General features: G+C 41.9%; 1 protein-coding gene, 2 long non-coding RNA genes and 1 other non-coding gene across 4 annotated transcripts; 1 reads left to right on the top strand and 3 right to left on the bottom strand.

Moving 5' to 3' along the window:
• Window positions 1–9,184: 9,184 nt before the first annotated feature.
• On the bottom strand, window positions 9,185–9,256 carry TRNAT-GGU (transfer RNA threonine (anticodon GGU)). Its single transcript has one exon. It is a non-coding gene; the product is annotated as a tRNA-Thr (tRNA).
• A 36,514-nt stretch (window positions 9,257–45,770) lies between these two features.
• LOC135320087 (casein kinase I-like) lies at window positions 45,771–47,444 on the bottom strand. Its single transcript, XM_064482560.1, has one exon. The coding sequence runs from the start codon at window positions 47,442–47,444 to the stop codon at window positions 46,458–46,460; it is 987 nt and encodes a 328-aa protein (XP_064338630.1). The 3' UTR covers window positions 45,771–46,457.
• A 157-nt stretch (window positions 47,445–47,601) lies between these two features.
• LOC105100652 (uncharacterized) lies at window positions 47,602–115,057 on the bottom strand. Its single transcript, XR_010379251.1, has 3 exons — window positions 114,986–115,057; window positions 111,500–111,612; window positions 47,602–47,737 (listed from the first exon to the last, which is right to left on the bottom strand). It is a non-coding gene; the product is annotated as an uncharacterized LOC105100652 (long non-coding RNA).
• On the top strand, window positions 57,901–67,468 carry LOC116150825 (uncharacterized). The gene is made up of 4 exons (XR_010379453.1): window positions 57,901–58,383; window positions 59,130–59,257; window positions 63,441–63,670; window positions 67,023–67,468. It is a non-coding gene; the product is annotated as an uncharacterized LOC116150825 (long non-coding RNA).
• Window positions 115,058–144,179: the final 29,122 nt, after the last annotated feature.

Genomic DNA, 144,179 nt, shown 5'->3' with positions numbered 1-144,179 from the left:
AGGTGAATCATTAGCTAACTGTGGTTTATCTCGCCCTGGATAAATAAAATGTGGTCTATCCATACAAGGGACTCTTATCAGCCATAAAAAGGAATGAAATCCTGATACAGGCTACAACAAATGAACTTGGAAAACATTACGCTAAGTGAAGGAAACCAGTCACAAAAGGATACATATTGCGTGATTCCACTTACATGAAATAAGTGCACGGAGACAGGAAACAGGAGAGTCATTGCCAGGGGCTAGGGAGAGAGGGGCTGGGAAGTGACTGCTAATAAGTATGGGGTGCCTTTTGGGGGTAATGACATCATTCTGGAATTAGAAAGTGGTGAGGGTCGTACAGCATTGTAAACATACTAAAAAACCACGGAATTGTCTGCTTTGAAAGAGTCAAGTTTTGTGGTATTTGAATTACGGTTCCAAATTTTTTTTAAAAAAAGGATTCTTAGGTTATTTATCTTTTTAACTGTTTGCTAGAAGACTTGCAGAGTCGATTCTATCTTTCATAAAATTGCACGGCGGAGATCCCTTTTACACTGTAGTTTTCATTTCGATATTAACAGTTCTCTCAACGGGAAATGCCATCGAATTTACATCCACCTTGGTTTTTATTGACCCCTGTCTGGTGAGTTGTTTCCTTCTTTCTGTGGTGACATTTAGGGAACATTTTTACAACCTTCTTCTGGAAGTTCAAGAACTGCCCGGAAACACAAAACCTAAGATACCTAAGGGGGGGGGGGGGAATGGTCTCCTTCTAAAATGGAGTAATTATGTCACCTTTTTGCACTTGGAGTTTTATGGGGTTAGTTTTATGGGGTTTGTTTTTTGAAAGGTTTGGTCTAGCTTCCTCCCCTTCCTCCTCCTCTTTTTCTTTTTCCAGTTAGAGGCCCAGAGGTTGGAGTGAGGGCAGTAAAACACACCCACTGCCTGCAGTCTCCAGGTGACGCACAGGTTGAGCAAACACACTCAGTTATCATGAGATAAAGCCAGAGGTTTGGCCAAGAGCGAGGCTGAGAAGGCCAGGCTCAGGGGTCACAAACCATTTCCTGGGGGCCTCTGTCACTGGGCACGAGGCGGGCCAGTTCCCTCACAACTGTAGCTTGAAGATTGTTAGCAGAATATCTCTGGGGTGAAACCTGACACTGGAGGTTCTAGATAACATGGCTCCAGGATCTCAGATCCTTGTTTTGGGTCATAGCAAGAATTTTGCTTCGCTGATGGAACGAGGGACGTTTACTTCCGGATTCTTGGGCACGTTTCTCTTGAAGGACACTTTGGTCTCTTCTTGGGCTGTGTGTGGGGAGCTCCATAAGGATCCAAACTCACTGTGCAGGCTAGGGTTTGGACATCTGAATTCTCCCAGGCCCTCTGTAGAGCAGCAAGACCTCTTCACCCGGGCTGAGACAGGGCCCTGCCTCCAGGTCCCGGACGTGCCACCCCGGGCGTGGGGCTTGACTCACCTCGTGCCGCGGGCTTGATTCTGAAAAGAGCTCTTTATATCAAATTACAGTGGAGGGGCTCGCTCACGGGACGAATCCAATGTATTCTTTGTAAATGGAAAGAACATCAAGACCCCATAAATCAGAGATTTAGAAGATTGACTTTATTTTAAGCTGTGCTTTCACTGAAGTGCATCTGTGCAGGGGAAAGATGGGGAGGGGGTGAATGTCTTTTTCCTTCCATAAACTTGCAGTTGAGTGAATTCAAGACACTGAGTCTTTTCCGTCATTTCACCTTCTGCCCCCAGCACAGTGCCCCAGGGCGCAGTAGGCAGTTCACAGATCTTTGTTAAATGAATGTATACATGAGTGTGGCATTATTTCTCTTAATAGTCAAAATATCTCCTCAAAATAAGCATCATTATCTGTTTACAGGCGAGGAAGTGGTGGCTGTTGTGGGTGACCTAATTTACTCAGTATCTTACGCAGCAGATGAGAACTGGAGATGGGTTTCAGCTCAGGTCTATGAGCGATGAGTAGATGCAAAAAATGAGGGAGGCGGGGAGATACTGCCCCCCCCCCACCAACCCATCCTATCACTCAAATATAACTCAAAGTTAACCACCATTCAACTTTGATGGTTATAATATATTTTCTATTACCATCCCTTTTTTATTGGAGGCCGAGGAGTCTCTGAACAATTTTTTTTTCCTTGTAAAAATGGCAGTGGTATAAACATCTATAATCAAATCTTCGGGTCTATCTATAATTCTTTCTCAAGAAGAGACATAAGAAGGGAAATTGCTAGGTCAAAGGATATGGTCAGTTGTAAGCACCCACGCTCCTTTTTGCTATAAGATCACAAGATCAGTGCGAGGCCGACTGTGGTCAGGAACCAATGTCTTCCCTCTCTACGACTCCACGATGCCCTTGGGCAGGTGACTTCATCAAAGATACGGAAGTTCATGGGAGAATTTGAGGCAGACTCTGGATATGGAGACGCCAGTGCAGAATAGCATTAGATGATGAGAAAGGTTTTTAGACTTAAGGGAATGGAGGAGGAAGGTAAGATGAAAAGCAGAGAGAGCTCCCCAGCAATAAGCCAATGGCGGAGGGAGTTATCACACATTGAGCTCCCCCGAGGATCGACTGTGATTACATTGAAATGCAAGGAAAGTATAAAGCAAAAGGGAAACTCCACAGTGATGAGGAATTTCATATTAGGTATTACATTAAAATGCCTTACTGCCTACAGATCAGGAAATTATTAAAATATTCCAAGCAGCGTAAATGTTTCCAGAGACATCTGAGTCATTTTATAAAAATAGACTATTTTTCTCTTATTACTAAGAGTTAGTATCAAAAGTCAGAAATGGAAACCAGAAATCCCACGCCAGGGCTGGCAGTACGTGACAAGAGACTTAAATATGCTTTGAGCAAGCCCTTGCTCAAATGGAGGTCCTCATATGAGGGACATAGGACAAAACCAAATTGATGACAATGACCTTGTGGTCAGTAGACACAAAGGGCTAAATAGCGGCTCACTATTCGATACCTCTTCTGACCTAAAAAGGAGGCGGTCCCCCGAGGAACAAGGTTTAGCCTCAACTCTGTTATTTCCGGGTATGTGACCTTGGGCCAGATCGCTCTCTTAGCCTCCATGTCAAGGGCACACTGACATCTGCCCTTGTCTGTCTCCCAGGATTATGGTGGTCATGAAATGAGATCATAGCTCTGAAAATGCTTTATGAAGACGGCATAATGGTAGGCATTGCCATTATAAAAAGTGGACCTGCTGAGCCAGTGGCAAGGCTGAGAGGCAGGTTTTGGTCTTGTGTGCCGCTAACCGGGACGTGGCTTGGGGTAAGCCATGAAGAGTTGATGCTGACGGTGCCCCACTCACATCCCCTTTACTGGGCTGGCGCATCCTCCCCCAGCTACTGAGTGCTCCCAGCCGTCCTATTCTCTGGAGAATTGCTCCTGGCCAAAGGGAGTCCCGTTGCTGGGAGGGTGTGCACTTCCCTACCTCCCTGCAGCCCACAGCTCGGGGGATCCCAAGGAGGGCCCTCTGGCCTCAAGGTGCAAGGGGGTCAGGCTGGGGCTAAGCTGAGCTGGGACCCTTGCTTTGCTCTCCTCCCGTCTCTCCCTTGCCTCCCTCGCTCCTCTCCTCCTGAGGGCACCACCTCAATAATTCCCATGCAGCTGAACTCCAGCCACAAGGTCTGCTTCTCTGAAATCCACCAAAGATATTTCTTGATCTTTCTTCACTTGTGGCTATAGTTTTGTTCCAGAGCGATTTCTCAGCCCAAAGAATTCACTGAAACTTCTGGTCACCCACGTGCTCTGTGATTCCTGTACATGTGTCAGTCTCCTGGTTAAATGTTCGATTTACCTCAAATGGTGCTCTTTACAAAGACCTTGGTGCTTCTCATGTTACCTGTATCCTGATTAGAATCTGCTCTTCATGCAAAGTGACCCCAAGAAGTGACTTGAAAATGAACTCTCTGTAGATGAACCACAATTACCCCTGGGCATACCGGAGCTTAAAAGTTAGTTTTGCTGATCCGACTAAGTCATGGCCTTGTTGGGTTTGGGGTTATATGTTTTGTTTTGTTTTGTTTTGTTTTGTTTTGTTTTGTTTTGTTTTGTTTTACCAGCAGTGTAAGTGAATTAACACCCGATTCTCTTAGTTTTGTTTATAAAATGTTCTTCCCCGCTACCGGGCTGTCTTTCTGCAGCGTGGATGAAATCTCAGAGGGCCATGTCCCCGAGCATAATAGCACGACTGCTGGAACCTCCCAGGCTCCAGACATGACTGCTGTTTCAGTAGGGAGTGTTTCCCATGGTAACCCTCACATGGGACCTGCTGACAGGGGGAGGGAGGAAAATGGTCTAGTCTGTGGCATTTAATAGAAGCCTTTCCATAATTCCCTTCCTACGACAAACCCAACAGTCATATCTGACTTGTTAGCACAACACATCACTCTTCTGAGGATTCGTTAATATCTAGCAAACGTCATTCCCCAGCAAGTGTTCCTCTGTGCATTCGAAGATGGGCAAACCGTGAGGCTCTGGGGCCAGAAGCCTCACCCACGAGCTGTCAGGCAAATGCATTTCCAAAATCTCTGAGTTTCTCTTGAGTTGCGCTAGTGTGTGCACACATCATCCTCCCTGCTGACATTAAACATTGCGGCAATCCTCTGTCCTGAAGCCAAGAAAACACAGAATAGAAGAAAATGGGAAAAACAAGTAATTCTGAGTTTGACATTTCTCCTGAACCCTGGAGTCATCTCTTCCTTTGACCCTTTCTTCCTCCAAACGCCAGTTCTGTAGGTATTGACTTAGCTCACGGGGATGCTCAGCAGGAGTAGACCAAAGGGACAGGTCACCCATCTTTATGTTGCTAACAGGTTGGAAAGATGGGACGTGGCTCAGTTGGATCCTGTTGGGCACATTTCTGAGATAAAGAAACGGAGGCTGGAAGAGCTTAGCTAATAGGTCTGGGGTCACCCAGCTACCTAACACTGAGCTGAGACTAAAACCCAGATCTGATTCCTGGTCAGCCCTCCTTCCATTGCCCCCAGTTGCCTCAGTTCGTGAAGCATACAATGGCTGTATTCTATGGCTGTAGAGTAAAACGGATTAAGAAGAGAGAGAGTCACAAGAAAAATCCAGAGCTGATATGGTAACCTAAAATATGACTGTCATGGAACCATTAAAGATGGGTCTTCGAGGCAGCACTTTCTCAATAGAGAGTAAACCAACTGGAACATCCAAGGATTCTGTTGGGTACTTTTTGGGTGAAATAGAAAAGAAGATTGTGAATGCAGTCTGTTCAGCATCGTGCTATGAGGAGCTAAAGTATATAAGAGCATGACCTCAAAGAATGGACACTTTTCTGGAAAAGAACTTTTCTGAAATGTGGTAGTTACCAGGGACAGTTCCCCCAAATAGCCAGGCCATCAGCTGCAATGATTAGAGCACTCATATTTGTATAGAAGACAATTCAGGTGGTTTAGTCCTCTTGCAAGTCTGGGGCCAAGAAGGGGGATTGTCAGTTGGCCCAAGTTAACTCTTAGGAGAATTTTAAAAGGACGCATCATAGAAGCTTACCGCTTTACGCCCATGTTACATGTGCCCGCCAGCAAATATGTCCTGTTTTATTCTGAAGCAATAGGACCTTCTTGCCTGTGGTTTTTGTTCTGGTAGACGATTTAAGGTTGAACAGGCAACTCCAGGTCAAATGTCTGAATAACAGACAGGAGTTGCTCTAAGGGAGGTCAGCGATGGAGGTCGCTATCTGTGCGGTAAAATGTCTGGGTTGGGAAGTAACAACCAGAGGGGATAGACCAGCTCCTTCCCTCCATTCCATCAACTAAATATGCAGTGAGTCATCATTCTACCAGGTACTTCGTGCAATAGCATCTCATGACATACCTTATATTAAGACGTCCATAAATCAGGTTTCGTTCCTTAGAATTTATGCTACAGTATTTTTATTTAAAAGCTGTTATTATTATTTAGAATTTCTGGGGGGAAATGCAAAAAATGTCAGAATAAATATTGGCAGACCAGCACTGACACGATCTGGAACATTCTATGACGTTTCCTCAGGCCTTTCCCAAATGTCTCTGTGCAAAAGCCTCTTTTCTTTTCCTATTGACTCTCCCTCCCCAACTTCTTTAGGTACTAAATAAATGCAGTGATGGGTCAATAAATTTTATCTAAGATGAGTTGGGTCATGCTTCCATCATAGGCGCTGATTCCTGCTTTTTCCGGCTCTTTCTGGCCCCAGAGTGTCTCAGCGTCTGTCTCTCCCACCTTCCGAACCCCTCTCACTGCCCCAGGCCCACGGGAGGTATCACAGGATCTAGAGCTGGACAGAAGGGTCCAGGCTCTGGAGCATCCCCGGCTACTACATATGGAGTGAGGCCCTGGTATTTTTTTATTAGGATGTTTTCCGGTGATTCTGATGACCAAGCAGACTTGGTAAGAACTAGTTTAAGTTTTTCTCAGTGGGTCTCAAAGTGTGGTGAGGTATCAGCCTCACCAGGAATTTGTGGGAGATGCACATTTTCAGGTCTCCACCCCAGACCCACGGGATCAGAAACTCTGGAAATGGGGACCGGCAATCTGAGTATTAACAAGCCCAGGGGATTCAAGCCTGAGAACCACTGAGTGATCTCGAAGGAGCCTTTTCTCCAACCCTCAGGGAGTTTTATGTTTTAAAGTTTCCACGGACATCGGGGATGTCAGCTCGGTCTGAGAAGCACTTAGTCAAGAAAACCAAGCGCCCGACACTTAGATGGCTTGACCAACTTCACAGTCAGACAGTGACCCAGTCAGGGACTAGAAGCCCTGACTCCTGATCCTCAGAACCTGCGCTCACTCTGGGCCCTCTGAGGCTGTGAGGAGTCCAGCCGGGGAGAGCTGTCCCATCACTCGACTCTGTAAATGTTGACTACACTCTTTATCATTCCTCCAAGCTGCTAACCAAATTTTGCCTTGCCTTAGTAATTCACTTTTTGATGAGATTCCAGCTGAGGCAGGGTGAGGCCCCCAGTGCAAGGCATGCCGCCCACATTTGTCTTCTACCACGCTGGTGGCCCTTTGGGCACAGTGGCTCTCCTGGCTGCCCCTACTTGCGCCACCCCATCCCCATCCCCATCACAGTACGGCCTGCTTGACGTCCACGTCATTCCTCTCTACATGAGGCGGAGAAGGTTCACTTCACATTAACTGAACTGAATGCATCTGCCTGACAGTCTGCTTTTTTTAACAGTAATTTTTTTTTAATGGGTGAGCAATTTTGTATTTTTTTTTACCAGTTAGTTAATGGTTAATTCAATTTCTTCTCCTCCTCCTCCTTCTCCTCCTCCTTCTCCTCCTCCTTCTCCTTCTTCTTCTTCTTCTTCTTCTTCCTTCTTTCTTCTTTCTTCTTTCTTCTTTCTTCTTTCTTCTTTCTTCTTCTTCATCGTAGAGCTGAAGGCTCCAGCTTGCTTTATTCATTTATTTTTTCAATTTCTGGTGTACAGCATGTTTCAGTCATACATAGACATACATAAATTCCTTTTCATATTCTTTTTCATTTTCTTTATAGGTTACTGCAAAATACTGAATAGTTTCCTGTGCTATATGGTAGGATATATTTTACATATAGTAGTTAGCATCTGTAAATCTTGAACTCCCAACTTATCCCTTCTCACCCCCTTTCCCCCCTGATAACCATAAGTTTGTTTTCTATGTCTGCGAGTCTGTTTTCTGTTATGTAAATAAGTTCATTTGTGTCTTTTTTTGAGATTCCACATATAAGTGATATGGTATTTTTCTTTCCCTTTCTGACTTACATCACTTAGAATGATGATCTCCAGGTCCATCCATGTTGCTGCAAATGGCATTATTTTAATATTTTTTTATGGCTGAGTAGTATTCCATTGTATAAATATACCATAGCTTCTTTATCCAGGCATCTGTCAATGGGCACTTAGGTTGTTTCCATGTCTTGGCTATTGTAAATAGTGGTGCTGTGAACATTGGGGTGCATGTATCTTTTCAAATTAGAGTTCCCTCCAGATATATGCCTAGGAGTGGGATTGTTGCATCATATGGTGATAAATGGTAACTTTTTCTTTAATATTTTATTATTGAGTTCATTATTTGTATCGAAAAGATTTTTATGTGACATCATGCCCATCTATTTTGACATGGAGATTTTTAAATTTGAGGTAAAATTCACATAACATAAAACTAACCACTTGAAAGTGTACAATTCAGTGGCACCTAATACGTTCCCAATGTTGTGCAACCACCACCACTATCTAGTTCCAGGACTTTTTCCTCATCCCCTCCAAAACTCCATACCTATTAAGCGGGAACTCCCAATTTCCCTTTACCCTCAGCCTCTGGCAGCCAGCAGTCTGCTTTCTGTCTCTGTGGACTTGTCTGTTCTGGATATTTCATCTCAGTGGAATCATACAGTGCGTGACCTTTTGTGTCTGGCTTCTTTCATTTAGCTTCAGGTCTTGAGGTCCATGCATGTTGCAGCACGTGCCAACACGTCATTCCCTGTGACGGCTGAATAACATTCCATTGTGTGGCTGGACCAATTTCATTTATCCAGTCACCCACTGATGGACATGGGGGTTGTTTCCACCTTTTAGCTGTTGGGACCAGTGCTGTATGAACATTCATGTACAAGTATTTTTTGAGTATCTCCTTTCAATTCCTTTGGGTGCTTGTTCACTTTTCAGTGGAGAGCGGATGTGTGCTTTGGTGGCTTGGTAAGGGACAGAAGGTTCCACTTCACCGGAGGAGTGAGCTCCATCCAAATGGCACCTTCACGCCCTTCCAGGCATGGTCACAGCTTTTGGTCCTCTCTGGGGGTCTCACATCATTCTTCTATTGTAAAAGCCCAAATGGCTACAGTGGAGAAGCTGCATGACCCAACTTATCTCCTGGAACCCAAGGGCGGGGACCCTGCCCAGCTTTCCACTTACGTGAGAAACTCCCTCCTGTGAGGGACTTTCAGTTACTAGCTCAGTGTCAAGGGAAGGGATTTGTAGTTTCTCTGCTTAATCACAACTTCCTATTTTCTCAGAAGGCCAAAAAGATTATTATTGTTAATAGAAGAAGGCACCAGATATTAGCTAGCACCTATGAAAACATGTTTTGAGGATAATTAAAAAAAATTTTTTTTACATATATTTATTTTTATTTGATTTATTATTTTTTATTTTTCCCCTTAACGGAGGCACTGGGGATTGAACCCAGGACCTTGAGCACACCAAGCACATGCTCTACCACTGAGCTAGACCCCCCACCCCCAGGATGACCTTTTTTAATGACTGAGAAAAACAATTTCCATCAAATATGTCTCCTCATGGAAGAATTCCAGTCTTTGGCCCATGCCCCCAGCTCTGGTAAATCAAAATGTGTCTCATTTGGCGTGTGTAAAGAAAACGCAGTGGATCTCCAGTAGCGACCGAAAGGAAACAACTGCACCAAAGAATAGAAGCTGTGGCATGCTAATGTCTCTTTAGAGATTTGGAACCCTTTCCAGAGGCCTGGAAGTTTCTCTTTGTGTCTGGTTGCTATGGCTCTGTCTTCATCATTGCAAAATACTGTCAGATCGACTCCAGTAAGTGATTAAATGGAAGAGTTGATAACCACGAAGGCGCTGGCTGATGCCTATCTTTCAGGCTCCCCTCCCGGCCGGAAGCTTTCTGACTAAGCCTTTACACCCACCTTCTACAGCTTCTTGGAGCTGCCAGTGATGAAGGCGGCACAGGAAGAAATGAAAGAAAACACTGCTCAGAACACATTAGCCACTTCACTGCTGAGGCTCCCAGGGGCTCCATGTGACAGGAACACCAAGCTGAAGGTGGGCTGAATTTAGAGGGATCAGAAGATTAGACCTGGCAAATATTCTACCTGGGTAGCCCACGGGGCGGGTTAAGATGTGGCAGTAGATAAGCCTCCAGTCTTCAGATGTGAATTGACCTCATGCTGATGGACATGAATGCGCAGATTCAAAGGAGATTCTCTGCGGGGGATAGGAGTGTGGGGAGCTTTTTGCAAAAGCTTTCAGACCAATGAATGGTGGCTACCTGCCTCTTCTCTCTACATCTCTGAAGGGACCTGAACCATGTCTGCCTTGGCCTCCTTCCCTTCCTTCTCTTTGGAAAAGTGGTTCCTCTTCCAGTCCACGGGACCCCAAGGAGCCACCCCATCTCTTAGTAAATCAGCTTTCTTGAAGTATAACATATATGCAATAAGTGGGAATCCATTGACAGTGCACAGTCAGCTGAGCTTTGATGCCATGGAACCACTGCCACAGACAAGAGACAGAATGTCTCCATCATCTCCAAAACTTGCCTCTGCTCTTCATTCCCGTCTCTCTGCTTCTGACCTTAGGCAGCCACAGCTCTACTTTCTGTCACTCTAAACTAATTTAGTTCATATTCTCTAGAATTTCATGTAAATGGGATCAGGCAGCATGTATTCTTTGTTGTCTGGCCTTTTTCACTCAGAATAATGATTTTGAGATTCACCCACACTGTTGCACATAGCGGTCAGTCGCGCCTTTTGATTACGAGTTGTACTTTGTTGCATGCAGACACCACTTTGGGGTTATCCATTTTCCTAGTGGATAGGTTGTTGTTTGTGGCTATTGCTTCTCCTCTAGCTTTTTTTTGGGGGGGGGTGTGGAATTAGGTTTACTTACTTATTTTTTGATGGAGGCACTGGGGATTGAACCCAGGACCCCGTGCACACGAAGCCTGCGCTCTACCGCTGAGCTGTACCTTCCATCCCTCTCCTCTGCCTCTCATTGCATCCTCTCTGCTGCCTCTACCCCCTTAACATGTTCAAGTCTTCTCCATTTTAAAAAAGCACTCTCTTGCCCCAGAAACCTTATGCGTCCTATCTTAGAACAGTGATGAGTTGGGCTTTTCTGGGGGTACTCTGGGGATTTCTAGGCATAATCCAAATAAACCAGGCAAATTCAAGTGATCTGTCACAGTCGTGGGTCAAGCCAGCCTTTGCAGACATGGTTTATCCAATCCGGACTCTTCTCAGGGCTGGCTCACAGTCTGCAAGTGGAGACTAGGATCCCCCCTAGGTTATTTTTCTTCCTTTTTCTGGACCAAATAATCATTCTGTGCCTCAGTTTCCCCCTTGGAAATCAGGAAGAACCTTTACTTAATTACCTAAAATTAGCAAAACAAGTAAAAGGCAAAGAACATCGGCTTGGTAGAGAAAAGACAGTGACTGACTAAATCTTAAGTATCTGTATCTTGTCTTCTCTTGCATTTTAAATCCACTGGTAATTAGAGTCAAGGATAACATCTTGTTTTAAATCACGAAGTACAGGACAAGTTGTACTACTAAAACTGTATTGCTGTAGGTGTGGCCTCGGCTGTTCACAGCCGTACGTCTCAGATTATTGTGGGTTTGGTTCCAGATTACCGCAGTAAAGCAAATATCACAATAAAGCAAGTCACACACATTTCTTGGTTTCCTAGTCCATATAAAAGTTATGTCTACATATACTATAGTCTATTAAGTGTGCAATAACATTAAGTCTAAAAAATGTATATACCTTAATTCAAAAATACTTTATTAATAACAAGGTCCTACTGTACAGCACAGGGAACTGTATTCAATAACTTATAATAACCTATAAATGAATAAGAATATGGAAAAGAATACATAAATGTATGACTGAATCACTATGCTGTACACTAGAAACTGGCACCGTATCAGCTACACTTCGATAAAAAAAGGGAAACTTTATTGCTAAAAAATGCTATCCATCCATATGAGCCTTCAAAGAGTTGTAACCTTTTTGCAGGAGTACTATCAGAGATCGCCAATCACAGACGACTGAAGCAAATATAACCACAATGAAAATTTTCAAATATTGTGAAGTTGCCAAAATGTAACACAGACGCACAGTGAGCAAATGCTTTTGGAAAGTGGCGCTGATAGAATTGCTTGATACAGCGTTGCCCTAAACTTTCAATTAAAAAAAAAAATACAGCGTCTGCAAAGTGTGATAAAGCAATAAAAAAGAGTGCAAAGTACACTACAATGAGGTAAGGCTGTAGAGAATGGTGTAAGACAAAAGTGAACTGCCGGGGTGGGCCTAGGCCTAGCGCCCTCCACCGTGGGGTAGGCAGGGGGCCAGATCTGTGTCACCCTTCCCCAGCTAGGCCTTTGTCGGGCATCGAGTTGGTGGTGAGATCTGGGGGCTGCACCAGAGCTCTCACCGTGAGGCTGGACAGAAAGGGGGACGATGAGGACAAGGTGTTCCCACAACCGCAGAAGGAAATGCTTGTAGTGACCATGAGGGCCAAACAGAATTCCCTGATAGTGTTTAAAATCACAGCCTTTGCAGTAAGAGGCGGCAGGACTCAGGGCTGCCAGACTCTTGACAAGTCACTAAGCCTCCCAGAACTTCAGGGTCGTCACATGTGGGACGGGTAGACCAACACTCAGCTCCAGTGTTGTTTAAGAACAACACAAAATGATGGATGTGGAGTGTTTACTGCCCAAGCGCAGACTGCTGTAGGTGTTTAAAGGCAGTGATGATGATGATGCTAGTATTTCAAAAAGGCCTCCTCTTTGCCATGTTTCTGTGGTAGAATAATGCCCCACCCCCCAGACTTCCATGTCTTAATCCCTGAAACCCGTGAATATATCACTCTATGTATCAAAAGGGATTTTGCAGATTGGTTAAATGAAGGATCCTGAGATGGAGAGATTCTCCTGGATGACCCTCGTGGGCCCAGTGTCATCACAAGGGTTCTTCTACAAGGGAGGCAGAGAGAGATTGGAAGATGTGATGCTTTGAAGAAGGAAGAAGGGGCAGTGAACAAGGAATGCCAGGGGCCTCTGGAAACTAGAGAAGACAAGGGGATGAATTCTCCTCTAGAGCCTTGAGAGGGAACCATCCTTGCTGACACCTTGGTTTTAGTCCAGTGAGAGCCAATTCAGACTTTCGACGGCCAGAATTGTAAGATAACGAATGTGTGCTGTTTTAGGCTACTACGCCCACGGTAATTTGTGATAGTAGTCATAGGAAACTCACGCCATCTTTAAGGTAAAGCCAGTGTGATTAGTTAGGGTTCCAATTCCTTGAGTCCTTGGTCACCAGCACTAACGGATTCCCAGGGGAGAAACACAGAGAGGGCATTCCAAACAAGTGGATGAATGTTTTTGACTAGCTATAGCCATGCGCCACACCCCTGGGTGGGAACCCTAGCTCTGGCAAGTCTGCCCAGACCCTGGGTGGCCCTCCCAGGTTTGAGTCATCTTGAAAATGAGGCTGTAAAACAATCTGTGGGGAGTTGGTCTCGTAAGGGTTCTGCTCGGCCTACAGCTTTGACTTTGCATTTTCACTGGCTGAAAATTAGGTCGTTTAACCTAAGATGCTTCAGAGGCAAATGATTTCTGACTTTCCTTGAAATGATACTTCCTGGACATTAAAGCTTATGCTAGAGTGTTGCGTCTTTACTCTGAATAGAATTCTAGGGTAGAAAGTTTTTTGGGGACCCTCGAATACTATTCAGGTGCCTTAGCCCTTGTGTGGAGAGTATTTACTTGGACATAAGGTATGGACCAGATCACGGATACTCTCCAGAAAATGCTAAACATGAATAGGAATCTATTTTTTCTACATACACAGTTTCTTGCTGACCTAGTCAATGTATGTTGAATGTAGACCTGTGATACACACTTTAATATTTTGCTAATTGATATCTTTCAAGAAACCATGTGCCAAACATAAAATTTTAGAAAAAACCAAATTGTCAGCACATGGCATTTGGAGTATCACGTGCTTGGTATATAGAAAGCTGACACTATGCTAGCATGGTCATTTATTACATACTGAATTTGCTTAGTTAGTCTTTGGGTCCAACACTAGGCACATAGTAGGTTCACAGTCGTCATGAATTCATAACATAAAAAGTCTATATGATTCTGTCATACTTTGGCTTTAAGAATGGAGAACTGCAACACACGCTTAACCGAGTATCTGAATTTCCAGGCACCCTGTAGTGGATCATAGAGACAGCCTGGGCCCAGTTTATCTATGTGCAAGGGATACACAGTAGTGAAAGCAAGACATCAATTCACAAGTGAAGCCGAAGAATGTTTTTTCTCCACTTAATCATTTCTTTTCAATATGGCGGCTTGCAAGTTGTGTCTGACACACCCACGCTCTATAAGCTAGCATCTCTAGCTCTGGTTCAATTTAAACTATTTTAACTACTCAGACTTGTCTTCTGAATTAAATCAACCAAAGGCATCTATATGTAAAACTATGAGAATTTAAATGTTGTTGGGAAGTTAAAATATAGGCAGAAAAAATTATAAGGTAGTATATAATATCCAATGAGCGGAACAGATGATAATATAGCTACAGAATAATGATAATCTTTTCTATAACGATCAAATTACAGTGATCTGATTTGGCCAGGAGCCTCTTTAAAAAAACAGCTTTATTGAGATATAATTCACACACAGACAATTCACCCATTTAAAAGTGTATAGTTCATATAAAGTAGATAAACAAGTTTCTTGTGTACAGCACAGGGATCTATATTGAATATCTTGCAATAGCCTATAAAGAAAAAGAATATGAAAAGGAATATATGTATGTATATGTATGACTGAAACATTATGCTGTGCATCAGAAATTGAAGCAACATTGGAAACTGACTTGACTTCAATTTAAAAAAATGGACCAAAAGAGAAAAGTGTATAGTCCAGTGATTTTTTAGTACATTCACAGCGTTGTGCATCAGTCACCATCATCAATTTTAGAGCATTTTCATCGATCTTAAACCCCAGACCCATTAGCAGTCACCCTTCATTTCCCCCATGCCTTCAGTCCCACCCCAGTCCTAGGCAACCACTGATCTACTTTCTAGCTCTATAAATTTGCCTATTGTGAACATTTCATATGAATGGACTTGTACAATATGTGACCTTTTGTGTTTATCCATTCTTGAGTTAATGGACATTTGAGTTGTTTTTATTTTTTAGCTACTATGAATTACACTGCTATGAACAGTCATGGACAAGTTTTTGTGTGGACAAATGTTTTCATTTCCCTTAGGTAGATACCTAGGAGTGGAACTGCTGGGTGATATGGTAACTGTAGGTTTAACCTTTTGAGGAACTGCCAGATTGTTCTTCCAAGTGGCTGCGCCATCTGACATTCCCACCAGCACTGAATGAGGGTTCTAATTTCTCCGCATTCTTGCCCACACTAGTCATTGTCGGCCTTTCTGTGCTGCCCACCCTAGTGTGTGTGAAGTGATACTTTATCATGGTTGGCCATGAAGCTTTTGATAGGTCCACAGGTTTAGGGAAAGGCACTCAGGGGTGGGGGAAGGGGGTAGCAAGAGTAAAGACACAGAGGTAGGAATTCCCCTCCCCCAGCGTATTGATGTCACCTGTTGGAGGCTGGTCGTTTTGGTTTGCACAGAGGATATGTGTAGGGAAATAGTGAGGGATGAAACTAGAAAACTCCATCAGAGGGGAAACTCCATGTAGACAAGCAGAGGGTCCTGCAGACTGACTTGATGTGCTCAGGAAGTGGTAGAACCATTGAAGGGAGTTCTCTGATGAAAATCTTGCTCTATGAGAATTAGCTGGGATATGCGGGATGTCTTGTGCAGGAGAGAGGGACAGATGCTGAAAGCACTGGATGTGGGTCAGCAGTTGGACTGGGATGCTGGCTGTATATAAAGGATGACAGATGGGAAAATTCTGGTATCGTAAGAGAAATAGGGAAGTTAGGAGGAGCAGTTATTTTGTGGGGTGGATAAAGGACAGGGCCTTTTTTTTTTTTTTTTTTTGTAAATATCAAGGCTGAGGGTGTTTCAGACAGCGAGAGGAATGGAATGTGGAGAGAGGTGGCTAAACTCTGACCCTCGGGTCAAATCTGGATCATGGTCTGCTTTTGTAAGGCTCATGAGTACTTTTTATATTTTTAAGTGGTTGGGGGGAAATTTTTAAAGAAGATGAGGATTTTGTGACAAGTGAAAATGACATGAAATTCCAATTTCAGTGCTCATAAATGAACTTTTATTGGAACATAGTCATCCCAATTCATTTACACATTGTCTCTGGCTGCTTTCATGCTATGAAGGTAGAGTTTCAACAGAGATGGATGCCCTGAAAAGCCTACAGTATTTACTCTCTGGCTCATCACGGAAAAAGTTTGTCGATCCTTGGATTAGAGAGAAATTGGGGAGGTGCTGCCTCTTAATTGTGATACTTCGAAGCCGAAAAAGTGAGAATGACCCAAATGGAGAGAGTGGAGAGGAAAAAGGCAGCTGGGTGAGCGTTTGGAGCTGTTTCTGTTTAGGGAAGAAGGAGGTAGAAGAAACAGTGAAGACAGCAGGTAAATAAGTTTGAGTAAACCTCAATTTAATTAAATTTGTCAACTCCCAGACTATTTATTGCTTGGTATTTCAAGCATACTTCCAAGAAGGAGACAAAGGAATAAAGTTGCAGCCTAGGGTGGCTATTCAGGGGAAAGCAGGACCAACCCCAAAGAAGAAGTTTGTCTTTGGCAGATCCCCACCCCCAATCTTTTCCTTCCTTCTCCGACTCATGCCTGGAAGGCCTGGCTTCTAACTAATTCTCTCAGGGAGAGTTATGAGGAAGAATATTCCACTAAGGTAAATGTTTGATAAAATCTTGAAGTGTTATTCCTGCCCTAAGATTTGAATTTTTTATTTTTATTATTATTATTGAAGTAGAGTTGATTTACAATGTTGTGTTAGACTAGGTATACAGCAAAGTGATTCAATTATATATAAATATATATTCCTTTTCAGATTCTTTTCCATTATAGGTTATTACAAGATCTTGAATATAGTTCCCTGTGAGATTTGAATCTTAATAGGGAGGCTTTTAAGACTTTATAAGGAAGCACACCAGAAATTAACACAACATTGTAAACTGACTAGACTTCAATGAAAAGTAAAATAAATTTAAAAGGAACTGCTTAAAAGAAAGAAACAAAAGACTATAAGGAATGACTTTCAACTCTGGAAGTTTCAGGCACTTGCGCAGGGGCAGACAGGGAGTTGTGTAAGAATTAGGGGATGGGATCCTGGTATTGTCCCTCCAACCAGGCCAGTGTGTGCTAAAGGATGTTGGAACTGACCCCACCCGCTTGCCAAGTGGCCTTGGATATGTTCTTTCAACATTCTGGTATGGTGACTCCTGTGGAAGTAGGGAATAAATTCCAAGTCATTGCTAAACAAAAGGCACAGAAGCATCTGAGCGTCCAGTGTTCGCTTCATCAGTCATGGCGGGCTGACTATGTCAGTAACAGTGGCGTTGGAGGTAGCGGCTGACTATGTTGATAACAGTGGCGTTGGGGGTAGTGCGTGAGAGTTGTGGGTGAAATTGTTCTGTGGGGAACAGGAAGTCGTTCCCAGGATCTGCCTTCCCCTCTCACCCCTGAGGACGTGGCACGGGGACAGCTATGGCTGAATGCCCAGGCCCAGAGCCACGACTACTAATCCGTGCCCTTGAAAGCAGGAAACACATTGTCTTCATGACCTCTGCTCTTTGGGAGCAAACATCGCAGGTCTTGTAGAAGGCCCTCATGGGCCCATTCAGTAGAGTGTCTGCCCTCTCCAACCATTGCTCCCTCTGCTTGAGGAAGTTAGACCCTGGATTCTCCCTTCACCCGCCCCACCCCCAAATTAGTATACACTCGGGTTCCTTCTGAGCGCGTGCCCGTGGCAAGTACACTGCTGACTGGTGGTTGATGAAAATAGCACCTTGATGTCCACCCAGTCCAGAGCCATCCAGATCTTCACAGCACAATGCAACTGCTGATCTGAGAATAATCTTAGCAAGCATCTGACCCACTGAGCATAGACCCCCTTCCCTTTCCCTTTCATGTAGAGGGAGACTGAGGCCCAGAGAATTAAAGTGTTAGTAAAACGTAATAGTTGAGACAAAATTTGGAATAGAACTCAAGGCACCTTGACTCACAATCCAAACCATCTTTCTGCAGCTGAGTTCAAAAATGTAAGAAAAATTTAGTAAAAAAAAAAAAAAAAAAAAAAAAATTGTAACACCTATCAAGGTGTTAACCACCCTTCTTTATTGTTACTAATTATAAATGACCCTTCCTTCAAAATGCTTCTATGGGGTTCTTGGCAGAGACATTTCCAACCCTGCCCTTAGAAGCAATCTCTCAGAGACCAATGAGCCAGAGGAGGCCTGCGTCTGGGGGGATATGAGAGAGGAAGCCAAGGGGAGGCTGTGACACTGAATTCTGCATGCAGAAGTTTTTAAAATCTTTAGTGCAAACTCCTCTAGTTCTGGGTGATCTTCCATTTTTGTTTTAGTTAAACTAAGAAAAATACCCAATTCTTGATTGCAAGGAATTTTTAGCAGAGAATCAAAGGCCATCAGTTCCCATGAGGGCACCCGGCTTGGCAAAGCCAGAAGTTCCCCCAGATTAAAGGTTGCAAATGAGAGGATAAGAGTCAAAACATCTGCCAATGCAAAATGTAGAGAACAAACTACAGAGATCTGTAACTATAAAGAGATAGATAAATAACTGAATAAAAAGAGCCATATGGATGATGGACGGATGGATGAGAAGGAAGGAAGGAAGGAAGGAAGGAAGGAAGGAAGGAAGGAAGGAAGGAAGGAAGGAAGGAAAAAAGGAAGGAAGGGAGACAGGAAAGAAGAAAATAGACCAAAATGTTTGTTGTAGCAGATCTCTGGGTGGCAGGCTAATTTTAATTTTCTCACTTTCGCTTCTCTGTGTTTTACAAACTTCTGTGTTTTCTTATAATCACTAAACAGCAACAGCAATGTACTCATAAATGCAATTTGTTAAAAGGGTTAATAGACAATGATAAACACAAACCCCTGGAAATTTCCAACTCTGCTGCCCAGCAGTTCTGTCACATCTCAGCCACATCGAGGCCTCAAGAAATCCCACTCAACTGAAGTCCAGCCCACAGCTAAGACTGAACCCCCCCGCAGACTGAAACCTTTCTCTGAGACTTTCGGCGACTTTGACTCACTGGAGATAACACGACGGCCAACCAAGCCACTGTTTCGTTTTCCTTTAGATTCAGCCACGGGAATCCAAGGCCCGCCGCCACCATTTGGTTTTCATCAGGACTGGCTCAGTTCACCCAAGTGAAACCGGCTTTGAATTTGCAGCCTGCACACAGCGCCTCCAGGTTAATTTCAGGGCCGTGAATCTGAAACCTCTTTTGCCAGAGCTCATTTGAATAGCAAAGAGCTGCTGGCTGGAATCCAAACCTTATCTCTTAGCCCTGAGAAAATAGCTGTTTTGATATGGTAATCATTTAGTTAATAAGATCTCTCCGCTTGCTGTTTTATCTTTTATCTACCAATGGCTTAACAAAATTCCTCTACAGTACTTTATCATTATTTTTTAACTCTACAGTACTCTTTCGGCTAAAATATATGCTTATATTCCAGCCACTAAAAACGTCAGGATATAATAAGCTTTGACTCAAAAGAATGTGAAAACGGGAGAATGCAAGTTTTAGTGACATTTGGATCTAGTTCATTTTTAAACCCAGATCAAAGGTTACTTCTATTAGGAAAAATATATGTTATCCAAATTTTTGTGGAAAATTCATTTTAGGGCTTTGAAACATTTAGGTGGGATTGCAGGAATCTGAGAAGCAGGAACTGTAATTTTCTTTTTTAACTTCTGTAGAATGTGTGCCATTTGTGTTTGATATTGTTTGGTTTCAGAGACTGAAACAATAGATAGTTTAATTTTAAAGCTTGTGTTTTTATCTCTGATATGCGCTGGGAACTTTGCTGTTATATGAAGGAATGAAAGTTGATTAAGATTTGATGCAGTCACTGGCACTTCATACAGAGACAATAAATAATTATTCCATTAATGAATGATAAAAATCTGAAATTATTCATGAGAGCTTTATATAATAATAGTACTATTGACAGTAATATCCTCTAGCATTTATCAAATGCTTACTTCTTGGAAAATGCAATTCTAGATGTTTTCCTTTGTATCGCATTGAATCCTCACAGTCAGTGTTTTTGTTGTTACTGTTTTACGGATGAGGAAATTGTAGCACAGATATGTTAAGTAACTGCCCAGCACCTGGAGCTAGTGAATGTTGAGGGCAGGAATCAAAACCAAGATTCAGACTTCAGGTTTCTGAGCTGCATTGCCTCTATTGTGCTACTTCTTGTTAAAACAAAAACAAAAACAAAAAAACACACTAGGAAACCTGATTTGTAAGGCAACTTATTAGCCGTAGTTTAGACTTTCCGAGTATATGACTCAAATGATAAATCATACAATCGACATCATGTTACAGGAAGCTAACGCTGTCAGTCCTGTGGAAAATGTACTGGAGTTACAGGAGCCTGGGGGCTAGTTGACCAGCACACAATCAAAGTAGCGTAAGGAGCAGAGGGTAAGGACCTGGAGGGAGAGCTTGCGGAGATTGGGGCTAATTCAAGCAATAATTCTGGCAGGATTTGGTTAATCCATTGAAAAGAGGAAGAGGAAAGGTTTTTAGGGAGGACGCCTGGGTGGTGGTGGTGCCCTTTCCTTTCCTCAAGAAGATTGGAAAAAGGATGGGGGGGGGGGACTTCAGGGATGGTGGGTGCAGGGTGGCAGATAAGGAGCCTGGTCTGGGAGGTGTGTCTTTGGGAGTGATTCTCCGATGCAGGGATGAGATGCAGAGGGCAGTGAGAATACAGGGCTGGGGGTTAAGGGCCCTGTTGCCTGTAGAATGCAAATTCTCTGCTCCCAAATAGCACGTATATGAGAAAGTAGAAGGACATGTCTATTACATCTTAGGGTTTTGGGTTTTCTCTTTAATTTTAACTTTCAGTAACTCTAGGTAAGAAGCCAAACTAAATGTTAGAATTCAGGACACTTCTATAGATTTTTGTTCAGAAACAATGAGCTGATTTCCACCCACTCGCGGGAGTCATACATAAGCCTTTCCGGATTTTGCCTGGGTGGTTTATGCTGTTGCTTCTCACAAACATCCACTCTCCCAGAGTTAAATACAATTTCTATCCTGAAGGCAGGTAGAGTTGAACATCCGAAAGGCTTGCCTGCTGGCTGCTGTGGCCCTAACCCCTTTGTTGCTGTATTAGGGTATCATATAATTTGGATTTAAATTTAAAATTACAATGTAGGCTGCAGCTGCAGCCCGGGGCTTTGTGCAAAGCCTGTCACTCAGATCTTGTTCTCCGTGACACCATTGCCTTTGTAATTACAGAGAGCTTCATTTTACTTAAGACAAGTCACAGAACAGTGGGCGCCGGCGACGTGAGGTCTTGGTGTAGAGAAATCAACAACCAGCCTCAGGTGGGCAGACCCCCCTGTCCGCACAGGAATGCACAGGGAGGAACAGTTTTCCTTCTGGGTTTAAAGGCAAAAAAAGCAGTTTTTCACCCTATGGATATATCCCAGTGCGTTCTGGCTTCCACTGGCGCAGAAACTTCCCTGAAACCTTACAAGGGCAGCTGTTTCTCATTAAGGAGACTCCATCTCTGATGAAGGTGTTGCTGTTTCCAGTAAAGCCTGTTCTGGATGTTTCTCTGCCGTGAACCCATGGACCCTTTGACTTCTTGCCCTGTGAGGAAGTCAGCTCCCGGAAATGCCCTGATGTTTCTCCTCTCGTTACCCTACCTTTCAGTTGACTGTGGAGACTTTCCAGAGTTTTTGTTCATTCTGTACCCACCCCATTCTCTCAGCAACTTAGAATGAGAGGAAAAAAACAAACACTGGTATTTAAAAAATCCCTTTGAAGGTATATGAATCCAGCCGTTCATAGCTGAATTTCCACATAACTACAGGGTTTGGGGGAACAACAAATGTTAGATTTTGGCAAATATTTTTGGCATAGTCCACACTGTGATATAACAGCAAGGCCATCAGAAGGTCAAAATATGTTGACTTGTGTCTTGGGAGGGTATAAGAAATCTTTAGTCTGTAACAATGCCTTACTGTGTAGCTCGTGGTCGAGTGCCCTCCCTGCCTGTTCCTGCTGTATCTCCCCACAGGGGTCTCTGAGGAATGATCAGTTAATGAGACCCCAGGAAATCTAGCTATACTTCTGGCTTTCTCTGGATCGGGAAATGAGGCCTTCTTCTAGAATAAGTAATTCAAGCTGGGGAGCCACACACTGGGAATAACTAAGGCCTTTTCTGTTGACAGACACAAGGATTTACCAATTTAAGGACTAGTTGTCCTTTAACCTTATATGAATTCCCATCTGGTTTGGGGAGGATGGACTGTTTCTATTTGTTTGTTTGCTGCAAAATAATATAGAGATGAATGTATTGTTAACGAGCCTCAAATACTTGGTTAAGTGCAGACTGACAAGGTTGAAGATGCTATAAATCATTCCCAGCGAATGCCTCGTTCACTGGGAACACTCCTGCCAAGCGTCCTGAACCACCATGCAGTAGGTCCAGCCACCTGGGACCACTGCTGGAAGAACACTTGTAGATGCTCCCGTAGACAGTCCCACCCAAGCCCGTCCTTCAGCCATCCCAACCCAGGTGCCAGACATGTGAATGAAGGCACCGGCTTGGAAGTAGCTCCTCTAGCTCCCGCTGGTCCAGCCTCCGGCCATTTGAGTTCTTCCCAATCATCTGAGTCATCCCAGCTGAGATCTCAGATGTCATGGAGGAGAAGAGAGCCATCCTTGCTGGGTCCTGACTGAATTCCTGACCACATCATAATTTTTTTATGCTGCCACATATTTGAATGGTTTATTACACAGCAAAATATAACCAACACATCATATTTTTCTTTCTTCCTTCCTCCCTCCCTCGCTCCCTTCCTTCCTTCATCATCTTTGTTTGCTTGTTCATTGTTCATCATCTTTGTTTGCTTGTTCTTGTTTGGTGGCACATATCCACCAGTGTTTTTCTGAGAAAGAGTATATGGAAGGTAAATTTTTTAAAGCATTTTGCTGTCTGAAAATGTTCTTTTAACCACTCCTTTGATTGATATTTTGGCTAGGTATAGAATTTTTATTTAACATTTTAAGAAGACAAATGAACTTATATATAAAACAGAAACAGACTCACAGACATAGAATACAAACTTGTGGTTGCCAAGGGGGGGGAGGTGGGAAGGGATAGACTGGGAGTTTGAGATTTGTAGATACTGACAGGTATATATAGAATAGATAAACAAGTTTATACTGTACAGCCCAGGGAACTATATTCAATATCTTGTAGTAGCTCATGGTGAAAAAGAATATGAAAATGAATATATGTATATTCATGTATGACTGAAGCATTGTGCTGTACACCAGAAAATGACACATTGTAAACTGACTATAACTCAATTAAAAAAAATTTTTTAAGACATTGCTCCTTTGACTTCTAACCAATGCCGCTATCAAGAAGAGCAAGGTCAATCCAACTCCTAACCCTTTGCATGTTACCTGCCCACAGCCGCCCTTCCCACCAAGAAGCTTTCATACTTTAAAAAAAAAAAAAAAAAAATTCCTGGTGGTATGAAAAATCGCAATGCCTGGATGTCACTCACGTTCCTTGTTTATTTTTGCTGTGTTTATTCATTTTGCTCTCAGGGAGTTTTAATATGGAGACCCTACTGTTTTAGAATATATTCATATGTTAATTTGTGATTTTCCTTCTCTGCTTTGCCTGTTCTCTATTTCTGGAACTCCTGTTTAGTGGACAGTGGGCCAGCTAGACAGATTTTTCTTATCCTTTCTCTCGCATTTTCCATTTGTTTGTATTTTATTCTCCTTTGGACCACTTAGTTGCATAACTTCATGAAGCACTGGATTATGTCAGTGGTTTTCCATGAGGTTGTTCAATAGGACAGTATGACTGGGAGATAACCTTGACTTTATCATCTAAACCTTCTACTGATTTTTTTTCACTTGGACTACTGGAACATGTTTCTGTTGCTTTTAACAAATCCTAATCTTGTTTCATGTATAATCTTATTTCATGTTTACTGTCTCTGATGGTTCTGAGAAAATTAGTTTTAGTTTCTTTAAGCTTTTTCTTCTTCCTGATTTATCTTTGTCTCCTACAAGTTCCTTCATTTATGTGTGTTTTGGTTTCTGTCTTTCCTGTTGCTGGCTTTCCGTGCTTGTACGTGCAGATTTCAGACTAAAGCATGGAAAGCAAAATTAGAAGCTTTGTGAGCAGAGGTGGGGCTCAGTGATAGTTGACTTTTACCGTGGGATGCAGAGTGACTTTCTGTTGAGTTAGATTTGATATTGGTGGCTCTCTAGATATTAGTATCAATGCATTTAGTGTTGATCAGTGAATATCTATAGATCTGTGAGACATTTGCTTTATCCTCTTACTATCCCATAATTGGTTATTCATCTTCCAAAAAATGTTGGCATCTGCATTAGTGAGCTATTGCCACAAACCCCCCAAATCTCAGTGGCTTACTTTTTTTTTTTTTTTTTTTTTTGGTCTAAGTTACATGAAGGCTGTTTCTCTGCTAGGCTCTGCTAGGCTTGGCTCCACATATTTTTGAAATCTGGGACTCAGGCTTCAGAGCAGACACCATCTGGGAAATTTAGTTCTCCTGGTGAAGGACAGAAGCACAAGGAAGAGAACTGAAGCACAAAAGTGCACGAAAGCTCTGTTCAGACATGTCTTGTGTGTTATTTGCTCACACTGCACTGGCCAAAGCAAATCAAACAGCCGTGTCCAGAGTACACGGGGTGGAGAAGCATTTCCACCTATGGGAAAGCAGGGCCAGTAAAGGCAGGGAACAAATTGTGAACAAATAAAAAAAAAAAAGCTGTCACAGTATCTCATGCTGCCCGGTTGCACTGTTCCTGTTCTCTCTCTCTTTGTGAAGTTTTACTGTTTTTATCTTTTGCTATCATTTTAAGGGGGTGCGGGAAGATCAGAGGTAAATGTGGGTGTTCAGTCTTTAAAGTTTAACCAGAAGTCTGCTGTTAATTTAAACTCTAGATGCGATTAATATTGTTGGGCCAAACCTTAGTGTTTGCCAGAAACAACTCTCGTATAAAAACTGGGAAATAAGGATTAACATTCATGATTGTTTCGTGGAAATTCTGGAAGAAACGCATACGAAAGAACAGTATTTACCTGGGAGTGGCAGAAAGCGGGGATATGGCAGGCAGGAATGCCAGGGAGCTTTCTGCTGCATAACAATTATACATCCTTGTTTTTGTTTTGTGCAAATGTATTTCGTCCTCAGAACGCAGAATTTACCAGTAAATTCTAGCAATGCTAAAGCTTAAAAGGGTTTTAACATAAATTTTCAATATTGGTATGCCTAAACTAGCAAATCAAATTGGCTTTCTTCCCTAAAGCTGTAAACATTGTACATGCTATCTTTCTGTTTGTTACCCAAGTCTGGTTGCCTAATATGTGACATGAAAGTGTTCTATTTGATCTCAAATGTCCCTCCTCTTTCCTATTGATATAATTTGAATTCCTTATGGGGGAATAATAGATTTTCAAGTCAGAGTGGAGAAGTTAATCTTTCCCTAAACTCACTCATTCCTCTGTTTGGAGGTATCCTTGAAAAATTCCTCTATTTCCATTTTTCTAAATTAAAAAAAAAAAAAAACAGAAAAAAGAAAAACAAACCAAACGTTATTTCCAGCACATTAGCAAGGAGCACTAGAAGGAGGCAAGGGGAACTTGGTAAAAAGATTCACTTTAAATGTCATTTTCTGAAGACTTTCTCAATCCATCCCCTACCCACTCCTGCCCCAGGAGAACTAATATTCTGTGTCTCTGTGTTACCAACGCTTTGTTCATGTCTGTACTATGGTACTTATAAATCTATAATGCAATCATTGATCTATATGTCTTTCTCCTTTCCGGACTGGGTTTCTTATGGCTTTGTAATGTAAGGCCCTAGCTTGGTGCCTGGCACTTAATCAAATGTCAATGAATTGTTAATGAATTCATATACAGAATCTCATCCAGTAACATGAACAAAATACTAACAAAAGAAACCACTGTCTTTTTTTTTCAAGATAGTTTAAATTCCAATGCTGACATTTATAGAGATTTCATTTTATTTCTCCTTACCTATATTCTTTTCTGGTTTTTGTTCTTACTTATTTATTTTTTCTGAATAACCACGGAATAAAAGTCAATAATGCACTAGTTTTTTTCAAAATTAAAAAAAAATTTCAGATTATAAAAATAATCCATGTTTATTCAAAACATGTATTCAGTAGTACAAAACAAAACAGTAAAATAGCAAAAAGTATATGAAGTAGAATATGAATAAACCACAACATTATCCTAACAAAGGGTAACCAGCTAGTAACAGACATGGAGACAACTGCAATTAACAGATACACACATGCACTGCCACTGTGCACATACCCCGTAAAAGTTAGGAACTAAAAATGTAGCCATTAAAACAAAAATTTAATACATATACTGGCCTTCTGGTTAAACACAGTAAATTGAACACTCCTGTTTACCTCTACTCCTAGCAAAATCCTACCAGAATGAAAATTAAGACTATTTTTAAAGGTAAAAAGATAGAAGAAAGAGCATAGGATGAGAGATGAGAGAAAATTACATTTTAGAAGATAGACTGTGGTTATATGAGTAGAAACTGACCTAAAACATGAAAGCTAAAACATAAGCCAGCAGTGGGAGAAGCCCCTCAGGAACATGACTGCTGTGTGCACCCCCAGCCAGGCTCAGGACTGCGACTACCAGCCACAAGTCAAGGTGCAGTGGGGCTTAAGTGAGGAAGACTCATAAGGAAGCACTTAGGATCCAGAATCCTTCCCCATCATGGCAGAAGAGCTGGTAAGAAGCAGGGAGACTTTGAACTTCAGATTTCAAGCAGAGCTAAGAGAAGGATTAGAATATATGTATATATATGTGTGTGTGTGTGTGTGTGTGTATATATATACACATATATATACAGATATAGATATATAGATTTTTTTTTAAGGGGAAGAGGTTAAATGAACATCTGTGCAGTTAATAGTAACATGCCGAGCTTCCTTCCCTACTTGGAGCCCAGAGCTCTGCAGGCAGTCTTATATACCCCAGGCAAGAAGTTAGAGATTTCTTCTCAGGAATCACTGATCGGCCCAAGAAAAATACCTAAAGAAACGGACAGCTGGGGATCCCACAATTGAATGGTTAAAACAGAACACCCTACATTCAGGTCCGCCGAGAACAAAAAGACTTACTCACAGTTGGACCTTCTGTTCTGTCGTGCTCTTTAGTATGAACAGGCAGTCAGAGGTCATCAGATGTTTGAAGGAAGCCAGCAACATAAAAGGTAGAGACCAAAAGAAAAAGGAACTTGGAAGAAACAGAGACAGTGCAGGAAGCAGAAAAGAAAAATAATAACAAACCTGTGATTAATATTCGCAAAGGTAGAGGAGACGATAAATTGCATCCGTGAAGCAAGAAGAGCACACTATAAAAAAGAAACATTCCCTGAATGCTTAAAAGTTAAAAGCATGAACACTTTTCTATTTTTATAAAATTCAAAATAAGTGTAGAAGTTCTGGAAAATAAAATTGAGGAAATCTTCCAGGAAGTAAAACAAAAAAATAAAGAGATGGAATGGAAGAGAGAACAGATGAAAAAAAAAAAAAAAAATCAGACAAGCAGGCCAGGAGATCAGCATCAAAACAGCAGCCATCCCAGAAACAAAGGACAGAGAGAATGTAAGGGAAGAAGCCTTTAAGAAAACATTCACATTTTTCCTAGAACTGAAGAACATGGGCCTCCAGATTGAAAGGGCTCCCCTAAGTGAGCAGCATACTGAAAGAAAATCAACCCAAACCAATGCATATCGTTAGGAAATGTTTAGAACACCGGGGTTAAAGAGAAGATTCTAAACATTTCCACACAGACAAAATTATAAAATAGATCATATAATAGGGCAGGGAATAAACAAGACACCGGTCTCAATAGCAACCTGAAAGACTCAGGGAGATGTAGCTTTTAAAATCCTGTGTGGAAATCACTGGCTATGTTCCACCCTACAATCAAGTGTGAGGATAAGAAAGATATATTTAGACCTGAAAGTTTTTGAAAATTTTACCTCCTCTTTTTCCTTTGAAAGCTACTAGGGGAGGAGCTTCATCAAAATGTGGTAATAAACCAAGAAAGAGGAAGTTATGGGATTTAGAAACTGCTGACCTTACACAGGAGGGATGCAGAGGCAGCCCCCAAGATGACGGTGGAGGCAGGTTCTAGGATGGCTGATGTGCTGCAGAACCACAGTACAGCCAGTTCAGACTGATGGCTGATATTTGGTGTTTGGACATATTGAGATAAGAGTGGCCTTCTAGCAGAGATCCGAGGGGACATATCAGTATCACATACAGATATTTTACTTTTTGGTTTTATCAGAGTTACATATGCACAAAGCTACACACAAATAGTTAATTAAAAACATCACTCCTAGGTTTTGGAGAAAAGGGAACCCTCCTACACTGTTGGTAGGAATATAAATTGGTACAGCCACTATGGAAAACAGTATGGAAGTTCCTTAAAAAACTAAAAGTAGAGCTACCATATGCCCAGCAATCCTACTCCTGCATATATCTGGAAAAGATGAGAACTCTAATTTTGAAAAGATACATGCACCCCAATGTTCATAGCAGCACTATTTACAATAGCCACAACATGGAAACAACCCAAGTGCCCATCAACAGAAGAATGGTTTAAGAAGGTGTGGCATATATTTACATACATACATACAATGGAATATTACTCAGTCATAAAAAGGATGAAATATTTGCCATTTGCAGCAACATGAATGGACCTAGAGGATATCATACTAAGTGAAGTAAGTCAGATAGAGAAAATCAAATATTATATGATATCATTTAAATGTACAATCTGAAAAATAATACAGATGAATCTATATATAAAACAGAAACAGATTCACAGAGATAGAGAACAAATTTATGGTTACCAAAGGGGAAGGAGGGATAAATTAGAAGCTTGGGATTAACAGATACAGACTACTATACATAAAACAGATAAACAACAAGGATTTACTGTATAGCATAGGGAACTATATTCAATATCTTATAATAACCTATAATGGAAAATAACCCCTCAAAAATATATATTACTGATTTGTTATACATTAATCTCCCTAATTATATATATAACTGGATCACTTTGCTGTACACCTGAAACTAACACAATATTGTTTTTTGTTTTGTTTTTTTTCACAATATTATAAAGCAACTATACTTCAAAAAAAAAATCACTCCTCTGTCTTCACTCATCCTACATAGTCTGTCTTCACAGAGGCAGGCATTTTCACATCTTTCAGCTGTTTCTTCTGGTATTTAATTCCACATTGCAAACCGAACAAGAATAACAGAACAAAACAAAACCCTGATTATTTTGCTCTTTCTTAATTATTCAGTTTTAGGTATTATTTGTTCATTTCTTAATAAGGAAATTCTCTGTCCCTCCCTCATCCTCCTAATGTAATTACATGATAATTTTCTATCTATCAATAGTTAGTATCTATATTTTTATGGCTATGCAAATATTCATCGATATGATTACCTTTCCTTTCTACAAGGGTCATTTCTAGAGTTAACATTTGCCTTCTCTTATTTGTTTGGATTTTTGTTTTTGGTGGAGGGGAGGTTGAGATTTTTAAGACAATTGGGACAATTTGATTGTAGACTAGGTATTGGGTAATAATTTTGTTCAGCGCAAATGGTGCTGTGCTTATATATAAGAAAATGCCTGTATTTTTTAGAGATGAATATGGAAATATTTAGAGGAAATATGATATAGCATTTGGGATTTGTTTAAACTACTCCAGTTAAGATTAAAAGGGGTATATAAAGCAAGTGTGGCAAAACTGGATAATTGTTGAATCTGGGTGAAGGGTACATGAAAGTTTAATTCTCTCTACTTTTGTGTATCTCTGAAATTTTTCCTAATTAAAGTGTCTCTTGGTAGGGTTTCCATAGAACCACATTTAATGAAACTTATCAATAAAGTTTAGATTTGCAAGAAGTGACTGTGATGTGGAAAACATAATGTCAATTAGATATGCTTATTGCCTAAAACCACACACACATACAGACTAGAAATACTGAAATTTAAGCTCTTAATCTCAGCTTTGCCACCACTATGGTATATGACTGGGGCATCATGACTATAACTGGGCCTGGTCTCCTCAATTGTAAAACAAGGACAATGGACAAAATGATCTTTGGAGACTTTTCTGCTCAAAGCTTCTTAACTACATAGAGCTCCATCTAGTATATTTGCTTCAGTATAAAAATTCTCCTCTTGGGATATAAACAGATGCCAAATGGCAGACTGAATATATCAGAATCCTAGAAACTTGGACCCCAGCTGTACCTTGCAAGTCACGTAGCTCCTGTTCCTACCCAGTGCAAGAATCTTCTCTCCAGCAGATGTCCATCCAGGCTTGAATTCTTCCAGAAACAGATGTCTCATTATCTGGTCAAGCTGCCCATTCCTTTAGAGATCGCTTTGATCCTTAGATGAAACTTATAAATTGTATTTTTCTTTAATTGCCTAAACATGGACACTCTCTCATTTTGATAATAACACCGTCATTTCATTATGCTAGAGAACAGTCAAGGTTTTCTAAAGCATTGAGATTAAAATAATGACAGATAAAAATCTTTTGAGTGCTAAGAAACTAATTCTATTTGTACAAAACAAGTTGGCCACGGTCTGCTTCCTTCTGATGGTTCCTCGCTCTTCAACCCCTTTATCCCAGTTGGACTCCCCACCCTTGTCAGTTTTTGAATGATCTGTATCATTCAGATGTGGATTTAGAATTATTTTTGCAGAAATTCTATCAGAAAGTGCTGTATTTGGACTGCATTCTACATATTTGCCATCTGGTTTGGGCCACACCAAAGTCCATTCTGTTTTTAGAAACCTAAATTCTCTTTTCTCCCCAAATTATGGATCCAGCGTCATTCATTAGATAACCCTTTTTCATTCTTCGCCGATTTCCTCCTTTGGAGTGGAAGCCTGGGTTTCTCAGTTCAATAATGTCCATGAGGAACAGGCAGGCTTTAGGAATTTCTGTCTGTAATTGACAGTTGTTATAACCCTAACGCTTGTAGTGAAATGTGTGAAGAAAACCATTTAGTCATTTGTAGCTTCTTTCGGTCATTTCTCAGCCTTTGCCCGTATGAATGGAGGTAGATGAAGGGCTAAGTTATACTAACTGCTCAGGCAAAGCCACTGTTTGTATAACCTTGAAGGTCAAGTTCAATATAAAATATTCCCTAACAGAGCAGAGAACACTTATTTTGTGGGGTTCCTCTGAGTGCTGAGTGGCCCACATTTGACGTTTTGGCCATTCATTTATCTGTAGGTTAGAACAGTCCAGAATCGTTTGCTGAGGGAGATACTGATCCTTTCCACGGATGTGCTCTTGATTTGTCTTCCCCACGTGATGGCTCTCTGGACGTTCATCTAAACACCTGTCTTGAGCTGGGATTTTAAACTTTCTGAGATGACCTAAACTCTATCCTCTTTTTGATGGTTGACATATATGAATATTCCCTGAATGGGCAACAGAAAATGTCTGGCGCTGTATCCACATCAGGGATATTAACCTTGAACAGTCTGCTCTGCAAATCTTATCCAAAGCACATTTGCAAGAAATAGTATTGTTGGAGGACTGCTTAAAAGAAATGAAGTCTATCCTCAGATATTCTAAAATGACCCTTGGACCAAGCCAGTCCTAGCAAGCTTTGTACTTGACCTTCATTGCTTGGACTCTGCCTGGATCACTTAGTAAATTTCCTTCTGCCTTATGCACTTATTCTACAATGAAGGACTCATCTAAGAAACAGCTTGTGAAACTCATTTTTAAGTGTTACAGAAAGGTTGTCAAAGATGCCTTTGTCTACTTACTTTTCAAAGTGTGGTCCCGGGAACAGTCGTTTTCACATCACCTGGGAATTTGTTAGAAATAGAGAATCTTGGGCTCCACCCTAGACCTGTTGAATTAGAATCTGCATTTTTTAAAATTGAGGTATAGTTGATTACGTGTTAGTTTCAGGTGTACAGCGAAGTGCAGAATCTGCATTTTAACAAGACTCCCAAGTGACTTGTGAGCACATTCAAGTTTGAGAAGCCCTGCCTTAAAGTATATTCCTTTTGGCCAGAAATCTTAGGCAAAAACAATAGCAACAAAGCTCTCATATCTCAGAACCTCATAAAGCTTTGGTTCCCTCTACACTCCTCTTATTCTTTGGCTTATTATTTTTCTAATCTTATTTCCCTTTCACCTACTTCTCATAAATGTGCAATGAGTTTATAGCAGTGTTACAGTTATCTAGTGCCGAGTACCAAACCATCCCCGAACTTAGTGGCTTAAGACAGCATCCACATTTATTTTGAGCACAGATATGCGCTTTGGGCATGGCTCGACAGGATAGCTGGTCTCTGTTCTACTTGGCATCAGCTGGGGCTGCTCAAAGGCTATGGGCTGGAATCAGACAAAGGTTTGCTTACTCAGATGTGTGGAAGTTATGCTATTAGACAAGAAGACAAAAACAGCTGGGACTCTGGATGGAACACTTACATGTTGTCTCTCCCTATGGCCAATATGGTGGCTGAGTGCCAAGGGTGAGCCTCCCAAGATAAGAATGAGCTGGGAAAAAGCTTTATTGCCCTTTATGACCTACCCTTGGAAGTCACTTATGCCACAATCTTTCCTAAGGGTGGTCACACCGTCCTTCCCAAAGAAAGGAAACTGATCCCTTCTTTTAGTAGTGGAATGGTAAAATTTTGGAAAGGATGAGAAATACTGCTGTGACTGTTTTTGGAAAATAAAATCTGCTACAACTGCTCCTATTTTTATGCTGTTTTCAATCATTTTGGGAAAAAGTGGGAGTATAAATTAATAATTAACACATTAATAAAAATAGTAGAATTAAATAGCTTTTGGGTTTTTTTTTTTTTTTTTTCTCTAAGCCTCTTGTACATCTTTACTTTCTAGCAAATAGCCTGGGATAAGCGGAAAAACAGTAAAAAAAAATTTCTGGAAATTGATCTCTTGCCCCTGATGTTAGAGGCAGATCTAATCCTAACAGGTTCTATGCACACTAGGGCCTGAGACTCTGCATTTCTAACAAGCTCCCTGGTGACGCTGATGCCGCTGGCGTTACACTGAAATATCTCTAAGATGTGTGCCTATGGAAATCATATTTGCCAGGACCTCTGTCCTGTCCCTGGATGGTAACCATGAGGGAGAGACTATTCAGAAGACTGAGATCACTCCCTTCCTTCTTTCTGAGGGCAAACCAGAGGCCCGTTAGGAGATGGCAGATTCTACCCTAAATTTACCCAAAAGATGCAGTTCTAGCTTCCTCTGCTGACTCTAAAGCCTCCTCCTTGGACATGAAGGATCCAGGCCTAGGTGATGGAGATTGGCAAGAAAACCACATCTTATCAGCTCCCCTTGACTGGTCCTTGCTGGATCTTCTCTGTTGGTATAAATCTGTTGGTATAAACTCTGGTTTTCTTGACCCTGGATTCTGTGCGCTGGACTAGCAGCTGTGCAAGCGCTGGTCTTTTCAGTAGTGCCTTCCTGTCCCTTTTACTCTCTCCTCCAACACGGAGCCTCCCTTTAAAGATTTCATCTCTTCCTGGGGCTGTGCTGTCTCGTCGTACTGCATACATTCTATATATAAGGCAGAGAGGAGTCCCTCATTCCAAGTTGTTCTGTCCTCAGAGACCCAGGAGATTTGGGTAGGATTTCTGGGTTGTATAAATTTTCTTTTTCTTTTTTTTTTTTTTTTTGCACAAGCATCCGATGTAATGGAGCACTGACCCTGTGCTCAGAGCAGTGAGTTTGGCCGCTTACTAGTATACATGAGCCTATTTCTTTGTCTATAAAGGGATTATAAAAATTCCTACCTCAGAACACAGTTAGAGGGAAATCATAGCAAATCATAGCAAATCATAGGTACAAAGGGGCTTTTAAGATTAAAAATACTAAACAAGTGAAAAGATCCAGGTTGACGGCCTAGCTTCCACTCTGATGGCTATAAGTGTAATAGCAGAGAAGATACAATTTTATCTTTTTATGTCCACCGTCGATGGAAAAATGCACAACCTAAAAGAAAGAATTATGTTTTATTTGGCAGACTTTCTGAGGACTTGAAGCCCGGGATACAGCCTCTTAGATCACTTGCTCTGAGGCTTTGCTCCGAAGAGGTAGGGAAGGAGCCAGGATAGACAGGAGTTTTTGAAACAAAGACCAGGTAGTCGGAACATCAAAAGGTTACTGTTAACTCAAGAAAACTAGGTATCTCAAGTTAAGGAATTTAGCACTTTTCTCTGCATGGGAAGATGCAAAGTCTGGGCTCATAGAAATCATTCTTTTGATCTGCACCTTAGCTCTCTAGGGCCAGTGTCCTGTGCTTCCCAGGAGACACCAGTGGAGGCAGCTGCAGAGGCCAGACTGCCTGCTTGTCTCCATCCTGAGTTCCTTCCAGCTCGCCTTTCGGGGGATGGCGGTAGCGGCCGCAGCATCCTTTGTTTACTGATATGGCAGGCAATATTGCAATATTTTTCATTCACACCAGTCTTTCTAAAAGCATGGTTCAAGGGCCAGTGCATCAGAATCACCTGGACCATTTTCTAAAATGTAAATCCTCAAGCCCCGCTTTAGCTTTCACTGAGTCTGAATTCCTGAAAGGGGAGATACAGTCATCTGCTTTTTGATCTCTTCAGCTGATTCTCACACGTATTGAAGTTGTGAGAACCAGGCGGCTGCCTCCACCAGAGGGGTGTTTGATTGGCCTCTGCTGGGTTAGGCTTCACGGGGCAGACTCAGAGACAATGTGGATTTTTCCTGCTTGTCCTGAAATCCCAAATCCTGATCTTCCAAGCTCCAGTCCCGCTTGGTTTCCCATCACCTCCCACTTGTGAGTAAGTTCGAAGCTCTGTGGTCGTTCCTCCATATGTGGCTCTCATCCTAGCCCTTCTCCTGGGCATGCCTCCCAGGAGCCCCCGCCTTCAGCCTTCCTCCAGCTCTCACTCCTAGAGTGCGCCCGCTGGCTCCGCAGACTAAACTCTCAGGCAAGTTTCTGCCGCCTTTGGGGAGTAATTAGCACAGCCTTCCCTGTCCGAGCTAGCTCTCAGGGTGTCTTGGCGACAGTACCTCCCGTGAGTCAGCCCTGTCAGGAGAAAGGAAGACTCACCAACAAGTCGGGTCGTGTGGGAATCACCTCTTCCCTTTGAAAGAAGTGCAGTGACAGCTGCCCCCACCCCAGTGCTTGCCCGGAAGCCAACAGTCCTCCAGCGATGTGCAGAGAAGTAGCTCGAGCACTCACTCTTCCCCTGGCCCACTTCAGAGCAAAAGTCAGCATCTAGGGAGTTCCAGAAATGATCCATGGCACAGCAGTTCCCATTCGCCTTCACTGCCCCAGAGCCAGAGGAAACCGGGGGCCACGTGGTGTGATCAAGGTGGTTTTAGGAGGTTTCAGCCACTTCAGGCCTCAGTGATGTTCTACTTTCTTAGCTCTTACAGAAGGAAACATATGTTAGGAAAGTGAGGCTTTGAATCATCAATAAGTACCAACACAGCTTCCACTGGCAATATGGAAATTATTTTCTTCTAAGTCGATGTAGGGACGGGAATAGAGAGAAAACCTTTCTCATAATCAAATCATAATTAAATTTAAAAAATAATATTCACAATCTCTTTTAGTCTGATGTCCCTGTGATAATTATTCATGAGAATCTGTCAATCAAAAGAAAAGTGAATGGATTAGGATTATTCTACAATGTATTTTACAGTCCTCAATCCCGGTCATAATCCTTAGCAGGTGCCAGGCAATCCTATTTGCCAGATTACAATTGCTGAGCTATGTATTAGTCAGGACTTTGCGATCGCAAGTGACAGAAAGCTGAGTCACAACATAAGGCAAAAAGACAAGGCATTTATTACACACACTCAAACCACAGGAAGGAGGTAGGAGCAACTGGAACCAGCTCCAACACCATCAGCTTTCCCTGTTTCTGCCTCTGCTTCTCTCTACTGGTGGGAGTCATTCTCTTGAGCCAACTCACTAGATCTTGTTTGAAAAATCACAGGAGGAATCTCACAGGTCTGGCTTGGGTCATGTGCTCGCCCCTGGTTGAGGGAGGGGAGGTGGAAGTATATTCTACTGAAGAAAGTGGGTGGAGGGAAGAGAAAGTGAGTTTCTGTTGCCAGAGGCAGAGGAGGTGGAGGCATCACAGTCACTGGGGGGATTATTTTGGAGCGGGCAGTCACTATGAGTGGCATCTATTGTACTAAAAGAGCCTGGATACCATATACAGGCAGACCTCAGAGATATTGCAGGTTTGGTTCCAGACCACCACAATAAAGCAAGTATCGCAATAAAGCAAGTCACCTGAATTGTTTTGGTTTCCCAGTATATACAGAAGTTATGTTTACACTACATCATAATAAAGTATGCCATGGCATTATGTCTAAAAATACAATGTACGTACGTTAACTTAAAAATACGTTATTGCTAAAAAATACATGCCATCATCTGAACCTTCAGCCACAAACATTCAGTTTGTAAAAAACAGTATCTGCGTGATGCATTAAAGCAAAGCACAATAAAACGAGGTATGGCTGTACAAGTAGGCGGCCAATAAAGTTCATGTCAGGAAATCCATGTTATTTAAATCTTTAAAGACCATCCATCAAATGTCTTCCAATCTAGGCCTCCTTTCCCTTCTTCCCCTTCTCACTGATGAAAATGAGGTGTACTTCTGTTTATCTTCCTCCAGCATTTTGGTCTCTACCCTACCAGCTAGAATCCTGATCACTCCCATTTATCGTCACCTCCATTCAGCAGGGCAGACGCTGAAGTGCTCCCCTAAGAAGTTACTCCAGTGCTACTAAGACTTCAGTGAGCTTCAGTCACCCCAATGGCTTGCTAAAACTCTGATTCCTAGGCCCCATCCCCACAGAGCCTGAGGCAGTAGGTACGGAGTGGGGCCCATGAACTTGCATTTCTAACATACTGCCATGTAATGCTGAGACTGTGGGTCCATGGACCACACTTTGAATAGAACTAAAATAGTTCATGCCTGTGTTTCCATAGTGACCTCACAGGCCCTGCAATTTTCACTTAGGGGCGATTGCCCTCCCCCCCCAGGAGACAACTGACAATATACCTGGCACTTGTAGGTATCTGGAGACATTTTTTGTTGCCACTATGTAGAGAGTAGGGGTGGGTGCTACCGGCATCTAGTGGGTAGAAGCCAAGGATGCTACTAAACATCTCATAATTCACAGGACAGCCCCCCAAGCAACAAATTATCTGGCACAAAATGTCAATAGTGCTGATGTTGAGAAACCCTACTTTAGTCTAGGAGAGGAACCCATAGACCAAAGATGAACTTTGCAAGTAGTTGTGTTTATCTTCTACCTTTTTCTAAAAGGCAGCACAAGTGAAAAGATGGTACGGCCACTTTGGAAGACAGTCTGACAATTCCTTACAAAACTAAGCATACTCTTACCATACCATCCAGCAATCACACTCTTTTGGAATTTACCCAAAGGAGCTGAAAACTTATGTCCACACAAAAACCTGCACAGAGATATTTATAGCAGCTTTATTTATAATTACCAAAACTTGGAATCAACCAAGATGTCCTTCAATAGGTGAATGGATAAACAAACTGTGGTACAGACAATGGAATATTATTCAGTTTTAAAACAGAATGAGTTCTCAAGCCATGAAAAAACATGGAGGAACCTTAAATATATATTACTAAGTGAAAAAAGCCAATCTGGAAAGGCTACATACTGTATGATTCCAACTATATGACATTCTAAACAAGGCAAAACTATGGAGGCAGTGAAAAGATCAGTGGTTGCCAGGGTTTGAGGGGGAGAAAAGGATGAATAAGTGGATCACAGAGGATTTTTAGGGCAGTGAAACTACTCTATATGATAATTTAGTGACGGATATATGTTGTTATACATTTGTCCAAATCCTAGAATGTTCACCAAGAGTGAACTGGACTGTTGTAATACAAACTATGGACTTAAGGAGATAATGACGCATCAATGTAGGCCCATCATTTGTAACAAATGTACCACTTTGGTGGGGGATGTTCATATTGTGGGAGACTGCATGTGTGGGGTATGGGGTAGATGGGAAATCTTTTGTACCTTCTCCTTAATTTTGCTGTGAACTGAAAACTGCTCTAAAAAGCTTAGTCTTAATTTAAAAAAAAAAAAAAAACCTGCAAAAGAAAGCAGATAATAGTACAATCAACTTAACATCTGCTGTTTGACTTTATTATCAGCCTGGCCCCTAGAAGCATCTGAGTTTGTAACCCTCTGATCTCATCCAACCTTTTGATTTTACAGATGAGGGAGGAGTGAGGAGATGGGCCAAACAATTTGCCCAAGGTTCAACAGGGAAACCAGACCTGGAATCCAAGCCTGTGACTGACAGTGATCACAATGCCATTGTGAATCAAGATACACACACTGGTACCCTCCAGTACATTCAGGTAAAGCCATATTATTCATCATTTATTTATTCTTTCAGCATTCGTTCACCGTGTTCTTATTTGCACACATACAATTAAATATTTAAATACATAAATCAAAGGTTTTTATGTATTATCTAATAACAGTATTGGACACATGACATATTTGGCCCAATATATTGATTTAGCATCCCCTCCAAATGCTTGAAGTTAGAGATATTCCAGTAACAAGTTCTATTTTTGAAATACCAAATGGAAGCTTGGAACTTGTTATGAGACCAGATGGCTCTTCCAACTATTGACGCAGAGTGAAAACAGCTGGCCCCTTAAAATGTGTGTGCAATAGCCAAAGTATTTCTCTGCCCTTCAAAGAGGTTTTGCACCATTTTAGGACTTTTTTTTTTTTTATCTTCATCATTTTAACATTAAAGGAATTGTTAAAAACAAAAACAAAAACAAAAGCAATGAATAACGATAAAACCATAAAACAAAAAATTCCAAACATCAAAGAGCAAAGAAAGATACTAAATTACACTTGAATGTTTCTCTTGATCAGGGGCTGGTGAACTATGGCCTGCATGCCAAATCCAGCCCAGCGTTCATTTTTATAAAGAAAGTTTTACTAGAAGACAGCCACGTCCAATCACTTACGTATTTTCTGTGGCTGCTTTCATGCTACAATGGGAGACTTTAGTGGGCAGAGACCTTATGGCTGGGAGATCCTAAAATATTTACTATCTGGCCCTTTAGGAAAAGTTTGCCAAACCTGCTTTGCTTATGTATTGGGTTGTACCATATGAAAAGGCCAACATTTGGCAATTTTGACCTACACTTTCGTATGATTCATTCCCAAAAGCAAAAGTTAATGATTCCACTGAAAAATATCTTTTTTTCTTTGCAGGGTAAAACTTGTAGCGATTCTCAGGGCTTAAAACAGAATTTCACAATAGCCATGTTTAGCAATAAAATCACTTTCTCATCTACAAAAAACATAAAAATAAAAAATCCTTTTCCCAGAAAACGGACAAGCTAAACTGCTTCACTGGGCCTTAAAACAGAATTTTCTAGTCAAAGACTGTAGCTTTCTGTAGATGTAGATCCACCCTGCCCCACCTGTAAGGTCTCTCTCAACTGCAGTTAGTCATTCTGAGGACTTTTGATGAGCTCCCTCTTCTGCAAACACTCAAAGGTCTTCACTTAAGAGATGGCACTAATGTGCTTGCGTAACATGGGTCATTTCAGGTCACTGCTAATCTGATAGCATACACCTCTGCTTAGATGGCCTCGAGTTAACACCACACCCATAGCTGTCGATTTCTATCTTCCTATAGAAATATCCAGTGTGGTGAATAAAATATCCAGCTTGCATGTGTGATGTGGGCCGACCTACTTTGGAACTCTGGCACTGCCTCTGACCAGCTGTATGAACTTGGGCGAGATTTATAGCTTTGATGAGCCTCACTTTCCTCAGCTATAAAAAGTGGATGATACCTACTTTGCAGAGCTGGTTGTAAGGTTGTTATTATGTAACAATGTGCCTGATAATCAGCAAATTAGTAAATGATATTAAGTCCAACGGTATGAAATCACTGAAAAATACGGCAATAGCATGTCCTATAACCTAAAGTTTCCAACACTGGGATTGTCACCATTATTGTATGTACATGAGCCAGGCACAAGTGAAATGAACACAGCACTTGTGTGCCTCCTGGAGCTTCCAGCCAAGGTCAGGACCAAGCAAGGCACCTAGGGTGCAAAATTTAAGGAGGCACTCATTCTCAGGTGCAGACCCTATACTAGCATGACTCTGAGAGCAAGTGCTTCTTTAAGTTTTCCTCCTGAAGCACTTCTCTGGACTCTCCCTAGTCCCAGCTCTTATCTGTGGTTGCCCTTATCTAGCTGAGAAACTCCTCATCGCTTTATCAGTCCAGGGGCCTGGTGCCTCTCCCTAACCTGAAAACCATCTCTGGGGTGACCTTTTAATAAATAAGGGATAAATGACTCACGGCAAATCGTAACATTACACCCAACCAAGGATACTTGCTTCAAGAGAGGATTAAAATCTTAATTTAAAAAGCACTAAGGCAGGATTTCAGGCTTTGAGTCAGTAGAACAGAAGACCAGCAACCTCTGAGGATCCTGAAAACCGTATCAGTCGGCAGTGTCTCCGGGCACCCTGCAGGGCTAAGCACAGAAACTTGTAGCCGCAGAGAGACTGATGCCCTGGGGACTTCAACTGGGTCTTGATGAGTGGCTCAGCAGTCAGTTAGATGAGAAGGGAAGGTATTTTACTATGACTAAAGGTACATTCCAAAGAATCTCTTCCTCAAGCTTTCCTTTTTTTTTTTTTTTCCTTCTCCAAAAATGACTTGATATGACCAAGGACTTAGGTGACAGCCAGCCTCCAAGATGGCCCCCAGGGATTTTCCCTTCTTGGTTTTCATGCTCATGTGTCTTGAACCAGAACCAGCCCAGTCAACTATTCCCAAATTCCTGACCCACAGATAATGTTAGATAATAAATGTTAATTGATTTAAGCTATTAAGTTTTAAGTAACATGTTAAATAGCAATACAACTAGAAGTCAGAAACAACACAACAGAACAATGGGCAAAAGACTTGAGACACTTCACAAAAGAACAATATCAAAGTGGCCAATCGTCATACTGCTATAGACTGAGTATTTGTGTCTCCCCCCAAAATTCACACGTTGAATCCTAATCCCCAACATGGCAGTATCTGGAGGAAGGACCTTTGGGAGGTCAATAGGTCATGAGGGTAGAGCCCTCATGAATGGGATTAACGCTTTTGTACAGGAGACCCTAGAGAGCTCTCTCACCCCTTCTGCCCTATGAGGACATAGCAAGAAAACAGCCACCTGTGAACCAGGAGGCAGGTCCTCCTCACCAGACACCAAATCCACTTGTGCCTTGATCTTGGACTTTCCAGCATCTAGGGCTGTGAGAAATCTCTGTTTATACAGCACCCTGTCTGTGGTGTTCTGTTACAGCAGCCTGAACTAAGATGGAAATTGGTACCAAGAAGTGGGGGTGCTGCTATAACAAATAGTTACAAATGTGAAAGCAGCTTTGGAACTTGGGAGTGGGTAAAGGCTGGGAGTTTTGAGGGACGAGCTAGAAAAAGCCTGCGTTGCTGTGGATGGACTGTTAAGGGCAATGAGAGCTCAGAAAGAAAAGAGGAGAGCTTTAGAGAAAGCTTCGGTCTTCCTAGAGAATCCCTGAGTGTCCTGAAGCAAATGCCGGTAGAAAGACAATGGTAGAGGTCATTCTGAAGAGGTCTCAGATGGAATCGAAGATCATGTTACTGGAAACTGGAGGAAAGGTGATCCTTTTCTAAAGTGGCCAAGAACTTGGCTGATGTATTCACATTCTAGTGTTTTTGTGGAAGGTAGAACTTGCAAAGGATGCAACTGAATATTTAGCTGAAGCTCTTTTTAAGCAAAGTATTGAAGGTGCAGCCTGGCTCCTCCTGACCACTTACCGTAAAATGCAGGGCAAGAGAAATGACTTCAAGGCAGAATTGTTAAACAAAAAGGAAGCGGAACTTAAAGATCTGAGAACTCTTCAGCTTATCCATATTGCAAAAAAATGACAGTGCTAAGAGTGTGGCCCAGGGACCTGGTTATATAAGGGAGTCAGTCTGTATCTGCCATCTCCGCAGGTGCTAGGGACTCTCCTCCAAGGCAGCAGAAGATGACCCCTAACACAATTCACAGATCCTGAGTTAGGGAGCTGCTGCTCCCATAACTGACCTGAGTGCTAGGGGTACAGGGAGCAGAGCAGTTTGAGAGAGGGGGCACCAGACTTACAGGATCTTGGCCTGGTCCCGCCTCACACTGCAAGCTCTGTTCCCCACACCCTGGGACCATGATCCTTGGCTGCCCCGGGGGCAGAGCCCCCCAGCTCCCCGATGGAGGAGGAAGGCAGCAAACTCTGGTGGCTTCTGCAGGGTGCAGTTTCTGCCAGTGCAGAGCGTACAGCCTGGGAGGCATGGATGCTCCCACCTAGATTTTGAAGAAGAGGCTGCCCAGCAGAGTGGTGGGCTCAGGACCCCAACCGGAGAGCTGCAGGGCCCGGGCAGAGCACGGCCGTGGGGCCATCTGGCCGAGCTTCCGGGGATGGTGGGCACACACTGGAGCACTGCACAGCCATTGAACTGAATGAGCTGCAGCTACACACAGAACAGGGCTGTGGCTCACAGCCCTAATGGGGAGCTCCTGGGGGGCTGGTGATGTCTCTTTGTGTTGTATAATCTGAGTTACACGGATGGGTTCAGGCTGTGCATCAGCCTAACTGTAAAAAGAGATTTTGAAGGCGCCCACTTTCTGTGATGTGTTGAGGTCAGAAGCTCCCAGTTCAGATCATCACCTTTGCGGCTCTGAAGTCCCAGCTTAGGGTAAGGTCATGTGGGGTACTAGTTCTCTAATTCAGGGGTAGGCCAATTACAGCCTACAGGCAAAATGCAGCCAGCCACCTCTTCTGGAGGTAAAGTTTTATCAGGGCACAGCCACACCCATTTACTTATATATTATGTATGGCTGCTTTCACCAGGTACCAGCAGAGTTGGTTGTGACAGATCGCCTGATCACAAAGCCATCTGCTCTGATTGATGAAGACGCTTCTGCTACTGTTGCATCTCTCGCCTCTTTATCCTCTTCATTCTTTATCCTCTCTTCCTCTTGCTCATGCCTGTATATCAAGGCTTTTTCCAAATGCAGACAAGCTCTGATTCTCTAGATCAAGGACAAGTGGGGCCAGCACCATGCTTGCCAATGCCCTGCCTCTGACATTTGTCCAAACTGTCTGCTGGGGCATAACCCAGGTGTGCCTGTGATGTGTGCTCTGAAATGGAATAATCAGATCGCTCATTTGGCTCATTACGAAAGTGCTACTGAAGAGAAGATTGAACTTGACAACAGTGGCACTCCAGGTCACGTGGAACACCTGCACAAACTCAAGCTGCTTAAACAGAAAGAGGTCTCTAAGTGAATCGTTTTCAGAAAAAGACACCTAGACAGAATCATTTTGATTACTAACTTCAAATTTCTAGCACATGATCACAGATGGCTCTGGATTCCCACGGTGTGGCTTTTAGCTAAGAGTATATGGCGCATACGAGGTGTTTGGCAATTATGTCTTGCTGACTATGGTCACTAATGTGGAAATACAAAAATCACTGTTGAAATCAAGAAAATTGTCCCTGCCAGACATGTTTGAGATTTTTTTTTTCCTGCAGTATTTTCTCTCCTCCATTTATAATCAGCTGTCTTTTGGGCATAATTTTTCCTTAAGAAAGGGGACATCCAAATGGAAGAAAACAACTTTGCAAGGGATTATCCAATAGTTAAAACTCTACATTTCAATGGAAAAAGTTGGCTCTATTTTCTGCATTCTTTCAAGGATTTGCTCCATGACCTTGGGTTTGTGTAGCCTATCTGCTCTTCCATCTGTGAAAAATAAAATGTTAAGGTCATGCTAACTCACTTCCTCAACTGATCTAGGGAATGATTGTTGTCTGTGAAGTTCTTTTAGATGTTTCAGTGAAATAGATGATGGAATTTTAAAATTAACCCCTCTGACATGGGCCAGTTCATTTTCACTGCCAGTACATTGTGATAAAGAATGAAGAATTATGTCCATGGTTAGTCCTAATTATGTCCATGGTTAGCACAGTATCTTGGAGTGATGCAATCACTGTGTGAATTTGTGTACTTTTAACTATGGGAGAAGAGGAGTCTGAGAAATCTCCTTCAGAGAGGGAGAAACTGTACAAAAGCACAAAGGTAAGGACCTTCCAGAATTATTTGTTACTTCATTTTTTGCTTGTATTGGCTGAATTTTTCAATTAATTCTCCAGAAACACATACTGAATATATGTAATATTCAAGGCACTATTGTGGATACAAAGACATTTTAGAAACCCTCTTTGCAAGATACAAAGGCTTTTGGAGTAAGAAACCACAAACTCAAATTCTGTCTACATCTTTCATTGGATACATGACCTTGGGAAACCTACTTATTTTATCTGAGCCTTAATTTTCTCATCCTGAAATGGAAATAATCATTATCTACCCATCCCTTAGCATTGCAGTGGGAAGGAAATGATATAAAGATGTAATATGCTCAGTAGAGCACCTGGAAAGGAGCCAGCAGTAAATATTAGCCATATGATGGTTTTGTTATATTAAAAAGTGTTTCACTGTTTCAGAATTGAATCTACTTTTGTTAAGAAAAAATTTCCAAAACGTGAGACACAGAAAGGTTACAGTGAGCCCTTCCAATGCCATACTAGAATGGTATCTACAAACCCACCTACAGGGCAGAATATGGGCAGCCCTGTTTGACTTATTATTTACTTGATTAGACCTAAAACTTTATAAAATTGAATGATAACTTCTAGAAAATTGATAAACTAAAAAAGATTTTTTTCAGGTAGAGATACAAATGATTTCTGTCTAGTAGAAAAGTTTTATGGTTTTACTGCCCCATTGGATAGTAACCATTTTGTCTCTAACTTGGCAATCTTTTTTCAGCATCCTTTCTTTCAGAGACTGTAAATATTTAAGTTTTTGGTATTCTTCTTTGGAGCAGCTATACCATCCTGCTGGCTCCCTTGTTCGTGAATTAAATAAATCTTTAAAACATGCTCTTTCACTGTAAGGATGTTAGCTATGTTTTTACCTTTTTGAAAAGTATCATTTGATAGTTTCAAACCTCATCTTTTTTCTCTCCTCTTTGAACTGATTAGGAGAGGAGAATATTTGAATGTTCCAGGATGCTCGTTGGAGGAGCTGAAATTGTCCTGATATTAAGAGGGCTAGGGTCATTCATAACAAAAGAGCTAGAGTTAAGGCAAAAAGTCACTGTACCTCAGTGCCTAACGCATAGTAGATTAGTACTCCCCAACCTTCAACACCCACTCCCATTCTTAAACATTAATATACCTTCAAAGTTTGAATCTGAAGTGCGTCTCTTTGGACAGCATACAGTTGGATCTGGTTTTCTTTATCTGTCTGACAGTCACTGCCTTCGGATTGTATTGTCTAATCCATTTATATTTATAGTTATTATTGATATGGTTAGATTTACATCTGCCATTTTGTTTTGTTTGTTTTCCAGATGTTTTCAGGTTTTTTTTTCCTTTAAGTTTTTAATGAACTTGTAAACAAAAAAGCTCCCATTTCACAATAAAAAAAAAAACTCAGATCATATAGATGTTTACAGTAAATACATTTATTTAAGCAACACAAGTACATGTTGTTATAAGATGTTAACAAAATTTCAGTGACAAATATGCTTTTTTTGAAAAAAACCAAGAACATTACAGAGTTAATGCAGAGCCCTAAGGATAATCTAACAGTCACTAAATTTTTCTTAAGTCTTCACTTTAGATGCTGTTACTTCTAGCCCAGGTAAGCAGGCAGAGTCTCATATGCTCAAACACTGGAATCTTTGGTTGCTACCGGATCAGCTGGCTTGCAAACAAGAAGCTAACCATTTTAAGAATGTTTTAAGTGAACAACTTGCAAATCCCAGGACGGATAAACCCTAAGAACACACAATTGTGAGCATTTACAACCATCACAACTGCAGCTGAAGACTGTTCATGCCGTTCTTCTGAAAGGAGATCTCAAAGCAGTATAGTTCAAAACAAAAGATTTTAACAAAAAATTGGCATATGCAGTTTCTCCACCAATTTGTGTGTCAACCATTTAGTTTACTTTTCCACTTGAAAAAATGCAATAGAAAACTGGACACCATGTTTCACTATCTCAGTTAATATTCATAATTACAGCAGTTACAACTCGGGACACAGCATCGCCAATGCTGCCCAGGTTGTCCACACCCACTGGCTAGTGTACATATGAACTAAAATCTCTAGATATAGGGAAAAACAAATGCTGCTTAGATCATCTGCTCTGCTTACTCTGTTCCTGGACTCATGCTTAGAAGCCTTTGGGGGTTTGGGCCTGCTGACCCTGCCCACTTGAAGAGGCTGCCTGCTGGGCTGCTTTCTGCTTTAACATTACCCAATCAAATGTGTAGTCATGGTGGTGGTTCAGGGTCCTGAAAAGCATGCGGAATAGCTGCCTCAGGTATACGTAATCTGGGGTTTCCTCAAAGCGCAGCCCACGACAATAGTTTAAGTACATGGCAAATTCTGCAGGAAACCCCTTACATAAAACTTCAACAGGTGTGGACATCTTCTTTTCGCTAATTTTTTCATATTTTTGCTTTTTTGTTGCAGCCTTTATTCCTTGCCATGGCAGGCTGGTTCTATTAAAATACATCAAAACATATCCTAATGATTCCATGTCATCTCGGCGACTCTGCTCAACACCAAGATGTGCATTGATGCTAGCATATCGAGGAGTGCCAGTGAAATTTGTATCTTCTCTGTAAGGTATGTGTTGCCTAGTCCTGCTGTCTCTGTACTTTTTGGCCAAACCAAAATCAATAAGGAATAACTTATTGCAGTGACGCCCAATACCCATTAGGAAGTTATCTGGTTTAATGTCTCTGTGTATAAAATTCTTTGTATGCAGATACTCAATTCTACTGATCATCTGGTCAGCTAACATAAGTACAGTTTTCAAAGTGAACCTTCTCGAACAGAAATTGAAGAGGTTTTCGAGGCTGGGTCCAAGAAGATCAATGACTAGCACATTGTAGTCTTTTTCCTGACCATACCACCGTATGTGGGGGATGCCGACCCCACCTTGAAGAACCTTATACAGTTTGCTCTCGTACAGCAAATGGGGATACCTGGATGCCTGAGATTCTAGCTTCACTGCCACTTCCTCGCCTTTGATGATGTTGATCGCCAGGTAAACGTCCCCAAAGGAGCCAGACCCGATCTTCCGTACCAGTTTATATTTCCCTCCCACAATTAACTCGCCCTTGGAGCTGCTGCAGACGCTGCTGCTCGCCATCCTAAGAGACTAAGATGGAGGCTGAGTCTAAGCCCCGACACCTCTAAGGGGAGGACGCAGGCCGCTGGAGCTCGTCCGCCCAGGAAGGCTGCTGAGGGCGGCAGGAAACGGGAAACGCTGGCCCTTTCTGGGCGCTACCGGCACCAGGAGCGGCCAGAGGGTACCTGATCGCCGCCGCTGTCCGGCTCCGTTTGGCCAGGCCGCAGATTGCTGAGAGGGTTCCCGCTGTTACCGGCTCGCCCACTTCTTCCTCGGCGGCCGCCGCTGCCTCGTTTTCGTGGCGAAGTCGCGGGCTGGAAAAGAGGTGTGGTGAGTTAGCGTCGCGATACCACTGCCACCACTGCCGCCGGCTCCCGCCCGGAGGGACCCCAGTCACTCGGCCGCCGCCACCATCTCATCGCTCCGGCTCCAGCTGACACAAAATGGCGCCCAGAGCTGGCGCCGGGCCACCTCCTCACGGCGCAGAGCACTCTGGGAAAGGGCGTCAGGGGGCTTCCGGTCCTGCCTGCCTCCCTCCCTCACTGCGTTGTATTACAGTTAAGTAGGTATTTTCTAGCGTGTTATTTTCATTTCTTCAATGATATTTGACATTTTTTAATTTCAGTTTTCTTCGTAATGGCTTACATTAAGCCGTTAATGGCTCTAGGGCTTACGGAATGCATCTTAATTTATCATATTCCACTTCACATATACTAACTTAATTCCAGTAAGATACAAAAACTTTATTCCTATATAGTTCCATTCTCTACCCCTATTTGAGGCTATTACTACTATACATATTATGGACATATATGTTAGAAACCAAGTAATATATTGTTATAATTATTGCTTTATATAATCTTATGTCTTTTAAAGAAGCTGAGAGAAAAAGGGAAAGCAAGTATATATTTATAGTTTGTTATATTAACTTTCTTATTTATCATTTTTGGTTCTCTTCATTTCTTCCTGTGGATTTGAGTTAGTGTTGGATATTATTTCCTTACTCCATACTCTCACAATTTAACTTCTTGATTAACAATAGAGCTTATAGTTTTAACCTCTGTTTTTTGTAGAGTTTTAGAGAAATAACCATGTCTTCTCTGACTCCATTTAAGATCTTTGTCAATAAATTTTAACCTTGTATCCTCACATCCAAAATAAAAATATTTGGATGTTAGTTAGCTCTTCCACACACAGGAAGACAAATACAGATATTTCATTGTTATTACTTAATCTCACCCTAAATCCTTTCTCCCATAAAAATACTTTAAAAACATGAAAAAATCAGAGGTCTTTTTGTGGACACTGGCTTGTTCGAACAAACTTCAAGGGTTTGGGTAACCTAATAGAATATTCTTTGACTCTTCAGCCTAAAAGATTTTCCTGGGGAAAGACAAAATTAGTTTTTTAGAGGCTTCTACTTTTGGTCTTTTTTCCCCTTAAGTTTCTAGGAATTCTGATAAGCAACTGCACTGTCCATTAGCACTGCACATTTTTTTAAATTGAAGTACAATCAGTTACAGTGTGTCAGTTTCTGGTGTACAGCACAATGTCGCAGTCTTGCATATACATACATATATTTGTTTTCATATTTTTTCCATTAAAGGTTATTACAGGATATTGAGCATAGTTCCCTGTATTAACACTATGCATTTTAATTTCAAAAACTCTAGTGCTGGTGACAGATTTCTCACTTTCCCCATATTTAGGCCTGTGCCTCCACCTCTAGCAGTATTTGCAGTTAGATGAAGAGATGGGGGAAGGGAGAAGACATGTCTATCTTGGGCTGCAAAATGGGAAATAATCCTAGTGTTTCTCCTCACAGAGAGGTTACATTGAGCCAGCGGTTTAGCAGTGCCCCCCAAACTTTCATGTGTGTGTTAATTACCTGGAGCTTAGTTACAATGCAGATTCTGATTCAGTAGACAGAGGAGGCAGCCTGAGAATCTGCAATTCTGATAAGCTCCCATCTAATGCAGGTATTACTGGTGGTTGGGGGACCGCACTTTGGGTAGCAAGGGTTAGGGCATGTATTCCCAAACTTCCTGCACACTGTAATCACCTAGGGAGTTTTTTAAAAGTTCCTTTTACCTGGGGCCCATGCTCAAAGATTCTGATTTGATTGACTGTGATTATGATAGTCATTTGCAGACAAGTTTGAGAATTACTGGGAGTTACGAGTCAAGAGTGTAAGAGACGATGGTCAAGCTAGGAATATCTTGGTTCAGTTTGTGCATCACTAAAATCCTGGTCAATACTGTTCCATCATTGAGTCTCTCCATGGCTAGTGTGTCCTGCCCATGGCTACCAGGTAAATCTGATTTCTATTCATATTCAGTTCAACTTTAGTACAGCTGCAGCCAGATACCCTTATAGCCATGGCATACCAACAGAGTTATCTGCAGGCAATAAAGGGACACAAATAGAAACAATTGAGAGACTGAATATACAAATGGACAATGGCCAGATCACATATGACAACAGAACTTTGATCCACAACTTCTACGCAACCAGCTCAGGAAGCCAAACCATAACCTCTACAGCATTGGCCCAGAACCTCAGGACTTGGTCACTGACTGCCAGCTTCCCTGTTTTTTGCCCTGACTTCCAACTCAGGACCAACCAGAGAAAGCTGAATGTGCTCCTCAAACCAGCCACATAAGATGCCCCACTTCTAATTATTCTCCTCCAGTTTCCCCATGTCAACAATCATCCATCAGGGCATACCTGGAGCCTTCCTCGTTTTCCACTCTAAAGCTTTCCCACTCCTCTGCCTGTCTTTGAGTCTCTGTAAGCGATGCTGGCTGACTCCCTTGCTCTGAAAAAAGAGCGTCTGGTTGTTCCCTTTTGGGCGATCTTCATTGACGTCCATACAATCATGCACCCAAGAGTCAGTCTGCCTTTTATTATCACCACGCACCAGTAATTCTAAATCATTTCAGTGATACATTATTCTCCCAGGTGAGGATGGACTGTTCCCATCACCCTGGCCCTCTTGGTGATGTCCCTGCTTTGTAGGCACTTTTCCTGCTAGTTTTTAAAACCCAGCTTGGTATCCAGGCTGCCCTAGGACTCCTCTAGACAGATCTCCTCTTCCTGAACTTGCTGTTCCTCACGCCTCCCATCTCTACAGCAAGTGCTCCTCCACTTCCAGAGACCCCCTTCAGCTGTGCTTCTAACTGTTCAAGATCACATCTTTTTCTGGGAGGTTACAAACTCTGACTCACTCCTCCTTCAATCTTCCCGGCAGCTCCCCCACTCCCCACCCCAACCTACGGGCCTGGCTCCAAACCTCAACTTTTCTCTTTGGTATCTGTTCTATTTCTTGCCAGTTGATCCCCAGCCCACTGAAAATTCACATTTACAGCATTGTATAGTTCACATGGGATAAACTAAGAGGCTCTTTTCTATGAAAAAAAAAGTGCCTGTGCCTTCTCCATTAGCAAAGCATGTTATTTAAAGTCAAAATACAGTTAACAAGCTGCTTCTAAACCAAAGTATCAGTTTCTGATAGGGCACATTAAGCCTATAGTTAGTTTTTTCAAAAAGCCACTTACTTTTGTTGTTCAGTTTTGCCTGTCTCCTTCCCCACTGCCACCTACCCTCACCCCCAAAATGCTTTTGCATTCTTCACTTATCTGGTGTATTCTGAAAACTTGCACATTGTGAAGTCTATTGCTAGAATATTCTTCCTACCATGTTGATTATGAATCAAAATAAAGCAGGAAAGTGGGGCGGGGGTATAGCTCAGTGGTAGAGTGCTTGCTTAGCATGCGCAAGGTCCTAGGTTCAATCCCTAGCACCTCCATTAAAACAAAACAAAATAAAGCAGCAAAGAAATAATAAAGTGTTAAGAAAAATGACCTCAATCTTGGAAATAAGACCAGCAAGGTTCAGGCTCTCCCTTCAGTGTCATCAACAGTGAGTTGCTTAACAAGCTCACCCCAGGACTACCTACAAGGCTGTGGCAAGTTACCTTTGTTTGACTTTTTATTATTTACTATTTATTAAATAAGATCCCAGACTATGAACTTCAGTGATAACATGGTGTATTTTGTCTGGTTGAGATGCTAATCATTCCTGATGGGTGGAAAAGATAACCCCAAAAGTTAGGGTTTTATTGTCCTGTAGGACAGTGAGTGGTTTCATATCTAACCTAGCAATCTCGTTCAAACATTCTTCTTTAATGCCTATAAATACATAGTTCCTCCAATTCTCCTTAAAATATCTTTATTGTCTCATTGATTCCATCATCAATGAATTGGCTAAAATCTTTGACACGAGCCACATTTTTAACTTTTTGGAAATTTTACTGTGAACAGAAAGTGCTGCCAGCCATTATCAGTAAACAAAGGATGCTGTGGCCATCAAGTCATCAGCCACTACCGCCGCCCTCCCCCCCCAACAGTGAACGAAGGGAACTCAGGATGCAGACGAGCAGGCAGCCCGCCTCTGCTGCCACCCGCAGCGGTGCCCCCTGAGGGGACTCAGGATGGGAAAGAACAGGACACTGGCCCTAGAAAGCCAGGTGCAGATCAAAGGAATGATTTCAGCAAGCCCAGACCTTTGCATCTTTCTGTACATAGAAAAGCACTGAATTCCTTAACTTGAGATATCTAGTTTCCTTGAATTAACAGTAATCTTGTCAAGTTCTGACTACATGGTCTTTGTTGCAAAACTCCTATATATCCTGGCTCCTCCCCTACCTCTTCGGCGCTGTTCCTTAGCACTGTATGAGGGGCTGCCTCCAACGCTCAAGTCCTCAGAATAAAACGTCCGCCAGATAAAACGTAACTCTCAACTTGTAGGTTGTGCATAATTTTTCAGTCGACAGTACTTTGAAAAGAGTTCAGAAAACAGCACAAAAGGCCAGTCATGGCCAATGTGGTGAATGAGAGAACGTAGATTCATCAGATTAGCACAGCTATTCTAACCCTTTCATGGATTCCCCCTTGTTTGGTTCTGTTCCTTCCCAACCTATACTATTAACTTCCCTTCAGGAACCATAGCCCTGGAGAAGCTATTCCACAACGTTCATTAAAAGAGGAATCTGAAAATGTAAATAGTATCTGTGGCCTCCAACCTGCCTGGTGAAGCACTGCTGGAAGGCCTGCGGATGACAGCAGCAACGTGCACACAGTGCACGGTTTCAGAGTCCGGGGGGGCCCGTGGGACCGGCCCACCACGCCCCAGAGCGGAAGGCAGGACAGGTTTTCCACACTGATAAGGAGTAATAAAGCACACTGACTCGAGTCCCCATGTCAGCCAGACGCGTATTGGAGTAGCAGTTAATTTTCATAACAATCTGGAAAGGTCTAGACACCCAGCAAGTTCTAACATCAAACCCCAGAGAAACCTTAGCTTCCCCGAAGAGGCGCATACTCGCTTGGGAAAATGTTCAGGGCAGCAACATATTTGAACAGCTGGGACCCTGTGTACAGCTCTGACACTGGGTATTTCATACAAAGGAGTCTTTTTCTCTTCCCCGCTCCAAAAAGGGAAAAGATCATTTCATGTTTTTATTTAAAAAGTAGTCATTAATCCTACTCGGTCCGTCAGGCAGCTTATCTGCTGGCTTCGTATTTATCACAATTCCCTGTCATGAAGTCTGTGTTTTCAATCATCTAGCATGTATATAAGTGGCTTTTTTCCAACTGAAAAAGCATTCCCTTTTTTGAAGATATTATAAGGCATGTTTCTCTCTTCAATGTAGTGTTGGCATTCAGGCTGCTGTTTGCAGTGTAGTCCACTATTTTATGTGCTATTTCAACAGCTCCGAAGTGTTGAGTCTATCAAAAAAAAAAAAAATTAGCTACCGAGGAGATACAGACTGATAGTGTTGATCTAAATCGTTAAGATCTCAACCCTTACGGAGGAGTTTTCAATTTATTCTAGTTTGAAACATTAAGGTGACCGAGTGAAAACATAAACTGAGTGAAAATCTTATTTTTCAAAAATCTTCTTTGCTAAAATACCTGGCGTCATTCCATCTTTTAAAAAAAAAAGGTTTTTTTATTGAAGTAGAGTCAGTTTACAATGTTGTGTTAGTTTCTGGTGTATAGCATAATAATTCAGTTATACGTATATATTCTTTTTCATGTTCTTTATCATATGGGTTATTTTAAGATAGTGAATATGGTTCCCTGTGCTACACAGTAGGACCCTGCTGTTTGTCTATTTTATATATAGTAGTTAGTATCTGCAAATCCAGAATTCCCAATTTATCCCTTCTCACCCCCTTCCCCTTTTTGGTAACCACAAGTTTGTTTTCTATGTCTGTGAGTCTGTTTCTGTTTTGTAAATAAGTTCATTTGTGTCATTTTTTTAGATTCCACATAAAAGTGATACCATACTGTATTTTTCTTTCTCATTCCATCTTTTGATAACTCTTGAACAAAGCTCTTTTGCAGTTATTAGCAGAAAAGGATTACCCAGGGCCTAGAGCAGTGCCCTTGTAATTGTTGGATGAATTTTCTTTAAGGTTATAGAAACAGCCTAAGTGATCAGTCTGTATACACTTCGCAGTGCCTTAGTCTAAGAATTTATCTGTCCCCAAATAAATCTAGAAAGCAGAGCTGAGGGATTGAGCAGGTCAGGGCTTCACTATTCCAGCTCTGCAAGGCTGAAGAATGCCTCCTTCCCCCTTTTACCGGAAAAAGGTTTCCTGATCAGGGATCTCCCCACCCCCGTGTTCAGTTCAGAGATCAGAGATGTGTTCGCCAGACGCTCACTGCTTTCCCTGCCAGTGAAGGGCTAGAAAACAGTCTGCTTTCTGGGGCTTTCTCTGGCTCCCCCTCCTCCCACATACCAGAGCTCTCTGTCAGGGAAGAAACCCAGAGAGGAATATAAAGAACCTAATGTACAATTTTTTTTTTCTGAAATGGCTTTAATGCTGGTTATTTTGCAATAGATTGAAAAAATCTCCCTGAAATATTGCTGCTCCCTTTTGGAGGTATTAGCTCAGGCTTTTCCCTTGCATTTTCCAGAAAATTCCATCTTCAAAGAGCTGAAGGCTCTTGCTCTGCTTAAAAGCTTCGGGGTCAGCCTTACCTCCTCTGGCCTGTGTGCTGCTTCTGACCCTCACAATTACTTCTTCTGCTGCGGGAGGCCCTTCACTTGCTGCTCCTAATTGGATTTGTAAATGGTGTCCTCACTGAAGAGGGGGAACTTGTCTGCTTTCTCCATTAGCCCTGCCATGAGGCTAAGATGGATGGCCCCTCCTAAATTGCTGGTCTGTTCCTTTCTCTGCCATAGCTGTCAGTTCTGACCCCAGAACATGGGTCATGAAAGCATGGTAGAAAAATCGGCCTCAAGTGGGTCTGCTCATTAGAAGAGCTTGCTTTGTGGCATTTGTCTGGAACCCTCCTAGTTCTGAGCCGCCCCTGCTGTGGTCCACCCCATCCCCGCCCCCTCCCCCAGTGTGAGTGGCTGCACCCTGGGGGCCCCCCAGCTCCTGGTCGGTTGGTGGCACTGCCCTCCCTGCTCCCAGGCCTCTGGGCCTTTCAGGGGAGAGGACCTGGCTTCCTCTCACTCTGCCCAGAGGCCTAGCAGAAAGGTGGGCCCTCAACTTCCAGTGAGCTGCTTCAGCTTCTAGACCACGCTGTCCAATATGGTAGCCACAAGCCACACTGCGGCAATTGAGCACTTGAAATGCAGCCAGTCCGACTGAGATGGGCAGTAACTACAATTTTACTAAATTCCAAAGACTTCAAATAAAATATATCCAAGAACATCCAATACCTCAGTACGTTTTTATATTGATGATATGTAGCAGTGACAGTATTTTGCATATGTTGGTTGAAAGAAAATGTACTATTAGCATTAGCCTCACCAGTCTCCTTGTACTTTTACTGAAGATGCAGCCACTAGAAATTTCAAATTCCACATGTGGCTTGCCTCTGTGGCTCGCATTCTTTTCCCATTGGGCAGCATAGACCACCTTCACTCAACATCCCGCTGCCTTGTTGGCCACACCACTCAATGTGATGGCCTCTTTCCACCTCGAGTGGCTCCCAGACACTCCTCAGTCATCCTCTAGGTTGGCATGACCATTTTTCTCCATTCAACTGTAAATTCTTAACCAAGACCATTTTAACTAGTATCTAAATGAAGCCAGTAAGTATTAATTAGGTCCTTATTGCTCTCAGGCACTCTGAGGCTTGGGATCTGTAGTTTTTTAAGAGTATGAAATAGATTGCTAAGAACATGTAGTCTATTGAGGCAGAAGGGATTATAAATAATTATGATAAAATGAGAAAAGTTCTAGAATAGATATATATATATAAAGCACTATTGGGACCAACACGAGTGCAATTAATTCTTCTTGTGATGACCATAGGCAACACCAAGAAGAGGCCCGAGTGAGGGAGTCCAAGGGACATGAAGGTGGAAAGTGCCTTGCAGGACCAGATGATGGAACTCCAGGAGGCCACAGGCAGTAAGACTGTAAGAGGTGTGATGGGACCATTTGATGGGATGGTTTGATGGGTCTGGCTGTGAGACAGGAGGGAAGGGGGCAGGGCACAACCAAAGAATGACACAGCAATTAAGGAAGTGACATAAACTGGTTAGAACCAACTCAGCCCAAGATGGTGGGGGATTTGCCTTCCAGTGGACCTTGAGCCTCATTATATGCTCATCGTCATACATTAGCTGCTAAATGGCACCCCCACAGGCTCCATGACAATTCTGAGGCTGACCATAAAAGGTCAAAAAGTGGGTGGTGGCCCAATTCCTGGAAATCTCTCCCCCTTCCCCGAAACAATTGGAATAATCCTCCTACTTGTCAGCATGTGAAATTACCAGGCCCATAAAAACAAACCACTCCCCACACCTCGTGGCCAATCTCAGCTTCCTAGATGACCCCATGCTCCAGGGCCGCCTCTCTTGCCTTTGAGATGGCCCGCACTCTGCCTATGGAGTGTGAATCTCCTAAGCCACCTCTCTTCCTTTTTGAGTCGGCCTGCACTCTGTCTATAGAGTGTGTTATCTCCCTGAGTAGCTAACTTTCACTTTACTATGCCTGGCTTTGAATTCTTTCCTGTGAGCGACAAGAACCTATTCTCAGGCAACAGCTTGGGCACTAGGTGATGCAGCTGCAGAGGACCAGATGATGGCGGTAGATGAGGATGCACGGATGACGGTGCCACACAGAGCCACAGGAGATAAGGCCACAGTCTTGCCAAGCACAGAGGCAGGAGAGGGGAGTTTTGGTGGGGACGCTGGAGCAGGTCACCCCACAGAGGCTGTTACAGGAGGGGCGTGGAGTGCTAAGCAGTTTCAGCCCCCGTGCTGCATCAGTCCTGACCCTGATCGCACGGGTCTTTTGGCATGCATCCCCTGGGCACCGTCAGGGGATGGGAGCCGGGGAACTTATGGCTCCCAGCTTCTGCAAAGGTTTGCAGGTCTGCTCTTTGATGGGAGAGCTGCTTTTGCACTGAAAAGCTTAGCAGAAACAATGACCTAGTTCACCTGCCTGGAGGCTGGCCAGCCTGCCAAGGCAGAACACTGGACGTTATTAAAAGTGAAAACTCATTCTCCAGCTAAACGCCTTGCTTGTCAGAACCTTCTCTCCACCTCTTTGAGACACAAAATCCAGGGTAATGAGCAGTGACAGAGCCCATGATTTTTTGTTGTTGTTCTTGAAACCCAAAGACAAACTGTTAGAGGACCCTCTCCGCTAAGGGGTGTTGCCAGCACACCTAGGACTGGACCCCAAACAGCAGGCAGCTCCACGTCTGTGCATCCAGAGCTAGTACTCCCACTCCTGGTGGCCTTAGCTGTCGCGTGCGGGGAGGGCTGGCGTGGTTCGGTGGGGAGGGCGCTCAGAGATGAGAAATGTCTTACTCCAAAAAAATCAACATTGGGGTTAGGTTTCTTTTATAAAGAAAACCCTGCCAAGCCAAGTTCATAGCACTGATTCTCTGCTAGATTTTTGGCTCAGGGGATTACATAGGGAACTTAAAAAAACAACAAAGAGCCGCACCCCTGGAGATTCTGATTTAATTGGTCTGAATTTTTTTTGAGAGCTCCGCAGGTGATTCCAATTGGCAGCCAAGGTTGAAAACCACTGGGTTAGATTTTCAAAGTCCATCCTTTTCTTTTTTCTTTTTTTTTTTTTTTTTTTTTGCTGTTTCCTTGGCACTCATTTTCTGCCTAAAGCAGGAGGAGGGAAAATTGAGGTTATTGACTCAAGCTTTGGGAAACCCAACAGGCAAGTACAAAGCAGGTGAGTCTGAGGCGTGTCCACGGGTGAGAAATCAGGGCTGCAGCAGGGAACCTCCCTTGGGGCAGGCTCCTCACTTGCTCGGCTGCTTTATCGCTTAGCAAAAGCCACAGCAGTTGTCCCAAAAGGGCCAGAAAGAAGCAGTTGCAGATCTCTGCTTTCCCTAAGGCTGTGGTTCTCAAGTAGAAACCTGGAAGGCTCTTTAGTACACAGATTGCAGATCCCATCCCCAGAACTTCAGGTTCAGTAGATGGGGTAGGGCCAGAAAATTTGCATCTCTAACAAGCTCCCAGGTAGTGCTGATGCTGCTGGTCCCCAGAAGGCAAGGGAGAAGAGGGTACTGAAAATAAAAATGCAGCAGAAAGTAGCAGACGTTTTCAATGAGCACCTACTATGTGCCTGGCCCCAGGCCAGACCTGGGGACCCAGAGGAGACCCTCCTTAACTTGGCAGTCTAGAGACTGAGCCCCCCAGACAAACAATTACATGTTCTTAGGTTCCGTGGAAGGGACCTCCACTTGCTTCTTGGAGATATACGTGGCTAGGAAGAGCATGACTGCCACCCTTGCTATATCAGAAGGCCAGACAAACTGCAAATTCAAACTTTCCTGGAATTCATAAGACAGCAAGGTCACAGGGCAAAGAAGTAACCCAAGATGGAAGGACAGACAGACATCTGCGGGAAAAGATGAGACATCAGCCCTTGCTTCCCTGGGGCAGATGCAGCAGGACATGGGTAAGAATTCACTAGAATATTTTTTTGTTTGTTTTTAAAATTATTTTTATTGAGGTCCTCTGTGGGTTTGGGGCCACAATTTGAAATCCATTTTGAGACCAGACCCCTAACTCTACCCCTTCCAGCTTCCCCAAATGACAGCCCAGCCATCGAGTAGGATTGAGGAGGGGTATGAAAAGAACCCATACCTTCCACTGGATCAGGCTCCTTCAAGCAAACAGGGAAACTGAAGGGGTCTGAACTGTTGGAGGAAGTCCCTGGTTTGGGGGCGGAAACCCAGTCAACAGCGGCCATGCTAATTGCTGCAAATGGTGTTTGTGGCAACAAGGTATCTGAAACCCTAGAACTGGGCCAGCTGTATGGACCAATAAGGATTCCTTTTGTTAACAACTTCTGTCCCTGGTGGGCTTGTCCACCAGCCCAATTTCCTTCTGCAGCTCTGGGCACATCCCTAGAGCTTCTCTCTCCTGACAGTGTTTCCGTTCTAGCCCCATCCTGTGCACAGCCTCACAGTAAATTCAAATGGGGTTTCCTTAGAATAAAAGAAGCCAAGTGAGTGCAGTCTCTTAAAAACTGCCAGTCATGGGGCAACTCCTGTAACTTTTTCTCCATAAAAGTTATAGCCGTGTAGGTCTGAGATAAAACTGGAATGTTATTGGAAGCTCTGAGATCTGAAAAGACTTGTACTGGACTTTCTGAAACCTTTCATGTAAAGCCCATGAATGTGTATCATTTTTCTTTCCTAGGGGCTTTTGGAGAACATAAAAGAATTCAATGGGAAAAAATGTTCATCTTTCAGAAAACGCTAATAACTAAGATATGCTGCTTCTTAATGAGAGGCCAACAAGAGTCAGGCTAACTCGAGGAGAGAAAGGTAATTCTTCATCTGCTTTATGATCCTTGTTCATTGTACCTTAAGTCTGCACAGTTTTCGGGACTCTTGGGTCTCTCTCTGGCCTATACTGAGTGGAAAGATGCCCAACTCAGGTCTTCCTTTCAGAATTTGTGTGAACAATTTTTATTTCCTGTAACTCCTTTCCTGCCCAAAACACTCCTTTTCAGCCATCACAGCTTTGTCCACATACCAGGAACCTGGGGAGAAATGTAGGCCCTGAAATGTTATTTCCTTGATTGTCAACATAAACTTTCTAGTATTTCTGGTAATTCTATTGGTAATTTATGGCTCTCAGTTTCCCAAAGTCCCTTGTGCTGGTGAATTCTTGGTATTTCTTTGAATCATTCACTTTCACTCAACCTCCCTTCAAGTTAATTTAAACTTTCAGAGGAGAATCAAACCCATTTTCCAACTCTCTGGAGTTGTGAGTCTTTTTAATTCTGTCCTCAAAATGAATTAGCTAGATGTCCCACGGATTGTCCCAAGAGCAAGCTTGGTCTGGATGAGTTGAAGGAGTCGCACATCTAGGATCTTTAAACTGAGCAGTTGTGACCCTAATCCCCAGCTCCATATTCTGGTCTCCACATAAACTGCCCTACACGGAGATCCATACTTAGTTCCAGAACTCTCTTGAAACTGGCCAACTTCTCCCCATCAGTAATTAACCCAGGCACAAATTGGATGTCCTGAGCTGGCGCTGAACTCAAGTTGGCCCTTTGTGTCTACTCTTATCTTATCCCCAGTATTGAAGCTTGGTCGTTAGTGAGTTGGTATGCAAGATTCGAGTGAAAAAATTCCCCCCACACTGTCCTGGCAGTTGTCTTAGCATTTTGGTTGAAGGAGACCACCTTTGTGAGGGAAAGTCATCCAATGCACGTGTGTTTTCACCAAAGATAAGCATGACATATGATTTCTTTCACTAGAACATTCACACGGATTTTCTAAATGTCCTTAAATACCACCAGAACTAAAAGCCTCATGTCCCAGGAGAATAATTGTATCTATACACACACAAATAAGCCGCAGAAGAGTATCACTGCATGGGAAATGGATTACATTAGTGAAATACTAAAGCAAGTAACAGTGTCCATTTGCCCATTCTTGTTAGGATTAAACTGAAAGTTGTTTATCTGCTGCTAGTGGCACAGAGAGATATCTTGGCTTTACTTTTGAAAGAAATTCTTGACACGGTTTCATTGTTAGGGATACAGGATCCAAGACAAAAAAAAATGTGCTTAAGGAGTGTACAAGAATTATGGTCCTCAGATCTTTATCCCTCCTGATGTTTTGAAAACTTGCCTGAAGAGAAATAACATAGGCCTGGGCTAGAGGGACAGGAAGGAAGGGGAGGCTGAGTGAACAGCCAGGAAGCTGGGAGTAGCAGCTGTTCTGCTTTTCTGAGCAGGGGGAATAAAATTAGACAAGAGTTACAAACATGCGTGTGTAAAGTAACAACAGGTCTGAGCCGGGCCGAGTGGTGGTGGGTCCATTTGCTGGTGCGTAAAGGACAACTAAAATTAGTTCATGAAAAGTTCACAGAGGGAAGCAGAGGGCGTGTACTCGGCGTGGTCCTGCTCTTTCTAACCCAGACTTTTCCTGCTGCGGGCGTGTGAAAAGCCCATGGAGGTTCAGCTCATTCTCCATCTCAGTTGATTTCCACTAAACCAACAGACCAAACCTCATTTCTTTCTTTTTTTTTCAAAATTAATTTAATTTTTAAAAATTTTTGGTAATTAGGTTTACTTATTTATTTTTAGAGGAGGTGCTGGGGAACGAACCCAGGCCCTTGTGTATGCTAAGCATGCGCTCTACCACTTGAGCTATACCCTCCTCCCCACCAAACCCCATTTCTTTTTATTTCTGCTTTTCAACATTCAACCAGGGCGCTGCTTCATGATGGCCACAGCTCTGCATCAAAGGCCTGCAGACAACTTTTCAGGCTTGAGTCATGCATCCACCTGGATTAATCTTTATGCAAAAGTCTTCATTTAGGCCTCCTCTCTTGGCTCTTGCTCCAAAGCCAACCACTGTAAACTACACAACGTGGCTCTGTCTGTACTCTACTCTTTCAAATCAGAGTAAGGGAAGCAGTCACCCTAGACATTTGTTTATTCAACGTAGACTTCATAAGCGTGCATGTGCTCTTGGGCTGGCTTGCTTCCCCTCCTCCTCTTCCCCACACCCTGGGCCTGTTCTTATCCAAATCATAGTGTGAAGAGGATGCCATCATGGGAAAAAGTAGTACTTAAGTCTTTAGGTAAATTCTTTTTCACAACCTAATGGATAAATTGCTTGGACTTCACTAAAATCAGCTCAATTACTTAACACAATTATTGAGTCTGTAATATATATGATACCTTGCTAGGCACTGGGCAAAATGTGGGTAATGAAGGAGACATAAATCCCTGCCTTCGTGAAACTTACATTCTAGCAGTGATGTAGGAAAGCGGTAAGGAGGGAAGAGGGTAGAGAAAGCCGGGGGGGGGGGGTAGGGCAGTTTGACCAAGGCTGGTCCACGGAGGTGATGTTTGCCAGAGATGTTTGAGCAAAGAAAGGAAGGAGGAGATGGGAGCCAAGTGGACGCTGGGGAAGAGCGTTCCTGGAAGCTGAAGCAGCAAGCGCCAGGGCCGCGGAGTGAAAGCCCAGAAAGCAGGGACGCCCAGGCGCCAGGGCCGCTGCGGGCAGTAGGTGGGGAGGCAGGTCACTGTTTGAAGTAGTAATTAAAATTTCAAAACACAGCATTCTTTCTCAACCTGAGTCTTCCCAAAATTGTGTTTCTGATTTTTCCTTCCCCATCTAGACAAGAGAAATGATTTGAGGCGCCAGGTGTATTACTACTAGAAGTGTTAAAAATAATAATAAGGCCATGCGATCAGATCCACTTTTAATTATTGCATTGATTATTATCATAATCATTGTCATCACCACCATGAACACTAGTAACACAGTTGACATAATCTCATTTGACCCTGTGATAATGCCCAGATAAGTGTTATTTTCCCATTTTGCAGATAGGGAAACTTTTCAGATGCATTATGTGACTTACCTAAAATTACTCAGCTAGTAAATGCTGGTGGGCTATGGACTAGAATCCCAATATTATTTTTGCCAAATCACACTACTTCAATGCCAGCAGCATCCAGTATACCTGCTCCAAACGTCTCTACTCTCTACACTGTCTCCCTTTCGTAGCTAGAAAAGATTGGATTACCTAATAAGGGAAAAGTAGATCAGATGATGATGCTTATTACAGTGTTAAAAATCATCGTTAAAAATGAGAAACAACCTGAAAGCCCAATGATGAGAAACAGATCAGTATGGTAGGGAATATAATGGCCGCCCAAAGATGTCTACTTCCTGCAATTTGGGAATATGTCACCCACCTGGCAAAGAGGGATTAAGGTTGCAGATGGAATTGAGATGGCTAATCAGGGAGATTACTGAGTGGGCTCGCTGTAATCACAAGGGTCCTTAAAAGTGGAAGAGGAAGAAAGTCACGGAGAGATGCAATATTGTGGACTTTGAAAAAGGCCAGGAAACGTTCTCCCCTAGAGCCTCCAGAAGGGAATGCAGCCCTGCCCACACCTGGATTTCAGCCCAGTGAAACCCAGGCCGGACTTCTGACTCCTGAAATTGTCAGATAATAGGTCTGTGTTTTAAGCTGCTAAGTTTGTGGTGATTTGTTACAACAGCTATAGAGAACCAATAAAGTCAGTCAACATGGACTATGTATTTAGGGTCTGTCATGCAGAAATTTAAGTATGTGTGAGGTCTACGTGATAACAAAAAGTATTTAGGATCTGCATTTACAAAGCAGTATGTAGACATGTATATCCAGTGCGGTCAAAACTATGTTTGAAAAACAAAGAAACAAAAACCTGAGTTCAGTGGACATAAAATCTGGGGAGAAAATTCACAAAATTGTGGACGATGAGTAATGAGTGAAGAGATAATGCTGATTCATTTTTCTTTTCTTTCAACTTTTATGTGTTTTCCCAACTTCCTTTAATGGTTCTGTATGGAGAAAATACTAAGTTTTCAATTGATTTATGAAAGTAAAAACCCCATTCAGAGAGTCATAATGATAGATGCCGCCCAACCAGGCCACCATCAATTATTACATCAGCGGTAAAGCACCATTATCCTTTCCTCTTTTATCTAGGTAGCCATACGGAGAAACAGTTACTGTTTTAGCAGCTGGTACCAGAATTCCTCTGTAGAAAGAGACCCGTCTTAATTGAGAAGTTGAAAAGACTTTATCAAGTCCACTGGAGAGAAGGAAGTCCTCAGATTTCAGACTAGAGAAGGAAGAGGCAGGCAAGGGGACTGAGGCTGCTTGGAGCTTGAGTCGGGAAAAGGTGAGGTCGGAAGAAGACATTTGAAGGAAAACAGGTACCTACTGCATGTTTGCAAAGAATTCACTGTGTTATAGCTTGGATGGCTCCTTGTTACCCCCAGTCTTCAGCAAAACTGTAACTTATCCATGTTTGATTGGATTTCATGGGGAAACTAGTAAGAGGGCAAGGTTTGTGTCAAGGTTGACTCGCAGTTGAAACTGGGTTAGCTTGTGAAGATGAGAGTGCTGAGATCTGAATCACATGTCCCTATACAGTAGAGTCACTGTCCACTGGTAGTGAGCTTTGCTCAGTCACCCAGGGCCCCCACCTGTGGGTTCACTGCTCTCTTCACCATCTCTGTTCACCCCGACCTAGGGTAACTTCTGGCCCTCATGCACCACATGGTGCCTCGCCGAAGAGCGAGTGTTTGCAGTTATCTTAATCCCTTGGGTTGCATTTCATATACAAGACAACCTTAGAAATCAGCCCCTGGATTACGGGATCTGTGCGGGCTTGTTGCAAAGCAATCACTAAACGGATCCCCCGAGGACCTGTGAGAGGCTCCTCCCCACTGCTGTTCCTCAGAGACTGAGCATGAGATGGTCGCAGAGCTGGGGGCCTGCAGTTACTCAGAGGACTTGTGGTACCTGGGCTGTCCTCCAAGGCCCAGAAGATGCCAGGAAGGGGAGTTTGTTAGAAAACCCTATGGGGACTCTGCATCCTCCAGGGAGGCCCAGAGAGCTGAGTAAACTTAACTCCCCCAGATGCTGCAGAAAGAGCTCAGAACTCCTGAGGTGCCCATGATTGAAAACAAGGAGTCTTCCCTGGAGATCCTCTGGGCTGGAGCCAGCATTGCTCACAGCAATCTCTCCAGTGGCAATAGCTTCTTGGCTTTTGTCCAGTCCTGTTTTGAGGGCTCCGTGAACCAGAACTCCCTTGGGATCAGGTGATATCCCAGAGGTCTCATGTCTGCAGTGGGTAGTAAAACCCGTCACCTAGAATGTCAGGGAGTAGCAGTAATGATATTAGTGTGTGCACACACACGTTGTGTTCATGCACATGCACATGCACATGTGTACACTTGTGCCTGTTTGTGCCTGTTAGGATGGCAGGACTGGACCCAGATTTTGTGGCTCTGAAACTGAAATGATTTTGAGGGTCCTTTTTAACAAAAAAAAGAATACTACATCACAAGTTCAAATTTGGGTATAAAAATAAATCCAAGTATCTACTTAGAATGAGAAAAAAGATTACAACAAATTACACAAAGAAGTTAGCAAATACCAAAAGCATCACAAAATCTAGAAAAATAACTTATCTTAATTAACTCCCTGATGTAGGCCTATAATATATTTTTTACATTTTTTTAGCTGGATTTTCTTTGATCAACTCTTCAAATGACTAGGATTTTGTCACTGTTTTCTGTAACAGGAATTGAAAGTCCTTTCCTTTATCTAGCATGATTGATTAATTTTTCAAAAAATTATTGATAGTTTAGAAATTGATTTTCGGCTTCCTAATTCATTTTCAAGTTGAAATGACAGTCATTGCCAAAACCGTCATGTTAATTTTTAGACTCTGTTGTCACGTCTGGAAAACCTATCACATTTCTTTCATGTATAAGCACTCAGATTTCAGGGCATTTCAAGTCACTACACACAGTGACTAATCTTAAACATTCTTTGAACCGATGACACTCATTTAACAGTTTGTCATTGATGTCCTTATTTACTGCTATATTTTGATTTCTGTGTTAACCATTGTTAATATTGGTATTTCTTGTCAAATTGGCAAGAAATTTAATTTTATTCAAATGTACTTATATGATTCACTTCTTTTCATTAACTGGATTAGCAGATAATCCAAGAGCTTGCTCATTACTTCTTTTTTTAATTACTGCTATTCAAAATTCATTTCTTCCTCTTTATGTATTATTGATTTTGTTAGTGATCTAAAAGAGTCTTTCAATTATAATTTATTTCTCCAATCAGTATAATTTATATTGATTTCAAATATACCTGATATATTTCTATTGAGTTCATGTATAGCACATATATTTCTTACATATTTTTCATTAATTATACAGTGAAATGATATATTTATAATAAAATGCATACAAAGCATATTAAAATATTTTTCACATATTTGAAAATATATCATATGAAATATATTTCACATATATATATAATTTCACTTTATAATGAGTTTATAATTGTATACACTGGGCTATCACAGTCTATTCCTAAAGGGAAAGAACTTCCATTTTGACTTGGGGTTATTGAGAACTAAATCCTCTACCTATAATTCTGACTGCCTCACGATTGGAAGGTTTTCCACAGACTAGCTTCTGGCTTTCTGTATTTCAAGTCTTCTTTCTCCCCTACTACGCCGTACTTCTAGGTATGACAGCACGCGTCAATATTGTTTGCCTCTGGCCCTCAGTGTCATGATGTCAAGTGAGTCATCCCAGTAGGTGGTAGAAGTATCAAGTGAGTCATCCCAGTAGGTGGTAGAAGTATCCCCAAAAGCCTTTCCTACATCAGGATGGCTAGTTGTCACTGAAATATGAAACACAAATATGTCCCACTAAAACCAAACTCTCCCTCATTCACCTCCACCTTGGTCAGATTTCAAAAATGTCATGACCATCTCCAGTGCCACCCAATACAAGAAAAGGAAGTCATGGTGGAAAGAGACAGCGGTCTTAATTATTTGTGGGGGAGATAAATTACTTTTGCAGATTTTACAAACAACACACAGGACCATGCGAACATATTACCCTGGAAGGAGCCTGCGTGTGCCGTGGTGCCCTTAAGCTTCCTTAGCTTCCTGATCAACCCACCACAGGAGGCGAGAGAAGGTGACTGGACAGCGCCCTCTACTAGCACTTTTTCTGTTCTCTCAGACTGAATCCACCTATGTTTTCGCATGTGCCTAGTTTGTAGTACATCTCAGACATGCCAGGTTTCTTTCACTCCTTGTTCCAACATTTCCAGTTGAAACAGCTATGCTAGAAGCATGGTTTAAAGTTATCTATTATAAACGGAAACAATGTTTTAGCAGTTATTTTTCCCAAATGAAGCAAGAATTTGACTTTTCAAGTTGACAAGGAATTTTTATCTGACAATTTCAATAAAGCTAATACTTTGCCAAAGTCAAGACAAGAGACCAAAGGAAATAAAATTATTTTTATAATACCGCAATCAGAAAAGTTTCCACTTGTTCTGAAAACAAGAGCGCAAGTAAAGTGTAAAAGAAGCCACCGGAAAGTTGCTTTAAAAGGCTTTATTCTTCTGACTAACAATTCTTGCCAATTTGAATAAGATTAGCTTTTCTTTTTAAATCTCATCTAGAAAGCTTTATAAAATGAATCTAAATTTATTAATCATTTTTGTATCTTTCATCAGTGGCCCAAAAGATTTTAATAAAGACTACACTGATGCTGGTTGGAATGCAGTTTGGTGCAGCCATTGTGGAAAACAGTATGGAGATTCCTCAAAAGACTAAAAATAGGCTTACCATATGACCCAGCAATCCCACTCCTGGGCATATATCCAGAAGGAACCCTAATTCAAAAACACACCTGCACCCCAATGTTCATAGCAGCACAATTTACAATAGCCAAGACATGGAAACAACCTAAATGTCCATCGACAGATGACTGGATAAAGAAGATGTGGTATATTTATACAATGGAATACTATTCAGCCATAAAAATGTCAACATAATGCCATTTGCAGCAACATGGATGTCCCTGGAGAATGTCATTCTAAGTGAAGACCGAAAGAGAAAGAAAAATACCATATGACATCACTCACATGTGGAATCTAAAAAAAAAAAAAAAAAAGACAAATGAACTTAAATATAAAACAGAAACAAACTCACAGACATAGACTACAAACTTTTGGTTGCCAAGGGGGAGGGGGTGGGAAGGGATAGACTGGGAGTTTGAGATTTGTAGATACTAACAGGTATATATAGAATAGGTAAACAAGTTTATACTGTATAGCACAGGGAAATATATTCAAGATCTTGTAGTAGCTCATGGTGAAAAAGAATATGAAAATGAATATATGTATATTCATGTATGACTGAAGCATTGTGCTGTACACCAGAAATTGACACAACATTGTAAACTGACTATAACTTAATTAAAAAAAAAAGACTCCACTGACATTAGTTGATCCATCTTAAGAATAATGACTGTGTAGATTCAGACTGGGAAAAATAAACCTATGTCCTCCTACTTCTTGATGAATTCTTTCTGGTCCGTGTGTGTGTGTGTGTGTGTTTGTGTCTCTTTTACACAACCCAGCCAAACACTTCCTTTTCCAAATATGATCATCGTTATCTCTCACACCAGTGGAATTTTCAGCAGTCTAAAAGTAATTTCAGTTCTATGGAGTCAGAGTGTTTTTAGTTACTGCTGCACAAACAGTGGGGTTTCACATTAGATCCACTGTGAAACACTATAAAAGACTCAGAACGTGATGGAAACATGAGAAAATGCTTTGGAAATTAGGATACCTAAACCTGATTAAAATCAATATCTATAATAGCCAAAGGATAAAATCCTAGTGTTCACAGTTGACTTAGAGGCTTGATAGGAATTATCTTGCCTTTCTCTCTTCCTCATCTTCTACTTGCCCTGTGTCCTTTATTCTGCATTTCAACATCAGCTAGGATTGGCTTTAGCCCCATACTTAACCCCGTCTTCCCAGCCTTCATCAAAAATCCTAAATCTAGGAGCAAGAAGCTAGGTAGGCTGTAGGCAAAAGGTGTGCCTAAAGCAAGTTGTTTCCTTCTTGTTTTCTTCCTAAGCTACCTGCTTTTGATTTTAAATTTTTGTATAACTGAATTAACATTTCCCCTCCTACATATATATTGTGATAGATAGAAGTGATTTGCTTCATTACCACCTTCAACCATGCAAAGTTAACTTTTTCAATTTGATTCACGTTGCTTACAAATACTACAATGAAGACTGGTGACTGAATTCTAATAATTGCACAATTCTTATGAAAAGCTGGATGGTAAAAATGAATATTCATGGAGATTGCCTAAGGAAAGTAAAATCCATTGCTGATGATAGATATTCATGGACTCCAGACTAAGGACGTGTGTTATTACTGATAGTGTTAATTAGTTATTGCTGCATAACAAATCCACCCCCCCCCCCAATTCTCAGGAACTTGAAGCAGTAAACATGTGTTTTTCATACACAGGTCTGTGGGTCAGCTGTAGCTTGGCTGGATTCACTTGGGGTTAGGAGGGCTTAGCTTAGCTCCAAGCTGCAGGCTCGTTTTAAGTTTCTTCCTTCTCCTTGGACCAGCAGCTACTAGAGGCACATTTTCTTATGGGGAATCACAGGAGCCTAAGAGGTCAAGCCCAATCACACATGTGCCCTTCAAGCTTTAAAGCCCCAGTCAAGTTTGCAAGCTTTCCCCTGGCTAAGCTCAAAGTCAAGGGGCGGGGATGCAGACTTCACCTCCACGATTGCAACGTTGGGTCCCACGGCAGAGGGAGAGAGGGAAGAATTAATGACGGTCATCCCGTCTTTCACACTGACCAGTTTTAATCTGTCTGTGACTTGATTTCCCCATTTGCGAAATAGAACACAGCTGTTAACCACTATATATAAAAATAGATAAACAAATTTCTTCTATATAGCACAGGGAACTATATTCAAAATCTTGTAGTAACCTATAATGAAAAAGAATATGATAACAAATATATGTATATATGTATGTGTGTGTGTGTGTATGTGTATATGTATGCATGACTGGGAAATTGTGCTGTACACTGGAAATTGACATGCTGTAACTGACTATACTTCAATTGAAAAACAAAAAACAGAACACAGCAAAAGCAAAAAACTCTACACTCTCGAGTTGTAAGGATTAAAGCACTTAGTGCCTGGCACACACACACGCAAGCTTAATAAATAAAGTTAGCTGTTACTACTATTGCTGTTGACATACCCCGATTATCCAATGAGAGGAAGAAGTGAAGCCTTAGGAATAGCCATACCTTGGACCTTTCTTTATGCAGCCATCAGAAACAGCTATGAAGAGATGCAATAATTTGGAGAAATGTTTCTGCTTTAATAATGAAAAAACAAGCAGCATATGTAAAAATATGTGGATGTGATTCCAGCAATGTAAAAAGAAAATCTATACAAATTAAAAATGTGAAGGAAATACACCAATCATTAAAGCAGCTGATTCTGAAGGTGATTTTCTTCTATTTTCCTACAGTTCCCAGTTTTCTATAATAACATGTATTTTTTTCAAAAAGTTTAAAAAAAATTGCTAAAAAGAAAAAGAGATCTGGGGTTTGGGCCTAGAATATGAGGAGGAGACCCCACCATTCATTTTTTTTCTCTTGTCTTTTGGGGTAATTTTTAACCTCTTCTCATTAGGGAACAGTACAATTAGCTTGATTGTTTCAGATATCCAGTTTCTTTCCTCTTACAGCTGGCTTTGGATTTTTCAAAGGTTAAATGAGATGCTTTTCATGATTGGAAAAATACAACTGCAGGTAAAGTTAACACAGGTCATCTGAAGACCTGGTAAGTACAAGCAAGATACTTACAGATATTAATAAATTATCTTTACATGATTTTTCTGTTTTAAGTATTTGTCTTTTTTCTTGAGTCCCTATGAATAATGGTACTGATTGTGAGCCTGACCTTTTAAGAAAAATGCTACACTTCTATAATTATGTTTTAGAGACTTATTTGAATAGGCATCTCAATATTATTCAGACATATTATAATATTACCAAGACTCAAAGTCTTTGAATGATGCAAACTTTCCTAATTTTACTCATCACATTTCGTGTAGGCAGGTTGAATGTGGGCATATTTTTTTTAGCTCCTTTTGGTAAATTAAATTGAATTGTGTTTTTCTATGAGCTTGGATTTCAAGAGCTTCATTATTTTCTGAAATCCAAAGTCTGCTTATGTGGTGGCTTGAAAATAGGTCCACAAATTCTTTGGTGTTCCTTCCTTTAAAAGGTAGAGTCTAATTCCTCTTCCCCTGAGTGCAGGCTGTACCTGGTGACTCACATCTAACCAACAGAATGTGAGTAAAGTGATGGTGTGTGACTTCCAAAACTAGGTCATAAAAAAGCATTGTGGTCTCCTCCTCGCTCTCTTTGATCACTCATTCTCAAGGAAGCCGGCTGCCATGTTGTGGGGATGCTCAGGCAGCCCTCTGGAGAGGCCCAAGTGGCAAGGCACAGAGGTCTCCGGCCAACACCCATGTGAGCTCACCATCTTGGAAGCAGATCCAGCAGCCCCAGAGAAGCCTTCAGATGACGGCAGCCCTGCTGGTGTCCTAACTACAACCTCACGAGAGACCCTGGGCCAGAATCACCCAGCTAAGCGGCTTTCAAATTCCTAACCCACAGAAACTGAGAGATGATAAATGCTTATTGCTTTGAGCCACCAAGTTTTGGAATAATTCGTTATGCAGCAATCGCTAAGTAACACAGCTTATCACAGAACTCTGTGGCTGGAAAACTATCGTGAAACGTTGTGTATCTTGACCACGTAGTGCCTACCGTAAGACAGTCTGAACTACATGGTAGGTACATCATGGTGAGGAAGATAAACCCAGAATCTGCCTTCAGGTAGTTTGCAATCAAATTCCACAAACATATAATGACAGAAAAGGAGACAAACATTTTTGACATTGAGAAAGTAACTTAATATCAATTACCCTGGGTTTATGAAATGAGGAGTATTGTCTACTTTAAGGGTTGTTGAGGTTGAGAAATAACATTAAATCAAGTACTCAGAACAGCGGTGTCCCTCATAAAAGCTTGCTATTATTATTTAAAAGGGCGACTTTCACCACCAGCTGTTTTTTTTTAGACTTGAAGTTCAAGCCAGTGCCTAATGCCTACAGTGTGTAATCACTGCACGTGTGTGGAAGACAGCATTTTCACTAATAGATTTGAAAAGTTAGAAACTTTACTAGAAAAAGCACTCCACTGTCTTTCTCAAAACTATTGGTTTCAAAACTTCTTAGGGAAGTAATAGTGCCATGGTTTCAACTTGACTCAGTGCTAACATAAGCTGGTTGCAAGTACGTATTTTTATTGCAATCATTTAAAATAACACATAAGTTTCCACCCTGATGTGCCTGCCTACTAGATGCATCAGCCATTCTGTTGAAAGACAGTAATATTTCTTATACTGGACCATGTGTGTGGTATTTTATTCCAAAGCAATGCTCTTATCATTTAGATAACTAATTATCATCACAGTATTTAACTCAAAATTACATAGGTTCACCTTTCCTTGATTATATGGTTTGCTTCAACTCCATCTCATCAATTATGCCGATTTCCTAAGCCACTGAGACCAAGGGACCTGACACATACCCACTTTGTTTATCTGCTTCTGCTCAAATATCCTAGGAATAAGCAAGAGGAAAAGCTTAGAACCTAAAGTTTAGATAGATGAGCAGCAATTTTAAGAGCCCCAAATCTAGATAATTGATGTACAAGGCAAAATAACTAGATGATGAGGAACAAGACACTTATTTCTGGGGGGGGGGGGGGAGGTACAGCTCAGCGGTAGAGACCATGCACAAAGTCCTGGGTTCAATCCCTAATATCTCCTCTAAAAATAAATAAATAGACCTAATTGCCACTCCTCAAAAAAAAGACAGTTATTTCTGACCAGAGCAGCTCTCCCTGACTGCCAGTTTTCCTTAGATGCATAAGTGCGGCTCCTGGATCGCTCTGTTGTCATGACAACCATCGCTGTATCTCACACTAAAATCTGGCATTGAAATGTATGAGAAGCATGAAGCATACATTTTTCATATTTTTTCCAAGTTCATTTTTTAATGTAACAGCCTAACATGAAACATTGATTTGAGCTGAAAAACTCATAAAGACATATTCTCCCACTTTGAGATTCAGAACCAGCTTCTGTGACTGAAATAGCAATTCACCATCAAACAGATTTAATACATTGCAAACAGTTAAACTTCTTTTCGAAGAAGGAAGAGGGATTGCACTCGGTGGTCGTCTGTAGAGCTCGTGTGCATCTCTTGTTCCCTGACAGAAGCTGAATCAGCCTTCATGTTGCAAACTGCTGTGAGACTGTGGGGAGATTGCAAATCAAGTGTGACATTTTTGCTCCTATTCCACAAGGAATAGGTAAATCTTGAAATTGTTTAATTCATACTGTAACGTCAGGGGCTTCTGGACTGAAGATCGGTTGCACCTCTGCTCTCTTAGAGCAGCCACTAGGGTTTGGCACTTTGATGAGACACTGTTCTCATGATCAGAATTGCTGGCATTTGGATGATGGCAATAAGGCTATAGCTTATAGTTAAATACTGAGCAATAAACCGATTTAAAAAAAAACTTCAAATAACCTAATTCAGGAACTCTCAAGGATGCCTCCTGGAAAGAATTTTGCATGAAGTGTTCATATCAAGAGAAAGACCCATATCCATTTACCTGACACGTTTAATTCACAACATTACTCCTCTTTCTCTAGGGAAAGTTTATATAACTGGAAATACAACAAATGGAAGTGGAACATAGAAAGTGTGTTGTTGAGTACATTGCTAACCTGGTATGAATTTTTGCAAATATTTTTTAGGTGGAACCTTAAACAGTTTTTTTCAATATCAATATTATCATATAATATTCATTGCCAAGACTAGAATATATTATTAAGGATTTGTAAAGAACTCAAAAGATTTGGAGTTTTAAATCTGCTTTTTCAGTGTTGGAGAGAATTCTCTGGTTGCAACATCTTTGCTGTATTTTTATTTTTTTTCATGGAAAGACCACTTCAATCAACTGGACAATCTTGTTAGAATACAGCTTGAGAGAGGGGAAGGGATAAATTAGGCATCTGGATGAAGAGATACACACTACTATATGTAAAATAAACAACAAGGACCTACTATACAGCACAGGGAACTATATTCAATATCTTGTAATAACCTATAATGGAAAAGAATCTGAAAAAGAATACATATACGTATGTATAACTGAATCACTTTGCTGTGCACCTGAAACTGACACAACATTGTAAATCAACTATACCTCAATTAAAAAAAAAAAAAGTTAAAAAATACAGCCTGAGAGGAATGAAAGATTTTCTTTTAATAGCTAAACCATTCTAGGATCAAATTTATGAACTTTGGACATGGAAATAAAGATTAAATCAATTAAAATGCCCTTGAGGCAGAAAGTAAGAGGATGGAGAAGTGAATGTCATCTGATTTATTCTGCTTCAATTCAAATACCATAAGCAAACCTCAGCAACTCAGTGGCCTCATTAAGAAAATATCCCAAACTGAGACCACAGAGGACTGAACCAGACCACGGCAGTTCCGGGTCCGTCCACCGTGGAGGGAACTGCCGACGACATAGTGAATTTCTGGGATGGATCTGCAGTGTAGTCAAAGTTGCCCTACACCTGGACAACTAGCATCTGCCTTTCCTCCTGATGAGTCATATCAGTCAAGATCCTGATTAAACAGATTCTGCATTCCTACTCGGTCTATTACACCAGGGACTGTGTGCTTGGTACCAGGGCACCCAACTGTGATGCTAAATCACAGCAGACCGAGGCCCAGGCTGCACCATGTATATTAGAACATTTGCATCCCAGCCCTAAGTTCCATTGAACACAGCTATTTTCGATGCAGAACATGTGATAAAAATTAATCAAGATTAACAGTATGGCTGTAGAAGGAGTTCTTGAAGTAACATACAAGCTTTGAATGCTTTCAATTTGACAGTATCTCAGAAGTGAAACATAAACATGTTTTGGTGGCTAAGGGCAAATAATAAGGAAATGAAGGCTGCAGCCAATAATAGTAAGAACTTATAGAATATTTTTCAAGTTTTAAAAAAGTTGTTCAATAAAAACGTATGGCTCTTCCCCAAACCAGACACTGTGTTAGGTATGGATGCAAAAATAAAGAGATGTACATCCTAGCCTCATGGTGTATTCTAAAGAAGTTCAAACAAAGACAGATGAGCAATAGGAACCATCAATACAGCATGGGGGGGGCCCTCCTCCGGGTGTGCAGAGGGTCTCTGGACCACCTCTCAGGACCACCTTCAGGAACGAGGCATTCACTGTCCCAACTGCTGGGAGTGTTGCCTGCTCCCGGCTGACACCCTCCCCAGCAGACCAGCACACCTGATTAGCCACGTTTACATGTAGAAGATCTACCCAGATATAAACTGATTTCTCCCCTTCCCTGTGACCTCCCCGAACCATCAGTGGACACAAGCTAGCAGGCAGCCATAAGAGCAAAAGGAAAAGTGCAGGTAAGATGTAATTAATGTCCAAGGTCGTAGTAAAAGCAAGTTTTGATTATTTGATGTATCTGGCTTTGCGAAGTTTGGGGCTTGGGATCGCAAAGGAAACGGTTTGGAGATGTGGCGAGTTCCAAAGGAGAATCCAGTATTGGCTGGGGAAGGATGAGCGGTTCAGCCGAGGTGGATGGAACAAGACACCTCATCCCTGTGATGGAGAAAGGCCTTTCTTGGAGGAAAGAATCACACCAATTCTCAGGAGAATGAGTCAAAACAGGTCGTACCAAGCCAAGCCTGTTTATCAGCAGCCCTGGGAATCACTCAAGTGGCATACCGCAAGTTTGACTCTGACTCCTCTCCACTGATGAGAACAATGAACCTGAACTTGGAACGCAAGGACACTGCATGTTCTTTGGGGCCTGGTATTATTCCGTAAGAGCAAACTGGCCGATCGGATGTGCTATTTTACAGAGAAGATGAATTGGTCGAGTTCCCCTTTCCCCCCGCCCCCATCCAGCCACGTGGAGAAGAGACCGAGCAAGGCTGTGAATCCCAGGACACCAGGTCTTTGCAGGAGAAGTATCTCCGTTCTCTGAGGGCAGTGCTGAACCCCAAAGAAGAATTTTTTATTTGAAGCAAGTGCCTATCTTGTCTTCGGTGTTTGAGGTTTTAGACTGAATTCCAAGCTTTCTGCTTGGTGCCGGTTCTGCCGTTAAATTCAGGAATGTACTCTCTGCTTCTTTCTCCCCGCCCCATCTGCGCGTGAAGAATAAAGCTCACAGAAACTCAACAGTCCTCCCCTTGAAGGGAAAGATCACCCCCTTCCCTGCTGCTCAAAATGCAGTCCTGGCCCAGCAGCGTCTGGGAGCTGGCGGAAAATGCACACCGTCATGCCCTACCCTGGACTTGCAGAGAGTCTGCCTTTAACAGGATCCCCAGGGCTTCGCGTGCATAGTAAGGTCTGAGAAGCAATGATTTAATGCAGTGGTTCTCAAAGTGGACCAGGTAGCAGAATCACCCAAGGGGGTGGGGGTGACCTGTTATAGACTACAGATTGCAGGGGGCACCGGCAGAGTTTGACTGAATAGGTCGGAGCTAGGACCCAAGAGTTTGCACTTCCGACAGGTTCCCAGGTGATGCTGGTGTTGCAGGATTGGGGCGCGCACTCCGGGAAGCGCGGCTTTAATGCAGTTCCCTCATTTGCTGGGGAACCAGGTACTCCTGAGTTCAGCATTCAGCTCTAACGCTCACCAGCTGCGGGACTCCAGGCACTCTCCTGACCTTTCCGAGCCCGTTTCTTTCCACGTGACCTGGAGTACTATCACCTGCATCGCACTTTGTGAGCATTTCAAGAGATGTTTCAAAGCCAGGCACCTCACCCGCGCCTGGCCCCAGAACACGCTCTTCAAAGGGTGCCCCGCAGACCCAGCACCCCTCCGCGCTCCTGAGAAGAGCAGGCTCCGGCCCCGCCTCGGACCTGTGGCTATCAGACTGCATTTTCACAAGACCCTCAGGTAAGAATTATGCGTGTTAAAGTCTATGAGAAGCTTTTCAAGCACATAGGTCCTCACTTCCCGGTTCCAGCCCAGGTTACCAAAGCTCAGGGAAGGGGGTTCAGGCACTGGAAGCTCGAACCCCTAAATCTTCCTTCAGCGTTCCCATGCTCAGATTGCAGCTGCGCACTGAGGGCTTGATTCCTCATCTCACGCCGGGACACTGGCCGTGAACCCCCGCAGGTTTGTGGAATGGTGGGGGACACCAAATGCATAAAACAGGCGTTCACATGACCCTGCCTCCTAACCCAGAGTTCACCAAGAAATACGTACGGCCTGAGAGGAGAGAAAGGGTTCCTCTACCTTTTTGCTTAATTGACTTTGTGATCGCTTTTTTTTTTGGAGATTCACACTGAGGTTTCTACTTGAATCCTCATGGGCTGGAGAGTAGGAAAGAGCAGGGATGGAAGCAAAGACCACCAGGCAGGGAACACAGATTCCGACAGGGAGGCAAAGGACATTCTTTCTCCGGGCCGCCAGGGAGAACAGCTCCCTTCCAGGCAGAGCTGGTTTCTGTTTGAAAATGGCCCAGCTGAGCTCCCACCGCAGAAGTCAGCCCCCTCAATGTTCTGGCGTGTGGTTCTCTGGGAACAAAGTACTGTTTGGGAATCATAGCCATTTGGAGCTATTTTATTGTGTGAACCAAACAGAAATGAATCCTTCCTGAACATTCTAATGAACAAAACAACACAAGAGTGACTTCAGCTGAGTTGGGAAGGCAGCTCTGCTTTTTTGCATATGTATGACTAATGACATCTGAAAAACAGTCTCGCAGGAAATATAAAATACCCAGATTTATTTGATAATGAATAAAATTCTGGAAACTCTGTCATCCCCCATGAAGTGGCCCTTAAGTTTAAGGGTAATTTTGTCACTGAACGTGCTCTTTAATACCTCTTGCACTGTGATTGAAGGAGTTTGCTTTCATTTCATTAGACATCATGGACCAGGGCCACTTTTTCTTTCCTTGAAGCTGAAGAAGGTTGGATGCACATAAACAAGCCACTGTCCCAAATTCTGGGACTACAAGATTTATGCTATCTCTTGTAGTGGAAATCAATACAGAGATATTTATAGCTGGAAGAAGTGCAGGGGTGGGAAGTAATTTATCCAAGGTCACAGATGGTTCAGACTGGGGATAGGCTTAAAGTTTAGACCCCCATCTGCAGCCTCTTGATACAAAACATAGACATAAAAATGATGAGTTTCAAGAAAGAGCTAGATTTTAACTTTGAGTCTTGATTCCCTTACTTAGCTATATATTTTCCTCCCTGGCCCTTAAGCACCGACATCTCCTGGATATAGTGCCAAGGTTATGTCCATGGAAACAGAAGCAACTTTGGGGAAAATGGATTTCAGTTAAGCCTTCATCAAAAGCCCTCTTGTGAGAATTTGGTCTCCAGTTCAAAACTGGGCAGAGCCCCTTTGGATAAATCTACAACTCAACTCATTTAATGAATAAGAACTCTCAGAAACGTGCCTCCTCCCTCCCCAATCCCAGATACACTTCAAAACTCAACAAGATGGCAGAGTCAAATGGTGATTTCCTCTAAGGAGGAGAGGGTGGTGATTTGGGGCTGGGAAGGAAGAGACCAGGGAGAATTTTCTGGAGGGAAAGTAATGACCCACCACAGGGGTTTGGGTTAGGTGGTATGGTCTGCATTAGTCAAGACTCATGGAATGGTATGGTGAAAATCTGTGTGTTTCATTATGTTAATCTGACCTAAAAGCGATCCTGTATGTATAATAGAACTCCCAAAGGAAATATTTGGGACAGTAATAGGGCTAAGAGCTAAAAGTGTTAGGGTTGCATTTTTATCAGTTCTGTCATCCTCTTCACCAACCACAAAATACAAACATCTTTGACCACTTCTGTAGAGGGGAGCAGGTGCCAGTTCTCAGAAGCCGAAGTCTACAGTAGAGAGTGACTGCTCTGGGCCAGTTGTGTTTCTGCCGCACTGCCAGGAAGCAGCTCTTTGCCCCTGAACTGAGCAGGCTTTCTTTAGCAGTCAACCGTTCTGTAAAAACAGTCGCTCAGGATGAGAGTGTGTGTGGAGGATGGGTTGGCTGAAGACTTGCAGCAGCTCCGTCCCGAATTCCCTGGAGGGGCCCGCACGCCCAGTGGTGGGAACTGGGTGTCTCAGGTTCTCTGCTGTATTCCCCGAAGTAAATGCAGACTTGGGTCCCAAAACTGGCAGGGAGGAGAAGAGGCCCTGCTTCAAGATAAAATCCATTCCATGATGGGCTTGGGGAAAATTACACAAGCATCTGGGTAAAGAATAAATTGTATCTAAATTGTATTGCTTGGGGGTCTTTGCCCTTTGGTTCCCACTTTGAATACCACTCTATTTCCCTTTTTTACCACTGTGGTTTGCCTCTTATTTTATCACGAATTATTTCAAGCATAGAAAATATAGAGGAGAACGTACTAAAGAGCAGTCCATCCATGGTCCAGTCTTGTTAGATTACTTCTTCAAGGTTGAAAATGCGTCTTAATTTGTGATTAGTAGTTAAACTGTTAGCAACTAAATAGTTCACTCCCCATCACTCTGTAACACTAGTGCCATTATCAACGTGGTGAAAGAGACAAATACCATATTGGAAATATTATGAGAATAGATTTGACTTCCCAGAACCCTTGAAAGAGTTGGGGACTCCTAGATGCCTGGGGACCACTCTTTGAGATCCTCTGATGTAACTCTCTCAAAAATATTTTTTTCTCCTTTAGGTAAATTTAGTGTCAGAATTTTGCATATTTAGCATTACAGATGAACTTAGCATTCCTTTATTCAGGAATTATGTGTGCACATAGACTGTAAAGTGCTGGCAGTACAGTGGTAAGCAAAAACAAAGTTCTTGCCCTCATGGAATTTCTATTCTACTGGGTGAGACAAACTGTAATCCGATCATCAGATAACTGTAACTGTAATTGTGATAAGTGCCCTGAGAATCACAGTGGGAGTTCACTTAACCTGTGAGTGGGAGGTGAAGCTATAGTGTTTCTGAGAATTTAGCGTTTGTCTTAAAACCTCAAGGGTCGATAGGTGTGAGCAGGTGGAGGAGGTAGTGGTGGGGAGTGTTCCAAGCAGAGGAACCAGCATGTGCAAAGATCCTGAGGCAGGAGACAGCTCGGCATGCTCAAGAAATGGGAAGTAACTCTGAAAGGGAGTGGGAGGATGGGAGATGATGCCAGAATGGAGAGTATAGACCACACTAGACAGTATTGTCTGGTAACATTTTAGCTTTTATGCAGAGGATAAAGTGGTGCCACAAAGCCTTTCTAGAAGGGTGGCTTAATCAAACTGGCAGTATAAAAAGATCACCTGGGCAGCAGTGGTGAGAACCAATGGATGATGTTGGGAGGGTAGGGAGATGAATGCAGGGAACCATTTAGAAGGTTGTTGTAATTTAGGAGAGAGAGAAAGACAGTGGCAGAGTTGTGTTAGGGCGCTACCATGGGAAAGAAGTGATATGGATTCAGTGGAGGGGTGGGCAGGGGTAGGGGAGAAAGATGCTTCGCAGATAATGCCACGGCTCCTGGCTGCTGGGCTGGATGAATGATGGTGCCCTGAGGTAGCCATTTCTTATTAACTTAGGCTATCTGAGAACAAAAACTGGGAGAAAAAATAAAAGAAAGAAAATAACAAAACAAAAACAAAACAAAAAAACCCCCCAAACCATCAGCACCAATGGTCAGGGGTAGAAGACAGAATCAAACTGGTAAGAGAGGGATTTGAACTGATTAACTTAATTATATCAGTGTTCCCCTAAAAATAATATATTTCAAGAGATTATTTATTTGGAGAGATTCCTAAGAACATTAAATTTAGTTTCCTTTTACGTATTTATTTTTAGCAGCCAAAGAGTCTGCTATGGTGCTTGGTCTTCCAACAGAAGACAAGGTGTCAAGGCACACTGGGTGAGGGAGAGAACTGTCGAACATTCTGAACATGGGCTGACGGTCCCCCTGGGCAGTGTGCGCATCCTGAGCTCCGCCCTGTGCCAAGCTGTTAGACGGGTCCACAGACAGGCTCTCACTTAAAGCTGATAACACAGCCTGACAGGCATCGTCATTGCTTCCATTTCACAGATGTGGAAGCTGAGAAATGGTTATGTTTGCCAAGGGTCACATCACTCCCAAGCATCAAAATGAGAATTTCCAAATTAGACTGTTTTTTTCAGCTTTATTGACATGTAGTTGACAAATAAAATTGTAATATATTTAGCCACACTATTTTTTCTCTTTTTAATATACTCTTTTTTCCTAAAACAGCTGAGTGATATTTCTAATGCAAAGGTTTCCAGGTTTTAGGGGGTCATGGACCCCTTTGAGATTCTCCTGACAACTATTAACGTTCTCTCTAGCAAAGTTCACATTTGCACACACACAGAATTGACACTCCATTTCCAGAGATTTTTAAGTTCTCTTGAAAGCCATCCAGAGATTGCCCAAGACCACTTGAAACCCATCATTAAGAAGGCTTATTCTGGGGTTTTTTTCAAAGCTATCACTGATGTTGTTTTTATGTCTGGTCCCTAGTAGATTTTTTAATAATCATAGAAAAAAATTAACCACCTGAGATTTCCAGATTTGAGAACAAGTGTTCAAATAAAAATGGGTACACACGTGTTCATAGCAGCACTATTCACAACAGCCAAAAGGTGGAAACAACCCAAAAATCCATTAACTGATGAATGGATAAACAAAATGAGCTAAATCCATACAATAGAGTGTTATTCGGCAATAAAAAGGAACAAGGTCCTGATACGTGGTGCTACAACACAGATGAGCCTTGGAGAAATTATATCAAGTGAAAAAGCTGGATAGAAAGGCCACATATTCTATGACTGCATTTCTATGAAATGCCCAGAAATCAGTAAATCCACAGACCAGTGGGAAAGAGATGAATGGTTGTCTGGGGCTAGGGAAGAGGGGGAGGGAGGGGCTGCTTCACGGGTACAGATGTCTTTTGTGGTGATGAAAATGCTCTGGAATTAGAGGTGATGGCTGAACAACATTGTAAATGAACCAAAAGTGATGAATCATACACTTCAAAGTGGTTAAAATGGTGACTTTCATGTGATGTGAATTTTACCTCAATTTTTTTTTTTTTTTTTAAAAAAGAAGACTCTCAAGAAACCGATGGCTGCCCAACTCTGCCTTCTCTGTGCCTTCCTCTGCCTAGGCTGGGCTGTTACAGGGTCTTGGCTCCTTTGGTCGGCTGGTTTGCACCTACAGGCTGATGAATCCCAGCAGCCTTCTCTAGGGGGACCCGTTGTCACCTAGGGGCCTGGCAAAGGGTGTGGCCATCTCTATGCAGAGCTCCCACATGTTTGCCCTGTAGCCTGCATTTGCAGCATCCTGCCTGTATTAACAAGACAGTAACATATGGGCTTTTTTCGCCTTTAAACCTGAAGCACCATTCTTGGTATTTTAATGTTTTTCACCTGTTCCCTAACTCTCTGGGTCAGATATTTCTGCCGAGTTGACTACAGCAGTGATTCTCAACAGTGGAGGATAGAGAGAAGTGAGGATGGTTTGCTATGACCCCCCAGGAGACATATGACAATATCTGGAGACAGTTTACTTGTCATGACGTGGGGGGTGTTAATGGCATCAAGTGAGTGGAGACTAGGGATGCTATTAAACATCCTCCAATACACAGGAGAGTTCCCACAGCCAAGAATTATCTGGCCCCAGCTGTCAACAGAGCTAAGATTGAGAAACCCAGGATTACAGTATCACTGATATCATGTAACTGAAAATGCCAGTGACTGCTTATTGTGGGCATTCTCCTGGAGACAGTTCCTGTTCTCTCGATCTCTGTGGCTTGTGATGCCAAATGCTGAAACAGCCCCAAGGAGAGGACTCTGGAACTCTATAGGGAAATCAAGGACCTCAGCCTTGTAACTTACTGATCCCACAAGGGCTGTATCCCATAAAGCCCTGGGGCGTGTGCACATCACAGAGCTAAAAGTGGAAGTTAGCGCTTCCATGTCCTGGACCGTGGCATACGCATGTTCGTCTGCCTGGCAGAGACAAGCGGTAAATGAGCAGAGTGCCATTCACAGTGTAAGAACAACAGGATCTATAAAGGAAGGAAATATTTTTCTTTACCATTTCAAATTATTCTGACTAACAGTTGTATCGTCAATGATTTCATTCTGAACCAAGGTTTATTTATTTTATATTAACTTTTTATCTTACAAGGGAGACACTGGCTGTATGGATTGGCTTCATTTTCTTTAATAATATTCTGATACTGGTTGAACACATTTGAAAACAGGCATGATCTTGAATGAAAATCACATCCTCCATTTAAAAAACCTTGTCACGTCTTTCTTGAAGAGAGCAAATACATGCTACATAAAACAGCAGCAGATTCTTAAATATTCTTCTTACTATTCTGCAGAGAGAATACATGTTCAAAATACTCTTAACTGTACTTGCTCATATTACCTTGGAAAACACCTTAGGGAAAACCTTCAGTAATTATTTACTTGCTGGAAGCTTTACTCTGAAAAATTATGCTTGGCCTCTCCCTAGCTGCAGGAAGATGTCACAGTGAGAAGCTATCATGTTGAATGCATTGTTTGACAATCTGGCGGTCACAAGGGGGAGGGGTTCGTTATAGCTGCTGGTGGAGTTTGCCAAATGCATCTGTACCTGCCCCTAGAGTGGTAGACTTTATAGCTGTAGCCATCCAGAATAAATGGGAAAACCATGTTTGAAGAATAGGCACTTGGCTTATGTGGATTCACTCACACTGGAAGTGCTACAAAGTGAAATTCTCATCTTCCTTCACCTAGGGGCTTGGCTAAGCCTTTCTGATAACAGTGCGCACTTCTGCAAGGCCACTGAAGCCAAGACTTGATGTGTTTGTGATGGAACGCTATTACTACATTAGACAGTGATGTATTTGGAAGAAATTAACAAATACAAATGAGGTTGTGTGTGAGTTTCTCAGCATGGAAAAGGATAATGTCCCAAAATGGTTGCCTGGAAACATCTGTTTCAAACCATTCTGAGCTGGGAAGAATGCAGGGACCAACCATGCGGTTCTCTTAGAAAATGCTTGCCTCTCAGTCTTGACCTAAGAGATGGCATCTGGACAGGGGAGGAAACAGAAGTGGTCTTGGAATCACATCCTCTTTAAAACCAAAACAAAACACAAACTATGTCCTCAGACTTTTTGGAAAGACTTTTTTCACAGCATAAAAATTCCCCAAATTTCCCCTTTGTGTTTATTTTTCAACCCGTCACCCAGTTTCCTCCTGGTTAACATCTTCATGACTGTGGCGTATTTGTCAAAATGAAGAAACTGACATTGATGCATGATAATTAACCAAACCTCAGACTTTATTTGGATTGCACCAGTTTTTCTACTGATGTCCTTTTTCTGTTTCCGGATCCCACCCAGGATGCTGCATTTAGTCGTCATTTCTCCTAGTCTTCCTTCTTGCCTTTTGATAACCCTCCTCTCTTTTTGACTGAGATGGTAAACCTCAAAAATGGGCTTCCTAGGAGGGGAGGGTATAGCTCAGTGGCAGAGCACATGCTTAGCATGCATGAGGTCCTGGGTTCAATCCCCAATATTGCCATTAAATTAAAAGCAAAGCAGCAGCAGCAGCCTTCCTAAACATACCAGAGCCAGCTTTTCAATTGTGTTTACTGTAGGGCAGGAGGGAAAAAACCTTTCCCTCTGCCCTCCTAGGTTCTGCAGTTGGGGCCGTGGAATTAAACTGACAAAAGACAGCTTCACAAGAGAAAAAAGTGTGTTAACACAAGCAGGGTGTGTAAACACGGGAGAAACTCAGTGATGGGTAACTCAGAGGGGTGTCAGAACCTGGGGCTTGTACGGCATCTTAACAAAGAACAGTACATTTGTAAAGAAGTGACAAGACAAAAAGAAGTTTAGCCTTTGAAGGGTGGCAAACTATGGGAAAGTAAATAGGGGAAAACTAATGGAAGGTAACAGTTATTTAGTGAAGTGTGTTAGGGAGAGTCCTCTCAGTGCTGTCTCTGGGCTGATAAGTCTAGAATTGTCTCCAGTGATTAAGAGTCTAAGAACTGTCCTCTTCCTGGTATGAGAGAGGGAGACACCTTGACAAGTGGAATTTTATATCCCATTTTTAAGCAAATGGTGGGGAGAGGAGAAAGCATTTTTTGGTATCTGCTCTTTCTCAACTTTCTTCAGCTCAAAATAATCCTTATGCCAAAGTGACGTATTTTGAGGTGGCATATTCTGATCCCCACACTGCAGTTCAAAAAACAAACAAAAATCCCAATCAAAAAATTCTGGAAGATTGAAAAATTCATCCAGAAGGCTCTCCTGGTTGCCATTTTACCACCACAAAACCAGTCATCTTCCATTTAATCAGTTTATTTTCTATGATTTTATTGGCTGCTCCAGCATAACTCAACATATAGCTGGATCGATCTTGTGGGTCAGAACAAAAGGTTATCAGGCAATAGGAAGGACTAGACTAGGAGAAGCAAGATCTTAGAAACTAGACTCCAGGACTGGGAAAAAACAGAAGTTTGGACCAGAACGCATTTAATTGTATGAGGGAAGCTCAGAGGGCTGTGCTATAGAACATCTGGTAGACCTCAGACAGGCACCATCAAAAACTGGAACAAATGGCAGGAGCATGGGGGTGGGGTAGGAATGGTGGACTGGCAGTGAGTGCCAGAAAGGGTTCGGGGACAGGCAGGAGCCAGCAGGCGGTGATGAGGGATTGGCTAGAAAGAGCAGGAAGGACATCAGCTTGTGCTCACACTGCCTGTGAATCAGAGGCAGGAGGACCCTGGTCTGAGGTCTCAGAACTTAGGTTCTGCATTAGTATCTCCAGCAAGGTTGGGCGGCGTGCAGGAACTACCCCAGAGCAAGCCACCTGGGATCCAAGGTGCAAGATACCCAGGATATCAAGGGAGAGGGTTGAATACAGGAACCCCAGCCATTAGAATCGGGGAGAAACAAGAGCGAGATCAGAACCCAGGTTAACTTGAGATTGAACCAACTAACCGACAGAATAAAGTGTTACATTCCCCCTAGGGATGGAAAGAAGTATCGCTGACCCTGACTCAAGTTTCTCAACTTGGCACCAATGAGATTTGGGGCTGGATAGCTCTTTGATGTGGGGGCCTGTCCTGTGACACTGCAGAACTTAGCAGCATCCCTAGCCTTGATCCACTAGATGCCAATAGCATTCCGTTCCCAAGTCCCCTGGGGACAAAACCACCCTCACTGAGAACCACTGCTGGAAAATGATGCAGACCCGGGAGGAGGCATTACATGGCTGGTGTTAGTAGAAAAATACCTGGGCGCAGGAAGCCAAACCAGGTTATCACATACCAGAAAGGAAACTGAGGGAAGTGATGTACCCAGTCAGGCAACAGGCACACAACAATTCCTTTGTAAAGAGCCACTGGATAAGCAGGTGTCAGAAAATTTTGGTCTTCGATGGAAGTAGTCTGGGACCACAAACTGCCTCGGTCTATGTAAACAATACATACGGCAGAAGTGGGTGTGCATTCACTGATTTAACAGGTCAAATGAAATTGAATTGTTTAAAACAATGTTTGATGCATAAAGCCAAAAGAATTCAGAAGTTTGTGTTCTCACACCATGAAAGCCTTCCTAGCCTTAAAATGTCTTTGCCCAATGTAGAATATGGTAATATTTTATCGAATAATGCCCTTTTCATTAAGTTTTTTCAGTGGAGTCTTATAAAGGCACTGTGTAAAGCCTTTTTAATCCCCCAAAATAGTAGTCATTTTAAACATTTTGGTGGACTTATATACAGTTCTAGCCTAGAGTTCCCTGATTTTCTGTGTGGTGTTGATGTTTGGGAATAAACTGGCAAAGAGCAGTGATCTCCAAACACTTTGCCACTTAAATCCACATGAGTTTCTTAATTTTATGCCACACTGCACCATTACACTGGGGCTGGCCCCCATGATCCCCACTTCCTGGCGGTCACATCCTGTGTGGTCCTCTCCCATTCAGTGAGGGCCGGACACAGTGACTTGCTGCTGGCAAAGACAACATGGCAGAAGTGGTGGGATATCACTTCCAAGATTAAGTTCTAAAGATTGCTGTTTCACCTCTGCTTTCTCTCTGGCTGTGTCTGCTTGCTCTCTCTGATGAAGTCAGATGCCATGTTGTGAGCTGGCCTACAGAGAGTCCTATGAGACAAAGGACAAAGGGAGGCCTCTGGCCAACAGCCTGCCAGGAGCTGAAACCTGCCCACAACCACTTGAGTGAACTTAGAAGTGAATCATCTTCCACTTAAGCCTTGAGATGACTGTAGCTCTTGGCCAACACCTTGACTGCAGCCTCTGAGAGACCCTGAGCTAGAGGAGCTAGCTAAGCCCTGCCCCCAATTCCTGAACCAAAGAAACTGTGAGAGCATAAATGTCTTTTTTAAGTTGTTACATTTTAGGGTAATTTCTTACACAGCAATAGATAACTAATACATATACTAAGGTCATTCTGCACTCAGATCAGGGGCATAATATGGTGTCGTCAAACACAGCAACACACAGCTATGAAGACAGAACGTTTCAACTTGAACTCCAGTTTCTGATGGGTAGAAAGGGGCCCTGAGGTAAGGGAACAGCAACTGACCATGACACACAGAATTTAAGGCCACTCAGAAATCAAAGAGGATCTACTTCCTGGAAACAGGAAGTTCATCATTTCCAGCCCCCAGACAAAACGACTCAAAATGTTTATAATCTGCCCAGCGGGGACAGGCAAAAGCAAGCAGAAAACTAAAGCCTGTTGGTATGAATTTAGGCAAAGTCTCAACTGCCCAGTGGGGAAGGGGCAACAGAAATAAAAAGACCCAGGGTTCATGGAGCATCAAGGGTTCATGGAATTAAATGCTGATTGTGGTTTCAGTAGAAATGTGAAGCATGTTAAAATACGTATTTCCAAATGAGATGTGTGATGAGCTAAACATCCCTAACAACAATCACAACAGCCCCCAGAAGCAGCAGCCTCAGCCTCCCAGCCCTCTAGGTGACTGAACCATAGCTGGATTTTCTGGACAATTCCATAGGTCTGACAGACAAGCCTTAGCCGGTGGAAGGAGGAGAGTCAAGGATGTGAGAGTCCATCATTCATAAGTGGGCAAAAAAACTTGAGTATCATTTATTGATCATGGCCCAAACTTGACAGTTTCTTTAAACTTCATGTTTTACAGGTGAGGAGACTAAGACCTCGTGACAAGGTGTGTAAACAGTGGAGACAGATGAGACCCAGGTCATTTGACTCCTAAGCGTGAACTTGACCCAGGGCTAATATTCAGAAGATTAACAATCGCGCAGCACAAGGTAAGCACAAGGATGGCCCAGCTCAAGGGCCATCCTGCAGACCCACGTGGGGCCGCTCCGCGGGATGGTGGGAGGCCAGCGCAGTGACCCGGGCAGGGGCCGCTGGGGTCGCTCAGGGCGGTGCTTACTTCCTGACGGGCGCTGAAGCCCCGTGCTCCACTCTTCACCCACCAGAGCAGCCAGCTGAGCTGGTGCACGCAGCTCGGGTGTGGGCTTTGTTAATGATCGGTCTTCTCCTGGGCCTCCTTTCTGCGGGGTTCTGCCTCCACTTGTCAGCTAAAACACGGAAGTTTATTTCCAGCACAAAGTAACTAAAAGTAAAGGAGACACCAGATTGTCTGCTCCCTGAAGCATTTCTGTAGACAGACAGACTTTAAATAGAAGCGCACACATGGGATTCTGAAAGCTGTATGGGAACAATGAGTGCTGGTCAGAGATCCTTCTAGAAAGAGGAACTCCTGTCTTGCCTCTTGGAAAGGGGGTGGGGTGGGGGTGGGATTCAGCTGTTCAGGGAAAAGCTGGTCTCTTTGTTTCTAGTGAAGTTACAAGTTTGTGACGTAAACTTTAAATGGTCATATAGTTGCCATCCTCCAGCTGGCTGGTTAATTCATGTTGAGTGCAGACTGGAAAAAGAAAGGCGTCCATGTGGCTTCGGGCTGGGGGATGAGACTGGCAGTAGAATATAAAGCAGGACTTCCTGATCCTGGAGTCACCCCGCAGAGCCTCCGAGGACCGGTCCAGGGCGTGGCCTGGCGGTGGGATTAAAGCTTCCCCATGACTGCACCCCGCAGCCCAGGGTGGGGCTCGCCGGTGTAGAGGGAGGGCAAGAATTCTCCAGGGACCGCAGCAAGGGTGGAGTTCCAGTTTTGCCCCTTACTAGTTGGGTTGAGCAAATGACCAGATGAATCCAATTCATCTTCCCAGGAAGCCACCCAAATATTAGCCTAACTCTCCCCCTCTGCACGGAGGGAACTGAGTTTTCCCTCTGTGACTTGCCTCTCTCTGTTGGCCCCCCCCCCCCCCCCGTTTGCATTCGAAGGGAAAATTAATGGTATAACCTCTCGGTGCTTCAGTTTTATCATCCTAGAAAGGAGACGAGGCCCTGTTTCAGGCGGCGGCACTTCAGTGGTCAGTAGCTACTGGCTTCGCTGCAGGCCTGCAGGGCACACAGTTAACGAGCTTGCCGGGGCGCAGCTAGAGCGGCCGGCGATGGAGAACATTTAGAGCCGTGGCGACAGTAGCAGGTGCGCCAACTTCTGTTGCCTTTTGTGTTCTGGCTGGACTGTGGTGGAGCCTGGAGAGGGACCCAAACCCTGGGGCTAAGCAGCAGGGGGAGGGAGCCCAGACCCCTCCGGGTATGAGGGGCTCTGACAGAATCGTAATACGACAGTGGAACCTTCCTGGTTGTAATTACGCTGGTATATGGGAACACGCTCCAGTTACTAAAGCACTGCACAAAGAAAGATGTCATTATGCTAACAGTCCTGTGTTCACAGATACCGTATTTCTCAGCATTAGTAACGTTACTCGGTGTTGGGATTTGGGGAGCATTTTATACACAGTATAGTACCCGGCTTCTCAAACTTTAATGAGCATGGTAAATGGCCCAGGGCTTCAATTAAAAGGCAGATTCTGACTCAGTAGTTCCAGGCGGGGCCTGAGATTCTGCACTTCTGCTTTGTCAGCATCCCAGGTGATTCTGAAGCTTCTTCTCCAGAGGAGGTATCAAACATTGTTCTGTTTGCTCTGTCTCAGGGCACACATCACAGCCGTGAAACACTGCCATCTCTCCCTGTTGTGTTGGCCTCTGTTTAGGGTTGCCAGGTGAGATCTGTGTGTCCCAAACATACTTATGTAGAAATGATTCCTTGTTTATCTGAAAATCAAATGTTACTGGGCTTCTGGCGAAACCTGGCCAGGCCAAGGCCTGCTAGCCTCTTCCCACGTCTAATTGGCTTCCTCTACTCTTGTGGGAGGGAGGGTTGGACAGCTTGGAATTACAGCGCTGCCGACAGCAAGACGGCCTTGATTCCTTTCTCCCTACACTTGCTTCCCCAAAGCCTCAAATACTATCTCTGTTCTGCCCAGACCTACCTGCCCAACTCCTCTCTCCTGGGTTCTAGGGCTCTGAGCCCCAGCTGCCTCCTTCTCATCCCTGCTGGACTCTGTATCAGGATCTCAAACCTAATACACTGAAAGCAGGATTCCTGACCACCCCTCCTATCTCTGCTTCTGTTTCACCAGTTTCTCCCCCAAAGTCCGGCATCTCAGTACATGGCACTGAGGCCAAAAGCCCAAGAGCCATTTGGGGTGCTGATCTTTCTCCCACACCCCCTTTCCAGCCTATCAACTCATCCTGGTGGCTCTCTCTGCCAACATTTCTCCAAGCCACCCTTCCCTCTCACTCCCACGGCTAAAATTCCTCTCTAGGCCAGCGTCGCCTCTTGCTTGGACTAGCGCTGTGGGCTTAGCTGCTATAGAATCTCTTGTTTCTTTGCTCCCTACTCCCCACACAGCTGCAATCACATTGGATCGCCCACCTCCTCCCTCCTTGGCTCACACACTGAGAGCCTTTCTGTAGTTCCCTGATGGAATTATTGGCTAGAAGCTGGCAGATGGGCAACAGAGGTTCTGAATTGGGGCAATTTTCCCCTCCCCCCACCCCAAAATTGGCAATGTTTGGAGACATTTTTGGTTGTCACCACTGGGGGCGGTCCTGACATCTAGTGGGTAGAGACCAGGGACACTACTCAACATCTTGCAATGCATAGGACAGCTCCCACCCCTCACCTCTCCACACACACTCTGCCCCAACCCCTGACACCAAAGAAACTCCAGTTCTAAATGTCAACAATGAAGAGGCTGAGAAATCCTGGCCTGAAGTGTCACAGTATTTAAGATGAAAAAGTCAGGAACACTGCCTCCAACTCAACTGGAAAGTTCTGGAGCTGACAGCCACCCCTCTGCATTAATGACCACCTTCATTCAGCTGCCCTGAGGGAGGATCAGCTACCGTCTGCATCTGGACAGACAGATGCAGCAGAGGAGCTGTGCAGGGAGCTGCGTGCTGCTGCCCAGTAAGCAAGCATGACTAGGAAGCTCTGAGTTTACATAACCTCGAGCAAGTCAGACCCCTAGTAAAGAATAAACCAACTGAAGACCGAAGCCGCGCGCGCCAAGGGCTTGCCTTTCCAAAGGTCCCAGGGGACAGCTGATGAACGCCTTGAACCGCGGGCTCTACTTGGCTGCCCAGAGAATCTGCAGACAACAAAGGCCTCCGATTTCCCCCTCCAAGCTGTTAGCTTTAAGCGAAACCAGCCTAAGAAAGTTCCCTTTGGTGTCTCTTGATGATTAAAGCATGATGTAGGCAATGTGTTTTGATCTCTCAAAAACTATGAAATGTTTTTTCTTCTGTTGAAACATCTTTTCCAGTGACACTTTAACAAATTAACAAGGGCAACTGCAGAAATTGTATTTTTTCCACCTTGAAAAAAATGCAAAAGCAACTATTGTTCTTTTCCATTTCATTAACTGCACAGACTTGCTAGAAGGCTGGCCTTTTGTGCCCTTGGGTAATCCCATGTAGTGTGAATACAGCCGCTCAAGAACTAGCAGTGGCTAATTATCTCCCTCCACTAGCTTTCCTGTTCACCATTTTTAACTCAGGGTGCCCCCGGTGGGGAGGAAGCAGTATTTGGCGCGGTTTACCAGAAGAGCCCTCCGCAGTCCCGTCACTTGATAGGAAAGGCCCAAACCTATCTTTGTCCGACAGGTTTTAGGAGCCCCGCGGTGAGCAACAGACTAAGCAAAAAGGCAGGGCGCAGGGTGGAGATGGGGGCCCAGTTCTGGCAGAAGACTCCGTGAGAGACACAAAATAAATGCCTGCAGGAGTCAAATGTCGGAGGGGGCAGGGACGGTTAGGGTGTTGAAGACAGCGGCCTCTCTCTATGCTGCGAGCTCCCAGCTCGGCTGCACATCAGCATCACCTGCAGACCTCTCACACAGCGTAGGTGCCTGGGCTGCGCCCCGCCCTCAGACTCTCTGATTCAGCTGGCCTGCGGAAGGCCCAGGGCAGGGACATTTTGTAAGTTTCCCAGTGACTCTAATGGACACAGTGCTGGTTATCTTTGGAACCAGGTCACTCTTTGTGGTGGGGCTGTCCCATGAACTGTAGGAAGCTGAGCGGCATCCCTGGGCTCTCCCCGCTAGTTAATGCCCTCCAGTGGTGACAACCACAAATGTCTCCAGGTATCGCCACCCCACTTCTCCAACCACCATGGTGGAGGCCCCCATCATGGCCGCGTGCACAGTGTAACTCCCGGGCAACCCAGAGAGGGTATGGTGGGGGCGGCGGGAGGTTTGCAGGTTCTGCTCTCTAAAATAAAACTCTAAGAAATGAGTTTTTCAATGTCCCAGCCTCAGACTCTAGGTGGGATTAGTGGCGTGTTCCACAGCTCTACACTGAAAGACCTCTCCTCTCCACTGTAGGCACCCAGACTGAATTAGCTCTGTATTATTTATAGGCTACATTTGAATACACAAATCCACGGCCAAAATGACTTACATGATGTTAAAGATCTATCTGTGAAAGAGGAGAGAAATTATTCTCTCTCTAATCGCATCACTGCCCCTGTAGGCAGCTTCCAATCCTCCTGTCCAGGCCATTCCCAGGAGAACTTTCTAGCTTTAGGCACTCTGCTGTGGTCATCACTAGTCATATGTAAGTTGATAAATTTAAATTCACTGAAATGAAATAAAAGTAAAAATTTGGTTTCTCAGTCACACTAGTCACGTTTCAGTTGCTCAACAGTCACATGTGGTTAGTGGCAACACTATTTTAAAGCAGATATAGAACATTTTCATTACTGCAGAAAGCTGCATTGGACAGCACTGTTTAACCACAGAATTTATAGTGACAATCTCATGCTTAAAAACCTCTGTTCGCACCCCGCTGCCTCTAGGATCAATTTCAACCACGTTAGCTTGAGGTCCTTCACTCTCCAACGCTAGGTGTTCTTCCAAATCCCTCTGCCCCTCAGCCTTCTTTGTACAGATCGTCACCTCATAGGAGAGACCACGCACTTCTCCACCTCCCAGCTTGGCCCGTGTTCTTTTCTTTTCCACCACCCTTTCTCTAACTGCTTCACCTAGAAAACTTACTTGAACTTTTGGTTCAGTTCAGATGTCCCTCCAGCCCTTTAAACCCCAAACAACTGCTTCATTCCCTGTTTGCCCCACAACAGTGATTACCTGTCTATCACATACTTGCCACCTTTTCTCATAAATGGTTGTTTCTGTATGTGTCTTCTTTGCCTAACTCAGAGCTCCTCAAGATCAAGGAGTGGTTTTATTCCTCTTTGCATCAACCAAAGGCTAGCAGTGTGGGCACTCACATTTCAACTGAAACAATCAACTAGCTAATGAATGAAATGGCATGATTAGACACATTTCACACCAGAGAATTCCAACAACCCACACGTCCATGAAATCGATGGCATGTCTTTGGGATAAGAACATATATCTGCCTTTTATTTGCTGAGCAGAATGAGTATATCTGGTGACAAGAGGGCTCTTTACTGGGTTCGAAGATAAATCCGTTTAAAGGTTATATCTGATGGGTTGACAGTCACAAAGAATAAGCAAGAAAATAAAGAGGAAATGTATTGTTCTCTTATGTGGATTTCGTCTCTTACGTCAATTTAATAGAACTCTTTCAAGAGAAAGAACATTTAAATGGAGAAAAGATGAAAAGGACCAGCTTAGCATTCCAGCTAGTGTTTCTTCCCTGGCATATTCTTGATTTTGTTTTTTTTTTGAAGGGTAGTTCATCTGCATTAACCAGGCTGTATCTTACACTTCCTTTCTCTTTCCCTCAGCACCTAAGACAGTGTGCAGCACATAGCTGGTGCTCAGCTCACCCACCTCCTCCAGGAAGCCTTCCCTGGCTTCCCCAGCTGGTTCTACCCTCTTTGGTGACCCCACAGCATGGTGCACACTTTTCAATCACGAATGTACACACTGCATTACATACTATTTCCTTGATGTGACCATGTTTTTCCTGAGGGCAGAAACTTTATCTTATTATTTGCATCTTCATGGCCAGAGTGTCTGGCACCACAAATAAGTCTTTGTTAAATACAAAAACCTTGGGCAGCAGGCAGTCCAGGTTTTAATAGAGAACAATAGTATCTCTTTGTAATGGTTAATGGTATTCATGGGAAATTTTAGAATGTGGAATGAAAAGTGAGGAAAAGTTTATGAGTATGAACCTATTTGGATGGAAAAAAAAACCCTTTGGTGTTACGTGGCCTAAATAAAGATAGTAATCATTAAATAATTCTAGAACATAGAGACAACGCTAGGAAAACAATCCTTGTAATATTCCTTTTAAACCTAATGATTTCAATCCAAGGAATAAACACTGAAGACTTAGTATAAGCAAATCAGTGTGCCAAGAGAGAAAGGAAAGAGAAAAAACTTCTGCCAGTTGACATTTCATAACTCTATGACCTTACGATTCTGAATACCTACATAAGGTATTTTTAAACCTTGGCAGTCACTTCGGGTAGATTTCCATGAAGAAACAGTCATTATGGAGTTAGAACTTGCATGGATTTCTTTTACCCAAGTTTCCCTACAAGCCGGGGCCACTGGGTCATTTTCAGATTCAGACCACTGGTTTGTGGCTCCTTCCTGGAGTGGACTGGACAACCATGCGCCACTTGGCAGTTTTCAAGGTACAAGTTCATCCTGGTTTTTTTTCCCCTTAAAGGAGATACTGGGAATTGAATCCAGGCACCTGGTGCACGCCAAGCATGTGCTCTACCCCTGAGCTATGTCCCTGACCCCATCATTCTGTTTTATGATCTGCCCACTCCTCTAGTGGCCAGAGGGGTAACCGCCCTTCAGAAGCACACTCCCAGAAAAGGTGTGAGGGAGGACCCTGGAAAGAGAAGCCTCTCACAGCACAGGCTAAGCCGCTGGCTGTACAGAGGGTGGGATTGGTGACCCAATGAATGGGCCTGAAAGCCTTTTCAGCCACACAAAACCTAGAGTTCCTCTATTAGCATATCAGAGGTGGCGCAGTGGTGGGAAAGGCTGCAGACGACAAAGGACACGGCTGGGCGGCATTACCTCATTGGTGCTTACAGAAGTGAAAAAATGATAATCGGGCCAGGCCTGCAGTGATGGACAGATGTTGACACAGTTTCTTGGGTGACCACCATCCTCTTCCCCCACCCCCTCACCGTGATCTGGACTCAAGCCCACCCACCGCCCTCCAGAGGCGAAGGGCCGCGTTCCCATCAAAACCTCTCTCATTAAAATGAAGACATAGTTTCAGCTTTAACTTCAGTCATGACCAGAAGGGATCTGCCAGCTTTTCAGACTTGAAAGCTTTACTGGAAACATAACTTGAGGATGAACAGGAGAGTCAGTTGCCAGCTCCTAATCTTCACAGAGCACCAGGCTGCTTCTCAGGACTCAGCTGCCCTATTACTTTATACTGAAAGGGAAAGATGTTCAGTGAAAAAGCACCTTCACATTCTCACTGTCCTAAATGCTTTCCCTTCACTGAAGTCTGAGGCCAGTGTCCTGTGCTTTGTAGCAGTGGTTCTCAACCGGAGGTTATTCTGCCTGGTGGACACGGGACAGTATCTGGACACATTTGTGGCTGTCACAGCTAAGGGGCGTGTGTGCTGTTGGCATCTGATGGGTCGAGACCAGGGATGCTGCTAAATGTCCTACAACGCACAGCGCACCCCCCACAACACAAAACTATTTGGCTCAAGATGTCATAGTGCCAAGGCTGAGGAACTCTGCTCTACAGCCACCTTTGTGAATATAATTTACAAATTCTTATCAAGATAAATTGCTATTGATAAATGGGCACTTCAAGAAATGCATATCCCCATGCCATCTTTACTGAGAATACTGAACAGTTCTTGACAAAGAAACGGGGCCTAAATTATCATTTCTCATCTTTGGCTGCATCACTGAAAGATTTGCTCTAAGCAGTGGGTGTAAAATTTTAGAAAACTGTATATTGAGCACAGAGGGGTGAACATTTCCCTGCACGCTGTAATTTGACTTTCTCACAGCCAAAAATGTCTTTTACTTCACGCTCAGCTGAGTCTTAAATATACTCCAAATGGCATAAAATTTGAAGAATTCTTCCTCCTCACTTGGAAATATTTATAACCTCTTAGAAAATGACACATTTGGGTAGAATATACATTGTTCAAACATATATATATATAATCAAATTTACATTTAAAATCACATGTTATAGTAGGTTTGTATTATTTAATATCATGTTTTCCTGGATCAAAGGTTTTCCAGTTCAATATTTACAAATCAAAATGTTTGTAACCCTATATATACATGTACATATGCATATATAGAGACATGAAGAAAAATATATATTGTTTTCCTTAATGCCAGCTGTTCTATCCAATTAGCTACATGTTTCCCAAACCACTCAAGATTCAAAACTCTAAAGACTACTGAGCAGTGGTTATTATATTCCTTGGTATACAATTTAGATAAATGCCTTCTTCACAAGGCAAAGTGGATTTTATATGCTGGGGGAAAAAGTTGCAGATGATTCTAATGGACTTTATAAAGAGGAACATAAAATGGAGACCAAACTGACTTGCCTTCATCCATCTTCAATTATGTTACAAAAATATGCAGTTTTTTTCCTTAAAAGTTCTTAATTAAAATTACTCTCTTGTTTGGGGATCAGTCATGCCAGAGAGACATCCAAAATCAGAGTGAGGCTCTCTGGTGAAGATATTTCATTTGTGAAAATAGTTTTACTTTCTGTAAAACCCAGTGTCATATATTCTAACACAGTGGTTCATTTTAGAAACAATTTGAGCCTTAAATGCGTACTCATTGCTTAAGCTCTCTACAGACTGGTTGAATCAGAATACCTGAGGATGGTGTTAAAACAAAACAGCGCGCGCGCACACACACACACACATACACATCAGGCGATTCTAACATGTTACCATAGCAGGAAGGCGGGACAGAACCCCAGGTCTGAAACAGATTATCACAGGCAACCAATCAGCAGGTAAACTGGGAAAATACTGCCCCATACAGATAGTAGGGACATTTCTCTGTCTTAGTCTAATGGGAGTGGGGGGTGGGAGACTATGAGAATAGCAGTAGATGAATACACTGGTATGTAATGATTTAGGGGTGATTTAACAGTGATTCATTTTGTTGTCGTTGTTTTTAACTGAAGAACAGTCAGTTATGTGTCAATTTCTGGTGTACAGCATAATGTCCCAGTCATGTATATATATACATATATTTGTTTTCATATTCTTTTTCATTAAAGGTTATTACAAGATATCGAATATAGTTCCCCATGCTGTACAGAAGAAATTGGTTTTTATCTGTTTTATATATAGTGGTTAACATTCATTTATAACTTGTCATCCTGATGGATGAGTGAGATCTCTCTGGAGAGCTAAGAACAGCAACCAAGCATACTGCGGTGAACACTGGGGCCCAGGGCGTGTTCTTAGTGCCGGCTCCTTGCCCACCGAGCTGCGAGCGAGCTCTGAGAAGCCCCTTCCGTCCCTCTGGCCTAGGTTTACTCACCTCCACAATAAAGAGGCTTGGTTATGTGATTCCTACTGTTTCGTTCAATTTAGAGATAAAAATAACTGAGTGATAATGACGAATTTAGAAAACAAAACAATTTAATATTTTGTATTTTTCATAAATTTATAAAGCACTCTATGGCAAAATAATAAAGAATTTATAAAGGAATTTGGGGGAATTTGTAATTAAGACACAGATTTCATCACATCAAAAAAAAATGGGCCTAGTGTTATGGCTGTAAGATATTTCTGTAACTAAATACATCTTAAACTGAAGATCAGCAAATTTTTCTCTAAAGGAGCAGACAGTAAATATGTTAGGCTTTGAGGAGCGGGCTACAGAAAATCTCTGTTACAACATTTCTTTTTAATCACTGAAAAATGTGCAAAACAGGTAAAGGGCAGGATTTGCTGACGCCTGCCTTCAACAATTCAAATGTGTATTTGCGTAAAAACAAAATTGCTTGCTTTTACCTAATAACAGCCCCCAAACACTGCTACTGTTACATGTGGTTACATGGAGAGACTGAATCTGGGCACCAGAGAAGCCTGCTGAAGAGGTTTGTGGTCAGGGCCTCCTGGGGACACCCAGCCGTCTGCTGGGTGACCAGCCTGTCCGGGTGTGTCTGGCCTGTGTCTGGCACGTGCCTGCTTTCAGCACTGAAGGCTACAGTCCAAGACATTCGGGCTGGTTGATCACCGTGTATCTAGAATTCTTGGCCAGGTTTCTTTCAAGGGAAATCTAAGATACATTGAAAGGTAAAAAACTTGAAATGGAAATGCTTTCAGGAGCTTGAACTTATAAACAGTAGGCAGAGACCCCAGTTGGAAAACTTTAAAGGGAAAACTGCGAGAGAATATTTTGTAGCCTTTTCTGGATTAAGTTCGGTGGAGCCTAAACCCACCTTTCCATTAACAGTCCCAACCCAACAGGCCAAAGATGAGGAAACCGTTTATTCACAGGTGCGTCAGGTGCTCTGCGGTACGAGTTTACACATCCTCTGGACGTGATCGGTGCTGGATGTTATGATGAAACACAGCCCAGCCTTATTACTCAGAAGTGACAGAGTTTAGAATTACCTCCTGGGTTTGTCTGAAGAGAACACGTAGCATGAAACTGGCCGGGAGCCTAACTATGAATAGAAAGCTTACTAGCAGGGATTGCTTTGGAAACGGCCAGGAATAAAAGGAGGGAACAATTTTCTCACCATGCTTTTGTTCTGTGCATTATTATCATTCATTTGAAAGACTGCAAGTTCAAGGCTCAAAAGGCTATTTCTCTTAAGAACGTGCCTTGAAATTACGTAAACACCACCAGGGGAGCTTTGTTATGACCACATGGTTTTCCAGTTGTATTTTATAAAAACAGGAACCCTTGTTGAAACATCAATATTAAAAAGCAGATTATGATGGCTTGAAAGAGGATGCCACTGAGTAAAACAAAATCAAGGATATAATTTAGAACCTTTTGTAGTCTTCTTTCATTATTATCAACTTGTTCTTCCAATTCTAATCCTATGTTTGGAACTATGGCTGTGTCTTTATGAGTCACCCTTTTTGGGTCATAAAAGCATCCTTTTCTCTCACCTTCAAGTCAGCTTGGCATCAAAAGCTCTTGCTTCCTCTAAAGCTGTGGCTATGGGTAGTTCTCTTCAGAATCTATTCTAGCATAATCAGTGAGGCTGCAAAGTAAGCACCCATTTCTCTAAATGGTATTCCTTCCCCTTCCGTGGTATACAATCAAGAGGAGAGAGGGAAGACCCATTTAGGTAGTGGCTTGATGTCTTGGTTCTATAAGAAACCCAGCAATAAGTGTCTTTTCCTAAGTGGAAAAAAGCTTTCCTTTGCTGTAAGATGAGTCAGGTGGGATACCAGGACCTCCAACTAGGAAAGTTCAGAATGGTTCAAGTGATCACAGATAAGGAGAAAAGGACCAAGGGCCACGTGGGTGCACTGAGCATGGCCATGGATGGTTCAAGCAGTGGCATTTTAAGGAAGTACTAAAGTATTGCTACATTAGCTCTCTATTAGTTCCTGCTTGCCCATCCCCGTTCACTCAAAGCTAGAATACAAGTGGACATCAACTTCCTGTTTCACCAAGTGACAAGTCAGGAAGCTATCATTTTTCAATAGCATTTTAATACCTAAATTCCAACACCATTGGATGTATGCGAGTTATATTTTTCTAAATTATTTTCTGAGCTAAACCTAAATGGAAGGGACTTCTTTTTCTTAACGGCCTATGTAGATAGCTGAGGACTTATCCTACTCCCTTACAAAAATTCCCACTAAACACTGGCTGAAATTGAGCCCCATCCAAACCCAACCTTGAGACGCGAGCCAAATGGCCCTACTGTCCCTGGCCCCCTGTGCCTTCTACAGCCATGGGTCCAATCCCTGGCTTAAATATCTTTCACACGAGGGTCTGTTCCATGGCCTCCTGCTACTCTGTTAGCAGTGCCAGTCCCACTGCCCTCTGCTCCTCGGTTCACTCAGGACCACAGCCCCCTCATTTTTGTGTTGTCTCCTTAGACTAGTTATTCAGCCAAGCCTCTCAGCTCCAGCACCCCCTTCTGTACTGTGCCCTCTGATGCTACGGCTGGAACTCTGCCAACATCATTGCCCCTCTGCCATCTGCCTCCCTGTCAGACTCTGCCAGGAAGGGGTGCGAGATGGAGGTAGAGGCATAGAGGATGGGACAGGACTTCTTCCCCTTTGCTGGCTGGTCCTGTCGGTGTCATCCCAGCCATGCTTCCTTGCCCTGGCAGTGCTTGCTTCCAGTAGCAGTTGGTTCCAATGTCCAGTATTATTCTCCATCACCTTAAAAGGTATCAGCTACAGCCTACTGGTAGCTGTTTCCCCAGAGGCCTGGGCCCCAGCTCTGCTCATAAATTTTGGGTTCTGATTATTCCCATGTCTTCCATTTGTTCCTGCAGGCCCAGGAGGGGTCACTGCTGCCAGTAGCACTGACTACCTCTGTGTTACTTCGGTCTTCCCTCCTTGTCTTCTCAATCCATCAATACCTATTTACCTGAGTCCCTGTATTAAATTCTCTCTGTTATAATAACTCGTGTGTTTCCTCCTTTCTCAACTGTATCATGACAGAGACATTTTTCTATAAGCTGCCAAAGTTCTGATCCCTCACACATGCCACATATCAGCAGAAGGGGGTCTGGAAAGACACCTTCCAACTTGTCTGGGATTTACTGTCCCCTCACTGAGATCTGTGTGCCTTTATAAAGTGGCCCCCAGAGGCCCCTCTACACACACACCCCTATCATTGCTTTGTGAGTCCTAGATGGTTTGGCCACACACCCAGAGTTCTGCCCAAGGGTTCCCTTTGATCTTTGCTCAGAAAAACCAACCTCTCTACTATGAAACTCCAACAAAGAGCCTAGACTCCAGGACATTCCTATCACCAACTCCATCCTTATCAGGATAACCGTATCTTAGTCAGAGTCAGGCTGCTTTGCATTCTATTAGAAGAGTTGGCCCCTCCCTAGAGGGCCGCACACTAGCTGATCAGAGGGCTTCTAGACAAGCCCTAAGAGTCCTCATTTTAGTCCCATGAGTCACTTCTTAGCTACATTTACATTCTTAAAGATAAAATGGACCTTAAAAATTATCTATCATCTATTTCAACCTTTCATTTTTAGGAAGGATCTATGCATTCCATTTTTTTTAAATGATAATTTAGGGCAAGTAAAAAAGAAAAAGGTCAAATAAATAATTCACAGAATACTAATTTCTCTCTACCTGATGCTGTGAAGCAGCCAAAGTATTCAAAGGAAATTCATAAAATACATTTAGATTTTTTTTTTTTTGGTCTTTAACATGGGTCTAGACATCTTCAAGCATGGGGTTACAGTCTTACCAACTGCCAGGTCTGGGAACATGTAAATTTTATGGAAGACTGCTAAAGCAATTTTCCCATAATTATTCAGCAGCTGTCATTCCTAAAAACTGTAATTGCAGTGAAATAGAATGTTCCCACGTCATGATGAGGGGAGGCAATGTTCTGTGATCGGGAGCATGCGGTGCCAGCGAGGAAGGCAGCATGTAATCTGAGTATCTCGAAAAGAAAATGAAAATACTGCTACAGCATATGAGGCCAACACTTTTCAATTATCCGTAATACTTTACAATATTCTAATCCCTCCTGAACCAGTGGTCACATTTTGATGTGATCCCATTTAATCCTGTGTATTTTAGTCTTGATATTTGACTGTGACACTCTCACCACTATAAAAAAAAACTGTAACAAAAAATGCTTATGTACGTTTAAAAAAAACACTTTCAACAACAAACTCTTTCTTTTCGCCGTAAATGTAAAGCAGCAGCCAGAGTTGAAAAGTAGGAATGGTTCTCTGTACGCATGTTTAAATGTCCTCATTCCATTCAGAATGTTAGTGCTGTGATTACCTGCTGGTTTTCTATTGCTACATAACAAACTACCCGAAATCTTTAGTTTAAACCAGCAAACATTTATTATTTCGCCATGTCTGTGCATCAGGAATTCAACAGCACGTTAACTGGGTGGTGGTTCACAGGCTTTCTGAGGTTGCAGTCATCTGGAGATTGGACTGGGCCTGGAAGATCAGTTTACAGGCTCACTCACGTGGTTACTGGCATGCCTCAGTTCCCAGTGGGCTGCTGGCCAGAGGCTTCAGGTCCTCCATAGGCCTATTCAAAACTTAGCAGTTTGCTTCCCTCAGAATAAGCAATCTTTGAGACCCTGCTTTTGAATCTCTACCTAGAAGTGAGATTACAGGATCATAGAGTAGTTTTATATTTAATTTTTTGAGGACTGTCATACTTTTCCAGTGTTAGCACCATTTACAGTCCCATCAATGGTGCACAAGGGTTCTAGTTAACCCACATCCTCACCAATGCTTGTTATCTTCTGGTTGGGTGGTTTGTTTATATTAGCTGTCATAATGGGTATGACATGGTTTTCTCATTGTGTTTTTGATTTGCATTTCTCTAATGACTAGTAATGTTAAGCATCTTTTTATATGCTTGTTGGCCATTTGTATGTCTTCTTTGTAGAAATGTCTGTTCAAGTCCTTAGACCATTTTTCAATTGTGTTACGTGGAGTTTCTTGTTGTTGCTGTTGTTGAGTTACAGGAGTTCTTATACATTCTAGATATTAACCCCTTGTTAGAGATACAATTTGCAAAGATTTTCTCCCACTCCATAGGCTGCCTTTTCACTCTGCTGAATATGTCCTTTGATGCACAGAAGTTTTTAGGTTGGTTACAGTCCCATTTGTCTATTGCTGCTTTTGTTTGCTGTAGTTTTAGTGCCATGTCCAAGAAATCACTGTCAAATCCAAAGTCATGAAGCTCTTCCCTCTGTTTTCTTCTGATAATTTTATAGTTTTGAGTCTTAAGTTTAGATCTTTAATCTATTTTGAGTTAATATTTGTATATGGTGTAAGATAAGGGTTCAACTTCATTCTTTTGCACATAGATATCCAGTTTTCCGAACATCATTAGTTGAAGAGATTGTCCTTTCCCCATTAATTGGTCTTAGCATTCATGTTGAAGGTCACTTGACTCTATATATAAGGGTTTATTTCTTGGCTGTCTATTCTATTCCATTGGTCTACATAACAATCTTTATGCTAGTACCACACTGTTTTCACTACTATGGCTTTAAAATACGTTTTGAAATCAAAAAGTGTGAGACATCCAACTTTACTCCTCTTTTTCAAGATTATTTTGGCTATTCAGGGTCCCTTGAAATTCCACATGAATTTTAAGATGAATTTTTCTCTTTTTCAAAAAGTGCCATTGGGATTTTGACAGGGCTCTTGTTGACTCTGTAGATCACTTTGGATAGTACTGACATCTGAACAATATTAAGTCTTTCAACCCATGAACACAGAATGCCTTTCCATTTATTTGTGTCTTCCATCTCTTTCAGCAGTGCTTTGTAGTTTTCAGTGTATAAGGCTTTCACTCCCTGGTTAAGTTTATTCCTAAGTATTTTATTATTTTTGATGCTGTTTAAAAATTTTTTTTCTTAATTTCATTTTCAGATTGTTCATTGTCAGTGTATAGAAACACAACTGATTTTAGTGTGTTGATTTTGTATACTGCAACTTGGCTAAATCATTTATTAGTTCTACTATTTTTTTGTGTGGAATCTTTAGAGTTTTCTCATATACGATCATGCCATCTGCAAATAGAGATAATTTTACTTCTTCCTTTCCAATTTGGATGTTTTGTATATCTTTTTCTTACCTAACTGCTCTGGCTGGGGCATCCAGTACTATTTTGAAGAAAAGTGGTGAGAGCAGGTAACTTATCCTGTTCATGATCTTAGAGGAAAAGCTTTCAGTCTCTGACCAGTGAGTATGATGTTAACAGTAGGATTTTCATACGTGGCCTTTATTACATAGAGGTAGTTTCCTTCTCTTCCCAGTGTGTTGCTTTTGTCCTGAAAAGGTGTTGGATCTGGAGAAAATGCTTTTTCTACATCATTTGAGACAATCATATGGGTTTGTTTTTTTTTTGGTTTTTTTTTTTTTTTTGGTCCTTCATTCTATTAATATGTTATATTTACACTGATTAATTTTCATATGTTGAACCACTCTTACATTCCAGGAAAAAAATCTCCCCTGGTCATGGTATATAATCCTTTTAAGGTGCTATTAAATTCGGTTTGCTAGTATTTTGTTGAAGATTTTTGAGTATGACCTCATCTTAGCTAATTACATCTGCAGTGATCATATTTCTAAATAAGGTCACATTTTGAAGTACTATGAGTTAGGACTTCAACATCTCAAACACTTGTGATTTCCACCAAAAGTGTCCACATACTTTAAGTTCTGCAGTGTCACAGAATCACTTTTCATTGGTTACAGAGGTCCTCTGAAAACAAACCATTTATATCATTCCCTTGACTTTTCCCTCCTGTGGAAATCAGCCACTTTTGTACAGTGAGTTCATTTTTAATTCAGGAAACTAAAGAAAATAAATGACTGGTATGTAGGTCAGTTCCTAGTTCTGTCTTGGTTAGAAAACAGAGGATCAGGGCTCAGCTAGAACTTGCATAGTTCAATTATTTCTTAATATGGCCTTTGTACAGATGCTCGTGTGCACTCCACCTCGCTCTTCCCTTGTGCCCTAGAGATAATAAAGCCCCAAAGATCTGGCTGGAGGCCAGGTAAAAAGCCCCAATTTATTACATCATAGATGAATCGTATTTGAGGCTTTTGAGAATCTTCTGACTTCACTCAACCAACTTGCTTTCTCTACACAGACATGATTATTTTAAAATGAACTTCATCTGGTTATTTAAGAGAATGTGTTTTTCTGCCAGTCAGATGATTATTGTAGGATTTTAAGCTTACTGTTGAGACTTTAGTACATAAACTCTCAAAACATTCAAGGAATACATAGGGTCTTTGGTTGCTTTGTGGTACCTCTGTCTTTAGGAAATCTCTCTTGTGCCCCGACCTCCCTCCCACACCACCCTGGTGCTCTGACCAATTTCCTACAGCTTCTAGACCATTCTCATGCACCTCACTGATTGAGAGCACCTCACTGATTGAAAGCTTCAACAGGTTTAAAATTAAGTTTCCACTGCGGGAACATTTTTCATATTTAAAATTAAAATTGCAGCACAGCTCTGGCAAGAAAAGTAGCATTTTTAACTAAGGTGACACCAAGTCACACATGATACAGATGAATCACTTAATGATATTTGCCATACTTGACAGACAAAGCAAGATACTTCGGAAAAATTAGGTATTAGCTTCTAGCATCTGTCTGTGTAAATCTATTTCTTGAAAAATGTTACATCCAACCTTCTTTTGGGGGATTAGGAAATAACAGAGTGACTTTTATACAATCAGATGTCAGATTTTCTTATGAATCAGGAAGAAGGTTATAATGTTTACTTAAAGGGACTTCTTTTTTTTTTTTTTTAAGCCACAAACATTTATTTACTATTTGCTATTTTCTAGCATTATACTGGGTGCTGGGGACAGAAGAATCAAAGGATAAAGTACATTTTATTTTTAAAAGGGACTTCTTATTTATAGCATTTTGTCTAGTGGGGTTCTGGAGCCAGCTCACACTGGCCCGTAAGAGCTGATTGTTTAGAAATTCAGGAATTTTGTGGGTTAACTGACATCACGTTGGCAGCTTGAAATCGCCCACAATGCAGGCATTTACACCATGGGAGCCAGCCAGTGCTACCAATCAGGACTTCTACCAGCACACCACTGATCTGTCCCTTCTTATAAAAAATTCACAAGCAAATCAACATGATGCATGACGTGCCTACCATGTCCTTTTCAAGATCGTGGACCAACACCCCCCCCCAAAAGACACTTTTTTATGTAAAATTTCTAACCTATTTGAGGGGGGAAAAATAAACAGCGAAGATTAAGCAAAAGAGTATAACATGAACTGTGAGGTCAAGAGAAGTCCAAAGAGAGAGAAAGGAAGGGGCACACATGTGGCGGAGACTTCATGAAAATGTTGGACCTTGAGCTGGGCTTTGAAGGACAGGTAGGAAAGAAAAACGGGCACTCGAGCAGACAGAAGGTCATGGAGAAGAAGCAGGAGGCAGACAGAAGGAATGAAGTCTCCTGTGACTATGAAAAGCCAGTCTGGAAGGAGAGAGCGCGGTGACGGGGGCGGGGGGGGGTGGATAGCTTGCCACCATGTGACAGCACAGTGCGTGAAGCCTGGCTAACACATCACCTCATTCTCATCTTCAAGCCGAGCCCCGCAGACCGGGCCCTGAGGCGCAGGGAACTGGTGCGTCGCAGCTGCGGGAGCCTGTGTTCAGAGCAAAACGTGTGTCTTTGACCCCTTGTTCAGCATTCTTGCCGCTGAACCATGCTGACCCTGCTCGTCTACACTGTAAGGCAAGTAATGCAGAGGAGCAGCAACGAAAAAGAATTTTAAACAGTATGTTTAACACATTCTGGTTTGCTGTAAATATGCAAATAGGATGTTCTGGTGGCTCTGAATGACAGTAAAGCCGAACTTCTAAGTATAACTGCTTTCAAGAGTTCAGATACAAGTTCTCTGCAAGGCGATCACAGCTTTACTGTGTTCAACCCTAACTGTCGACAGGAAACAGAATTAAAACCAGAGTTTGATTTCTAAGAAAAAGAAAACACAGAACAAGTAAAAAATAGTGTTATCTAAACTACGAAGGCTGGATTCCTAGGTCCCCTGCAAGTCACCTTTCCAAAGAGATACACAAGAACTGAACTTCTGAGCTTAAAGTTTTCCAGGAACCTGAATGTCACAAACACTGTGTTGAGCACAAGAAGCCAGACACTGATGCCATACCTAGCATTTCATTTCTACAAAGCATGAAAAGTCAGGCAGAACTGAACTGTGCTGTTTAGAAGCCAGCCGTGCGGTTGCCCTTGGTGGGGTGGGGGGCACAGTGATAGGACAGGGTCACCAGAGAGCTTCTGGGGTGCAGTAATGTTCCATTTCTCCACCCAGGTGCCATTTTCACACGGTTATTCATTCTATAAAAACTCATCAAGCTTCCACATATAACTTGCACATTTTTCCTTATGTATGTCCTACTTTGATGAAAAAAAGCATTTACATATTTCCTGGATCCTTAAACAGGATACAGGCAGAACTATAATACTTTCAGACACAAAGACTGTTGGCTGCAGGGAAAATGCTCAGTGAAAGAGAGTGAAGTGTTAGAAGTCTGGCTCCAGCAGGCGCCGGAGCAGAGCAGCCTTGGGAGATAGGACAGGGGTAGGCCCTGGAAACAGGGGCGCTGGTACAGTCCGGCCCCCCAAAGGGGTGCCAGAGTGTAGCTGAGGGATATTTGAGAGGATGAGATACAGAAGGCAGCCCAAGGTGGCATATGATATAAACTATTATTATATAATGGGTTAACACTAGGATCTAGCCCACTCTGGGGGCCGTGTTCCCATCTTTCAGCTGCCTGGTTGCCCTTTGAGGTCCTAATTGAGAAGAAAACAATTTTAGATACAAATGGCAAAGACCATGCTCGTACAGGCAAAGTAGAATGTGGGATCTTCAGTCACTCACTGAAAGGGATACATTAACAAAGCAAGGCACTGGACCCCTTGAATTGCAGTCACTTATTACTTGTCATAATTTCAGCAAATATTCAGAATCATGGGATTTCTGAGCAGAAAGAGGTATATAATTTAAGAAACGTGCCATCTTATCTCCTTTCTAGGTTTTCTAAGCCTGTACTTATATCAAATTAGATCATCAGAAAGTTCGGGCCCATGTTAGGTTTGTCTCCTACCTCCTTGGAGCAAGAGCCTGATCTTTTACAATGCTTCAGAGAACACTGGGGGTCTGATGAAGCCCACAAAACCCTTTTCAGAATAACTAAATGCATACAGAAAATGCATGGGCTTAAAGAAAACCACTGATACAAAATTTAGTTATCAAATATTTCAGTATAGCAGCATACATGCTTGTTCATTAAAGCAGGTACAAACAGGAGCGGCCTGAGGTCTACTGCAATTGTAATTTCAAAGTAGCAGTGAGAACAGATGAACTTTTGAGATACCTGCAACAACTGTACCATGACCACAAAACATCTGTGGTGTCTACCGATGGCAAAGTTACCGGTTTTGCTAAAAATCTGTGCCAGCTTCGTGCACAGCTGGAGAAAATGCCAACAAGTATCAGTAAGAGAAGTTGATGAAAATAAGGATGCAGGCCTCTTCCATCCAAGCCCACGGGTCCCATGAATTCTACACACACACGGATCTGCTGAGCCCAGGTTAACAATCTCCAACTTTTGACTTATATTTGGGCTTGTGAGCCATTTCACCATAACGTTCTTGATTTTTTAAGGAAACAGTTTAAATCCTTGTGTAATGTGTAGTTCAAAGTCTCCTGAATCAAGGGATCAGACTTCAGCTTTAAGAGAAGCCACCTCTGTAAACTAAGCAGGGCTATATGTAACTGTCCGGCTTACATTTTTGCCCACATTAAATCTTCCATATATTGACAGTAACTATATTAACCTTTGCGGCTTGCTTATTAGCCTTTCTGCCTTTTCACAGTTTTAGTTTTCTACGGCTCTTCTTTGAACCCAATTTGATGTGTGTTTGTATTGTAAGCCATCGTGTGTGTGTGTGTGTGTGTGTGTGTGTGTGTGTGTGTGTGTGTTTTAAGCAGTGTCGTATAAATATGCAAATAAGAGTCCTTGTCTTATCAAACCTGGGGTGGCGGAGCCACTAGGAGGATCTGGGGGCCCAGTCTCCAGACCCCATGATCTTTCCTAGACCTCAATGCCTGCTGACTGTTTCACTGTGTGCTGGCCAAACTAACCAACAGATTAGATATTTAATCCTGGAAAAGCAGAGTAAAAAGGCTTTATTTCTGGGCACAAATAAAAATGACATATTTTCAGGAAGGAAGTTCAGAGCTAAAAGCCCATAGGAACAGGTAGATGGAAGGAACAGAATTTGCTAAGGATAATATGTCAAACCTCACGTCGCTCAGGTGTGGGAGGAAGGTCTCATTTATGCCCTCCATGCTAAAGAAAGGGCAGAATGCTCTCTAAGTACCCCAGTTTGGCTTTTATGTTGTCTGTCCATCTCATGAAGTTGATCCCAAGGTGCCTTGTGAAAATTCTAAAGTATTAGAAAGGCGGTCAGCTTCAGAAAGCCTATCTACCCTGCTCAAGAGAGCACCAATGAGTTTCTCTATTCTTTCTGGAACATTCTTGACATTTAAAATTTAATAGGGTAATTCCATCCTCAATCCAAGTTCATTTTCTTCCACCAATTCTCCCTCCTTCAAATACACACACAAACAAACTGGATTATTCCAAGGTCTGAACATTTTGAAACAAATTCATGATCAGGAGTAAGAGTTTACTCTGAGGTTGGAGGAAGGGAAAAAATCAGGATGAGCTCTTTGTTAATGTCATATTTCCAAATATTTGAAAAGTCACAAGTAACAAGCATAAGACTTAGAACCAGCTTACAGTATGGGTTTAGAGTTACGTGGGAGAGACTGGTCTCCGGCAGACAGGAATTGCCTCAGAAAAATACTCAAATGCAGAGGAACATCTTGTGTGCTGGAGTTAACACAGGCCCATGCCCCATCACCGAGGGGCACATCGGGGAGTCCACCAGGACTCATCTCTTGGCAACAGCAAATTTCCTCTTTCTAATCTTCCCACCACTACCCACCCTTCATTTAAATGTGATTTTTTTTTCTTGTATTGATTGCAATTTTAAAAATCTCTCAGCTTAGGGAGAAAAATTAGAAGAGTCATATACTCATTATTTTGAAAGATGTTAGAGGGACAGAAAAAGTCTTCTCATTCTGACTGATTAAATCCATTGTATGCCCGCCTGATATACAACAAACCTATTTGCTGGATTGGAAAGGGGCCCCACATGGCAGCCGAGAGAGAAGACAGATGAACTGCATGCTAACTGTCCTTGCCTTTATTTAGCGAATGCTCTGGGTGGGATTCTCCTCACTAATCAGCTTGAGAGTGACCATGACAATGGAGGACTCCAATTTAGAGGCAAGGCCATCTTTAAATGTGCTCTCCATTCTTCTGCCTCTACATTTGAAGCAGGAGCTACATGGGTCACTTGTAACGGGTTTTTAGGTAATCATCAAAGTCAGTTCCTTAAGACTTGAGCTGAATGTCTACCCAAGCCAGCCAGCAAGGGCACAGGATGACCTTCAAACCCTTTACAATGGTCCCCTCTTGGGGCCAAGGATTAAAAAATCTGTTAGCGTTCCCTTGAGACGTTCCTGACTCCAGGGTAGACATTGTAACAGTTTTATCAGAGAACAGACAAGGAGTTTTCCATCACTTCCCCGCCTGCTGTACGGCTGGGTGAACACCTTTCTCTGTCATAGCCTGCACTCCGTGTGTCCCACACATCTCTGGGGTCTCACGAGACTTATGCCCATATAATTGGCACATTTGAAACCAAAAGAACTTGAACTATTACAGGAATAAACTCAGTCTACCGTCCTTCATTTCTGTTCAAGACAATTTTTAAAGGACTTTCTCTCCTGCATTTAAGAGTGAAACATGGCATAAAAGCATGCAGGGGGTTTGATTATTTTGACAAATGGTCTCCCCATTTTCTCAGATCTCATCTTGCTCAAAAGCTATTGCTCAAGAGCTTCTAAAGAATTGCTCTCCACTGCCTATGAAGTAAAGCTTAAGCGTGTCAGAATGGACTAAACAGCAACTGCAATTTGGCTTCTGACTCATGTCCCCCAGCCCCCCTTCCCCATCACACGTTCCACCCCAGGAATACTCACGAAGAGCAACGCCCTCAAAACGCCACGCTCTCTCCTCTCTTTGGACCTTCACACATCCCATTTCTCCAAATGACTTCCCTGATTTGTGTGCCTGGGGAACTCCTATTCATCCTTCAAATCTTTGCTCAAAGCCTCCACATCCTAGCGCCCCTCCAGGCCAACGAACCCTCCTCCTCTGTGCTCCAGACACGTCTTACATGTCCATCTGCAAGGGGTCTCACTCACCCTTGGCTACACATCCTGGGTTCACTACATCAGAATCTTTAAAGGTGAGAGGCAGGCATCGGCATTTTTTAAGACTCCCCAAGTGATTCCAGTGTTTGAGGACCACTGTTTTTTCCTCCCCAAATTGAGGACTCCAGGCAAGCAATGACCACACCACTACTTTTATAAACTTAGTGCCTAGTCCCACATCAATAAATACATAAAGCCTGGGCGGTAACTTTTCTTTAAAATGTTTTTGTCACTCATGAATTCTTTGGAAAGTAACTCCAGGGAACAGCAAAAACTGCTTAATCCAAATCAACATACTTCAACATTTTTACCAGCAAACTGAACTTGTGTATTTCTGAGTAACAGAGCCACCTTTTGCAAACCACTTCCCAGCACTTTCAGAGGAGGGGGGACTATCCCTCCAAAAGTTCTTTTTTCCCCTAATGTAGTTGGATATATCTTAATCATTTAGCACAGTCAGGAAAAAAATATAAAAAAGAAATTAAATGAGCAAGTTCCTTTCAAAGGCCATCCTCACCCGCAATGGGGGAGGTGGGGATTACCTAGCAGAGTGCGGGTCCTCCTTGCAGAGTCGCTGGTCCGCGCTGTCGGCTGTTATCACTACGGCTTCCTCTTCCCGGAAAGGCTGCCTTATTAACTTGCCACACGAAGGCGCCTGGAGATGACAGTATAAGACGAAATAAGATGACTTTCCAAATGTTTCCTTCCATTAACATACAGCCCATACGATTTCTTAACCTTATTCCTCATCAGCAGAGAGGTGTTTGCTGCTTCAGAAATTCAATGGACGTTACCCAGGACACAGGCAAAAAAGACCCAGTTCTGTTCCACCTCTGCTCACTCTATTTGGCTACTGCTGTATAAGGCCTGCTTTTCTAGACCCTTCTTTTCTTCCCACAAAACCCTGGCTCTACCATTTACCCAGAAAGCCTTCAGATGGTGTTTCAGGACTAGCCAGCTACTTGTTAGGTTTAATCACACACCTCCACTCCTACACAGCGGCTTGTCTCCTTGGTCTTGGGATTCGCGCCCCCACCCCCAAACCCGAGTCATCCAGGAACAGTCCCATTTTTTGCCTCCACCTGAGCGACTTTCTTTGGGCAGGCTGCGTCTGTCAAGCCTTAAGTGGCAACATTTATTTATGCCACATTTCTTAGTATCTAAGGTACAAATCAACTCTTCAAATGTTTCAGGCATGAATTAAAGTGACAGCTCTCCATGTTACAATGACAGCAAAATGTGAGTTAGCTGCAAGTCTCAGTAAACAAGTGTGTTTTAATTTAATTTTTATCCAACTCAGGATGAACTTAAAAATCACTCTCTTTTCATCCCTTGGTTTCATGCTTTAGTAAGTGCCATTAATTCAACAAGGTTTTTGTTTTGACAGTGAAGTCTTCCGTAGCATGGGTTCATAATTATGACCATAACTTTTCACTGACTAGGCCTTTAGGAATTGATAAAGGAGACACAAGACCAGACCTTCTTGGCACAGACTGGCTAGCTGCTGAACAAACCCCTCTCCTCTTCATCTTGGGCACCCACATTTCCCAGCTGTCCTAGCAGTTAGGTGTGGCCATGTGACTACATCCTGGCCAATGAAATGCAGACAGAAGTACAGTGGGTGAACTCCAGGCCTGGCCCATTAAAACTCTCCAAGCACCATCGTCCATACTCTTTCCTCTTGTCTCATGACCTTGGAGGCCATATGTTGAAAACAGCAGAGCCACGTAACGGAAGAAGCCTGGGTGCCAGAATTCCCCCTTAGAGATTGTAGCCCACCTGTCAGGAATACCTTTTTTAGACCTTACATGAAAAAGAAAGAACTTTCTATTTTTTTTTTAATTTTTATTTTTTGTGGGTGGGGGGAAGTAATTAGGTTTATTAATTTTTTCGAGGAGGTACTGGGGATTGAACCCAGGATCTTGTGCACGCTAAGCATCTGCTCTATCGCTTGAGTTATACCCTCCCCCCAACTTTCTATTTTTTCAAGCCACTGAGGCTTTGGATTTATACACTACAGCAATCATCTTAACTAGTAAAGATTTATGTCGTACTTTTTTTTAATTTAATTTTTTTTAAAGTACAGTCAATTACAATGTGTCAATCTCTGGTGTACAGCACACTGTCCCAGTCATGCATATACATACATATATTCATATATACTGCACTTTTAAAACTAAAGTGTTATTTTCTCCCTAATAACAGTAATATATTTTCATTGTTTACTATTTGGAAAATACTCTACATTGGTATATTAATGTCACCCGAAAATGCTTCAAGAAATAAATCTCTGATAATGGTAAGAACCTTGTTAATCACAATATCCCTTCTTTTTTCTGAACATGGAAGGGTATATATTTAAAAAAAAAAAAAAAAAAACCTCCCTTAACTGAGATGCATTATTCTAATTAATGTTTTAGGAATGACAGAGGTTATTCTGATAACTAAATCAACTCAGAGTATTAAGCAATTTTGGGAATTGTAACTTCCTCAGACCCCCAAGGCATGATGCAGTCAGTTTCAAAGACAGTATTTCTATTTTACAACTAGGATACAACTTGGGCTCTACTGGAAACTTTCTCATCCCGTATCAGCACACGTGGAAATGGAAACTGTCATGCAGTGGAGGCTAGCAATAGTAAGTTATGTTTCTAACTTTCATAAATTATATTCAAAGCTTTACATTTAGGGTCACAGTCCTTCAGACAACTGTTGAGGCTTACTGTCAGCTGCACGATTCTTTGTTTACTCACTCAGACATTTATTAAATACTGACCATGAACTGTCTAGGTGCTTGGGGCACGACACTGAATGTGAAACAGACTTGATAACTGAGGAGCTTATAGTTCTGGGCACAAGGGGACTAATTCTTGTGAGGAAGGAGACAGGAAAATCTTCAAATACAAGATTATAGCTGAGAGAGGTCTAGAAAGGAGTGAGAGTATGATAGGAATAAACGAAGGAAGGGCATCTTAAGGCCTAAGATTCAGAACAAATCTGAAGTATCTGGGGGATGATGAGCTCATTTGGGCCAAAGTTTAGGGGAAAACTGGGGAGTACCAGAATAGGGGTCTAGAGATGCGGATTTGGACCTAATTATACGGCCTTAGGTGATACTCTATAAATCCTGAACATTAATTTTCTGTATAAAAAGGGAGGCCAACAAATAGATAATTGTAAATGACAGATTTTAAGCAGAGCAGTGAGTGGCCTGATAATGTTAGGTTTCAGGGAAATTAATTCTAGGCAGAGCATGGAGGATGGCCTAGGACAGAGGTAATAACCCTGGAAGCACAGAAACCATTTAGGAGGCTGGCTGATGAAATATGGAAGTAGAGGACGCATTTGATTTGAGAGATGTTTCTGAGACAGAATCAGCAGGACCTGTTAGTTGTTTGGGTGTTAGGGAAAAGGAGAAGTTAAAGATGCCTGAGATTTCTAGCTGTGGAATCTGGGTGGATGATGATGATACCACAAGCTAAGAGGAAATTTAGAAAGAGCAAAGCAGAGGTGAAAGTAAAGAGACTGGTTCTTGACATGTGATTAAAAGTGCCTATGCAGTATCCAGGTGGCACAGGAACTAAAAGTACACTGTAGCTTACAATCTCCAAGTGTTTTCTTATTAATAGTTCATATTAACTGCAAATGAGAAAAAGGAGGCTTTACAGTGGAGAAACCCGGAAGTCACTACCTTAACGAAACGGTTAGTCAACACCAAAATGTCTCCCGATACAATGCGCTGTCCCAATAAGGATGCCACATCACGTGAAATTCTTCAAAAATTTATAAGCTGATCCTAATCATGAGGAAACATGAAACAACCCCCATTATGTTACAAACAACCGCCCTGTATTCTCCAACAATGTCAACGTCATAAAAGGCCAAGAAGGGCGAGGAACTCCTCCATCTTAAAGGTGACTAAAAAGACATGATAATAAACTGTGACCGTGGATAGGGTCTTGGGTTGGAGGAGAGGGGAGCGACTACTAAAAAACATTATCAAGGTGTGGCCCATAGCCGGGTCGTACCTTGTGGGCTCCAGAGACTTCGGACTCGGGTCACGTCTTCGCGTCAGGCCCTCGCGCCCGCCATTTCCTGCTCTGGCGCGCAACTCACCAACCCGCGAGACAGCCAGGAACTACCCGCGAGACATCCGGGCACCACACGCGAGACATCCGGCCACTACACGCGAGAATTTGGGCAGTACTCGCGAGACATCCGGGCACTACACGACCGGCGTTCACGGCTCGCACGCATGAACAGCACAGCCGTCTTCCAGCCACTTTCGCGAACTCGTCCGCCTGACCTAGCAGATGTGGCCGAGAATGGATCGCTGGTGCCCACATCTGTCATAAGCAATTGAAAGTTCCAAATCCCAAGAAATTTGGTTGGCACCTACGGCCTGCCCCCCAGTTCTACAAAACAAACGTCAAAAAACTTTACCTCAGTCTGTGACTTGCACACATTTTATTGGATCATATATCAGAAGACAGGGAAAGGTGGCTGCTAATCTCATTCACTGCTGATGGGGCGTTCCAACTTCTTCCAGAAGATGAACTGCATTTGTAAGATTAAAATTCAAAATATAAACACCTTTATCTTAAGATTTATGTAGTAAAAGCCTGAGAAAAACAGGTAAGAGACACAGACTAGAGAGCTAATGTCTAAAAGAAAATTCTGCAACAAATGAAAGAGAAGCTATATTTGGAGAAGAGAATACAGTTTTCTCAAGCTGAAGAAAAATATTTCATTTTCAGGTGAGAAGCCCCTACCACAGTCAACACAAAATTGACAAAAATTGTTCAATACCTGGATGTGAAAAGCTAATGTTCTAAATGTCAGAGATGAAGAATGTCATAGATCTTCAGAAAAAAAAAGTTATCCATAAAGTACAAAAGCAGGCTTCTCCTGAGTGTCAGAGTAACAGGATACACAAGACAGTTTTGACGGGAGAGGCTGTGTGTGACTCAGTGTATCAAGTCATGGAGAAAGCCACAGAAATAATTCTCATTTATATATGGGCTCTAAAGATTGACTCTCTCTGAAAAAAGTCACTCATGGGTGGACTATAAATGACTGAAAGATTAATCAAAATGAAGACTTTTGACGTAGAAGTGCATGGTAAAAGTCCTGATGGTGAGTGTAAAAGTTAATTGATTTAAGAAGTCTATATAATTATTATAAATATGGTCTAGGTGGGGGAGGGTGTAGCACAAGTGGTAGAGCACATGCCATGCTTAGCATGCACAAGGTCCTGGGTTCAATCCCCAGTAACTCCTATAAAAAATAACATTAAAAAAGTAAACCTAATTACCTCCCCCACCCAAAACAAATTTTTTTAAAAAGTAAATATGGTCTAAAAGCACTGCAGATGTTTTTAAAACTTCAAATTTTAACCCATTCTGTTTCTTAAAAAATCTATTAATAAAAAGAATTTAGTTCAATTAAAAAATTATTGAGACTTGAGCAAGTTTGAATTAGAACAGCATGCTAGATGGTGGTACCATATATCACTATTAAATTTTCTAAATTTGAGAATTTCCCTGTGGTTATGTTAGAGAATGGCATTGTTCTTAGAAATTACTGAAGAGTCACTGGGAAAAGGGCTACGTACACACAAGAGAGAGGGAAAGCCAGTGGGATTAAACATTAACTGATGAAGCTGGGTAAAGTGTGTATGGGAGTTTTGTGTTATTCTTGCACATCTTCTATACATTTGAAATCATTTCAAAATAAACTGTTTAAAAATAGTTCTTTAAAACTGTAGGATCAGAATGTTAATATTCTGGTGAGAGCCACTTCCATGCAGTAGTCAGGGCTAAAGCCAGTTTGGGTAGCTTTATGGATCAAGAGATGAAAAAGTAGGGAAAATGAGAGGTGATTCTTGGCCCTGAGATACAGGTATTGTACCTGCTTGAGTCTTGGATTTTCATAGTTTGAGTTTTCATAGGCAGATCACACATGTAAAGTCAGTGATTGATATGCCCATATATATTTATTCCATGCTATAATGTAATGAGACAAATTCCTCAGGGCTGTCATTGTTCTAAATAGCAAATAACAACTCCTAGACTGAAGTTAGAGTTCTGGCTGAGCTGCAGCACCAGGTGAGGAAAGAGAAATGCCAGAATCCTGAAGATGCTGAGGTTTGTTACCAGTGACCAGGATGCATTCTCACCAGCCCCTCCCCTCCCTGAAAAGAATTTAGTTCCTGCAAGTCTGGGCAGGATTCTTGGGGCCAGTTGAGTGATTGCTTTATTGGCTCTGGCCTTCAGTGGCTACATAATTATACTCTTTACTCATGAAGCAAAACGGAAGTGATTGTGTAAGCACATTATGTATCATTACGGAAAATCGCAACATGCCTTCTTCCCGGCTGCCCTGCGAAATATCTAAATTACCCACGCTGCCAAGGAGGGGAGAAAACTGGGCCCAGGGAAAAGCAGGGAAGGGATTGCCTATCAAGAGAGGAATGTTGGGAGAACCTTTATTTGTGATTAAATTGCTTTTAAAATACATGAGGGACATTTAAAAATGCATACATAATTCCAGTACCTCAACAACATAATGATTTTCATTTGTTTGGAGTTCTTTCAAAGTTTCATCCATATGAACATACTGTTTCTAAGTTTATCAAACTATATGTATTTTATACATTTATAAATTTTATACACTACGTAGCATTATTTTAGAAACACTTTCCCTTGATCTTACACTTTTATCATAAATTTTTAATATCCGTGTTATATTCTATTTATACATAATAGATATACTTTATTTAATCATTTCCTTATTATTGGATGCAAATGCTAGTTTTTTAAAATTATGAATAACTCTGCTGTTAATGTCTTCATACATACGGATTTTTCTCCTTTTGAATTTTCATATTTCCTCAATTCTAAGATACACATTTTTCTTCCTTTATTATATATCAGGGTACATTTTGGTATCAAGATGACAATATTTTTTTCTCTGTAAAAAGTTATTATTTAATTGATGTTGCTTCTTAAAGTTGATAGTGTCTTAGAATTGGAGAAATAAAATAATCCTATAATATAAACTTAGAATAGGGGGTTTACTGAGTCAAAACAGGTTTATGACTCTCCATATGTGTATCAAAACGCCTTCAAAAAGGATCTGACCAATGACAACATCCGAAATGTATGGGTGGTACTACTTTCCTACAGTTTGGCCAGCATAGGAGATTTGGCTTTTCTCTTGATTTTAAATAGATGTAAATTGTTTCCTGCTTATTATTTTCATTTTAATCTATTTAGCTGTTCTCCTCTTGGTATAAAAATAACAAAAGGCCAAGTTTGAAGACATCTCAGGAACCATTCAGAAGAAAAGGCCTTGGTGTTCAGTCAGTTATTTAGAAAGGAAAGAGTGAGAGGTACCATTCTGCTCCTTGCCTCTTTCCCGCCATGGTGTCATACGTGTGTTATGCTGCCATATACAAAAGTGGAAAAGGGCGGCAATTTCTTTATAGAATCATAGAGTTTTTGAGCTAGATGAACCTTTAGGGATCATCTGGACAGACCCCTCATTTTGTACATGATTAAATGAAAACCCAGTGAGAGTCAAGCTGTTCAAGATTTTGCAGCTAGGAAGTGGCAGGGCTGAAATTTGAGACCAAGGTTCTGGACGTTTCCACCAAACACACAGCCTCTCTGGTGCAAATTTCACTTGAAGGCTTATGACACATCTACCAGTCTTTGACGTTTAGTCTGGGCAATAGAAAATTTAGACTGAGGACATTACTAATTCTTACTAAGTAAATTAGTCAAGTAAGTGAATTCTTATGATCTCAGATTTAAGATTATAGAGCCAAACATGAAAAAAAATGGCCTGTATCTGAGTATATTGCCCCAAACTAGAAACACATATACACTTCCTGTAATTGGCTTACATAATGAATTCTGAGTAAGGTGTCTTAAGTCTGGTAATTCAGATTTGTAGATGATTAAGCCCTCTGGGGAACTGAATCACCACGCTCTTGAATTTTTGTCGCAGTAGATTCAGTCTCATTGCTATTAAATAATGATGCTGTGCTTACCTTTTCCAAACCAAAGTAGCGCTCAAAGTTTACATCTGAAGAATGATGTATTTATACGCCATCTTCTTTATCATTGTTATTTCCAATCCTTCATGATTTTATAAAATGTTCTAACAACTGTTAACCCAAATCTCAGGCTTTAGCAATCTGTAACAACAATATTAAGTCACTTCTGTCTCAAACCCAGATTGCCCTGATGTGAACCCCCATCAGTGAAACTGCTGGGAACTGGCCCTCTTCAAACTGTTTCCCCAGCTGTTTCTGAGGTCCCCAGGATAATTCCCCACAAATATCCAGGACTGGTCACCATCTTTTATCCTTGCCTCTTTGTCTTTCGTCTGGACAGTAAAGCTGCTGGGCACCACTCTTCTCCCTTGGTGACCACGATTGATCTACCACTACCGTGGTCTCCAAGCAAGGTTAGTCCTCCTCCTGTCTAAATTGTGATGAAACTGTACTTTAAAAAACAAAACAAAAACAAACAAAAAACTGTGTCTTGAAGGCTCCGGGAAAAGGAAACTGGAAACAGAGAATAAGTTACAACATCCAGCAGCAGTAAGTGTCTTTAGAGATGACAAGTCTAAACCCAGCCGAAACCCTGCCCTATTCCTAGCCGTCCCTCACATGGCAAGGAGGCGGCCCAAAAGGAAACAGGCTCCTCCAGATACTGCCCTACCCTGGACTTCAAGGCCCGTTGCCCCCCAACTTAGAGAAAGAAGAATCCTCCAGTCTTTCACAAGCCCTAGCCCGGCTTTATTTTCCTGTCCCAGAATTTTCCTCTTTTCAGAATGGTTGACAAGGGGAATGTGAATACCCTTTGGCAGGTGGGTGGCGGTGGAAATCCTGTGCTGCTCTAAGGATTGGTCTGGGCACCTGGGCTTCATAGCTTAGACAAGATCATCATTATGGTAGGCAGTATATTTTCCAAAGTCTGATTTGTACAGTCTTAAACTTACCCCCTGGTGGGAAAACATTTGTGCTTCAGTAGGAAACTGGATTTTCTAGAGTATAGGGCACCTCTCTGGGTTATCCAGTTCCTTGAGAGCTATTTTACAACTCTGAAAATAGGCAATTGATCAATGCAAAATACCTGATTTTTGTAGACATCACAGTATATCCTGCCCAGAACAAGAGTAGAGGTTCAATTGATTTGTCTCTCTTACTGTGAAAGAAGCCAGTTTTGTCTCAGTTTGCATATTCATTTAGCTATTTCTCATCTATAACTAACTAATGTCCTGCACTCATTCCACTTCTGATCACCAGCTAGTGATTCTGACTCCAATTCTGACGTGTGTCTGGTAGCAGGGGGTGGAAGGGGAGGGTTCCCCCACACCACCAAGCAATTGTTTTTCTTTTTTCTTTCTTTCTTTTTTTTTTTTTTTTTTTTTGAATTGAAGTATAGTTAGTTTACACCCAAGCAATTTTCTGATACCAGCTAGCTACCCTACAATTCAACTCAGTTCTGACACTGTGTACTGGGAGATAGCATCAGATCACAGGTTAAGGGCTGGAGTTCTATCAGATGGCCCCCTACCCCATTTCAGACACCAATTGCAAGTTCAGGTTGTCACCTGTACTTCTGATGGACTGGCTGTAGATCAGAGGTTCCATGGACCCCCTCCTTGGATTCAGTTAATTTGCTAGAGTGGCTCACAGACTTCAGACAACATTTTACTTACTAGATCACTGGTTTATTATAAAAGGATGTAAGTCAAGAACAGCCAGAGGGAAGGGGTGCATAGGGCAAGGTCTGGGGAAAGGGTGGAGAACTTCCATGCCCTTTACAGGCATGTCATTCTCCCAGAGTCCCCATGTGTTCACCAACCCAAAAGCTCTCTGTCCTTTCGGGTTTTTATGGAAGCTTTGTTGTATAGTTATGATTGATTAAATCATTGGTCCTTAGCAATCAATTCAACCTCCAGCCCTTATCCCCTCCCTGGAAGTCAGGGGAGTAGGACTGAAAGTTCCAAACCTCCAGTCACATGGTTGGTTCCCCTGGCAACCAGCCCCCATCCATAGGTGCTTTCCAAAACTGACCTCATTAACATAAACCTAGGTGTGATTGAAAGGGTTTGTTATAAATATCAAGACATCGTTATAAGCTCTTATCACTTAGGAAATTCCAGGGGTTATAGGGTCTCTGTGCCAGAAGTGGATGAAGACTGAATATGTATTTCTTATTATAAATCACAATATCACAATAACTGTGTCTGCTTTTTGGATTCTTCTTTGAACTGTCTATAATACCTTAGGGTTCTCCTTGTTCATGAGTTGAATAAGATCTTTAACACAAGTTCTTTTTCATATCAGTATGAGACTCATGATTTTACCATTACAACTTTTTTTCTTTTAATACCATGTATGGGACCTTAAACCATGGTTTTTATTACCCAGAAACTGGGTTTGCCTCTTGGTGGGTGTGAAGCCGAAAGATAACCAAACCAAAGAGCAAGAGAAGGAATGATTTATTACGTGTAGCAAGTAAAGAGAACGGCAGGGGTCTCCCCCAAAGCAGCAAAACTGGGGAAGTTTTAAGCTAAGGGTACCTGCATATTCATGAAGGAGTTTGAGCAAAGGACAATTCAGTATAGAATTGGGGTAAAGGTCGACAAGGTCCAAACTTCAGTTAATTGAAGTCCCAAGGGTCAGAAAATGTCAGCATCATCATTACCGAGATGATGTGGTGGTGCAGCGCTCCGAGGGGATTTGAGTTCTGCCAAACAGCTCAGGAAAGTGCTTCAGGATAATCTTTACCATTGAAAAAAAACTAGGAGTCTTTACAACAGATTTTTTATCTTTGTTGTTGTTGTTACATCTCTTGCCTAATAACTGTCCTTTGTTCCTGCAGTCCTTTTTTTTCCCGCCTTAAGATCATTCATTACTGAGGTCTGTTCAAGGACAAGCATTGTGGCCAGGCTTTGGTCACAAAATGGCTTAGGCCAAAAATGGCTTCTCTTATGTCAAGAAAGCCATGCTTGGTTCTCTTTCTCCAGGGACCACCCCCCAAACCTATCCGCTTACCATTAGTTTTTATTAAATCAAATCTAGTTTAGGTCCTTGTTATATTTTTCTGTCGGCATGAGTAATAGAGATCAAGTCTGTGAGTCCCCTCCCCCGCCTCCAGCATAATATACAGACACATATAACACCCTTTCACATACATACAGTTCCCCCAAATAAGCAATAACTTTAGCCATAGAACAATCTGAAATCCACATTCAAGAAGAAAATATTTTAATGCAACAGAGGCACAGTTCTGGTGATCCAACAAGCAGAACATATGCTGTCTCAGCTTGAAGAGTCCAAATTTGGGTTTTTTCCCTCCAAGTCCAGACATTCTTCAAGAATGTAGAATACTTGGCTTTCATATCAGAGTTGGTCAGCCTCATCACTGCTGACATTTGAGACCAGATTATTCTTTGTTATGGAGGCCGTCCTGTGCATTGTAGGATGCTTAGCAACATCTTTGGCTGAGTAGCACCACACCTCCACTTGTGACAACCTAAAAAATCTCCAGACATGGCCGAATTTCACCGGGGAGTAGGGGGAGGCAAAATCACCTCCAGTTGAAAACCACTGGTCTGTTTTATTAAGTGTCCCACAATGGCTCCTTCCAGAGTGAAGGGGGATCTTTCCTAAGAAGTGAATGTAGTCAGCTATTGGGTATCAGCGTGGCTAGGTCTCAGTCATAGTGTTGAGTAAACACAGGAAGTTGCAGAATGCTGTGCACAGCATGATACTACTTATGTAAATCTTAAAAGCACAAAACCTCATCATGTGCACTTTGTATAGAAACAGGCATATGGAGTAGAAGCATAAAGCCATTGTCACAAGAAAGAAACTTTACCCTTCTAGATTCTTCTGGCTGGTGCAAGAATTAAACTGACATGAGATAGACTAAGAGGAGAAAAATCAAACAAAAATTGAGTAACATGTGTACATGGGAGAGACCCAGGAAAACTGAGTCACTCACCAAAATGGCCGAAGCCCTCACCTCAAATACCAGCCTCGGCTAAAGACAGAGGAGGGTGTTGAGGGTGAGGTGTCAGTCATGCACGGTTACCAGGAAAAGCGTAGTAAGCAAGGGTGATTGTGATGCAGATTTAAGCCCTCTCCTGGACGAGAATCCCTAGAGTTTTGGTCATCCCCCGCTTCCTGGTACAGAGGGGGAGACACCCTTACAAGTGGAGATCTCCCTTACAAATGTAGATGTTTCATACAAAAGGGCACCTCCTCCTTGGCTTTCAGTGTCCTTCCAATGTCTGCTGTTTCTCAGAAAACAACCAGCTTAAAACAATTAATATACCAGAGACATATTTCAGGATGGCAAGTTCTGCTCCCTTACACGACAAACATGAAGAGTACACACCAGTTTTAATGAGTATGGTTGTCACTGGGAAAAGAGGGAGGGAATTAGGACAGGCTAGGATTACAAAAGAAAATTCACCTGTGTGTATCATGTTTTGCTTATCTTTAAAAAGAGATCTATCAAATGTTAATCATTTTTTTCATTCCAGCGAGTACATATATGGCTATTGTTCTACGAACTTTACTGTATTTTTGGGAAAAAATCATGATAAAATATGAAAACTGCAGCTTAAATTTCCCATAATGTTCTTTGAAGCTGTGTTTTATTTTTTAGTCGTCTCCTGTTTTATGTTATTCATAGTGCTGCTCGCCTTCACCATCATAGGTAGATGTGAGCTGGCCGTGTTTTATAGAGCACTTCTCCGACTTAGACCCTAAGGACGACCACAGTACAAGCTCTCACCTTGTATTTGTGGAGAGCTTTATCTTTTCCCAGTACTCTTACATCTGTCTTCTCATTTTATATTCACAGCTTCTATCACCATCAATCTTAGTCTCAACTATATTCACTATGAAAATGTATTAAAAGGGCTTCTATGAAAACCTTTTCTCTGGCAACTACTTTAGTTTGGTTTACCGCAGAAACCAACTCTGAGACAAGAACCTATTTGAGGGGTGACCCCAGGAAGCTTGTGTAGGGGAAGTGACAGAGAAGGGACGGAAGCTGGATAAATGGCATATCATACGACAGGTAACAGCGAGGGCGATGGAGGCAAAGCCCTGCTGGCGGAACTTGGGGAAATATAAACATATCTCCGAGCTCTTTGAACTGAGAAACGAGTCATATGGGTATTTTGCCTCTGACTCCCATCTGTCATTGACTGAAGGCTGTTCCCATAGGTGAGAGCTTGCCATCACTTCTGACTTGTGCACTTGCGTCAAGCAGAAGCCCTCAGATGCAGAAGCACAGGTGTTTGTACATGGATGCTGTTGGCAAGTATCTGCTACAGCACCTTTCTGTGGGTGTGTCCAGATTTTCATGGATGTCATACATTTACCACCTACATAGCATTTTCACAAATACCACATTTAATCCTGTGCGGAAGGGCATATTCTTATTTGTAATTAGAAAGCTCGACTGAATCAATTTACTTGCCAGAGGCTTGAAATTGTTGCTTTTGACTCCAAGTCCAATAATCTTTAAATTGCTTGGCTGTCATCTCACTATACCAGGGATCAGCAAGCTGTGGCCTGTGAGGCAAATCTGGCCTGTCACCTGTTTTTGTAGATAAAGTGTCCTTAGGACACCACCGCACCCATTTGTTTGTACACTGTCTGTAGCTTGCATGCTACAGCAGTAGAAATTGAGTAGTGTCAGCAGAGGCCTGCAAAGCCAAATCGATTTACAGTTTGGCTCTTTACAAGAAAAGTTTGCCAACCCCAGCTCTATTCCCTAAAACTAGGAGGGAAGTTCATATTTTCAAGAGTTTTGAAAGCTTCTAGCACGAACAAATTTATAAGAATGAAATATTCATTATTACTCATAAAAATTCCTTTTTTTATGGAGTGGGTTAGAAGCAAAATAGTATTTTTAAAAAACCTTTTCCCTAAGAACAAATATTGGCTATTTGCCTTAAAAAATCTGTCAAGATCCAAGGAGAAATCTGAGGCAGTTTCATTTCCACTGTGGAATAAATTATAAATACTTCGTTCAGACATAGGAAACAGTGATCACTTATTGTGCCAAACCCCAACTAATTAAAAATTCCATTAATAATGATCCAAAATGGTGTTCACGCTTAATGGAAGACAGAGTGGTGATAGGTGAGTGATGCCTGCCCTGGGCACAGGAAGAGGGATAGTGTTGGCCAGTATTGAATACAAAAAAAGCAGCACAGCCACCTGTCATGGGATGGGTGGAGAAAAGAACAAGAAGAATGGGGACACTAGAATAGATAGTCACAGCAGGCTTCCCTTCCTGTGATCCCAGGAGATACGGAAGGCTGAGGAAAGTGAAATATACATGAAGTGGGAAAAATGGAGGTGGTGCCTTTGACTCATGACTTGTATTAGGTTTTAGAAGGTGTCTGAAACTGTCAGCCTTTTTCTTTTTTTAAATTAATAGACTTTATTTTTTAGAATGTGGTTTGAGGCTTACAGAAAAATTGAACCAATAGAACAGAGAGTTCCCATATAGCCTCCTCCCTTCCCCATCCCACAATTTCCCCTCTTACTAACATCTTGTGCTAGTGTGGTACATTTGTTGCAATTGATAAACCAATATTGATACATTATTCACTCAAGTCCCGTTTTCTGTAGTTTAAGGTTCACTCTTTGTGTTGTACAGTTCTATGGGTTTTGACAAATGCATAATGTCGTGTATCCACCATTACAGTATAGAATAGAATAGATTCCCAACCTTGAAATTTCCCCATACTTCACCTGCTTCCACTTCCCCTTCCATCCCCACCCACCCCCACAGCCTGATCCCCTCACAACCACTGATCTTTTGACTGACTATAGTTTTGCCTTTTCTAAAAAGTCATAGAGTTGGAATCACACAGTATGAAGACTGGCTTTTCTGACTGGCTTGTTTCACTTAGCAATATACCTTTAAGGTTCCTCCACATCTTCTCATGGCTTGATAGCTCATTTTGTAATCAATGAATTGTATTTCATTGTATGTTGGGCAAAATTTTGTTTACTCATTCACCTACTGAAAGATATCTTGGTTGCTTCCAGTTTGGGGCAATTAAATTATCTATTCCTCCTTGTGTGAATTTTGGTAGATTGTATCTTTCAAGGAATTTGTCCATTTCATCTAAGTTATCAAATTTGTGTGCATAGGGTTGTTCATGATATTTCTTCATTGTCCTTTTACTGTCCATGAGGTCAGTAGTGATGGTTCCTCTTTCATGTCTTTTATTACTCATTTGTTTCTTCTCTCTTTTTGTTTTGACTAGCCTGACTAGGGGTTCATCAGTTTTATTGATCTTTTCAAAGGACCAGCTTCTGGTTTTGTGGATGTTTTTCAGTTGTTCTCCTGTTTTCAGTATCACTGATTTCTGCTGTAATTTTCACTATTTCTTTTCTTCTCTTTGCTTTACATTTATATTGCCCTTCTTTCTCTAGTTTTCTCAAGCAGAAGCTTAGATTACATATTTTAGATCTTTTTTCTTTTCTCATATTTGCATTCAATGCTATAAATTTTTCTAAGCACTGCTTTTGCTGTATCCTACATATTTTAGTAAGTTGTATTTTCATTTAGTTCAAAATATTAAAAAATTTCTCTTGATAGTTCTTTGATACAGCTATTATTTAGAAGTATATGTTTAATCTAAAAATATTTTGGGACTTTCTAGCTATCATTCTGTAATTGATTTCTAGTTTAGTTCCACTGTGATCTGAGAGCAGGCATCGTGTGATTGCTATTCTTTTAAATTTGTTAAGGTGTATTTTATGGCTCAGAATGTGGCCTATCTTGGTTAATGTTCCATGGGAGCTTAAAAAGAATTTATATTCTGCTTTGTTAGATGAAGTATTCTGTACATGTTAATTAGATCCAGTTACTTTGTGCAGCTCTTCAGTTCAACTATGTCCTTAATGATTTTCTGCCTGCTGGATCTGTCAGTTACTGATAGAGCAATGTTGAAATCTCCAGCTGTCTCCGTTGGATTTGTCTATTTCTCCGTGCAGTTCCATCACTTTTGCCTCACATATTTTGAGCTCTGATGTTAGGTGCAGACATGATAAAGATTATGATATCTTCTTGGAGAACTGACCCAGTTATCATTATGTAATGCACTTTTATATCTCTGATAATTTTCTGAAGTTTGCTTTGATATCGCTACTTTGATGCTGCTGCTCCAGCTTTCTTTGCATTAGTGTTAGTGTCTTTCTTCATGTCTTCACTTTTCTCTTTTTTTAATTTTAATTGAAGTGTAGTTAATTTACAGTGTTAGTTTCAGGTGTACAACAAAGTGATTCAGTTATACATATCCATACATATATATTATTTTCTTTTCAGGTTCTTTTCCATTATATGTTATTACACATCTCTTCACTTTTAATCTGCTGTTGCCTTTATATTTAAAAGGAGTTTCTTTAAATATAATAGTAAACATATATTTGGGTCTTCTTTTTTTTTTAGTATGCCCTGACAGTCTCTGCCTTTTAATTACTGTACTTAGATCATTTAAAGTGATTGTTGGTAAAATTGGATTAATGTCTACCATGTTTATAATTGTTTTCTACTCATTGCACTTGTTCTTAGTTTCTTTTTTATCTTCCTCTTTTTTTTTTTTTCACCTTCTCTGGTTTTAACTGAGCATTTTACCTGAGTCCATTTTCTCTCTTCTGTTAGCATATCAATTATATTTCCTTAAGGAAAAATTTTTAGTACTTTCCCTGGAGTTTGCAATATATGTTTACAACTAATCAAAGTGCACTTTCAAATAACACTATACTGTTTTGCAGGTAGCTCAGGTACCTTATAACAGAGTATTTCCAGTTCCTTCTTTCTATCCCTTATACTATTGCTGTCATTCATTTCATTCATCCGTAAGCTATAATTACCCCAATACATAGTTGCTATGATTGCTACTTTGAATAGTTATTTATTAGATCAATTAAAAGTAACAAAAATAAAAGACTCTATTTAACCTTCATTTATTCCTCTCTAATAGTCTTCCTTTCAAGTCAAATCTTTCTGACCTATATCGTTTTCCTTCTTTGTGAAGAACTTATTTGAACATTTCTTGCACAGCAGATCTATTGGCAACAAATTCCTTCAGTTTTTGTCTGAGAAAGTCTTTTTTTCTCCATTTTAGAAGGATAGTTTTTGCTGGATAAAAGATTTAAAGCTTTTTTTTTTTTCTTTCAACACTTCAAATATTTCAGTCCATTCTCTTTTTGCTTGCATGGTTTCTGATGAAAAGTCCAATGTAATTCTTATCCTTGCTCCTCTATAGGTAAGGTTCTACACCTCCTTTGATTTCTTTTTTTTTTTTTTTTTAATCATGCTTGGTATTTTCTGAGTTTCTTGGATCTGTGGTGTATATCATTGGTGTGTATCATTAATTTTGGAAAAGTCTAAGCTATTATTGTTTCAAATATATCTTCTGCTTTTTTTTTTTCCTTTTTCTTTTCCTTCTGATATTCCCATTATGTGTATGTTATACCTTTTGTAATTGTCCCACAATTCTTGGATATTCTTTTCTGTTTTGCCATCCTTTTTTTCACTTTGCCTTTCAGCTTGGGAAGTTTCTATTAAAGTATCAAGTTCACTGTGTCCTCGGCCATTTCCAACCTACTGATGAGCCCTCAAAGGCCTTCTTCATGTCTCTCGCAGTGTTTTTGATTCTTTTTTAGTTTCCATACTTACATTAAACTCATCTCTTCTTGCCCATTGTCTACTTTTTCCATTACATCCTGTTCTGATTCAACATTACTTGGGATACTGCAATTCAATTCTGGCATTAACTACCTGAATTAGCATCAGATCTCACAAAGGGCTCAGTCCTCCACAAGACTGCCTTTACTCCAGGTGGGGTCCTCAAACTTCCTGCACTTCTGACCAACCGGCTATAAATTTGGGGGTTTCCTCCAACCCCCTCAGTTTCAATAATTCTCTAGAATAACTCACTGAAATCATTGGAAGTGTTATACTTACAAGTATGTGTTGTTATAAAGGATACACAAAAGACAGAGCTTCCATGTCCTTTCCTGTGTAGTCACGGTATGTCACCCTCCCTGTATATCCCTGCGTTCACCAACCAGGAAACTCCATGGAGCTTCAGTGTCTGGAGATTTATATGGGGTACCATTACATAGGCATGACTGAATAAATCTTTGGCCACATGATTAAACTCAATCTCCAGCTCTCTTCCCCTCTCTGGAGGTCAGACTGACCCAAAGTTCCAGCCTTCTAAACACGTGGTTGGTCTTTCTGGTGACTAGCTCCCATCCTGAAGCTAACAAAAGGCCTACCATGAATTGCTTCATCACCGTAAAGAGTGGGAGGCTCCCTAAAGCTGGGCCCCCAGGAGTTTTTAAACACTCAAGTTAGCCTACACCCAGCCTTCAGCAATTCATCACTTACCATTTAAGTATTCCAACCAGGCTGGCTTCAGAGGTTTCTGCTCTTGGTAAGCTGTGATTCTCTGTATTTCCATATCTTTCCAGTTTTCAGGGTGGCATTTTTCCTTGTGACCTCAGTTCTCTGTTAGATCCAAGAAAGTTGTTGATTTTGTTTGTTCAACTTTTTTCTTGTTATAAGGACAAGAGTGATTACTTCTAAACTCTTTACATGTCGGAGCTAATCAGGAGGTGTGATCAGTGTACAGCCAGAGGCAGGCATGCTGAAAGCCAAGTGTGATTCACCTGTGGCCCATGAGAGTGAGGCATATTGATTATTACTGGCAGCTACTGACCCTTCCGCTAAAATTGCATTCTCCAAATACAGTATTTTGCTGAGTAATTGGTCCAATTAAATGGAATTTTCAAAAGAGGGATCTTTTAGTGATATTTGGTTTTATGGTTTGAACCAGACTTCATTTCCACTGTATCAAACTCCAATGGCCTTTCAGTGACAGAATGGATTTCTAGCAAGTTCTGTGCATTGCAGTTGTTAATTCTTAAGTAAAGTTGCTCTAGAAGATGATTTCTCTGACTTATAAGCAGACCTCCACTCCACCTTATGAGTTTCCTGCTCTTTTCCCTTGAATCTGAAACATATTGATGGGTTTCTACCCAAGAGACCTCCTGCTTGGTGAGGCACTCTTATTAGGATGACAAGTCAGTGGACTAAAGGAAAGAATTATAGGTTTTTATTCAAGTGGTTAAATCCATAAGTACATCTTTCTAAATTAGGTCTGTTTTGTTGTTACCTGTCTCTAGACTTCCATTAGCAGTCTCGTTGGTCAGAAGATTTAGAGAAAGTAAAAGAACGTTATACTTTTGATTTTTCTTCTTCCTATAATCCAGTGGTTCTCAACTGGGGACAATTTCATCCCCAAGGTGACATTTTGTAATGTCTGGAGACATTTCTAGTTATTTACAACTGGGGAAGGGTGGTGCTACTGGTGTCTTGGGGGTAGAGGATACTGCTAAACATTCTACAATGCATAGGAAAGTTTTCCACAACAAAGAATTATCCACAAAAATTCTCTGGCCCAAAGTATTAATTGTGCTGAGGTGGAGAAACCCTACTGTAGTGTGAGAGATTAGCCTCCGTGGCTTGTCTCCTCCGCTAAACCAGAATCCTGATGATCTCCTTCTTCTCTCTTAATTGATTTTTCTATTATAAAGATAGCGCTTCTCTTTGGATTATTTTTTCTTAAGTCCCGCCCAGGAAGTTAGTCTTGAAATCCTGTTCCACAAAGCCTACAGGTCAAAGATTTATAGTATCATCTACTTACTGGAGGCCTACTAGGTGCTGGAGTCCTAAGAATTAAACATTCTTGCAAAAATTACAGTCTGCTTAGCATGCAGGTTATATGAATAAAAATCAATAACACAAAGTAACTCCAAATTAGAGCTACAGATAAAATTGTAGAAATAGCCTTGGTGGAGGGATGAGAACCAGCATCTTTTGAGCTACTGAGCTGCACATGTTGTTTAGAGATGTTCTCCTACTTAATCTTCATAACAGTCTCACCAGACAGCCTTGTTCTCATCAAATAAAGCAGTCAAGACGAGAACAGAGTGATACCCTGAGGAGTTTTTTCCCCTTCCTGTTAATAACTCAAATATATGCCCTGTTGAAATTTACAAGCTACAAAATGTCTGCAGAGGAATAAAAAATCACCCATTATTCCACTCTCAGAGTTAACTGTTTAGTGCATTAGTTTGCACCTTATTTTTTGCATGTATAATGCATTTTAAATATAATTGAGTTTATTATATATATATATATGTAAAACATATCCTTTCTTTTCCATATAGTATTATTTCATGGGCATTTTTGTAGGTCAGCCAATATTGTCTTAAGTATGTTTTTAATGGCTGTGTAATACTTTATCATATGACTACTTTATGTTTAACCATTCTCTTTGAGGTGTGGCAACAATTTTTCTATATAAAACAAAACAAAAACAAAAACAGGAAATAGAACGCAAGTACCTGAATGGCACCAAACACCAAACTTCAACAACAAAAAAGAAATACTAGGGGAAGGAGAGTATAAGTCAGTGGTAGAGCATATGCTTAGCATGCATGAGGTCCTGGGTTTCATCCCCAGTAGCTCCATTAAATAAACAATCAGTCAATCAATCAATAATCCATCCAACCTAATTCCCCACCCCCAGCAAAAAAAAAGGAAGGGGGTTTAAAAAAAAAAAAAGAATACCACCAAAACAGAAGATAAACATATCTTTGACTTTCCATTGCCATTATATCTAGTGATAAAGTTAATTTCATATATCAGGACCCACAAAATGGAGGCCACCCCGTAGCACCGCCCCCATCACAAATCTAAACCGAAGTCAGCCTGCACTTATGAGAAACACCTCTCAAGGATATCTGACACACACCAATCACAGTCCTCCATCTCAGCTTTAGCTCTCTCACCTTACCCTAGAAAATAGGATTTGCCAATGTCGACTAAAATAAATGCACAGCCTAAAAGTTGGGAGTTATATTTTATTTGGCAGGAGGACTCAAGCCAGGATGACAGCCTCTCAGGTCGCTCTGAGGGACTGCTCCGAAGAGGGAGGGGAGGAGCTAGGATATATAGGAGCTTTACAACAGAGACCAGGTAGTTGGAACAATAAAAGATTACTTGTTATCTAAAGAAAACCAGGCATCTCAAGTTAAAGAATTTAGTGCTTTTCTATGTATGGGAGGAAGCAAACATCTGGGCTTACTGAATTCATTCCTTTGACAAGCACCTAGCTATCTTGGGCCAGTATCTTGTCCTTTCTTATTCTGAGTCCCCTCAGTGCACCATTGTGAGTGACTGCAGAGGCTGGGCTGCAAGTTTGTCTTCACTGTGGGGGGTGGCGGCAGCCGCTGATGACTTGATGGCTTCAGCATTCTTTGTTTACTTGGTATAGTTTGAAGTATTTTTCGTTCACACCAGTCTTGTAAGGAAATCTGCAACCTCCTCTCCAACTGTGCGCTGTTTGCACGTTGCCTCTTCCAGTATTCTATGAAACTCTTTCCTGCCCATAATCCTTCAGGAAGAGTGCTCTGCTGCTCATGAGGCATTGTAACCCCCATCCATGGATTCTTTTCCCTTGAATAAAGGACATCACACTCGTTACTAAATTGTTTTAGTTTTGTCATTTCATACTAACAATGCTGGGCTTTACAAATACCTGTTAAATGATGTACAAATCCATGTACAGTGATGTGGTGTTTTTCACTGTGCCCCGATCTCATTGTTTGGTGTCTGCTTATAAAAAAGGGAGAGAATAATGAAGTTAAATAATCAGAATCCATCGATAGGATTTCATTTTTAAGATAAAAAGTATGTGTGTGTGGGGATTTCTCTTGATTTTTTTTTAAAAAATACTGTGGTGTTGCAATTTATAAGAAGTATATATTTGGTCATTCACATGACTAAAATGTATTTCTCATGTAGATTTGATCTTCCTCCATGGTTTATGGCACACAGCTCTCAAAACCCTTGGAATTTCCTGAGTGAAAAAAGCAATGCAAGCATCTTTTGTTATGATATTTGGTCTCTGGTCCTCACTTCCTGAAATCCCTTCAGGGCCATAAAGGTGAAGTGGGTGTTTTGTTATTCAAAGCAAGCCTCTTTCCTCCACAACTCGATTTATGTTAATGAGGTGACTTTTGGAAAGCACCTAAGGATTGGGGCTGGTTGCCAGGGGAACCAACCCTGATTAGAGGGTTGGAACTTTCAGTCCTACCCCCTGATTTCCGGGGAGGGGAGAGGGGCTGGAGGGTTAATCAGTCACCAGTGGTCAGTGAGTTAATCAATCATGCTTGTGTCGTGTATCCTCCATAAAATCCCAAAAGGACAGGATTTGGAGAGCTTCTGGGTTGGTGAACATGTTGAGATGCTGGGTGAGTGGGGTGCTCACGGAGGGCATGGAAGTGCCCCTTCCCTATACCTTGCCCTCTGCCTCTCATCCATTTGGCTGTTCCTGAGTTAAATCCTTTTATAATAAACCAGTAATCTGGTAAGTAAACTGTTTTTCTGAGTTCTGTGAGGCCCAATAGCAAATTAATGAAACACAAGAATGGAGTCATGGGAACCTCTGATTTATAGCCAGTTAGTGAGAAGCACAGAGAACAATTTGGACTTGCAAAGGGTACCTGAAGTGGTGGGGGAGGGGAGTAGTGTTGTGAGACTGAAAGCCTAACCTGTGTGATCTGATGCTATCTCCTGGGAGATAGTGTCAGAATGAGTTAAATTTGTGGGACACACAGCTGGTGTGGGGAACCCCCCCAAACACACGTTATAACTGGTCTTAGAACCTTTTAAGTACCACAATAGTAATTTTGGTATCAACCCCAGGAATTCCAAGCTTATTATATAAAGTAAAATTATTAGGATTTATACTAATATATATGTTTAATATATATGATAAATATACATTATATGTATATTTACAGCTATATGGTATTGTGATTATATTCAGACGTAATAGTCAAGACAGGAGACATGTAAAATACAGAATTCGTTGTAGAAGCATCTCAGTCATGGCCTGAGAGGGTCGAAGGCTGCCAAAGACAAGGGACCTTACTGAGTCAGGACATGCAGTAGCTGGAAGTCCAAATGCCAGACTTTGCCCTCTGCTCATCCTAAAGCAGGGCCCGGCTGCCTCTTGCTGCTGGTAGACGCCGATAAACACAGAGAGACAGGTCTCCAGTTGCTCCTTGACCATACTGCTAATAGATCTGACTGTAAAACATTTTCTCTACTAGAATAAAAATACAAAGGGGAAGCCCCACATGAATCTGACCCCAGGAGTTTTGAACATAAAAACCCAGTTGATAGTACATCGTAATTTTCAAACACATTTAATTCCCTGCAAGGCAGGAAATAATTCCATGTGAATTCAAACAGTGCATGTAGCAAGATCGTGACTGGCAGAGAAGATCATCTTTTTCACTTTGAAAAAGTAAAGAGTGAAGTAGGTGAGAAGGAGATCTAGGAGACAGAACGGTGGTCTCAGGGACAGTTCATGCCCCTGTTGGTGTGTTACTTTGGCACCAGTATTGTTTCCCATGGCTCATGACTGACCTTGGTGGGTAGAAATGGGTAGTTGCTAAGAGTAATCATTAAGAAACAGAGGATTTTCTTTATAAAAGGAAAATTGCCTGGTGGTATATCAGTTTTACGTGGTGTTTATGATCCTCGGGCTCCATTTCACTTGTCAGTTTTCTGTTGTCAGGCAGAGTTGCAGAAAAGTTAGGATGCGGGGAGAAATAAAGAAGTTTGAAGCTGAAACCAACCCTAGCATTAAAAAATTTTATTAATTTTTTTATTAATTACATTCTGCTTCTGTTAGCCTCTGAGTAATCTGAAGGACAGAGCCATCAAAATTGCAACCATGTGGAGTTGCTTTTTTGTTTTTGTTTTTTTTTCCCGAAATTACCATAAAATTGGCTCCCACACCATGGACCTAAAAAGGGGATGTAAAGTGCTGCTTCTCTCTCTTGACGTTTTACTTGGTTTTCAAAGGATTGGTGACTAAAGACCTCATGAAATTTAAATACAGTTACTGGTAGAAATTTAGATTGTCACAAAAAGCACAGTAAGAAATTTATTTTTTGTAGGGAGGCAATTAGGTTTGTTTGTTTGTTTGTTTGTTTGTTTGTTTGTTTAATGGAGGACCTGGAGATCAAACCCAGGACTTTGTGTGTATGCACTCACTCTACCACTGAGCTGTACCCTCCCCCAAGAAATGTATATGGTAAGGAAAATAAAAGATTTGCTCTGGTAAATGGATGAGATATATATGTATATATATAATTTTTTTGGTTAGGTCTAGTAATATTTAACTATTGGGTTTTTTTAAGCAAATATATAAACTTTGGACAGATTGAGATTATATAAGTCCCTGGTCAGCATTAATATTATATTAAGTAATTTGTAATGAACCTGTTTATCCATTTTTTTCATTAAGTATGCAAATTTGGAAAAGTAATAAATTTTGAGGCATATGTAGAGCAAACTGACACATTCCTTCATTCACAAAAGTCACATCAAATTCGTGAGCAAGCAAGATTGAGTTGTCATATTAGTAGTGCCTCTCTCTGTTCATTCATTACTTTATTCATCAACACATCCTGGCAGATGCCTAAAAGAAAAGCCCTGATGTGTACCGTTTTGCCAGTTTCTGTGGTGTAAATACTCCCACCATGGCCAATTTCAAGGCCACTGAACACTGAGTTACAAAGAGATGACAGTAATCAGCTCTCCTCAGGTGAGAAGGGCTGGCTTGAGCATTCTGCTGCCTGTAACTAGGAAAGAAAGGAATGATCAGGGAAGTTCAACTGCTTGAAATGTTCACATAAAGGGTGAGAGAAGACAGCAGGGACTGAGGCTGGTGAGCCAGGCAGAAGTCAGAGCCTCAAATGTCTGTCTGTTCAAGTGATTCAGTAACTGTAGGATTTGGAAGATGTTCAGGTAAGAGATGATAGTGGGTCTCACCAAAACACCGTAGTATTTTGAGGGAATCCAGAGAAGAAATGATAGTGTCCCTAACCATGGTAACTATGCTAGTACCCATGGGATTTGATAGATATAGAGTAAAAAGATAACGGAGACCCTTATCATGTTTCTATCCATGGGATTTTGTAAATATCCAGGTAAAACATGTGGATATTCCTACTTAGGTAGTAAACATAGACTATGGAAGTTATGCAGCTAAAAAATGATGACCAGTCTAACCATGGGACTGACCATGGTATTTTGTAGCTTCTCCTGATGCCAAGGAGGCCTATTTTGTGGTGGCATATTCTGCTACTTTTCAGTATCCATTAAATAATGATGGTGACTTAAACCATGGGGGTTTTCAGGTGTTCTAGTAAGAGATCATCATCCAAGATGGTCACCATTTTTTTTTTGCAGGTTCCAGTAAAGAAATGAAGGTGGAATTTACCACAGTAATAACCATGGGATTTGATCAATAACAAGGAAAGAAGTAATGTGAACTTTAACCAAGTGTTCTTCATTGTATTTTGGAATTGTTCAGGTAAGTTATGATGGTGTCACTCACCACAGTACAGACCATGGGATTTTTCAGGTTCTAATCAATAGATGATGGTGAACTGAATAATGAGAGTAAATGTGAGACTTTGCGAATATCCAGGTAAAAGATGATGTGGGCCTTAACTGCATCAGAGAACATAAGATTTTCAGATATCTAGAAAAGTGATGATGCTGTCCCAAACTCTTATCATTACGACACGTATTTTTGCAGGTGTTCAGGTAGGAAATTAATATCCCTAACAAAAGTAGTAACCATCAGATTTTACTGTTTTCTAGTTCAGGAGTGATTTTCTCTTAAAACTTAGCAGTGACAAAAATATTTGTAAGTATCCGGGTAATATATCACAGAGACCTCACTATAGTAGCGACCTAGAAATTTTTGCAGGTATCCATTGAATAGAAGATGCTGTTCAAAACTACATTGTTGACCTTAGACTTCTCCAGGTATCGAGGTAGAGTTGGTGGTTGCCTTAATGCATTGAACAGATGGAATTAGAAGGGGCCCAGATGGAGGATCATGTATCCCTAACCAGAGTTGCCACCATGGTTTTTTTTCAGGTTCTAGTCAAGAGATGATGGTGTCTCTAACTACAATGTTGACCTTAAAACCAAAGGATCCAGGTAGAGTTCATGATTCCCCTAACAATAGTAGTGATCATGGGATTTTTTGAGGTCCATGTAGAAGATGTATCCCTAAATCACAGTTGCCACCATGTGTTTCTGTAGGCTCCAAATCAAGAGAGAATGGTGAAGATCATGGAATCCAGATAAGTGTTGATCTGGACCTTAAATATTGTACAGACCATCTGATTTTTTGAAATCTAGGTAAGCAATTATGGTGTTCCCAACACATGTTGGTACCATGTTTTTTGCAAGTATTTGGGTAAAAAAATGAGCTTACAAATGCTATTAACTGTGAGGTCTAGTTTAGCTGGTTTTCTAGTTTAGAGATAATGTGTGTTTAACCTTAGGAATGAATGAGAGATTTGTAGGTATCCAGGTAAGTATGCCTAACATTCTCCACCACAGTAATGACCATGAGACTTTTACAAGTGCAAGGTCAAGAGATGATGGTACCGGTAACAACAGTGTTAACCTTAAAGTTCTGCCAGTGTTCAGGTAGCACTGATGGGCCCATAAAGATGGAAGTGATAAAAATTATTTGCCAGTGTCCTGGCAGGAAATGTTATGTCGTTAAAGACATCTGTCACAGTGTGTTTTTTTAGGTTCCAGTCAAGGGATCAGAGTGACCCTAACAATGATGGTTAATGGGACTTTGCTGGTAAACGGTAAGTGATTATGTCAGTTTTACCATGCTATAGCCTTTCTGACCTTCAGAGATCTAGGTAAATGATGTTTGTGTCTCTAACATTTGTGTTACCATGTTTTGCAGGTATGCAAAGAAGAAGTTAATTTGCCCCACCCTTATTAATAAGCATGAAATGTTATGTATTCTTGTTCAGAGATAGTGTATGCTTTATACTCATAGTGATGGATCTTCAGGCAGGAATCCAGGTAATTTATCATATCGTCCGTCACTGTGTTATTGACTATGGGATATTTGCAGGTATCCCTTTTAGAGAGGAAGTGATCTCTTTCTAGGGTTTAACTTCCCCAGCTTTGCAAGTACCCAGGTAACATTGATGAGTAGCAAACATGAAGTGATCAAGGGAATTTGCAGGTGTCCAGGTAGTATAAAAGTAGTTCTAAACACATGTTTCACAATGTGCTTTTCATGTTCCTTTCAAGAGATCATGATGAGCCTAACAGTGATCACGAATGAGGGACATTGCTGGTATCCGAGTAAGTGATGACGTGGGATTAAACCACAGCAGAAACCATTTCAGAACATTTGTAACAATGTGTTTGCTGATGTCCAGGTAAGTGATGGTGTGGGCCTAAACCACAGCACAGACCATCTGATCCTCAGATTCTGAGTAAGTGACAGTAGTGTCCCTAACACTTAACATATTTTTATTGTAGTTATTTAGGTAAGAAATGATAGAGTCCTTACCAATTCTAGAACCCATGAATTTTCACTTTTTATATTTGAGAGAAAATTTATTTTACCCTCCAAGTGTCCAGAGATGACAAGTATACAGGTAATTATGGTTTCCTTACCACAGTAGTAACTATGGGATTTTTGCAGGTACACAGTGAGGAAATGATGGTCTTACCCAAAAATGATGTTGACTTTGGAATGCTGCTGGTATGCAGGTAGAGTTGATGTTTCCCATAATGATAGAAGTAAATGAGGTTATTTGTAAGTATCCTGGTAGAATAAATTGTATCCTTTGACATGTATTTCACAGTATGTTTTTCAAGTTCCTGTCAAGATACCATGATGAACCTAACAATGCTCATTACTGGGGACATTGTTACCATCCAGATAAGTGACGATGTTAGAGCACAGGTCTTCTGACCTTCAGAAATGTAGGTACATGATGATGGTGTCTCTGACACTTTGTGACCATGTTTTTGTGACAGCTATTCAGTTTAGAATATTATAGTCCTTACCAATTCTAGTAACTATGATTAGGGTGAGCCTGTAATTGGTACTTAATGTGAAACATCACTGGTATCAAGGTGTGTGATAATGAGGGCCTAAACCACAGCCCAGAGCATCTCATCTTCAGATAGGCAGGTACATGATGATGGTATCAATAATACTAAACATCATTTTATTGCGTGCCATTGAGGTATGAAAATGTTGAGTCCTTACCATTCTAGAAACCAAGAGTTTTAATTTTTTTATTTTAAAGAAAATTTATATTTAACCCTGAGAGTGTTGAGGGATTACACACATTCAGATAACAATCATGGTGTTCCACAACACAGAGGTAACATGGGGATCTTGTAGGTGTATAGTCACCAAATGATGGCCTTATGACATGGTATTAACCTTGGAGTACTGGAAGTATCCATGTCTAGCTGATGTATCCCATAATGATAGAAATGACCAAGGTTATTGACAGATATCCTGGTAGAAGTAGTTGTGTCCTTAAACACATTTGTTACATTGTTTTCAGGTTCCAGTCGAGATCACGGTTAAGCTTTCAATGGACATCAGTGGGACTTTGCTCTTAACCAGGTAATGTGGGGCTTACCACAGTGTAGACCATCTGATCTTCAAATATCTAGGTAAGTGAGGATGGTGTCCCTAAAGCTTGTGCTACTAGGTTTTTTTGCAGGTGTCTCATAAAGGTCTTTGTTAGTTTACAGGTATGGGATTATGTGACATTAACTCATTGGAGACCTTCTTTATTTCAGATATCTAGATAATTAATGATGTTATAAAAACCTTTTTATTAATCTGTTATTTGGCATATATGCTGTTAAGAAATTAGTTTGTTCATAACAACAACAGTAGGCATGAGATTTTATTGTATTGTTGTTTAGAACTAAAGTGCTTTTAACATTTGTAATAATAGATACGGAGGCATCCAGGTAATTTATCATATTCTCCATTACACCTTATTGACTGTGGGATTTTTGCAGGCATCCCTCCAAGAAAGGAAGATGTGTTTTTCCAAGGTTTGACCTTGGACTTCTGCAAGTATCCAGGTAACATTGGTGGGTCCTGAAATTATACAAATGACCAAGGGAATTTGCAGGTCTTCAGGTAGAATAAGATGTGTACCAAACCATTTTTCACAATATGTCTTTCAGATTCATGTCATGATATCATGGTGAGCTTATCAATGATAATTAACATGGAGTATTGTTGTTACCAAGGTAAATGATGATGTGGTCCTAAACCACAGCACGGGCCATCCGATCTTATATAGTTAGGTAAGAGGTGATATATCCCTAACATTTCTTGTTACCTTGATTTTTACAAATATTCAACTAATATATGATAGATTCCTAACCAAGTCTTAAAACCATTGGTTTTCATATCTTGTATTTTAGAAAAAAATTTATACTTAACTCTGTGTGTGTTGAGGGATTGTATGTATCCAGGTAATTATCATGGTGTCCCCCACTCACCCTCAAGTAGTAATCATAGGATTTTTATGTGGTCTTGTAAGAAATTATGTTACTTGATAATGGTGTTGACCTTGAACACATAGGACATGTACTGAACATTTTCCACGGTGTGCTTTCCAGGTGAGCATATAAATGGTAGTTAACAAGGTGCACAGCGGGAGGTAAGTGATGATTTGGGCCTGAACCACAGCACAGTTCATGTGATGTTCATATATTTAGTTAAGTGATGACAATGTACTTAACATTCATGTTAGAATGATTTCAGGTAAGAAATGATAGAGTTCTTACCATTTCTAGTAACCATGAGTTTATACTTTCATATTTTAGTGAAAATTTGTGTTTAGTCCTATGAGTACTGAGGAGTCGGTCATATGCAGGTAGTTGCTATGAAGTGTCCCAGCAGTAGTAACCGTGGGCTTTTTGCAGGTATCCAGGCAAGTAACATTGGTCTCTCCTGACAATAGCGTTGACCTTGCCTGGATGCAGGAATGCAGGTAGAGTTGATGTGTTCCATCGTGATGGAGGCAAGCAAGGTTGGTGGCAGGTGTCCTGGTAGAACAAGTTGTGTCCTACACACATGTGTTGCATGTATTTCTTCAGGTTCCGGTTGGAACAGGGTGAACCTAACAATGGTCACTAACATGACACCTAACACCTGAGTGCTAAAGGGGGTCTTACCACAGTGCAGACCACGTGAACTTCAGTGTCTAGACAAGTGAGGGCGGTGTCCCTCACATTTGTGTTAATGTCTTTTTTTTGGTTTTGGTTTTTCTTACAGGTATCACGTGAAGATCTTTGCTTGTTGCGTAAGTATGAGATGATGTGATATTAACTGATTAAAGACACTCTTGTATTCAGGTCGTACATAATTCATGATTTCAGTCTCTTCCATTTACTTTGTTCTTGGCATGTAATCAGTGAGGAATTTAATGTGTCCCTAATAATACTAGGAGGAATGGGATCTTTTATATTCTTTATAGATAATGTGTATTTAACATAGTAGTGAGAGATGGACTTGCAGATGGGACCTTGCGGGTGTTAAGGTAAGTGGTGACGTGGGCGTCAGCCAGAGCCACAGCCCAGGCCATCTGGTCTCCGGATGTCTGAGTAAGTGATGCTGTGTCCTAACATGTCTTGTGACCATGATTTTTTTCAGGTATCAAGGGAAGAAGTACCAGTCCTTGACAATCTAGAATAGTCTTTCACTTTTTACATTTCAGAAAGAGTTTCACATTCTTAATTGTTGAGGGACGAGATGTGTGCAGATACTTTTCATGGTTGTCCAAGCAGAGTACTGTCCACAGGGTTCTTACACGTGTCCAGTTAAGAAACTAGGGTTTTTCCAACCTTGGTGTTGATCCTTGGGTGCCTGCAAGTGTCCAGGTAGAGTTGACGTGTTCTCCTAATGATGATGTGATCAAGGTGTCCTGGTGGAAAGGACACATTTCACGTCTTTTCCAGGTTCCTGTCCAGACATGACTCTGCATGTGGCATGGATGCTAACGGGGGACACTGTGGGGCTGCAGGTATGCGGTGATGGGGGCCTCACCCATGGCACAGACCACCTGAGCTGTGCGTACACAGGTAAGTGATGACGGTGACCCCAAGACTTGTTCCCGTGACTTCATTGCAGGTGTTCGGGATAATGGCAGGTTCCTGACCCTTCTCGAAACCATTAGCCTTCAGTTTTCATTTTTTAGAGAAAAATCTTTAGGTGTTTGAATCACGAAAGATTACACAGATCAGGGATTTATCATGATATCTCAACCACAGTACTGACCATGGGAATTTGGCAGGTGTCCTGTAAAGACATCTTATTACTTGACAGGGGTCTCGACCTTGGAGTCCTGCAAGTATTTGGGTAGAGTTGATGTCATAATGATGGAAATGACCCCAGGTGGGTTGCAGGTGTCCTGGTAGAGCAAGTTGTGTTCTTTTACACGTATATCGTAATGTGTTTTCCAGGTTTCTGTCAAGACGTGAACCTTACAGTGGTCATTCTCTGAGGACATTTCTGTCGTCCACAGCGCATCGTGCCCTCTGATTTTCTCATTTCTAGGTAAGTGTTAGTGATTGACTCAGCTTATTTACCACGTGGTTTGTTTGTTTGGTTGATTGTTAGGTAATCAGGTAAGGAATTGGTAGTATTTTATGAACTGTAGCAGTCACAAAGTGGTCCTGCCACCGTTTGCTATTTTAGAGATTTATGTTCAGTCCTGGGAGGATTGAGCCCATTGTGGATACCCAGGTGATGATGAGGCGGCTTTGTGACCCAGGAGTAACCACAGTGTTTTGCAGGTGAGCTGGGAAGGGATGGTGGGGTGCCGCACTTTGGCGCAGACCTTGGGGCACTGCAGGAATCCAGGGAGAACTGACGGGACCTGCAGCTATGGCAGCGCACAAGGTTACTGGTTACCATTGTCCTAGTGGAAAAGGTGTGTCCATAGACATGTTTGTCACAGGGGTTTTTTTCCATTCTTGTCTAGAGGCCATGGTGCATCTCAAAATAATCGTTAATAGGACTTCGCTTGTGTCCAGGTGAGTGACTATGTGGGCCTTTAGCTCCCTGCAGACAGTCTCATCTTCACATACGTAGGTAACTGTGGATGGTGTTCCTAACTATTCTGTACCAGAGGGTTTCTCGGAATTCAGTAAAGAAATGGCAATATCTCAACCAGTGCTAGTAAGTATTTGCCTTTTTCTGTTGTTTGTTTTTAAGAATTTTGAGACAATGTGTGTTTCCACTTAGTAGTGATAGAGGTTTCGGCAGGACTAGGTAACTTACTGTACTGTTGCCCAGCAGAGTGTCGACCCCGGGATCTCTACAGGTTCTCATAGAAGAGATGATCGTGTGCCTAACCAGGGTGTTGACCTTCAAGTTCTTCCAAGATCCAGGTCGTGTTTATGCTTCCCCTAACGATGGAAGAGACCAGGATTATTTGTCAAGGTACTCATATTGCAAGGAAACCGGTATGTCCTCTAACACAGTTGTGGAAAGTGTTTGTCAAGGTTCTAGCAGTCATCGTGACGTCACAGTGAACCAAGTACTAGTTGCCTGTGGGAGCTTGCTAGTCACCAGGTATGTGATAACGTGGGTCTGACCCCATTATAGATCATTACATTTTCAGATATTGAGGCAACTGAGAACGGTGTCTCTAACACAGTGTCCCATGCTTTTTTGTAGGTTTCCCATTAAGTTCTTTTGCTGGCATACAGGTATGAGATGGCGTGACATTAATTGATGAGATACCTTCTTATTATCAGATAGGTAGGTAATTTAATGATATTTTGAAGATGCTTAAATTGACCTTATTTGGGCATGTAGCACTTCAGAAATTAATTTGTCCCTAATAATGGTAGTAGACATGAGAAATAACAGTATTCTTGTTGAGAGATTTTTGGTTTTTACACTGTTTTGAGAGTATCCAGGTAATTTCTTCTAGTTTCCCTGCCTACAATATCGACCATGGGATTTTGGCAGCTATCACTTCAAAAGAGGAAGGTTCTCTTCTTAGAGTCTTGTCCTCGGATTTCTGAAGTTACCTGGATCATGTTTATGCATCCCTGGGTGATATGACTGAACAAGGGAATTTGCAGGTGCACAGGTAGAATGAGATGGTACTGAAGACATTTGGCACGATGTGTTTTTCAGGTTCATGTCAAGATATCTAGGTGAGCC

This window comes from Camelus dromedarius, chromosome X (genome assembly GCF_036321535.1).
Source record: "Camelus dromedarius isolate mCamDro1 chromosome X, mCamDro1.pat, whole genome shotgun sequence".
Classification (NCBI taxonomy): Eukaryota; Metazoa; Chordata; class Mammalia; order Artiodactyla; family Camelidae; genus Camelus; species Camelus dromedarius.
The sequence above is the reverse complement of the archived record's forward strand: the minus strand, read 5'-3'. Positions and strand labels throughout refer to the sequence as shown.

What these genes read in the sequence shown, in the direction of transcription:
- LOC135320087 (XM_064482560.1), bottom strand. Translation starts at nt 47,444, where the DNA reads ATGGCGAGCAGCAGCGTCTGCAGCAGCTCCAAGGGCGAGTTAATTGTG.